We start from the raw sequence: 134,343 nt of genomic DNA, 5'->3' as shown, positions 1-134,343 counted from the left end.
ACTCGCTAGCCAAATGTGGTCTAGCTTATCAAACGTTCCTTATCCTAGTCTTGATCGTTTACCCAAAGCCCCCTCTTCTTGTTAACACTCCATGCGAGTGTGTTGTTATTTCACAAACATAAGCTAAAATTTGTTTTCAAAACACTTACTGAGACCTAATGCATTCAGCTGAGTGACGAGGAGAAAATTGCGTCATCGGGCTTGTAACGTCATGCATTACAACGCACATATTTGTGACGTCATTGATATACGGACACAAGTCATGAAGTTTCGTTTCATAATCTGAAGCAAATGAAAGCGCATTTTTGTCAAATTATAAAGTAAGAATGACACTGTGTGATAAACAGGTTATCATACTCGTATGTTTTGGGATGGTTAATATCCTGCATTAGGAATCAACGCCATGGCTCGCTAAATACAACGTTTATTCCTAATGCAGGATATTAAAAAGCCCAAAACACACTCGCCTCGCGTGATAACCTATATGTTTGTATGTAGGAGTGATACAGTTCAAATTGTATCCTAGCCAGAGTGAAATAACACTTTCTGACTTTTTGACACATTATACTCGTGTAGGGAATCGAACCCAGGCCTTCGATCTGACGAACAAAAAAGCTTCAACCACTAGGCTACCCCACCGCCCCAGATTATTGTATGGAACAAAATAGTTTTGAATAACCCTTCGTTAGAATACGCGACATTCTCACACAACTAATTCTACAAGAAACAGTTTTGAGATTAGGTCCATGCGTCATTCAGCAGAAACGTCGTCATCAGTTGGCTACAAAATAATAATCACACTGCTATTTTACCTGTAATTAAGCAAAGGTTTCTGTCGGTCGCCAATACGTGTTATTTCAAAGCGCGCTATCGTCTGTTAATCATCATTTCATCTAATACGAGAGCTGATAAATGACAGAAATGTGATTAATAGAATGGAACTAGCCAATAACACAACTCACGAACTTCTATTCTATGACTAGTGCTACACTTTGATCAAAACTACCATAGCCCTATAAAGAAGGACACCTTGATTAGAGAGAAAAAGTCCCATTTCCGAGTTTCTTTGTAAAGGCAAACCCCAGAACGCCTGAACAAAATTTTATCCTAAATGTCAAATTGCATTAACAAAATAATTGCGAGTTAAATACCTTTTATGGATGAAAATGAGAACGGTTTTGTTTTCCAAGTAACATTTAAAGACAGATTTTGTTAGCCGTCTACAAAGCATCTTTGTACATAAATCTAATCATTAAAGCAATTAGAACAGATAAGGGAAAGAAGGAGAAATAGTTGTAATACTCTTTTCAGGTCATCAATACAGGACCTTATACTTAATCAATATAATATCACGTTCATATTCTAAAAGGCCAAGATCAGTGTAAGGCCGCACTTTATATCACAATCGCACTTTATATGCAAATCGTCTTTGTTAATCCCATCTGCTTGTCTTCCCACAACCATCAAACTGTTTAAAAGGTTATTTCACATTTGCAGTTTAACATATTTTACGGCGTTTCAAACAATCTGTTCGTTCGTTGTTGGTGAACGGGCAGTTTTGAAAGCATAAGGGTTCGGGGCAGTGTGCGTTCGGGGCAGTGTGCGAAATAGCCACTGGTCCGCTAATGCGTGGTTAGTATAAATCCAGTATGGCTAGTAAACCCCCACAGTTACTGGCCCGACTGGCTAGTGAATTTTTATGGTGTCACTTTGTAAATATATCACTCTCTCGGACTAATCAAAGCCGTATATTCACGTGAATATCGTTTTGGAGATGACGTTATGACCTGGACTGGAAAAAGAACTGCATGAAAAACGCTAGTGATTGTGACTGAGTGGAAACTGAATGCTGCAGGGTACCCAGACAACATGTTTGCAAATGGTCGCTTTACAGTTTTTGGAACGTCTAACGACACTGGACTGACGTTTCAACGTGACTGCTCAAATGTACGATTCGTGATGTTCAACGCCAAGATATTGCTAGAATACTGCTAAAGCTTCGTAAAACTAATCTCATTCACTGAAATGTACGATAAGACCAGTAATTTGACCACTGATTTGTCATCCTTGTTCAGGATGAAATGTAGCATTGTGCCAACCAAATCATCCAACAATGCCGCAGCAACTGCGCCACATACGTCTTCCGTTAGGAATCATCTCCGCCTTGACTTTCATCAACTTTTAGTGGTCCCAATGCCTAATATGCATCAAAGCAAGGTGGACTCAATCGCTACTGATGCATCAAAGCAAGGTGGACACAATCGCTACTGATGCATCAAAGCAAGGTGGACACAATCGCTATTGGTGCATCAAAGCAAGGTGGACACAATTGCTATTGATGGTATGAACACGTGAAACCCTTCTTATTTACACGTCAGGTGAGCTTTTCTCTTTGTTGTTACCATAACTTCAACTATTTGCCTTTTCATGTTATATCACTTCACTTCGCGTACTTAACGGTCTAACACTGATTCTGTTTGTTGCTTATTTCACAAATAATAGTAGTGTACAGTTATAATGCGCTCATTTCCAAGCTTGCAGCATGCTGAAGGAGCAACAATCAAAAGATACAATAGAAGGGATGACGAAAGAGTTAGTATGATACGTAGAACTGGCGGAAAACATTTCAATGAATTAAACGTAGGAAAAGTTTGTGATCTTGGGGAAGAAAGTTCCACTTTGTCTTATTCACACAATATGACACAGCAATCGACTTCTAATAAGTCTGCTTCAGACCGTCGGACAAGGCCAGACCAATTTTACTTCTTGATTTACGGATCCGCCTGCCGTATTTCTTCAAGAATAAGAAGAAAAAAAAAAACTTTCTCGCTCAAAAAATAAAATCCTAATGTTTTTATTGGACAAAAATGTAAACTCACAAGAAACACTTTTTAGGCTGTTATTTTTTACCCATATTCACTTCATAAATTCCCAAAAGTAAAATACTTTGAGTATTTAGAAGAAATAATACTTTGGAATTTTTCTGGATTTTTTTTTCAGCCTGCCTTAAAATCCGTAAAACAAGAAATGTCATTGGTCTGGCCTAACAGAAAAATATATTGAGAGGAATTATGAGATCAACAATCAACTGACACATAAAAATCATGTGTAAAGTAGCAAATAGATTTGTCAATATTTGTGCAAACTGACAAAAATGTTCCACATGGTATGGTAACTGGCTGTTCATTATAAGGAGTGTAGCTACCATTATCATAAAAAGCATGGGCTTACACGTGATTGTTGCTAAAATGGTTGGGTAAGTCCTCGATACTATCTAAATAAAGAGCTTTGCAACTTGTGGGGCTTACATGACAAAACTGACTTGCTTCACGACTGGGGGAGTACCGGGTGCACTTTTTCCGACTTTTTTCGGATGGATATACTCACACCAAAAGTAAGACAACCCTAACCTTCACTCGCTAACCCTAAGGATCTAGAAGGCGGTTGCCAAAGGCCTAAGGATCTTGAAGGGATGCCCAAGGGCTAAGGATCTAGAATGGGGGTCCCCAAGGGCTAAGGATACAGCAGCGCGCTCATTAGCAAGCGCTCAGCAGTCCCCGGGTAGCGCCCCTGGTAAACTGCACTCTAGCCACGACTGGTTATATATAACGGATATGGTATGGTATCCCTCGCGGCACATATCGTCATATCCCATATCGTCGTCACCAGTCGGAGCCTGGAAGGGGATGGGGGTGCCGACAATACATACAAACACTCGTGGGAAACCAGGCAGTTGAAGGAGGCCTCTCACTACGCGCTGCTCAGTCACAGCAAGGGGAAAGTGAATATTGTCCTTCTAAGTTACAAATGACCTCTGTCGCAGCGTGCAGGATACGCGAAACACTGGACGTGCTGATAGTGATACCATGCAGCTGGCCGATCTCAGTTTCTAGAAACCTCCTTTTGAAAAACATCGCAGAGTTGCGAGCACTTGTGTTTCTGGTGAAATCGACACGGAGCGCTTAGTGTCTCTCCAAAGGTAGGGACGAGTGAGATCAATCAGAGATCGTCGTCCCCTACGATGTCCAGGACACAGGTCCGATCCCGGAAAGCATGTTGTTTTTTAATACTTTACTTGATGACTTTCTCTTTAACAAGAAGTAATACGCCATTTTGTTCTTGAGTTAGGAGAAAAATGCTCGTTTACGAAAGCAAATACTTGCCTTAATTTTTATTGTAGATTTAAGGTAAGCCTGCGAGAGTTTCGTGAAACGCCCATAAAATCGTAAGATCGTTTTACGAGAAATGGTACGAGATCTTAAAGGGGCACTGATGCGGAGCGAATAATGTTTCTCGCCAACGGTCTAATTACGAAACCAAACTGCAAATTGGTCGGCGCCCGCTCCCTCGACCGTGACGGACAAAGGGACTGGGCTCCGGTCCACCTTAGCAGAATTTCTTCACATAAACAGTCAGGAAGCCGGATGACCATCATATGCCATTATTTAAAAATATCCATGGTATTCCTTGTCTGATCGTAACAAAATATCCCAGCAGTGTAGTTTTTTTCCGGATGCTTGAATGGTATAGTAACTGATCCAATTTGATCCTATTTCTGTGTTTTTTACCTCGATATTAAATCATTTTATGAGAAAATATGACGTCCACAGGCACGTAGCAAGCCACTAATTCCGGTCCGAAAGATTGCAAAGCTTTATATTCAGATAGTTTTGAGTGTTGGCCCAGCTGTGATAGCAAATATCATACGTAAATTTTGGTAGCTATGGTAGCTACCCTGGTTTATTATCTATGATAATAAAAACACACAGTTGATTTGTTTGAATTCGTAAACTAAAAATAATGACTTTGCCATTGGTAGGGAAATCTGAAAATTTTCCAGTTTCGGCCCATAAGTGTTTTCAGGCTGCATGCGACACAGAGATTACATCTTCCTTGCTGTAACTCGCGTTTGATGGTGTAAACCTACACATGTTATTTGTCATCATTCTCTTAGTGGTCAGTTAATGACTTTACAACAGGTTACTCAACAAAGGTTCACATTTGGCATTTCTCCTGTCTGGAGTAAATACTCAACATTATAAATTAAGGTCTGTAGGAGCAAATGTATTTTATGTTATGTAATATGTGCATGTAAGTGATGCAAGAGCGTTTAACAGCTGAATTACAAAAACAAACCATCCATCAAAGGATTATCCGATAACACACGTATTGATTAATTACTTTTATCTTCTACAGAGGATTTGTCAAAAGGCAGTGTGTGTAGATGTACTAATGTAAACTGACTAAACCCCGTCCTAAAGTGCGAGCGTAAAAACAATCATCCCTTCAAAGAATTAATCACAATTGCGTTGATTGATTGATTGCTCATTATTGGTTAACTAAATTACTTAGAATGGCGGACATCATACACAATTAGTTGCCAGGTGTGCTATCTTGGGTGACCAATGAGAGGTTTATTAGGTTTTCACCAGTGTGAAAGACGTGAAACGATGTGTTACTTTTTCGCAAATTAGACTGTTGTAAGAAACACGACACAAAGCAGGATTATTTACCAGCTTGGAATATCGTTCAATAATGTGGATATTGATGCATGCATTCCTGAACAAGGTAGTAGCCTGACATTGTTGCCATAAAATTAGTCTGTTTTACATTCATTATTTGCATTTTGTTTTAATATATTTGTTGTAGCATTCAGCAGAATCTATATGACAGAAGACACACTAGATCGCGTATGTGTGTGAAATAGGATCCACATTAGCAGTCTATTGAATGTTTAAATGTTACTTAAGGATTGACAGTGTATTTCTTTCGTTGCATTGAGGTATGAAACTAAAAACCCATGTGCAAACTGTATGAATCCGCGTATTCTTACAAAAGTTTGCACATGGGTTTTTAGTTTCATACCTCAATGCAACGAAAGAAATACACAGTCAATCCTTATAATTAAATTCAACAACAAATACTAAAGCCTTTCAACAATATTTTATTTAAACACAATCAAATTCATCCAAACAGATATCTTTGTTACCCCGATTAACATTTTCGGTGTAAGAATTCGGTAATGGCGTGACATGACTCAGGTGACTCATTTACATAAAATGAAACGCCTACCAAACCATTAGCCACTCAGCATAGAGCACCCCCAAACAGCTGTCAGTGGCGAATCAGAGCGGAACAACACAACGTGACGCGTTCCGGTAACGGCAAAGTTTCAAGTTCAAACATTTGAATTATTACCAGCGAACTGAAAGACATAGTTTGAAAAGTGAGAATTGGAAATGAAGCCCGATGACATGAAGTTAGTGGAAGTTACTTTATGAAGTAAAAATGACTTCACCTTAGTTGATCTGTCTATAAATAAACTATCAATTACGCAGCAGAGGTCACGAACCAGTCACGAATTCTGGGATATCATCCGGGTACTCATGAGAGAAAAACAATGATGAAAGTTTAAACCAGTCCACGGAAATTGTTCCGCCTCAGTGCCCCTTTAAAAGCCAAGAAGTTCTAAATTAGTGACATAACACTCAGTTTGAAAGATACCCAAAATGCCTATACATTTAGATGCCTTGCAAGTAAGTAGTGCTCCACAAAATTTGCTTCAGTTGTCCTTCCGCTAAGTCACCAGAAAAAAGGATGTCACATACCAGCAATTCAAGTAAATTATTGGGGAAAGAATGTTCATACAAAAGAAGTACACAATAGCTGTTGTATTGACCTCTAATAGAACTGATGGTGACTGATGGACAGGTGAGTAGAATAAAGACACCTGAACCAAAATCAGAAATTTTGGAAATCATTATGCTATACTATGACAATAATTCCATACACCCACGTCTAAATTACTTTGATCCAAAATCCTTCAACAGTAACATAATGATGTAGCCTTATATGTTCCCAACTATTCTTTTCTCCACATTATACATACCCTGAAGAAACACAGTTGTGGATATTTTGGGTTAATTTGTGGGGTATTGAACCCTGAGCACACAATTAACAAAATATCACCCTAAATATTCAGGATCCTTCATTGACACCCTGAAGTGAGCCTAGGTGTGATAACATAAGCCTACAAAAAACATAAAATACTGCTGGGTTTTACCTGATGAGATACTTATACCACAAATAAACTGACTTCGACTGGCATGACCAGTTACCATTCAATGATACTTTTTAGGAAATGTGAGTTATTTCCTGGCAACAAATCAGCTGCATCCCATTCAGGAGTTACAACCATTTTGTCCTCATAAAAGTCAGTGAGTGGGTTTAGTTTTACGTCACACTCAGCAATATTCCAGCTATATGGCGGCACTCTGTAAATAATCGAGGCTGGACAAGACAATCCAGTGACCAACAACATTTGCGCATTTGGAAACCAATGACGTCAACCAAGTCAGCGAGCCTGACCACTCGATCCCGTAAGTCACCTCTTGCGACAAGCACAGTCACCTTTTATGGCAAGCATACTTTGCTGAAGGCCTATTCTACCCCGGGACCTTCACGGGTATCCTCATAAAAGACTAAAAAATATTATTCATACAACATTCCCAGAATCCTCGTCAAGTTCTGTATCAACTTCTGTATCAACTTCCTTTCTCCATCACATGTGAATACATGCTCCAACCAATCATGGCAATGTCAGCTTGTAAGAGGAAGGTTATAACACAGGTTATATCACACACACAGCAACATTTCCAGTGTAGCATGTGTCAGTCTCTTACTTGTCTACTCTAAACACTATTTCAGTTTTAGATATGTAGTGTTTCATAAACCAGCTCAGTGTGTCTTTAATAGGTTTCCAGAACAGCTGTTCAAAATACTCCATTGAAGCCACATTGACCCATATTTAGCCTTGGTCCTTATCGTCCACTGACTGTCTTGGTCACTGAAAACATTGCTCATCAAGGTCAGTTAAACTGTTTGAACATTCCAGTGATAACAGTGGCATATCACAAAAGGACAACTCTTGTTATGAGTTACAGATTTGACTCAAACTTTTTTCCAACTTTCCCCAAAAGTATTCATTTTCTGCCTCATAGATGATTCCTTGAATAATTCTTAACGATGGTGGCATATCATCAAAGACTATATTAACCAGCAGGGGTAACAGTCGGTTTGTAAACGTTGTGTCCAACACTGAATTATGAAGCCCTGTATGCATTGCAAATCTCTGAAAGGTGCTCTGGAAGAACGACTTTGACAGAAGCATGATATAGGCCTTGCAGTTATTAAGAGCAAAATCTAAATTCTGTATTTCTGTACACCCTGCCTTGCCATCACGGTCATCTAGATAGCCCTTGAATTTTCCCTGCCTCTCCAACCGTTCTGCAATTTTGAATGCATCATTTCTGTCATTCTCACAGTAAAACACCACAAAATCATATCCATTAATGGAGGATGAATCTCCTGCAGGTTGTAGCATTTTGACCTGGGGGTCAACACTGGAGTCACAACTGCGGTCATGACTGAGTTCACCACTGACATCACCACTGACATCACCCCTCTCACAAGCCATATCACAGCTGGTTCCTGCAATAAGATATACGTCATGTCAATGAGTGAGCCACATATTATATAGGGTTGCTGATCATTTGTAGCCTAACAGTTAAAGTGTTCAATAACCATGCCAAACATGACATGTACATTCAAACCCCACATGAGTAAAGTATGTGAAGCCCCTTTCTGGTTCCCCCAAACCATACTGGTGGAATTTTGCGAAAAGCGTCATAAAACCATATTTATTCACTAACTCACATTCTGGAACACTGACTGATTGTCATCAGACGACATGTTTTTCAAGGTTATGAGAAAAATGAATGTCCTATCAAAAATTGGATACAAGTTGTCCATTTAATAATATGACTAATTATACGGCGCCAAACTCCACATAGCGCTAACAATAAATCAAACAGCTAATCAAAACACTGCCCATTATTACCCTAGATAACCCAAGCTGCCTTTGGTGCTGGAAGATTAATGGTCACATGATCTATTCCATCAGGTACCCATTTTTGTTGGGTGAACAGGGCAACTTTGAGCAAACTCACTTGCCTAAGCAGAGATGCCAAAACAACAAAGCACAGCAAATAGTAGTTTCAAGCATCAAAATTAGTAGTTTGACCATAAAATTACAGGTAGTAGTCAACTAAATACTTAAATGAGAGAGTGAGTGAGATGAGTTGCCACACTCAGCAATATTCCAGTCATATGGCAACAGTCCCTAAATAATCATGTCTGGAAAAGACATTCCAGTGATCAACAACATACCTGCGCATATGGGAACCAATGACGTGTCAACTAAGTCAGAAAGCCTGACCACCCAATCACATTAGTCGCCTCTTACAACAAGCAAACTCACCTTTTATGGCAAGCATGGATTGCTGAAGGCCTATTTTACCCTGGACCTTCTCAATACAATCATGGATTCTGAGAAAGACAATATGACACTAATCAAGAATGAACTTTTCATTTCACATACCTCCAACAGCAAAATTCCAGATTATAAGCATAACATTTCTTCTTCATGCTTCTTAAAGGCAAGAACAGATTTAATCTACGAAAATATATGTTTGTATCCATATATCCAAATTTCAATTCACTTTCTTAAAATTTTGTAGAATTTCTAGTGCACTCATACTGGCGAAGATGGAGGCTAAAATTTGTAGCTACTATGTTAAAATCATAAAAGATAATAAATGTTAATAGAGTGTTCCCAGAAATTATTGAGAAAATCTTTGTTTTTTTTCTAATGATGATAAGATTGGAAAAAGGGCTTTCACTATGCACTAAGCATACTAAATAAGGGAGACAACTCTTGAAGGCTTAGAAGGCAGCTCATTACGTCAAGAGTTATCTCAATTGTCTGAGCAGACGGCTTCCTGTGTTGACATGGCAGAATTTACAGCAAGAGACAAAAGAAAGCTCATTCTAGATGATTTTGAAAGGGTTGAGGCTGATGCTAAAGTGTTAGCTTGTAGACATGGTATTCCTCTGTCTACAGTATACAGAACTTTGAAGAATATTCAAACAGGAACCGGGATAGAGCACAAAGGAGGTGCAGGTCGGCCTAGGAAATTCAGTGTTGTGGATCGCCGAAGACTTGGGCAGATTGTGAGTAGGGGCAAATTGAAAAGTGTTGAGAACATGAGAAATGAAATGATTAGCAGAGGAAGTCCTCAGGTATGCAATGAAACAGTCAGGCAGGAATTACAGAGACTTAATTGGGTGAAAAAACGTGGAATTCCCTCGCCGTTGATGAAAGATGCACAAAAGGAAAAACGTTTAAACTAGTGTCGGGCTCATGAAAATCAAGATTGGGATAATGTTTTCTTTTCGGATGAAAGTTCTGTTTGGCTTTTCCCTAATTGTGTGAAAATTTGGACCAAAGATACTGTCAAACCTATCTACCAGCGACCAAAACATAGCCCGAAGTTTCACATGTGGGGTGGCATATCGGCTCGCGGAGTGACGCCATTGTGTGTTTTCACGGGAAACTTGACAAAAGAAAGATACGTTGACATTCTAAATGGTCACCTTCTTCTGACAGCACAAACACTGTATGAAGATGAATGGATTTTCCAGCATGATAATGACCCAAAACACGCTACACAAAACAGTGGTTGTCGGGCGAAAATGTTCAAGTTTTAGGCTGGCCCAGTTACAGCCCAGACCTAAACCCAATTGAGAATGTGTGGGGAGTCATGAAGGACAGAATAAACCAAAAGGGACTGAGAAATATTGAAGATATGAAGGCCGAGATGGTCCAATATTGGGATACCCTGTCACACGATTACCTACAAACTTTGATGGGTAGTGTGCCTAGGCGTATTCAGGCATGCATTGCTGAGCGAGGAGGTCTAACAAAGTACTAAAACAAGACTGAGACTGTAAAAGGATGATGTTTTAACATGTTTATGTAAGTAAAACGCCAGAAGTTAATAAACGTAATGAGTTACATGACGCAACATGATTCTAAATAATTTCTGAGAATACTATAAGTAGATAACACCACAAATGACTAAGGATATACCACATACATGCATGGCTGGAAACATGAATAACACCATTCTCATTTACAAACTTCACTTTTTCCACATTTAAATACACAGGGCACATGCTTTGAAATACTAGCATAATCTTAAAAGACTGTTGCTTACACAATGGTACCATTGTAAAACCTGAAAAGTGAACATCTGCTGAATAAGCTTTTTTCATCCAAATAAAGCCTTTTTATAATGAAATATGTTATAATTGTTTTCCATTTCTTTCCTTACCTCTGCTACGTGCCATTTTTTATCCCTTGTTAAAGTAACACCTTTGGTACCTCAATCATGCCTGTATTAACAATTTCTGGCTTCTGCCTGCCCATCTACCTTTTAACTATTAGTTTCCCTTGTCATAACTGTTGTTGTTTCAACATGTACATATATAGCTGTCTGCTCCGAATTGTTTCATTCACCTGATGAGGTAGTAAGAATATACATTGTACTTCTAAATGTCGTGACCTTTCACAATAAAGAACTTGTCATTCATAAAACTCTTGCCTTTATGTGTATCACTTCTAAATGTCCTTCAAAGACTAACTGATATTTTGTTATTTGACTAACTCAATAGGGCACACAATCTATTCTAGGCAGCAAAAATATCATAACAAAAGAACCAGTGATGTCATATATAAACAGTTGGCATTACAAGCGAACACTTTAACCAGTGAGCTACCCCACCACCCCTGTTATCATGACTTTACAGCGTCACTCTAAAAAACTTCTTCTTCTTCTGTGTTAATATCCTAAGTATTCCATGGCCAAAGACAGGTTAGAGTGCAGTAACTGTATAAATGCTTTTAAAAATAATATTTTTCGGAAATGTATGGGTTTTTTCTATATCATGGTGAATATGTACTTAATCACTTTGCAACTTTGCACTTGACTTTTATCCTTGAGGAGTTCAAGACCTGAACTATATATTAACCTATCCATATTATAAGTCTCTCAAAAATGTGCACCAATAATTAAAGGATTCCAAGCAGGACTTTGGCACACCGAGGGTATTTATCATGTTAACTTCAGGGGGTTATTGAGGTAGTCAAGTGGTTGTCACACCGAATGTGCTTCATGGTGTGTTTATTCACTAGAATGGCCACATATGACTGCAAGAAAGGGTGGTATTTACAATTGGCATTGACAGTGTGAGCAAGTTAAGTATCACATATACGTCCGTGTTAGAGACCGACAGCATGATGTTCCAGCTGCAGATAACCGTGGTACCCGAGGCTTGTACGACTGTAAATGCAAGGTCCTTCTCATTTCCTCAAGCACTTGATACCGTCCGGGCTTCCGACCTCACCGATGGCCGAACTGTTGTCAAGAAGAACCGGAAAGAGCTCCGCCCGTGCAACCTTCTTTCTACATAGTAAATTTGCTCCAGGGGCAGTCCTTCCCCGATTTAATATTCCAATTCTGAAATAAGTTCACTGATTGCTTTTTCATACATGTTCTGGTTTAAATCCAGCTGGAATGTGCTCATTTTGCACGTCAGTTTGTAATTTTGGTTTTGGGTGAGGGAGGAGTGGGGTACGCGCGGAACTCTTACCCATTCCTGTGAGACACAGTTTTATTTGTACTAGCGGTTTAGGTCTGGTACGGCATTGTTTATCACAACAAAAATACATTTACCTCACCGTGAACATCCCTCCGGGTCGACTCATGGAAACATGTACTTCCGTAATTTAGAGTTATCTCCCCTCCTAATAGACCGTCAATCATTTGGGTACTGAAAGAAAGTTGTTAATACAGCTCATCAAATGACTTTGTTTGAACTATTCCACCAGTAATCTTTCCCTCAAATTATCTATAAAACATAATATCATAACACATGGAATCGTTCATAATTAATGGCCCTGTGTCTGTCTCTGTGTGTGTGTGTGCGTGTGTGTGTGTGGGGGGGGGTATGGCATTGCATGTACAATGTGAATGACACAAAAACAAAGAAAATATGAATAATTTATTAGTTCTCTTTCTTTTTTTAGAAAATGTAGCCTGAATACAGCATGGAGAAGCATTATATTGCGTGAGTGTACTTGCCTTTATCATCCTTTGAAATATTTCTCCTAAGTCTTATTCCAAAACTGAAAATTACCGCACATATAAGTGAGTTTATGCATATTATATTGTAATTAAGACTTGAATGAATGCTTGATTGTTGGAACCAAATACTTCAGTGGTAACCGATCAGCCAACTATTCTGACAGGTCCTCTGAGCAGTGTCTTATGCTAGTTAGACTTTAAGTTTTCCAAAGTTTTAAACCTCAAAGCAGGGCTCTTTTGCTCAGTGGACTTTTTTCTGGTATAGACTCAGTTTTCCCTACTGACTAATTATGAATATATTAGATATGACCTCCAAGGTTCACAATAAAGCATAGGGGTTAACATTAGAAATTGTCAAAATATGTGGCATATTCTGAGTCAGGCACGCCTGCTTTCCAGGCTATTAAATGCAGGATAAATAACAGATTATTCAATTAGCGATAAAGTGTGTCAACATATTTGCAGTTTGTTGAATAATGTCATTGCTCCTTCTGCATGGCCTTCATAGCTCTTCTACACAAACAAAACACCAAACTGGACGATAATTCAAGCTATTTATTTCCAAAACAGCAAGAAAACTGTTGATGAAATCAACTGCAGTACAGACTGACAACATATATACCGGTATTTGTCTGAGGGGATCATGACAGAATAATGCTCCTATCTGCTTAGCTGAGGATACTCCATATGAACACTGATGCATGGTAATGCTCTGTAATACCACAGGGGAGAAGAGAAATGTGCTGGAATATGCTTAAGTGGACAGGTTCTTGTACCCATCACAGAAAGCACTGGAGAAGTGAAAAGCAGTCCCAAGAAAGACATGTCCATCTTTGCAGTAGGTTGATGTCATAAGCCACTACAACACTGTATATGATTTTGGCCGTTAGGGGAATCTGGTAGTAGGTGACTTGCCAATACTGCCATTAGTAATATTTACCACTCAAACAAAGCTGATGAACACCTGTTTTCTTCTCAAAAGACTATAGTTAGTCTGTCACAACTGATGGGCACTACTGCCTCAGTTTTCTAATTGAGGGTGTCCTTAACTTGTTTTGAATAGTATACTATTGCTAATGTCCAACAATGAACATATATGTATAGCTCATACCTGACCATATCAGTTCCACTACAGTATGTTAGCACCTGCAAACAAACACCAGTTTTGCCAAATCCATTTCCTGAGTATTGACATAAATTCATAAGCAAACATCCATTACAGAGGCTCTTTGTGTGGACATGTGTGTTCCTAAGGCCATAACCAGTATAGGACTAAGTTACCTTGATAAACTAAAAAGTTCCAGTCAAATGAAGAAATAACATCTGAAGTGCTTCCTCCTCTGAGTCTCCTGTATAATAATTAGGTATTAATTGGCTCAAAATATAAGTCAGTGAAACAAGTAGTTCATTAAACAATAAATACTAACTTTATCAAGATGCTCCTAAAGGAACCATGAGGCAATATTTTTCTTATTGCAGATAACAGCCTGTCCTGAATGGCAGAACAGAAAGAAGAGCACAACACAATCTTAAATATTACCATTATATTATCAAACTTACTTAATTCCTAGTTACAGGTTTGGTTGAAATTACATTTAATATGTTTGATATGAAGATATGTATGGCTGAGGCAAATTTACACTAACAGACATTAAATACTGAGAATTTACATATATATTTTCTGTAAGTCTGGTTTCCCAATTTTTCATTCCAGGCCAGTATTTTTTTTCTCATTTAGGTATTCAACATGTTCAACATATAAAATCATGGATGTCAAAGGATAAATTTTCCCTTTAACTTTAAACACAAAAAAAACTTTAAATACTATTATTATTGAACATTATTGATTACAAATAATGACTTTTCACATTCCATATAATTTGCAAGTCTAACCATGATGTTTGTAATTTATCAATACCATCACTCCACAATGTAACAAGCAGACTCAGTGAAGTGATTATAGATACCAATAACATAACACAATAAGCCCTAACATCACCAAGGGTTGGATTAATAGTGCATGTGATCACTTAGCATAGAAACTTCAAGTCTTTTCACAAAACAAACACCCTCTTTCCTTCAGGACCAGTCAAATACATAGTGACTCTGTTGTATTTCGGCTTTAATTCATTCAAAGATGAACATTAACAGATGATTATGATGATACAAAGCTGTATGTTAATTTATTGCAAGTACAAAAAGATTGATCACAACACAGAAATCATCTTGTTTTGCTTGGGAGAGACATTTTGCACGAAGAAACACAAAGATATTATTTCTGGCCTATCAGCCTCATGCTACATGAAGAATGTAACTGTGAAATGTAACTGCTTGACAACAACAAACCAGTAAGCTTCTTAGCAAATAATAGGAAACCAATTCTAGAAATGATTTTTAGAAAACTGACAATGGTGGGTTTGGTTATATGCAGCTTGGAACACTATTTCAGTTGTATCATATTCAACAACCAGACCACTAAAATAATGCACCTATATTCAATCCCACCTGAAGCTGGTCATAAAGTGTTAGAAATCACAACTGATAATCAGATTCTTGTTATGAATATAACAGAAGCACTTTGAACATGCCATGCAACAAAATTTAATGATCCATTTTGCTGTTTACAAAAGTGATAATTTCATGCAAGATAAATATCCATAGCTGTAAAATTATGTTTTTTCCAAGAACCTTGACCCTCAGTTTCATATCATGTTTCCACATCACAACCCTGTTTGAGTGGAGTAACATCACTTTCTAAGACATTGACACAGAATCTTGTCCCCAATATACCATGAAACATTATAATGGATTTTGACTAAAAACAAGCTGTTGCAGTAAATCATAACACATTAAGCTTGAGTACAGGAAAACATTTTGATTATAAGATCTGACACATGGGAAAATGTCCCACATATGACAAATGCTGATGTTACAGATAGCTTTGGCAATCTTTCAACATACTCTGTAGGTCTCGGGTATCAGTAATAGTAACAACTTGTAGCATATGACTTGTTGTAATAAAACAGATTGTAATAACTTTGGTTCAAAATCTATCTGGGTTTGTTACTGAATTCTCAACTGAAACACTAATCAGTTCCCTCAGATTTCTCAGAAACAAGGTCATCAACAATCAAAGGGATGTCAGACTGAGCTGGACACTGATCTAAGCAATTTCACTGGTTGAGATCCTGTGACTTCTAGTATTAAATGGTACAAGTCCTATGTCTTATAACTCAGCAAGAACTAGTTGAATGGGATTCAAAATTGTTACAACTGAGGAGTTTTTGACTTTGCAACTGTGTTGCATGCTACAAGTTGTTACTACAAGTAGCACTATGAGAACGCACTTTAACATCTACAAATACCGACATCATACTCTGAGGCTGAGCATCCCAGATACAGCCACGTACACATCTCTTCAATTCTTAATGTTCATTCTCAAAGTGATATTTACACCCAGAAGAAATAACTTCTTTCTTCAAACTGTAAACTATTCAGCTGTAACCTTTGTAAACAATTACTTGTAACCTTCAAATACAATGAAACCTTGTTTGCCCAAGCTCTTGTTCATCATCATTTTGTTATCAAGTCTTCTGTAATGTGAGACATGACAGTCCTAGTGTATCTCAATAACCGGATATCAAGTTAAAATAGCTGTTTACAAGGTTTTACTGTTCACTTGGTGGCTAACAGGCAAAAGTAAAAGTGAAGTGAATAGAAAATCAGCATTTCTTGAAGTGTGGGATTCAAACCACAAATATATTGAACAGCAACAGAAACCCAAGTTTTAAAAAAATGAAACTTCATAAAGAATGCATTTATGTTTATGTCTTCTATTTGAAGACTTGACAAAAAACAGTTGTGCTTCTCTTGCTGTTTAGTATATATAAACTAACCATACAATATTGGCAAAATGTCTTTGAAACTTGTGTAATAAACCTGACATAAAAGTGAAATTAAAGGAATGAAAAAAGACATAAGCACAGATTGGGTGTTCCAAGTGTAACCTCTGTTTATCTGGAAGAGTACAATTGTCAACCAACACATTTTCACATACATAACAAATAACTTACTCCTTTAACAACTCTGCTGGATGAAATACTCATAACTTTTCTCTAAGCCTATCCTTGAAACTATCCGTTTTCGTTCCATGTAAATCCTTCCTTCACTACAGGCTGAGTCATTCATGTTGGTAAAGTATAAGTGATGGAAATTGTTAACTCTAATGATGCTTTGCCTCCAACAAACATACAGTTCTATTTTCTCTTTTGGGGCATCACAATATCACAGTCAAATGTTTGACCTTTGTCAATCCTATCCTTAAAATCAAGTTACAATGTTTGAAACTTATGTTAAAATTGTCTTACAGGGCTTAAACAGAAGCAACAGAGCAGAGCTTGATTAATATGTACATTTTTAATTTTTCATCCAAATATATGATACTGTGAAATAAAAAAAATGTACAGTTGTGCCAGATGTATATAAATATATACATGCAAAGATCATTTATTAACCTGCACAGGTAAAAAAAATCTTTTTTTTTCCCCCTTGGTAGTATGGTTACCAAGGTAATCATTATGATTCAGAGTGAATTTATTAACTAATACACAAAATCAGTACCTATCATAGTCCACTGAATACCACTATTTCAAAGTCATGTGGTGGCATATCCCTTTTTCCTTATTTTCACAACAAAGAAATCCTCTTAAAGCACTGTCTTTCTTTTATTTAAACCACATCATCTTTGTTGTAGAAGCCTATCAATGGCTGCATTCACATCACCAAGGGTAGCCGTCAATGCTGAAATGTACAAAACAATCAGTCAGGGTTTGAGATCAGTTCAGTTATGAGTGAGTCAGTGAGGTTTACACTGCTTTCATCAATATTCCAGCAATATGATGCCAGGGTTGTCAACAGAAATAGTCTTCACTCATTGTATTCCTTTGAGGAATCAACTCAAGGTCTTTAACCACTAGGCCACCACATCATCCCTGTTCAACCTGGAGTACTTTGTATTCCTGAATGTTCTAAAGATTTTAGTCAAATTTGGCAAAAACATACATCTTATCAAATGATGACAAAATCATGATGGTGTGCTATGCAATTTGTCTCAATAAAATCAGTGAAACTGCCTTTCAACATTTCCATAGAGTTCGATATTTTTTTGGTTATTGTTCGCAATAATCCAGCTATATGGCTGCAGTCTGTAAATATTCGAGTCTGTATCTTACACTCCGGTGATCAACAGCATGAGCATCGATCTACACAACTGGGATCATATGTGTCAGCAAGCATGGCCACCTGATTACACGCATGGGTCTAAAGATGAATTCTAACCCCGATCTTCATGGGTAACGTCCATATAGCAAAAGGATGGGGGGAGGGGTAATATCTACAACTTTTATTTTCTTTTTCTCTTGGCATATGAGTTGATAAGCCTATCTCTCAAACTGTTCTTACTATACAAACCATCAGGTTACTCACCTCGTATGTTTGCTTCTCTATCTACAAAGCCCATGGATGTTAACTGTTCTAGCTGGGATGCATACCTCAGATCTGGGGGTTGGTTCTACAGGAAGAAAAAGACGCAAGAATAAGTTCAACTGCAGACATCTTTAAAATCACAAGTCTTCAGTGACTGATACCACATAAGTGTTAAGGAGAGAGTTTGGTTTTATGTTGCTTTGAGCAATACTCTCTTGCAGTATCACTGAGGAAGAGTATCACCCAATACTGGATACTGCAGTGTCATGTCTACGTCCTATCCCAGATAGCTGTGTCATGTCCATATACCACCCCCTACAGCTGTGTCATGTCCATATACCACCCCCTACAGCTGTGCCATGTCCATATACCACCCCTACAGCTGTGCCATGTCCATATACCACCCCTACAGCTGTGTCATGTCCATATACCACCCCCTACAGCTGTCATGTCCATATACCACCCCCTACAGCTGTGCCATGTCCATATACCACCCCCTACAGCTGTGCCATGTCCATATACCACCCCTACAGCTGTGTCATGTCCATATACCACCCCCTACAGCTGTGCCATGTCCATATACCACCCCCTACAGCTGTGTCATGTCCATATACCACCCCCTACAGCTGTGTCATGTTCACATACCACCCCCTACAGCTGTGTCATGTTCACATACCACCCCCTAAAGCTGTATCATGTTCAAATACTATCCCCTACAGCTGTGTCATGTCCATGTACCGCCCCTGCAGCTGTGTCACAACCGCATACTAACCTCTACAGCTGTCATGTCCACATACCACCCCTACAGCTATGTCATGTTCATCTACCACCCCTACAACTGTGACATTTCCATGTACCACCCCTTCAGCTGTGTCATGTCCATACACCAAACCCTACAGCTGTGTCATGTCTATATTCCAACTGTGCCTTTAGGATACTGCATCATATGTTAGGTTTGGGTTTATTCCCATATCTTCATTAACTATTCCAATGTGTGCATTCTATTCTCATACAAAGGAAAAAAAACATTTGATTATTTCAATATTGAACTGTGCCCAAATTTAGGGATAAATGTCTTCCAATTCAATGTTAACAAGGCCAAAACTGACTTTTCATTCACTAATTTTGTCCTGGAATCTCAATAGATTCATGAATACTGGAGGTGAATTCAGCGATAAGTTAAAGCGACAGTCACATGTGGCACCTACCATCTGACCCCCAACCATCATCTGCATCATTTGAGCCATCATATTATTAAACTGGTCTGGGTTTCCTGGGTCTGGCGCTGTCCCTGTTCCTGCCCCTATGGGTGAAGCGGGAGATGTAGTGGTCCCCGCTGTTGTTGTTGCCGTGGTGGGGGAGGTAGGGGAGGTGGTGCTGGCTGTACTTGTGGTAGGGGTACTGACACCTGCTAGGTTCGGCATACCAATGAGTCTGAAATATGAGGGAATGTTCTTCAAGCTGCAGATATGTTCAATAAAAATAGGACAGACAATAATGTACAACATTATTAGCAAAATGTTTATCCTAACACCAACTAAATTTGAGGCAATCCTACTGACTTTCATGCAACATATTTGGAAGAAAAAAGATCCCACATAATCAGCATGCTGTCTGATAAAGAAGTTAACAAAATGGGATGTCCATTCTCTATACCTTAATACCATGTCTCATGTGCATAGACAGGTGCTCATCATGTCCATCACATTCTTGTCTTTTCCAAATTACAGGTGAAACAGATTGCCATCATATAACTAACACACTGTTGAGTGTGGCATCTTTCAACAAGACAATAATGCAGTATGGCAGATCCCCAAGGTGTTCCCATACTCTCAAAATCTAAATTTAGTTAATCCAACAGCCATCAGTTACCTCCCTCTTCAATGCACCACTTTAGTTATCTCCTTACCATATGTAAAGTTATCTTAGCCTATCCTACACCCTTCAGTGATCTCACTCTTTAATGCACCTCTTCAGTGATGTCTCTTACATTACAGTCATCTACCAATTACTATACCAATATTTATCTCCCCTAACCATAACCCTTTCAGTCATCTCCTTCTTCCCTACATAACTACAGTTATCTCCCCTATCCAACAGACCCTATAACTAAGAGTTATCTCCCTCCACCCCAAACTCCTACAGTTATCTCCCCTACCCTGGGAATGCACCCGGTGACTCATGCTGTAGCTGCTGCAAACCCTGCTGGATCTGCATGATGGCAGCCATTGCCCGTGGATTGGTCATCATTGTCTGCATCTCTGGATTCTGCATCTGAAACGTCAAACAACAAACTGCCACTGCAAACCTGACTAGTGAAGGAGCAGAATGTCAACATTAACCATGTGCCCTGCACAATGGGTACACACAGGTGAAAGAACCAACCAAAAGAATGGCTAGTGACCAGTGAGTTCTTTTTCAAAAGTATGTGGTCAACAGATTATTCCTTAGAGAATCCACCCCTGCTTTGATGCTCATGATGTTGATGGATTGTCTGGTCCAGACTTGATCTACGGACTGCTGCCATACTGCATGAACTCACACTCTACTCCTGCCATGCTAAATGTATTACAGGCTCTAACCGATTTGTACACTCGTTTAATACCTCACATTTCTCCTTTGTGACATTTCACTTTGTTCAAATAATGCACAGATTTCTTGTGGAACCTGATACATTATTTTTTCCATGTTTAGCTTGACTGTAACTGTAGTCTAATGTAACATGATCTCATACATTTGTACTAAGGGCTTCACACCTCTAATGCTGTTGTTCAGTAAGTCATTTGTCTTAACTATACCTGAGTAAGAAGTTGTGGAAGGTACATTCTAAAATGTTCTTGTAACTGGGGGTTGCCTTGAAACATTGGGTTGCTTCCAATAATCTGAAAATGTATTCAGAAATATAAGCGTTTCATAGCAATTGAAGCAAACACTTATATACTGTAACATTACTCATCAATATTTAGTACAGATGCAACATCATTAGAAATAACGTTTTTTAAAAGAAATTCAGCAGTTTCTACAGGCAATCCAATTTTAAACACAGAACAAGTCTGCCAACAAATATGGAGTGTTCAAAATGTCAGCAAAATGAATACCTGTTGAGCTAATTCAGGGTTCGTGGACATTGTCTGCAGCATGGCCTGCATGTACGGAGCCTGCATCATGTTCTGCATCAGTTGAGGGTTCTGGGACATCTGGGACATCAGACTCTGCATACCAGGTGTGTTAAACATACCTGCAGAATGCACACGATGGTAACAGTGCATCGAGGAGCTATACCATATTTCAGGCGGATATACAGCCTGTTAGTTTGATAGATTAGCAGAAAGCACATGCCAGGCTTAGACACCTAACAACAATTTTGTGAAACTCATGAGCGTATGGGTGTGCCAACATACCCAGCAACTTCAGGAATGAGGAAAACTCCAGCAGCAAACTATTTCACTTTGCTCATGGTTTATCACCTTACCGTGATGGTTAGGATTTAACAGAACTGCTTACAGTATTAATCATTTACTTGTCTGGTCCAGCACTTGATAAATACAGCAAGCACATATAACAGGGGTATTGCTGAATGTGGCACTGAACAACACGCACACGCACACGCACACACATACACCAAAGTCTCACCAAAAGGTCCAGTAGATCCTCCAGTGTCTCCTGCTGTAGAAGAGGATGAAGTTGTGGTTGCTGATGTTGTTGTACTTGTTGTTCCTGTTGTCCCTGTAGTGGAGCTGGTATTCGATCCACCTGCAGCCCATGGGTTGGGAAGAGGAGCAGTGTTTTCACGTCCCTGTTGCTGTTCTCCACCTCCTGCCACAATAACATCACTCAATAATGATCCAGCATGAAATCTGCATGACACACAGTAAAGTTCAGTAATTCCAATATTACATTATTTCCTAATCCCTGTCAGATCTCCTCTAGAAATATTCACTGATCAGAAAAGCACCGTTATGCAATGATTTCAACAATGTCCAATATTTAACAATATTAAACTAAGATGTCTATTCATGTTACATTATTTTCTCACCACTTCAGTACTAAATCAGTTTAAAACAGAGACAATGCCAAGTGAATTGCTGCAGCTACCCAACCACTGACCATTGTTGACCAAGCCCGAGAAAGGATTGTTTCCAAATCCCTCCTGAGCTGCATTCATCATAGGTTCCTGGATATCTCGATACATTCTTTGTAAGGCATTAAAACCTCCAGGAATACTCTGAAATACAAAACATAAACATTTTAACAGTCAGTCAGTGCAAAGTAGTCTCTCAGTCAGGAATGTTCAACCAGTTTATGGAAAGCTCATGTATGCCGAAACAAATAAATCCTGGCTCTATTACCTGATATACATACTTTGTTGGATTTCCCCATTGTGAAAGTAAGGTGGTGAGTCTAGACATTAGTTATTTGCACATGAACTCCAATGGACATCTGTATTTTGCAAGACTTGTGAATTCATGGCAGAAACTACAATCATGAAATAATACTGAAGTGAGCTATTACACTCTTGTTTTGATTGTGGTTTAACACTGCCCTAAGCAACTCTTCTACCATGACACAGCTGTCTATGATAAGTCCATGTCTTGGTCAGACAATCCAAAAACTGGTACACTGAGCATCATCCCTACCACATTCTGTAGCCCTGTGCCTTATAGCCATGTTCCAGGACAGAAAAGAAAAGATACAGAAAAGAGTGTTCGTGTGGTTTTATGTCACTGCAATATACAGTAAAAACCTGGCACTGACCTCAAGGTTACTCATGGCTCTATCCTGAGTTCTCATTAACTCCTGCAACATCGCTGGGTTTCTTGCCAACTCCATCGTCTGCAACAACATCATATTACACACTTGGTGACAACAATAACTTCACAAATATGCCAAAAATGTTTGTTGGACTATTCACATATTATATACAAGCATCATAGTTGTTTACAGTTTTCCAGGTCATTCTGACACAATACACTAATTACAAGAACAAACTTCAACTCCACCTACCTGTCGCATTAGTTCCGGGTTGTTCAACATGTGGGTTATCTCAGGATTACGCTGCAATTAAAGTGACAATAACTGAGAGTGAAATACACTTAAACTTTGACCCAAATAATGTCATGTAAGCTGAAGATCCATTACATGACATGCATCTTATAAAATACTTTATGACACCTAGTAACTGGTGTTATATGTACAAAAAGTGACAGACTTCCTTTCGTCAATTCTTTCCAGAGGGCTGAAAAATACAGGTACAAAATACAGGCAATGATAAAGTGGTGCAACTGTATGCATTATCACAAATGAAAGGCCCTGAAAATGTGAACTCCATTTCAACTACCTCTCACACAGAATGACACAAACTGAAAACTCCAGCACAGGCGATTCACGAAAGCATTTTCACTATAGATGACATAGCCAGAAGCTACAATGGACATCGCTACTTACAGACATTGACCAAAGAAATACAGAGAGAAACTGGTAAACTTTTGTTTACAGAAAGGAGACAACCATGAATTGGATGCATCCATGACCTGCATATCCCCTGGGAAAATAACATTCTTCCACAACTGAGAGAGTAAGTTTAGCTTAATGTTGCACTCAGCAATATTCCAGCTATATGGTGGCAATCTGCACATAATCAAGTCTGGACCAGACAATCAAGTGATCAACAGCATGAACTTCAATTTACATATTTGGGGTACGCTGACGTGTCAACCAAATCAGCAGGCCTGACCACCTGATCCCGTTTGTCACCTCTACGACAAACATGGTTACTGAAAGTCAATTCTAACCCGCATGACCACAGGTCTCCCTGAAATTGTTTGGCATACCTCCATCAGTTCCCTCATCTGAGGATTGTTTGTAATGAGTTGCCTCATCACATCAGGGTTGGACATCATCTGCTGTACAAACGGGTTCTCCATCATCTGGCGGAGCATATCGGGGTTGCTCAAAAGCTGCAATAAACACATCAAGACATTTACAGGGAAATTCTACAGGCCAATATCTGAGCTCAGCTCATTCACAAGACAGATCAATTTGTTTTCGACTGAGGAAATCTGTTCTTTTCTTCATCATTTTGAACAGAATCTGTAATACAGACAAGTTAAAAGTAGGATGGTATGCAAAAATGGTAATTGTGATTTACACTGTAGTGATAGCCTTAGGTCAACAGTAGCACTGTCCTCACCTCGGTCTGCATTCTCTGCTGCATCTCCATGAAGTTTGCAGACCCCATCCCCAAGTTGCCCAGGCCGGCCAGACCTCCCAGACCACCAAGTCCCAGGGGGCTTGCAGACACATTGGGTTGACTCGGGGGAGGCTGTGGGTGAAAAAATATAGGACACTTTTTACTATAGGCCAAAGAACATCTCATAAGGGCACTGTACACAAGTCTAAGACATTACTGTCTTCTTCATTTTTGGTTGATGTTTTGCAAGGGTTTGGGATTTTAGTGCATTTTCCTCTGTCCTCACATATACACACACACTCGAGAAATGTATCCTACTTTAGGTATGGCAAAAGGCATATCATTCTTATATGAAAGGTCTAAACAAAGGCATTTGGATGAGATCAAATCTGCAAACTGAACGAGAAGCTTTGATATCAGGATGACCAGGAAAAAATGGACACAATGCTCTCAACCCACGCATGAATCAGCCAAAACAAACCTATTGTTCATGTTGAATTTAAAGAAGTCTGTATCTAATAAGGATGCATACCAGCAACCCAGGCGATAATGTATACATAGTTTTGAAAAGATGTCAGCCTACTCAGGTATGGGTTTATCCACTCTATAAGAGTTGCTACAATAACAACAGTACCTGTGATGTTGTAGTAGCTGCTGGCCGAGAAGATGAGGACTCGTTATTCTGTAACAGTTGGAACAGACATAATACTCAGACCAAAAACATATTAGTTGGGTGGATAATGAAACAGTGACATCAATTAACATTCTTCATCAGAAGAGGCAAAATCATCGATTAAGTTTTCAGGTTCAGTTGACATGGTTGGGGGAGAAAATCTGTGCAGTTAACAAAAAGCATAAGAGAGATGGTACTGGTAACATCACTTTCAAGATGAATGATCTAGGATATCTATTGCAGAAGAATGGTGATTTAACACCTGGCAGATAAACAGATATAACAGAAGCAGCTGCAGAAAAATGTCGTTTTCTGAATAAACTTGATATTTTATACTTCACATGATTCATGTTTATTTGCCTCTCTCCCCACCCTATGTGAAGGTAGTGGAAAACTTGAAATCCCTTGACGTTCCCTTCTTCCACTGTCACTGTCATAGTGGTAATGGAGAGAGTAGACTTGTGGTGTCATGGCTTGAATCTGTCTCAACACTTTCATGTTACATGATTCTTCTTCCCTGGAATGTAGAACTTGAGTCTGACTTCATCAATAATCTTCCCATAATGTGCTACCATTTTGTGTAGGCCATGCCCGTTGCTCCAGAAACATTTCAATCACCTGAATATACATGAAGACAGATAGAGAGGTAGTATGAACAGGTACATACTTCATCGGTAATGAAGATGTTGGCACCAGAATCACTTCATCTTCAGATCGTTAACACTGTAAGTTGTGAGCGAGTTCTCATCCATGTGAAGTCTATTTAGAGCTGGCTGGCTGTTGCAGCAGAAACTGCCATCTGTTGCTGTAATTCTCCAAATAAACATCAATAAATCTGCTGTTAGAAGACCTCATGCCCCGTGATGACAATCCAATGCCACTGTAGACTGCTATCTGGGTTGTAAATATCGCCTTTCCAATGACAGAAGGGTTATTTACATCTGTAGATGACTTCCTGAAACGAGAACACTAGTCGCTTTCTGTACAGGGCTTTGTCCTTCAAAGACCAATCAGATTCCAGGTGTGACATCACCGGAGTTGCAGCCAAATGATCATTGTGAAATCTTGTGCAGTCAGTGATTCCCTCACTAGTATGCAGGCTTGCTGCAGAGATACACGATTTAGCATGTGTATAGATGAGTGATTGGAAGGGGTTGAAACCTTCCAAAACTTAATACTGGATTGACTGTCCTCCTAGATATTGTGTTGGTATTCTTCGACTGAAAAGTATACCGTCATTATCTTATACAGATGTTGCACAGCAATTCCCATACTTTCCCACGTTGGTACAGGTTGACTGTATTAACCGTGTTCCTTGAAGTGTTGAAATAATCTTGTTGAATTCCTTGCTGCTGGTGCACGACAACCTAATGTTAGTGCCAGATGCTTTTGAGATGAATTGCTGACCCTTACTCAAAGTAAGTAGAGCAGATAAAATGATCTGATCTCCTTCGAAGTTGGAAATTTCTGGCATTAAACAACAAATGTTGATATGCTGCTTCCACATGTGTCAGTCTAGTAGAATAGTTCCCATTCCCCAAATGCTTTTGTGCATGCATGCGCACATGCTCCTGTGAAGGATGAAGATCCATATTTCAAGCCATAGTGTCCTGATGAAGCATGCAGGGAACCCTCCCTGCTGAAATGCTGAAGGTGTTTGAGTGCAGTCTCCAAGTCAGTTGAAAAGTAAATCTCTGAATGTTGAAGGACTGGATGTGATGATGCTGATGCTGATGCTGATGCTGATGCTGATGCTGATGCTGATGCTGATGCTGATGCTGATGCTTCAACGCAGTATGGGAAATCGTAGATAAGTTGTCCAGTACAGTAGATATCAGCATTATCGTAGGGAATGTCAAGATTGTAGGTGAGGGCATCACAGGACTCCTTTGATGGTAATGTGAGGTCTAGTCCAATCGTAATTCAAGATGTAACCTCTGAGTCTGAGAAGATGACTTCTTTTTCCCTCTGATGTAAGTCAGGGACGCTCAAATGAGTCATCTCTATTCTTCCAAGAATGCATTCGCATGTTGTCTGAAAGTGTGTGCTGAACGTCGTCCTTGCATTGGTGGAGTGGTTGCCATTCCAAGCAGACCTGCATGTGGAGACCACATCCAACGAAGATGGAGAACGATGATGGTCTGTGACGATCAGGGGATGTACTCGGTGTATGCTTGTTGTTGTAGCAGGATATGTGCTTGCGTGCTAAGCCGTGTCAAGATGATACAGCTGATGGTGAAGATCTTCGTGAATGGAAGCGTTCACACACTATACATCTACTTCATCTGAAGGACTTGTTGAATTGTCACGCAAGGTGACTGTAATAGCTGTTGATGACTGATGATGTCCAATTCCAAATGCCGCAGTGGCTGTAGATTTGCAGAAGCATCCGATGTGTTGGGTGTAGATGTTGTCGATGTCTGTGCTGAAAGTACACTCTCGGAAGGTTGCAGTGTCATTGTAAATGCAGTAGATGAAAGTCTAGCAGATGCTGCATGTTGCGCTGATTCCCTGAAGCCCTGTACCTCAGGTAGTAGGAGTCATTGTCGGGTGATGGAGGAGAGGGTGCCAAACAGGGCTGGTCATGTGACCAATGTGGAGGGAAATGGGGAGGCTTCCTGAGTGAGAATGTATGTCTGCTTCAAAAGAAGCACAAGTAAAAATGATACCCTTTGGAACTCTGGTACACAACTCACCCTGTTAGCTGACTTGACAACGAGATGCACAGTGAGTCCATCCTTGATGCCATGATGTGTCAGTGTCTCATTCTCTTTCAGAATCTTGCCAGCAAATATCAGACATAGCTGCTCAACTGGGGCGCCAAATTCTTTTGACACCTTTTCCCTCAGCTGAAATGGATCATAGTATAACATAACAATACTGATCAAACCATTAGAAACTTGAGATTCATAAGGTTTTGAATGTTTTCCATACTTTAAATTTGTCACAGCAAAATGCAAATAATCCTGCCCCTACCATAATCTCAACTTTTAAAAATGTTGTCCCCAACATGCCTGGAAGGTGAAATCATGCTCAGATTTACTACAGCCATTCTTTCATATCAACACAATATAACACAATAACAGCGATAACAGTGCCTGTTTTGCATATCATGGCATGATATATATTGAAATGATATGATGCCGTAATAGCAGGACTGAGATGAACAAGAATCATATAATATATATATATATACACCATGATTCAAATTCAATAAATGGAAAATGCTGGGGATAATAATCACATTTGTTGCAGACACATTTTTGAATATCAAGCTTTGACCAAGGCCAAATATAATTCTGGGAATATCATGATATTAGATGGTGATGGTGTTTCAGTTCTCATTTCAAGTGAATGTTATGGAATTTATGATGTTTTGGACAGTGTTTCAGTTTTAATGTTCCAAGTTCACATAATACAACAGGGAGTAAAGCAAAAGGGTAACAGATTTTAACTGTTGTGGTTTGCTGTGAGAGGTCCCGAAAAACAATGACTTAAATTGTTATCATCCAGGGTTAAAAGTATTGTCCAACCATATCACACCATGGAATATGTCACAACTAAGAAGTACAATACTTTTCAACAAATTGCTAACATTTCATCCATGTACCCTCCGAAATCATTTCTTGCCACTGCCTGTACTTTTTACCTTCATCTTCCTTAAGACATGAAAACCATATACACTAAAACAACAAACATGACAAAGGGCAATTTACAATAATGAAAATATATCGGCATTCAGAACAAGTGCCATTCAGACTATAAATCTGAAATCCCTTTGGCATGACAGTCATTGCAGAGTACAATATATTTCTGACTTGACTGACAGGATAGCCTTAGGCTAGAAAGTGTTTAAGCTTATGGAACTAGTATCTGCATAAATTATAAACAAGTGCACATTAATACGTATTTGTAACTAAACCAGTCTCAAGTCAAGACTGACAAATCTACAACAGTTTATTTCACATTCACTCGCAATGGTAAATTTCACTAGTAAGATCAATCATTGCAACTTTGGCAAAAACATGATTAAGAGATATAGAACACATATGTACTCCCATCAAAAGTTTAGAGTCACAAGTGTAATACTAGCCATTTACTTCAGTCAACTGTTCTAAACTAGATGTTGAAAAGATTTTTGTCAATTCAAGTTCAATAAATAATGAAACTCAGTGAAACTTGGTGAATTCTTAACAAAGCTTTTCATTAAAACACAGCTGTCCACTTGCCCAAAATCTGTACATGCTTATCGTCAACTTGATGCATGATCCTCATGCAATTTAACTGCACAAGGTTTGCAGTTGGTTCCCGCAAGTTAGTGGAGAAATTTATCCTCATGTAACCACAAGTATAGAAAAACAGAACATAAAATGAAATGCTTTAAGTGAGTCTCAACTTTTCATGGGCAGTATCGTACACATTTGATCCAAATTCAGTCTTTAAAGTTTGAAGGAAAAAACCCTTTAAAACATTTAGACAGAGGTAACACTTTGTCCATGAACACAATGTATGACATAGTAAACATGGTGAAACTGGAACATGTTTGCACACACATAGCTCATTGTTCATTAATAATTATCTCATGCTTCAAAAATGAAACAGTAATAGAAAAGTACTTGTTTTGCTTATTTGAAGCATGACATATACTCACAAGATGTTACCACACTCAAATCAATGTTTGTTCATGACCTCAACATTAACCATATTAGAATCTTAGATGAATAGAATAATTACAATTATACTTGACAAAATAAGCTAGGGACATTGGTATTTTTATGCTTGATATTTTATCAGTGTGTCAGTGAGTAGATAGATCATTATTCATAATTTCACTGGTCCCAGTATATATGCAATGGGCTGGAAATCATGTTTGAGACAAGAGATATGTTGTGACAAACCAACCTGTTTATGTTCAAGAAAACCCAAACACTTGATCTCACCTGAAAGGTATCTGTTTAACCACAGCTAAAAGATATCTCTTATCATTAAATAAATCCAAAACCAGTTACAGCTAACAGATAAACTGGTTTTGGTACTGCAGCAAACAGATGTAAGCCATCCAAATTTTGGTATGAATCATTTACGTTAAGGTATGACTATGAATCATCCAAATTTGGGTCTAAATTATCCATTTACTGGTCGACCATTAAAGCTCAAAAACTGGTCCAAATATGTTAGGTCAATTTTGTATCTTCAGGGGTATGGGGCATTTGTTATCCTGTTAATAACTCATAATCAAAAGTAACTGTGCCCAATTAATGAACATGACCAAAATATGACATATGTATAAATCATATTTTGATTTGCACACCACAAACACAATCTCTGGTACACTTAAATCAAAAGTAGCAAACTTAACTGAGCACTCTAAGCTTAAGGACTGTGAAGGGTGTTCATTGGAAAAGGGGACATAAACAAGTTCTTGATTGGAAGGGATTGAGCATCCTTCATTCCTTGACAGAATTATCCCTCATAATGGAAAAAAAACCACCTTATCAGTGGAATGTGTAAGTTTCACCAGTCACTTAAATCAACATTATGAGAAAATATTAAAAATCATACAGTCCTTATGATTCTCAAAGTATCCACCATGATCTTAGTAATTCTCACATATTTTCATGGTCCTTACTTCAGCGTTTCGTAATTGATACCACACTGAAATTGTCTACACTCAGATGAAAGACTTCCAGGCAAGACGACCTAAAACATCCTACCATACAGACAACGTGTTTGTCAATGCCAGAGTTCGGTCACGCTTATCAAAAAAGGCATGACTTTGAACGTCAATTTGATCAACATTATCAAGCAACTCAGTGAAAAAGATGATATTTTCGATGCATATTCGGGGCACCTGTTACCACGATATGCGAGAGATATGGGTCACATGAAATCAACGTGTTAGATCACACAATTACTTAGTATACCTCCTTCACTGTAGAATCCGCTGATAGTTTTATATCATGTTTTTCTTTCGGTGTTTTGACGGTAACTGTGATCAAAGATCCAGAATTTTCCGTACTCTCCGCCATGATTGTTCTTTTTAGTCGGGAACTCTGGGAACGACTGACGGATATCCGGTAACTGTAGGGACCAATCCTTGTTTTGAATTTTCCTGAACATTTAATCAAATTATAACTACTATATAATTTTCTGATTTATATAGGGGTGTTTAAACCCATATTGCTGTGATCTGCAGTATGTCACCCGTCAGTAATTTGATGGATCTAAAGAAAATGCATATCTCGTTCTCCATTACTTGCATATATGATAGGGATTAGTTCTTTGGGGAGTAGTATGAAATCACAAGCTCACAACGCTTCTGACTTCCTTTTCACACTGGCCGGCTTTGACTTAGAAGCGTGGTGAGTTAGTGAACATGTCGAGTTGTTTATTTTCACTTCCACCTTAAAATTGTTGTATATATTTTGGGTGTTGGTTCTCTCATATGCATCTTGTCTGATCCGTGCGTTGATAATCGTATTAAATGGTTGTATAAACAAATTCAGTTCTCTCATTAGAACATGTCGACGTGGCGAATAGCCAATACTGGTGACAGGTCAGAGTTGAATTTTGTGACCATCATACGTCACACATGATGATTAAAGTAAAAGTGACCGTAAAAGTCACTTGGTTATTATTTGCATTTAAATCGTGCACTCTAAATCACCTACTTACCTTATGATATGTCTATGATGTGATTATTTGTTGTAACAGATTGGTTGGAAATCGGAGATACCTCAACAGTGTTATCATGCTTATACTGTATGTTGTACGTAGTTTTATGGTCGAATACTGGAATTTTCTGTTCATGAGTGGGTTATGAGTGTGAATTCATAATATAGTCTGATTATGTGTTTAAATATACCTGCATGGAGGTGGGTTTTTTTCAATTTAAGCAAAGGTTGATTACATCTCGTGCTTTCTTTCATTTGAGACTTGATTAAAAACAGAAACATGCGTTACTAATTTCCAACCTTTTATAGGCATTATGAAGTTACATCTATAAATATGTTTCAGTACAGCTGTATGTGGTGGCTGGACATAATTAATATCCGCGTTACCAACTTTACCTTAGATGTGAAATTGTTATCCATGCCAATGCATAATAGTGATACAAAAACATACCATCATCTTTCATAACCAACTTTAATGTTACAGACACTTAACTATGAAATCCATGTAATCTGGAATCATCCAAGGCTATTGTTACTAAGGTGGTCATCTTCCTGTTGCCCAAGGCCATTTCATTAGCAGCAATAAAAATGGTCTAACCAATAGGGTTTAAAGTAAATGGCCCCCAGGTACCACCTGTCATCTAGGTTACATAATCAGCCGTTAGCTTTGATGGGTTTTTTGCTATATATTTATGGACACCCTGGTCGAACCTTTCCTGTATCAGTAGTTGTTTGTTTGAGTGTGGACGTTTTGGCTTGTTTAGCACACATACACCATATTGACAGTTTTTTGTTTTTCCAGATGAATCTGTTGGTAGCTGCCGTGATTTTGGCTGTAAGCCTGTTTGTGGTGTGTCCAGCAGAAGATGCTGGGGAGGCCAGGTTACTGGCATCGAAGAACATTCTGAACCAGTACCTAGTAGAAGGCAAAGATTTGACAGTAGAATATAGAATATTTAATGTTGGAGGAAGGTGAGAATTTTATTTGTATGTTTTCACTGTGTATTGCTGACTCTTTACCATGTAGGAATTTTGTGTTTTGCTTTTATAAATGTATAAAGATGTGATAATAAACAGTGCAAGTTGTTGTTTTTTAACACTTGTTTCCTTTTTCAGTGCAGCTTTAGGTGTTCAACTAAAAGATGATAGCTTTCCGGAAGCTGATTTTGAAGTTGTGAATGGAAACTTACAAGTTCAGTGGGACAGAATAGCTCCGTATCCTTTTTATCTATTTTTGTATGATATTAAATGAGTTTTTTTTATTATATCTTTTGTTTCTGTGATGATGTCTCATTGAAAAAAAACCCCATACATGAATTGTATAACATTTGTAATCCTGAATCAAAGTGAAATAGTGTAGACCTATGAAAATCACTGTCATTAATAGGAAAATGCAAGCAACTAACATTTTTGTTAATCAGGCTTTTTAATTTGTGGAATTGTTTTTTGAAACTTGGAAATATTCATTGCTATGTCATATGTGAACAGTGTTGTTACAACATTTTCCTGTTTATATTTTACCTTAACCCATGTCAGCAACTCCAACGTGACCCATGCTGTCATTTTAAGGCCAACAAAATCTGGCTATTTCAACTTCACCTCAGCTGAAGTGAACTACAAGGCTTCAGAGGAAGCCACAGAGACACAGGTAAAATAGACACATGTTATTGTTTCCTGAAACTTAAGCTCACTGATAAAGCTACCTTGGCCCAAGATTTGTTTAGGATAATGCTTTGTCATGGTATAGTTTACTATGTTTGCTGGGTGCCATTATTTTGCTTACATTAGTTCTACATTTCTATCCTGACATAAAAGTTAAAGACTGGAATTGTTGTTGAATTAGTTCTAATGTACATTAAGATCACAAAGAAGGGGGTCATGAAAGCAGAAAAAAAGCCACAGTGAACAAACAAGACAACAGGCAGCTGCACTCATTGTACTCTTTGATATACAAATATGTAATAAGAGAAAGAAGCATTTAACTTCAGACACAAATAAGATACATGGAGGGATAAATATCTAACTTATGACTGCATGTGACTTGTTCATGTTGACAGTTTGGTTACACCAGTGCCCCTGGAGAAGGTGGTATTGTCAACAAAAAGGACTTTGAAAGGCGCTTCTCCCCACATGTGGTGAGTACACACAGATGAATCTGTACCTGCTCAACATTTCTCCCAAATCGGCATGCCATTAAATACTTTCAAACTAGATTTGGAATTTAAATATGTATGATCAAAATCCTGATGTACTGTGGTAAATGGAGCATCTGTAGCTTATACAATACTGATATGAAAGAATAAGTTAGTCATTTTTTCATAAACGAGTGTGCGTTACAGGTAAGTCCATCAAATACACATGTTAAGTAGTGGTCTGTATCTTCCTCAAAGCTCCTTCCATATTAGTCTGATTACCAATCAATCAAAACATAGACTCTGATACAAGAAAACAGTTGTATCACCACAATGCTATAGAGACTTCTGAACAATATCATTGCTAGTGGTGCCTGATGAAATCTGTATAAATACTATTACATGTCCACAATGAGTTACAACTACAAGTGTGTGCCATGTTTCAGCTGGACTGGCTGGTGTTTGCTGTGATGACTCTGCCCTCACTTGGAATTCCCTACCTCCTGTGGTACAGCAGCAAGAGTAAATACGACACTCCAAAACCTAAGAAGAATTAACATTCTATGCAATCTTTAGTCACTCATGCATCACATTATTTTGTCTTTTTTTAAAATAAAAATTTACAAACTTACTTCCATGTATTGGAGTTTTGTGTGCACATGGTGCTGAAGATTTTGGAAAGAACCGCAGCCTATAATGACACAAAGAGCCTGTTATTGTAACCCATCTCTCCTCTCCTCTACTAGACCTTGTGTTACTAATTGGTAATGTCCATGAGAGTTTCTGTCATTTCTTTTGAAATCTGAAGGGGTTGGTTAGCAGGAAGATCTAGTCCCTGAATTATGCATCTTCAGACATTTATATGCCCAAGTATCATGCAAGTTGATATCAACAAAGTATCAATAATACCTACATGGACATGTGCCACATGTCCTGTTTAGACTTATCTACTAATTGCATCAATTTCATTATGAACGTGTCTATGAAACTGTTTCAATGTGTACTACTGAAAAGAAGTTAAAGAACACCATCAGCTTAAAACTGTTCTTGCAATATGTCGGTCACCACTTACGTGTGTGTTCTTTCACTTATTTTTATTGGTATACTTAATCATCCAGTGCCTGTTGTCATGCACCTAGACTCATTGCAATGTGCATTTTTGCACTGGCCAACCCTTGGTTTAGATGGCCTTGATGTTAATGGTTGATTCAAGTTTGTTTGAAGCATGAACATTGGTCTTCCACATAAGCTGTCTCCGCTGCCTCAGAGCCATAGTTTACAGTGCTGGTTTGAGCATGTGGTCATAAAGTGAGTGAGTCAGTTTAGTTTTATGCTGCTTTTAGAAATAGTTCAGCATTATCAAGGTGATGCGCTTCACAAATAGTTCCCTTGTGGGGTAGTGAACACCTTAACCACTAGACCTTCCCACTGCTCTGCTTTCACACAGTGACAAACAGAAAATGACTGAAAACAAAATTTCAGTTATCAGTGGTTGCAGATTGGACTTTCTATAGTTTTACAAGTTCGATATCTGCTAAGTACATAAATGGATGTATGTGCGTGTCCTGAGGTAAGATGGCCCCATGTGTATGTATAGCTTAATCACTCTTACAAGGTAGTCATGTAAGTAAACACTGCAAGGGCTTTGTCCGTGCAGAGTTTATTCAAATAACTACAGTTTACACCATGAGGGTATACTTATTTAATACTTGTGTAATTTATTAGACATGATGAGGATTATCAAAATAAGTACAATTTCATGGGTTTTTTTAAAACATAAATACTTGCCATAGTTCAGTTACTCAGTTATGTGAATAACACACTTCCAAGAACAAGGGACTTAACTTTCCCTAGTAGTTTAATTCTTGGTAACACCCACATCTGCAAAATTTGGGGATGTCCTCCATATTAAGTTGCCAATCACAATTATTCATTGACATATCTGAAATACTGACATAAGTTTCATATCAAACTCAGTCATGTCTGTCGTAAGATAACACCAAACGAATCAGATTGTCAGGCTCACTCACTTGGGTGAAACCCAAAATGGTTTTGTATGGTTGAATGCTAATGTTTTCAATCACAAGATTCTGTGACTCAGACATTCTTTAAAAAACTTCTGTCATGAAATCAGAGTATTGTTCAGTATGGCATAAAACAACCAATAAACATCACTGTCACTGTATGCAATATCACAGCAGGAGACATCAGAAATAAGCTTCACACTGTGTGCCCAACCAATGTCAAGACCTCTCAAAGATCACCTTAGTTCAAGTATCACCACCCAGAGCTGCTTCAAAGATCAATGCTCAAGCAGTTAACACCTGCCCTAGTAGCAAGCACCTTCTCACTTAACACCCCATCCATCCCATGCTTACCATAATGATTATGGTTAAGAGGTCGCTGTGTGTCACCACAAAGTGGTTTGTTTCCCATGCTGTCAACCACTGGTTTGCCTAGCTAATACTATTGCACATAAACCACTATCATATATCTGTATCATTACTGACAGCAGCAAAAGTCATCATCTAATGAGACATATCAAAGTGGTGCTTGAACACAATCCAACAACAAAACAGACACTTTTGTAAATAGAAAAGTTTTATTATGGCAAATGTGGCTGGTCAAGGATAAATACCAAATATTTGCATCAGTTTCAACACAGCCACACATTTGGTTTGATCCCTCATTGTCTATTTTCACTCAACCCTTGCTCATTAGGTATATCATTATAATGTGATCACATGTGTACTCCTATCACAAACAATGCTGAAGCAGATGAATAGATGTTGTCCAACAATTCACGAATTTCTTTCTCACTGAATATTATGAATGTGAAATATATTTTCAAATTCTGTGATAGGAAATTATTAAGTGTTTAAAAATCTTACATTTGCCATATGCATCTTGGCTATAGAAAAGTCACCTTTGATGCTGCATGATATAAATAAGCCTGGGTCAAACATATTAACAGACAAATGTTTTTGATAACAGTAATGAGTGAATCACATAACCTTGCTATGTAGGTGCACATTCTTGAATAATGCCTGTTACATGAAAATACAGACCAGATTTCTTTCAGACTGGTCCACGAGTTATGCAGGGGTGATCATTGATGCAGGGTGTTTTAGACTGTAGACCTCTATATCACACTTATTCACACACACAGAGAGATAAATGCATCATAAACTTCCAATGTAAAATAATGCTTCCATATAACCGGTCTTGAATTCATTTAAAATCAGAATTCACTAAATTTTTGCCAAACATGACATACCATTACACACAGGCAGGTCTAATTGGTTGGCAAGATCACTTACTGTTCACATGAATTATCATTATATGAAATTTACTGCATTTATGATGAAGCAGTGTTACTGCTTAATTAACAGCTTAATTGTTCACCTTTTTCTTCTTGCTTTCTTCTACAAAAATTAAGAAACAAGACAACACCTACCGTTGGAGATGTCATTCTCATGATTAGTCAGTTTCCATATTTATACATACTTGATGAAGAAAGTGTCTAAAAATCAAAGTTTTTCAAAACCTAATATAAAAGCAAGGGTGACAATCTATCGACACTATCTTCCTTACAACTTGGCTTGTTCATTGAAGAGGACCCCAAGCTTCTGGGCCAGCATGAGATTGCCCTTCACCTTCAGTTTCCCTGCCATGAAGGCCTATAAATAAATAATTAGATGATCAATCACAAATCAGAGTAAAATGACATCAAAAAGAATAGGGAAAGTTTATTATTTTTCTGAAGGTATTGGATGATTCTCATGGTGACATATTTAATATCTACAAATTTACTTTAGTTGTCCATGGATAGTCTTTGTCTGAATAGGCCTGAATTGGCCAATAAATTGCTTAATGTAGTTGCACTGTGAAGCCTTGTTTACTCTATGTCATTGTATCACTATGTCATTGTATCACTATGTCATTGTATCCCTGAGAGGGTACGTAAGTCCACAAACATTCACAGTAAATTTAAGTCTACCAGGATTTTAATCGTAGTATTCATGTTCTTTTAATTTCGGCTAACTTTTCATACAATCGCCAGCAGCTGAAGGGATGGTGTAAATCCAACTAGGGACCATGCAGGTAGCAAAGGTACTGTAAGTCCCCATGGTTCCTAGTGTGGTGATCTACCTTCTGTTGTTGGCGATCTATAGTCTGTTGTTATATTGTATTGTCTAAATAGTGCTATTAGTTTTAACTTTCCATGCTAGTTTTAATTGAATTTGTGATATTCTAGGTGTTTTACTGTCCTTCGTTGACAGGTTTTATAATAGATATATATACTTCATTTCAGTATTAAATGTTCTCATAACAATATGGCTGAGATATTGCCGATGTGACGTTAAATATTAACTCACTCACTCACTCATTGTATCACTATGTCATTGTGTCATGTCATTGTATCACTATGTCATTGTGTCATTATGTCATTGTATCACTATGTCATTGTGTCAATGTGTAAAACAACAGCACCGCATGTCTAATCCATATCTTTGACTGAGACAGAAGTCAACATTCCTCATTTGACAGATCATGTATGTGTTACCTGTGGTGGTGCTAGTTTCCCAGTGACTAGGTCCATGATATTGTTATCTGACACCGTAAGTGTACACTCTGCTTTCCCAGACTTTGGCTTTCCACGGTAGATGTCACCGTTCTTTGATGTCTTCATGTCAACAGCTAAAATGACAAAGCAAAAACTGATAACTAGAGAGCAACATCATTCAGCATTGCCGTGATATAAGTAAGAAATAAGTTTGTCATTACTTAGCCAGTATAGTTTTAATAAGATTAATTTAAAATAGATTGTACCGAAATTATATTTTGTCTTTCTAGCATTTAAATTTCACCTTATTACATACAAACACTGTTGTGTCAAAGCAGGCTGGACCTACATAAATACTTCCGAGTTATGGATGTTTTGACACAACAGTAAAATGATGTCAACATAAAGAATACACAACATCCACGATTTCTATATAGATTGAGACAACTATAAGCTTGACATAGCTTGAAAAGTGTTTGAATGCATTTAATCAAATGGTGAGCACAATAAAACTGAAATTCGGCTCTTCAGATCACAATTATATCAGGGTGGGAAGAAAAAGAGGAGTTAGCTGAGTTATTGAAACTAATCTAACTACAGCATGCATAGTAAATATAATAGAAATATCTACCTTGATACAATTAAGGTTAATGCAGATTTATCAATGATTTTCTCCACACACTCATCAATAACCAGTTGATAATAACATCAATTCACAATATTTTTTAATTCTAAAAAGTGGCCAGTGTCACTGTTATATCTGTGATTACAGATTCTAGAACTTTTGTAGGGTTGAGTCCCATCTGACATTCGAACCCACACCCTCAGAGTCAGGCACCTAATCCAGAGGTGCCAACCCCAAAGTGTTGCAAACAGTAGTTTCAATGTTAGTAGTTTGACCATAAAATTAGTAGTCACCCAAATAAACAAAATCATGATGGATTCTGAGAAAAAATGAATGATATTACTGTCATATCGTTAAATTTTTTCCGCCGGAACTAAATGTGTCAAATCGCAAAGGTATTGAAATCAGCTTTGATGAAATTACTTTTGTTACTTACAATCACTCCTGTTCAAATATGTCATTAAATATGATGAATGGAAGGTACGTGAAGTCCGAAAATGTATTTCATCTTTGAAAATATATGTTTTTGTCTATATATCTGAATTTTAATGCATTTTATTCAAATTTCTAGTGGAATCATATTGGCGTAGTTTGAAGTTAAAATTCGCAGCGACTATGATAAAATCATAGAGGTTGGCATCACCAGCACACACAGTCAACTGCATACTATGCTTAACACGTGTTACACTGCTGAGACAATGGACCCCAAATCTTGCTCACCGAAGAGCCAAGACTCACAATTGCCCAAGGTAATCTTAATTGCTACATATAGTACAATACACAAATATACATATAACTGAAACGGTAAATCATCACCACTAGTGATGACAGAGTCCTTTTTCCTTGTTCATTCACATAAGTAAATTGAGTGTAACCTTCACATAAGCTGATTCCTTTCTACAAATCTTTCTCTGGTCCTCAAAATCTAGCTGATCTACAGTTCTGTGTAGTTAGTAAATACCACATGTTCCTGTGTTATGTATTCCGTTTAACATTCTCAAACAGGCAAATTTAATAAAGCACTGAAAAATTCACTTAAATTTGACTGAAAACGAGCCTTCTCACAACATTGTTCCTTAATGAACCACTGACGTAAGATCAATTTCATCAATTATTTACTCACTCAGAAATATTTTAAAAATACTAATTCACCATAACAAGTTGTTCAAGAACGCAGTATATGTATACTTACTCCACTCTGAAACAGGTTTACCTCCCTTTGTAATGACCCACATAATGATGGCATTAACCTTGGAGGCTAGACCTGGCCGCATCTTGATTTGTTGTTGCATCAGCTCAAACACTTTGTCACTCTGTAGCTGGCTGGGAGCCTGGTCAAACACAACAACAATCCATAAAACAACAAAACACTGGGTTTTATATGACTGTTATGTTTGGGATTACACATCCTCATTTAAGTACAGATACTAGTCCTTTGTTAAGTTGAAACCATGCTCTCACAGACCATGGGAGCTGAGCAGCTGCATCAGACGGGAACAAAAAGTACATGAACTAAACAACCAGTCAGCAAACTTCAGTCAAGTTTTACAGCTCACCTATATTAGTTTTAAAGAGGTTCCTTCATTTATTTAGTGTTATGCAAATTCATTAGAAGTCAGAATATCTTTTTTGATTTATGCTAACCTCTAATGAAAACTGCAGCACCTGAGGAGAAATCATACCATACTGTCAACAGTTCTACTACCATATTTCTTCATATACAAGAGTTTGTTCCTAAACAACGTGTAATGCTGAAAATCAGTTTCCATGACACTCACGGCTACAGAGGCTTGTTCACTGCTTCCTGTCAAGTCCACATATGCACCTGATAAAGCTGTGTTACCAGTCTCCACAACCTGAAAACAGTCAGCAATGTCACAACTTCTGACTGGACTGTTATTGCTAGCTTACATTTACATGCACAAAATACACATTCAATTCAAAACATTTCCAAGGTAACAGTTTTGCCATAATAAACATGCCTCCTACATCTTTGAGTGGCATTTATCAGTGTAAGTACATATGGTTATCATAATGTAATAATTCTATGGAAATACAACTTCTTTATCACCACTGCTTTTCCACTGCACTTGCTATATGGCGCTGTATAAAATCAAGTCAGGACCATAGAATCCAGTGATCAACAGCATGAGAATCAATCTACACAACAGAAAACCAATTTTATGGCCCGCTAGTTACCTCTTACGAGAAGCATGGGTTATTGAATATTTAATATGCATAATATGTCAAAATATGTCCACGAAGAATGCCTATGACAAGAAACATAGAAACGTCTGTTATTAGCTACAGAACCTGATCAGACTCACCTTACACTGGAAGTAGATTCTGTTGCCCTCCTTCCACATGTCAGTCTGAATACTCTGTCCTGGCAACACAGGCTTCGCAAACCTCACCTGCAACACACACACACTATAGTGCACAGTAGTTCAAAAACTATCCTTGTATGCATAGTATTGGTACAAGTAGAACTTTAACTTTAACACATTTGCAACAATGTTATTTGCTCTGAGCACTAAATGACACCTACAAACTGGAAAATATCACTTGTGACACACTCAATACAAACAACTACTCATCACCTATTAGAATTATTGTATGACATCATGTTACATTAAATTACATTGTAGGACTTTCCTGATTAGAAGGACCTTTTTTCTTGCCATTTAAAAAAATAATTTTGACTCGGCCGCATCACGATCATCCATTTGTCCACTATAAGAATGAGTGTCTGTAAGAACGAGTGTGACTGAATCTACACCTCATTAACACATGCTAAACGTTCCAAGCTGTATTTCTGAAGAAAAAAATGAAAAATGTGTTCCTCCCTCATCACCTTTTTTTCGATCAAAAAGTTGTAAAAACGTCCTACTGCCCTTGTCACTTTTGAAAAAAAATGTGCCCGAGAAACACTTAACTTTTTTTATACAGCCTAACAGTTTTTCTAACAGTAAATATCAATCAAATGTTATTTCACAATGTTTTACAATCAGCTCGTAAAACACATATTTCTTTGACAATTAGTAATGAGTTCAGTGGTAAATGTAACCTTGGACATGGCCTTATCAGTTAGTCACAAAATACTCTATCTGTGACACAACAGACTTACTTGGACACTAAATTACATTTGTCACCTCATTCCAATGTGTGCTCGCCCCATCACTTTTCAAGATCAGAGCAATGAGTACCAGTTTCAAATAAAAGACTTCATTTTGTTATTTTGATAAGAGTAATATTCACAATACATTGAATGCAATTTAAGTGGGGCAATATCCTCGCAACTTTCCATAATGTGGAAATTATAATGTTCCTCAGCCTCTCCGGGGCCTCATCTCCATTATTTATAAGGAACCTATTACCCTATACATCATGTGGTTGAAAAGCTACAAATGCAAAGTGTGTTATCACTCACTTTAACAGCCTTGAACCTGCTGACATCATTGTTGGCATAACGACGTAGAACATGTCTCACAGCATAGCCGAAGCTGCACAAACCATGGATGATAGGGGTGTCAAAACCTGGCAATCAGAGCAATGCTGGTGATAAACTATATGTTGCCAATTCAAAAATGATTACCACATGTGATCTAAAGGTAACTGATTTGTTGTGCAGAGTTGTACCCCTTGGGTGTGCCAGAGAAATATACTTACTAGTGAAAGAAATGCAACTCTTGTTTTCATTTGTCACTTTTTAACATAAAAGACATAAGCATGGATGCCTACTTTTATGAGATGTCCTTTTTTACAAAATGTCCATTTCTTTCACTGCTTAGTATATGACCTTGCGTTTGAATCCCAGTTTATCCTTGTTATGTGTGATAGTACCAAAACTTGTGGGTATATTTACCAAACTGGGAAACACCTGAACCCAACCTCACTTCAGGTTTGCCTCCAACATTCCACTGACACACCACAAATGCAACTGGAAAACTTTTCAAAGTAGCATAAATCCAATGAATATAATACCGTAAATGCAAAGGTCTTCCTTACCTGCCATGGCAGCAAAACTTGGGTCAATGTGAAGTGGGTTCCTATCTCCACTCAGTCTGTAGAGGGCAGCCTGGACACCAGAAACACAACATGAACATCATCCTTAAGTAATCTGTCATATCGTTTGCTTAGGTTGTTCAGCAGTAAGCAACACCTGCGATATGTGCTTCACAACTGTACCTGTGAGGGGAATTGAACCTGGGTCTTTTTGATGACTGAATACTTTAACCACTTGGCTACCCTCACAACCCCTTAATTGGGTTTGAAGTGGGTTATGTAATATATTTGGGATGCAAGCATCACCAGTGTTGTAGCTCACCTGATCCACATGAGTTGTCTCGGTAATGCTGGCATCAGGCGCCCGTGTAGGCACTGATGCTGTAGGGATGAGGGCGTCAGAAGCCCTCTTGCCACCAAAGTTGCCTGACCCCACCACAAAGATTGAGAACTGGTTGAATGCCACCTTCTCACCCTTCTCATCAAAGCTATCCACTGAAAAATCAAAGACATGAGGCCTCTTAACCCAAATTTCACTTAATCAGGACACTGTGTTCAATACAGGAACAAATAGAGAAAGATAGAGCCAAATCTATGTAGCAGATATATGAAGCTGTTGGTACTTTTCCTGTCACTATCTTATAAGGGTAAAGCTATTTTTCAGGGCATTTTTATTTGCAGAAGCCTGAGGTCTTTCATTAACTGCCCGACAAAGGACAGCCGTTGAAAAGACTGAGGGCTCCTGCAAATGATAATGCCCTGAAAAGTAGTGTTACCATTATTACAGCTAAAATGAATAGATTTTTTAATAAAATAAGAATAAAAACGTCATCGGTTTAGATGCATTTACTGCTAGCAACAAACAACGCCGGTCACTGACGCACATTTTACAAATATAGACATATTGTACAACACAGATGACGTCACTATTGAGAATGATGACGTTTGACCTTGACCTTTGCCCATACTATCAGCCGCCATTGTTTTGAGTGCTCAACAATGTTAGACTTCCAGTCGATATTTTCATTGCTGTATGTTGTAATTTATGGTACAACTGTTATTGTTGTCACAGGCAAGCAAGTGCATAATGGCACAGGTACATGTGACGAATGTGAGCCACAGATATCGTCAGTAATGAGCTCAAGTTCAAACGAACTGTAGGTGATTGATAATGGCCCGTCAACATTTTGTGGGCTACAGTGCCCGCTCATTTCTGATAACATGCGGGCATTTTAATGATAATTCTATCCATTTTAGCTATAATCCACAATGTAATAGCTGTATCCACTCTAATGTCACTGAATATGAATGAAATAATGTGCACATACCATTATACAGAACCAAAGCTCCTGAGCCTTTGTCCAGGATGTCCGCTATCTTGAGTTTACTGGTGATCGTGGCTCCAGTAGGGAGGGGTTTGTACACCTCCAGATACTGTTCCCCATGCAACACCTGACACAACATGGCGATACTAGGGATATCACGGACTCACACCAACATCAACAGACAGCCATCTACCTCATTACCTTCATTACTAGGTGTGGCAGGGTCTGATTTTATTAAACACTCATTCCTGGCAAGTACCAAATATATCCTGTTTTCAGCTAGGTAATCATCTGTGGGTCAAAGTAATGTACTTTAAATATTTTAAAATATGTTTCTATCCATTATGCAGAGGGGAAATAGCAAAGGGGGATGAAGAAGTAAAGTTTTGAGGGCTCCTTGGACATTCAGTTATTTAAAAAAAACAAAACAAAAAACACAGATTGAGCCAGCAGGTAGTGAAGGTGACCTGGCTGTTATGCTCCTGTCTCACCCTGACTGGGTCCTGCTTGAGACCGGGGATCTCCTGCATGAGTCCATTCATCATGGTCATCTGGGCAGGGATCACGGCAAACGTTGGCAATGCGCAGAAGGCTTCTGACCCCTCAAACAGGAACTGCAGGTAATTTTCTTCTCTTGTGGACATGCCCACTGCAAACATGCACAATACTGACTGCCTGAGTTTAGTTTTATGCCACTTTTAGCAATATTCCAGCAATTTCATGGCGGGGAACACCAGAAAATGGGATTTACACATTGTACCCATGTGGGGAATTGAGCTTGGGTCTTCAGCATGATGAGCAAACGCTTTAACCACTAGGCTACCCTATCACCTCAAAATCACCGTAACAACTCCTTTCTAAACCAAACTACTGCTAGCATAGGAATAAACTTATATTTCTTGAATATTTGCAGTTGAACAGCCCACTCAGCTATTTCAACTCATATGATGTTGGTCTGTAATTCATGGGGACCGGTCAGACAGTCCAGTGATTGACATCATGAGCACTGATTCACACATGGCATGCATCAAGCAGTCAGTGACCATTCAAGTTTGTTACCTGACTCTTACAACAAGCATGGGTTGCTGAAGGCCAATACCAGCCTGCATCTTACCTGCATTAAGGTACACGATCCTGTCACTGTTGCTTAAACTCCCTACCTCAATCTGATGTTTACATTACGCACACCAACCACTCCAAAGAAATGATTCTCCTGACATTTAAGTCTATCTGCAGTCATTTGAAAAATGAAAAGGAGACATAACGTTTCTTCAAGAATATATATCTCATCTTTATGCCCCATGTTTTTTGATCGATGAATATATTTCATTTTGAAAGATAGATGCTGGATTTGTTACTTACCTCCCAAAGCATAAAGAATAACCTCACGAGGTTCATAGGTAAAGGAAGAAGGTGGAAAGTCATGAGCCTTGGCCAACTCCTGAAGATAGAGTACAGCAGACATGAAGTATGACTGAACTCATGTATATGTGCCCTCAATTACAACCCCGCAGGAAATTTCAGACAAGACTTACTTTCAACTTTTTATATCAATTCAAAATAACTTAGCAAAATTATCTTCCTTAACAAACCCTAAGACGACCGTCGTCATTGATGTAATCGTTTTTAGGATATGCAGAGTTTCTTTTATCCTTGTTAATTGTAGTAGATATTTCCGAACTGTTATGTAGGCCATAGGCCCTTAATTATGACAATGGTTCCAAGCTTACAAGCTTTCCCTTGGGGTATGTATAACAGATAATTAACATGAAATCGGCTGGTATATGAAGCAGTTCCACTTACAGGATCCATGCCTGTAGATTGTGTCCGTCTGGACACTGGTGCTTCAACTGCTGCATCGATGTCCTGTATCACCTTCATCATACCGGCTGTTGACTCTGAAACACATTTGATCAGCTCAAGATCCGCTGTGTCCTTCACCAAGACAGGGCAGGTAAAGCTCGCTTAAGTGAGTAAGCATGGTTTTACTCCACTTTTTGCAAAATTTCAGCAATATCACACCAGGGAAGACCAGAAATTGGCTTCACATATTGTAGGGAATCAAACCCTGGTCTTCAGCATGACAAGCAAATGCCTTAACCACAAGGCTACCCCACCACCAACGTTCACTGACACATCATTTAAAAAATACTCAACTCTCAATCATTTTAAATCATAACAAGATGTTACTTACTGAATCTTCCCTGTATAAGGATATAAATACAAAACTGTGGTTTAATCTCATGTTCAGGCAGTTCCAAATCTTACTGACAAGTGTAATTACAAGACAATCCTGGTCCCTGGGAGATCACAGGCACTAAATCTTCATTACATATATATATTTATTGGGCAGTTGCACTTTAAAAGAGCTTTTTTCTACATTTACACTGATTCTGTCCATGTGGGCTGAACCTGACAAGGTCAGTTGAGTTTTATTGAGCTAGTTGCCACTTGGACCTTGGCTGGAGGTGAGCTAACATATACCTTGGTTAGAAGCAGGGTGGCTGGACTGTGAGAAGTCTGTTATTTTTTCCCAGTTGTCTCTCACTGGAAGTAAATCATGTAAGGAATCAGTTATCTATCACTTAACACTCGGTATTTGATAGAAGAGTTTCCTTATTTGGTAAAAATTGCATTCATCTAAATTACAGAAAGATTCTGCATCTTACAATGACAGCTTACCATCTTCAGGTGTCATTGCTATGTTCTTCCTCCTCACTGTCGCTCCAAGAGTTCTCTCCCATCTCACTGCAACATAAAAACAGTAGAATGAATGAGTGAGGGTGGTTTTAATAAACCTAAACGTTAAGGGTTGGCTGTTCAGTGCCATACTCAGCAATAGCAAAATGGCAACGGTCTGTAAATAATCGAGTCTGGACCACACAATCCTGTGATCTAAACAATTGGGATACAATGGCATGTGTCAACTAAGTCAGTGAGCCTGACCACCTGATCCCGTTAGTCGCCTCTTATGTCAAGCTTGGGTTGCTAAGCAGGGAACACCAGGAAAGGTACTTGAGCAGCAAAGGAATCTGATCCACAAAGCTTTATGATCCGTTACTTACGTTTTGCCATCCATCCAGCTCCAACCTCAAACAGGGAGCCAGTCTCAAGGCAGCTCTCATGACACAGAAACAAGACTAGAGGCATCACATACTCTGGTTTAAGGGCCTTGATCCAGTCTGCAACACATGGAACAGACAATAAACCAGTGCATATATATAGTTGGTAAAGTAAACTGTCAAAGAAGAATCTGAGGCATCTGAATTCCATTCATTTCTTTACAGATAAAAGCTCAGCTATCCAGTCTAGTGCTGTCCTAAAATTTACAACCCCAAATCAGAGACACTTAAGGATTATATTTTATTACCTGGCATCAGGACCCTTTTCAGTCACCTGATCACTTTAGCCCCAAATATGGCAGCAAGACCCCTATTAAACCCCCTTCTCTCACCTAACAGCATGACCTCAAGGTCTCTTCTCTCTCCTAATGATCTAGCCCCCAAACCCCCAACATCTTCATTTACGAACCTGGTGGCATGACAGTCTCGGTAAGGCGAGAGCCTGCAATGGGAGCAATGGTGTTGCTGCTGATGTTGTTCTTCTTCCCCTCAATAGACAGGGTGTTGCTCAAACCGAGAAGACCAAGTTTGGCTGAAAGCAGATTAGTCTGTTTGTAATGTATACTTCATATCCCTAGCCACATTACAGCGATGTTTGATGACGCAGGTATACGATGACATTTATTCCTAGTTTAGAACATATGAATTTCTCCTTGTCTTATGGGGTAGTTCATGCATGTTCGTACTGAACTCCATGGGTTCTTGACTTAAACTACATGTTTAGATTACAAACAGTACAGGTATGGCAACAGGTCAATTGATCAATTGATTTGCATATAAATGCACAGATTTGCAGAAAATTGCCATTTCTGACAGTAAAACAGGGCCTGCTTCAGACAAACTTTTGAATAAGGGGGTTTAAGCATGACTGTCTTTCATGTTGTACATAACTTAGTTCACCTGCACTATAGTTGGCTTGGCCAAAGTTGCCATAGATACCAGCAGCTGACGTGGTCATGATAATTCTGAAAATCACAGAGACAACTGTTACATTCCGTCAACACCATAATGTTTATCATGTTGCAGACAGAAACATGAAACACATGATGGCACATGAAAAGTGACTATGATAAAAGAGCATCTATCTATGAATTCCAGCATTCAAGCCTTTGTTCTGTAATCTGTCTGGTTGAAAAACATCAAATGGGATTTGATACCCGTAAATTGCAAGACTATTCGCTGCATATTGACATGTAGAAACATCGCAAACAATTGTTTTGTTGTGTCATCCACAGTGGTGACGTCATTCAAATCATATTGTGATGTAAAGTCAGAATGACGTCACAAATGAGCAGCTCCAGATGCTACCATGGGAACCAGCTGAAACCACCAGCTGATGACACTTCACCACTGTACCCATACTCGATGTAAAGGAGCGCAGACAGTAAAACCCTTTGGTTTACTTTTGTGTTTACAATGTCGATAAACATCATGTGTTGGCCAATTTCTGGGTGTTACTGAGTATTTGAAGCCTGGGAATATTTCATTTGAAACCTCCGGCTGACACTGTTGGCTCCAAAAGTATTCCCGGGCTTCAAATACTCAATAACACACGGAAATTGGCCAACACATGATGTTTATCTCCTAATTAGATTATAACAATTGCTCTTTACAAGAGAGATCCAGATTTGATCCTCTGGTATCAACAAGTTGTCGATACCAAAGCAGAAAGTGAACTACCTTCCATAATTCTGTTTCTTCATGTGCGGCCATGCTGCTCGTGTCACCAAGAATGACCCTCGGAGATGGACTCTGTGGATGAGGTCTGTGGCACCAACATTACAACAGTGATCAGTCTCATCAGTTTGTTTTGCAGGTAACAAGCATCACACGTCACAATCATTCACTAAAATCAATTGTAAGTTGTAAAATACCTATCTACAACCACACACGTTGATTAGATCACAATAAAAATGCTTAGAGCAAGTGTTTACCACTAACATGGCAATGTGCCCCATGGATAAAGAAGAATGAAATAGAAAATATTTACTATTATTCATCTTTTGGTCACATAGTAGATCACCATTTTGTGTGATGTAGTTTTTAGTCATGGTGACTTCACAGAGTCTTCTTCTAACTCTGAAGATATTTCAGGAATATAGTAGATATAAATGTATAGATGCAGATGCACACATTCACTATTAACATCCATGTGTATTGGAAAAGTGATCAAAGTGCCATGGTGACCTTAAAGATAACATCAAGTTCATGAGATATCATATTAACAAGAACCGGATTGACACTATTGAATACGTAGTTTCCTTTCTGCGTTGTGGCAAACTGCAATACCTATAAAACATTTCACAGCACTGCAGCTATCTTCAATATGTAATCAACAGTTTGTAATATCAACAAAACCTGCCACAAAATATATGTTTTTGTTGGTAGTAACATTTTCATTAACACAAGTACAATTTTCAGTAATGAGAGCAAAAACATGCCACAAATAATGTATCGTATTTCTTCAAATAATGAAATAAAAGTAATGAGTTACTGAAGGGGATATTATTATCAGCAACATTCCAGCATTGACACAGCGGGGTACATCAGAAATGGGCATCACACAGTTACATCAATTTGAATATTTATGATACCAGTATACTGTTAGTTTACACAGTGTTTTGAAAGGGTGCGAAATACCTGTAAATTCTGTATTTCCTGAGGCACATATACCCTTTCAAAACACTGTGTGACGAATTTGTTACCCTTAAAATGTTTTATTTTTTTAATTTAGCTTATCTTTAAACAACAACAATCAAACTTTGGCAGAATGAGACACAAAACGTTTTGCCATAATTTTTTCTGAACAGTCATAACAGGAGATAACTCAGGATCACTTAGGTAATGATGAAAATGATCGAATTTGAGGTTTTGTTGAATGAGATGTGAAATACAGAAATATTTTAATTTTCGGATATATTTATTGAAACAAACAAACAAAAAAAACTTATAGCAACAATTGTATTACTCTGTTTATACCCATAATTGTATACACCAACTCTAAAATTTTGAAGCAATCAGTCAATTTGGCAGCCACATTCCATCTAAGGTCAAGGTCATTTGAACAACCAGTGTAGAGTGTCATGTGACAGATTTGATGGGGTGTACAGTTCTTACACCCTGGCACATCCACCTACATGGTTCTGTATGCTTTCACTACTGACCAATCAGAATTAAACAAATTTATCTAAAGGGTAATACTGGACCTAATGCAATACACTGCAAGTGCCTTCTTCTCTTGCATCATATACCAGAACCAAAAACAAGCCCCTTCAACACATGTGGCAAATTTGCCCAAGGTTGCTAATTCAAACTATGTCCCTTGATCACTCCCAGTTTCATGTCCAGACAAGACATTAGAAGGATAGGAAGATTTGTCAATATTCATGGGACCAGGAAAAAATATCAAGTCATCCGAACTTCGAGACATCTGACCTTGGCATATCATCACATATCAGTTCGAAACACCTCAACAATCACATGCTAGTCACATGATTACACAAAACCCTCACTGTATGCTCAGTATGTTTTGATTCAAAACTGTTATCCATTATCAGTAGTGTCTAGTTGTAACAGTGAGTATTTCCTAATTAATTCCTTCTTAATTAATCCTAGTTAAATAACAAACAAGTGACACCTGCAACTCAATAAGTCCTGATTAGTTCACACTACTACAACCAACTGATTCATGCTGCATTGTGTGTGCGTGAAAACAACCTCAGTTCAGAGGGACAGTTGTCCATGAAAGGTAGGTGAATATTGAGTTTGTCGAGTTAAAGGGTAATTTTTCTTGTCAGGACCATGAAATTGTATCAAGATATCCAGAATATCATGAGATCCGTATCAAGGTAAAACATCTTGAACAATGATAAATCATAAAGGACTTTGCCAGGACCAAAATGTTATATTGAAACAACCAAGATATTGAGTTCGACACAACAATGCTCAAATGTATACAGAAATCATGATTATCTAAATTCATGTAAATCACTTGCCATCTGGACACAACACATAGCAACACATATCAAACAGTTGGTTGTAAGGATAACAGCTGCTGTGATCCGTAGTTTTAAATACTGACTTATCCCATATCACCTGTCACATCCTTACCATTGTCACAAGCTTTCAATGCATAACACCTAGAGGTTGCACGATTGCAAACAGGTAATGGTAGCGAATAAAACAGGACTAAAAAATCCTTCAGAAAATACGTTTTATTCATGAATGAAAAACATACTTCTGATATACAACATTTCCAAGAATGTGAAAAGTACCATCAATGAAAAGACATGAGCTGTGCCAAGATGAGTGGCCTGAACTGGTGGATTCCTTTCTGTCCTACCCGTAGAGATCTCAAAGACAGTAGTCAACCTTTTTCACAACAATCATATGTCAGCCTGGGCTTATTTTATAATGGCAGCTACACCCCTGATAGTCTAACACTATCATTTTCTCCACTTACCCCAGTCTTGATCACTGATCCTGGCAAAAGATTTGTCCCTGAGAATGCCAGCATTGTTCACAACCACATCTGGCAAGAAGAAAGAGATGGGAATCACAGCCTAAATAGGTTAGTCCTCACAACTATATACATACTGTGACCAGTATTAACAGGCTGTCTGTACGCAGCCTTTTCCTTAGTGTTTACAAATACCAACATGGTCATGGGTGGATCCAGGAATATTGAAAGAGGGGGTGGGTTCAGGAAATTACCTGCAGTCTGAAAGGGATACCCACAAATGCAAATGTGAACTCCATGACAACAACTATTTTTGCTAGTGCATCCCAGTATGTTAGGTTATGACTGACTCTTCGGACCAAAATATTAGAACTCTCCTTGGATTCAAGTGTATGCAAAACAATAGCATGTCATATGTTTGAAATGTGTAGCTGGTTGTTAAAATCATATTCCATCATTACAGACCACTTGCTTGATATAGATACTTCTGTCTTCCATTCATAAACTTTTAGTAGTAACATCTCTCACTATAAGGTTCAGACAAAGGTGATACAGCATCCACATTTATCTCACTTGAATAGTGACATTAAAATGGTATATAAGTCATCGTTTATCTATTCTATCATTATAAATATCTCCAATAAATTGGAGTATGTGCAGGAGTTGTTATCAGCATTCATTAGGGGTGTCACAATAAAGATGCCTCACTATACGATACATATCTCGCTACTAAGGTCACAATACATATACCGATAAGGCATTTTCAACATTTTGTGTATAACAAGCTGCCATTACCTGGATGGGATGTTGTCTGATGTTGAAACCAGAGTTTACTGAAAACCTCTTAACAAATAATCCACGTCATTTCTGTTGTAGGTAGAGATGAATAGATAAAGGACATCTACCCATCAACCAAGTCCCTATCACTCACTCTCAACAAGTCACATTTGCTGTTTTGTGTAAAAAATATTTGAGACAAATGTGTGAAAGACTCAAAATAATAATCATTATGTGTAAAAAGAATGAAACGATATAAAATCACAAGAATCGTCTATCGTATAGCGCAAAGTTTGTTGACAATGCACCAGCACATCGGTGAATCGTGACATCCCTAGCATTTATACCTTTGTATGTATGTATCTCGTTGTTAAGTTATACATTTACAGATGATATTGTTTACAAATCTGATTATTCGTATGATAGGCTCTGATCTATGGAAAGTGTAATTGTCAAGCAGTAACCAGCTCGAAAATAGATCATGATGCATTTGTGAGTATGGTTTCACGGTGCTTTTACCAATATTCCAGCAATATCACAGCAAGGGCTTCACATATTGTATCCTTGTGGGTAATCTAACCTGAGCCTTCAGTATGATGAGCGAACACTTTAGCCATTACACTACACTGACAAATTCCTACACACTAAAAAGGAACAACTCAGTAAGAAGAGTTTTCACTTACCAATCCTGCCGTAGTTATCCAGTGCTGTCTGAACCAACTTATCTCCATCTTCCACTGAGTCTGTACAGTAACATAGAGGGATATCAGAGAAGCTTGTTTGCAATACTCAAACAGTACACTCTCTGCTCCAGAAAACAGGTTTTACATGTTTTCAAAGCTTATTTCAAGTTGAAATGATAAGAACTTATTTTTATTCTTTATACAATGTTCTAGATGTTGAATAAGGAATAAAAAGAAGTTGTTATCCATGAAACATGTCGTGTATTCATGTTTGTCCAACTTCTAAATACTTTTCAAGAACCATATTTGAAGGTTCCTTCATAAGCATTAGCTGTAAAGAATTTCTTGCAATCTTGTCTTTGATGTAAACAGATCCTCCACTGGGGACCATCCTTCACAATGTACATACCCATTAATCATGTACAGTCCCTGAGTCTGGAGAACAATAAGAGTTTTGTGTATAATATAATGAATATAATGGCATGTTTCATAATGAAAAAAGACACAATCAATTCGGCGGAAATTCTCCAGTAATTAAGCAAGGCAGAAATGTCTGTACGCAGGACTGACCAGTAACTGAAATAGGAAAGTACTTGTACCTGTCTGTGTTTCAGCCAATGGTAAACAGTTCCACATGGATGACTGCATCCGTGGTTTAATTCTGCATGGCCCAATGAATTTATTCCATGACAATTGGAGCATTCTGCCTGTGACGCCACAATGTAATTACAAGGAACACTTCCTCACAGTTGCATTAAAACAACTTATGGCATGATGATAAGCATCTAACTGCCCATGTAACTACAATATGTTGGAACCTTGTGGGTGATATATGTCACATTTAATTAAATCCCACCAGATGTTATACATGTGTAGAAAAATTGGGTTCTAAAACATATTTTATGCATACAGAAATGTTTTGCATTTCACCTCATCCAGAACTCCGCTGCAGACATAAGACATGGGCTCCAAGCTATTAACAACTGCCTAAATACAATTATTTGCTGGCTTTCATGCAGCTAAGAACACTTTTCAGTTGTATGACATGTCAATGTGGGGGTATAAGTAGGTCATGTTTACTGAAAAACAGGGATACAGTCCTGAAAATATAAGATGCTCATCAAGGCGACCTACATATCTCCCAGTCTTAAGTGAGTGATATTAAGATATTAATATATTGACTTATTTTATCTAAGATACACATCTACAGATAGAAATTATGATTCAAAGGAGCCCAGAACAATGTATAATTCAGAGCTGAGGCAATTAAGCCAGATTTGCCAAACTATTCCCGACTAGACTTGGATTCCTTTCTTGATTATTTTGATCAGATGAGAGTGGACTTCGTTGCTTTTAGCAATATTCAAGCAATATCATCAGTTGTATGGCTAATCATATTTGTATTGTACACACATGTGATGAATTTAATTTTGAGGCCTTCATGATATATAAGTTTGACAACTTCAATGAAAATACTTTTGGCCCTACTGGAATCCTTTTCTTCACTTGTCATACATATGTCAATAAAGATCAACATCAGAACAGAAAAATTACTACGACAGCTTAAAAACATTTTAATACAACTCTCATACCGATGATGTTTTTAACTCACTTGATACAATTATACAAATATGTTTCTGAAAATGTATGTCATAACAGTATTTGCTGAATTTACGAGCACATTTTTCCTTTAAGACAATTAGAGAAAAACCTTAAAAGTGAATTATGTCAACAAGAGAAATGAATCTCACCATAATTAGCCACTGCTTTGCCTCCTTTGGCCCTGATTTCATTAACAACGACATCAGCTGCACGGGTTGTTTTGCCACCGCCATGTATGTCCCCACCAAGGTCATTGACTGAAATGCAGTTCAAGGTCAAAGAAAACATGTCAATGATGTTTACTACACTGACAGTCAAGGTCACTTGGAGATTCCCACCTACACACCTCACACTACACACAAAACTTCACTCTACACACCTCACCCTTCACAAAATCCTCCATCCTACACACCTCACCCTACACAGGACACACAAACCAACTCACCTCATCCTAAACAGAATACTCCCACCTACACACCTCACCATACACAGGACACTCCATCCTACACATCTCACCCTACACAGCACTCTCCATCCTACACAGGACATTCCAACCTTCACACCTCACCCTACACAGGACGCTCCACCCTACACACCTCACTCTACACAGAATGCTCCAACCTACACACCTCAACCTACACAGGATGCTCCATCCTACACATCTCATCCCACACAGGACAATCTATCTTATATGCCTCACCCTACACAGGATGCTTCACCCACACACCTCACCCTACACTGGACTCTCCATCCACACACCTCACCCTACACAGGACACTCCAACCTACACACCTAACCCTACACAGGACACTCCAACCTACACACCTCACCCTACACTGGACTCTCCATCCAACATGCCTCACCCTACACACCCTCCATCTTACATGCCTCACCCTACTAAGGATGCTCCATCTACACACCTCACCCTACACGGGACTCTCCATCTTACATGCCTCACCCTACACAGGACACTCCATCCACACACCTTACCCTACACAGGATGCTCCATCCACACACTTCACCCTACATAGGACTCTCCATCCTACACACCCCACCCTACACAGAACTCTAAATCCTTCACACCCTACACCTGCATAGGGCACTCCATCCTACACACCTCACCCTACACAGGACACTCCAACCTACACACCTCACCCTACACAGGACTCTCCATCTTACACATCGCATACTGATGGGTCATCATTGTCCTGTACAAAACAAAGAGAGTACAGGAATGTTCCCAGGAAAGGGATGGCATCTGTCATAATGGGCCCTTTCCAAAGTATATTACTTTCATATTGATAGGAGATACCACTTGGACAGGTAAATAAACTCACAGAGATTCCATCCACCATATTTATAAATATCATATGGCATTTTACTGTATTACAGAACTTTTCAAAAACCTGGGCTTTCTTTCACAAAGTTCTTAAGTGATCCCATTCCTAAACTAACCTTAGTGCGATGTGAGCTAAGGTTAACCTCAGTAAGGTTTGCTTTGTAAATAAAGCCCCTGTTCAAGGTGGCCTCATGGAAGATTTAAATGGATGCAGTTCATATACAACATTCATGTTTGTAATGACTACCAAAAGGTGCATTTCACATAAGAACACCTGCAATGGAAAGTACATCCTCAGGTGCTGGAGGGAATGAAGTAAAATAATGTGGGGAAGTGGGTGCTAAAGCAGCCGGGACGGAAAATCTAAAACTGTGTTTATCTCGACTTCGAAAACAAAAACTATTGACAAAAGGAAATTGTTTTCATATGACAGAGTGCTCAGAACAAAACAATAGTCAAAGTGGCAAGAATCACTCTGTCTGGGGACATGAGTTAGTCAATGCTCACTTCTTCAGAAGCAGGACACATGTTGTATCTGCAGTACTGGGACTGTTTCACAAAGCTACCCTAGCGCTACAACTGTCAAACCTCCCATACTGTAACAGAGCCAAGACAGTCGTAGGGCTACAATACCTTTGTGCAGCAGGGCCCTGGTACTTTTAGTGCTCATAACTCAATGCACAGCTGACATACTATGTCAGTCAAGATACTAACTCACTCACTCAGTACCAGGTACTTACCCACAACAGAGGCACCACGTTCACCAAAGGCTAATGCGTAGGCTCGTCCAAGTCCTGTCAAGGAGACAATTCAAGAATATGTTCAAGACAGATCACTTTCACCTGGATATTCAATGAATGTCCGTCACTTATCTAGATCCATGAAAACGTAATAAAGATGACACAGACACATTTGTACAAGTTGAATGCTCTATTTCAGCAATAACCATTATATATACATTTCTCGTAAAATAAACCTCACACCAGGCTTTAATGTTGACAGATTTGTGACCTACAAAAAAAAGGAAAGCAAAATCTTGTGCACATTAGCATAATAAATATGATCTAAACAGAAGCATAATGATAACTGTCCTATACTGGCAGAAACATATTTTCATCACTCCCAATCACACTAATACACAACTTACAGTTTCACAGGTAATTCACATTTAAGTCACACGTAAAGCACTGTTTCATATGCTAGAATTGAACCCTTGAGTTAGATATGGTCATAAAAACTGCAATTATTTTTGCACATTGGGTGAACACATAGTGCACTTTCCCTGAAAAGATTCCTTACTGTGTACAAACACAATTATAATCGAATATGACATAAACATGATGATTAGTTGTAAGACAATGAAGAAACCATTCAAGGATAAATATTAGTTGAACAAAAATGAAAACATCTGGATGGCTTCTATTCAAATATCAGACAACTGGAGACATTCAGTATCAAAGTGCATGGCCATGATTTACAGTAAATTACAGTCATCTGACTTTGTATTATATGCCAGAATGGTCAGCTGTACTGTCATGAGATGAGAGCCTGCCTTCATTGTGGCATTTCTTCAGTTCCAAATAATCAATCATATTACCTTAAGTAGACATCAGTCTCAAGCACGAGAGCTTCCAGTGCAAAGATGCATACCTTAGTTTTACAAAAACTATGAAAAATAGTTTTACAAAAACTATGAAAAATTTAATCAGTCACTTATGATGACCATGTTTTACTGTTTGAAAGATCATGGTTCTACATCAATATCACAAATAGATCTGTTCACAGAAAGGCAAAAGGTACCAGTGAAACATTGATAAAGAATAAAAAAAAGCATGGGATATTGCTCATAACATCCATCAGTGCATGTCTTGTCTGGACCAGAGGTGATCATGGGTGTACGTTCTCCAGGGTGTACGTTCCGATAAGTCTCCACTATACCCTGGATGCATCTACGGCTCGGTCCAAAATTTTTATTACCTCCCTTTGCTGGCTCGCATTCTCACAATCAGCCAATCAGCTAAGCCGTCGTTACAACAATTCTTGCCAGTGTCAATAAAGATAGCAGTTGCTGCTGCGAAAGTATGTTCGCAGTGCGACTCAGATTTAGGAGAAATCACACAGACACATTGATAGGTCCGAAAATTTTTTTAAAATATATGCAGGAACTCCTTCTGCCTCATTGAGAGAATTTGTGCATAGTTCGTGTTGCCAAGTTTAATCGGTTAGATAATTTAAAAAGCGAAAGTGTGTTGTGATTGGTTCGCTCAACTTCCCAGCGCACACACCTGATTGGATTAAAAGCCAGCCAAGGGAGGTAATAAATTTATCGGGCTTAGCTGTAGATGAATCCAGGGTATAGTGGAGACTTATCGGAACGTATACCCTAGAGATATCGAGGATGTAAGTAAGTATACTGAACAACTTTATAAATGCCTCACACTACCATGCACTGACAAAAGTCTGAAGACATAGGTTGGAATGAATGAGTGATCCATTGTGATAGGGAGCTCAACATGTAAGACACACTCGACTCGGACTGATGCATCAAAACACAGCAACAATTTGTGACTCAATATCATGAAAATCATTAAATGCTTGACACTGGAACAACGAGAAAGAGCACTGGGTTACTTGAATGCTGGCTGGTTGATGCAGGAAGTGGCTTAAACATTCAACTGCCATCATTCCTCAATCGTAAGACTCAGCAAAGACTTGCAGCAGACTGGAGGTATCCATGACCATCAACATCCTTGACAACAACGTGTCACCACACCCAGACAAGATTGACACATTGTGTTGTCCCACTTATGGAACAAAACCCCAACTGCAACATGTACAGCTTTGACAATACAGGGGTGACGTGTAATTATCAGCGACCTAACCATACAACATCATTTACATCAGTATGGCCTGAACACCTGTCGTCCCTACAATGGCCCCATATTCACATCCTGACACCGACAATGTCGATTAGACTTGGCTAGAACCCCTCAAAGATGGACACAGCAACAGTAGAAAGGTATGCTTTTCACTGATGAATATCATTTTCAACTCAGTCACACGACTGGAAGTGTTTGTCTATGGCAACATCTTGCTATGCTGATTGCTGTATGATGGGCAGATCATTGGGGTGGGTGTAGTGCAATGGTTTTGGTAGGAGTAGTGTGATCATTTGGGGTGGCATCAGTGTTCATTCAAGGACACCACTACATGTATTTGAAGACGTGTTAATGCCATCACCTACACAAATGTTGTCTTAAAGAAACCATGTCATTACACATCTTAATGTCAACCCACATTTGCAAATCCTTCAGCAGGATAATGCCAAAACGCACACAGCAAGGCACACTGAGGACATTTTGACACAAAACAACATAAATGTGCTTCCATGGCCAGCTCTATCACCCGATTTGCCACCGATTGAGCACATCTGGGATGAAGTGGGCTGAATTCTAATGATGGCACCACCTGCTGTCAATGTCTGTCAATGGAGGTCAACCTGCAATGTGTATGGCATCAGATACCCCAGCGAACACAGGACAGTGATTTTCTCTCTAAGACAGTGCTGTGTTGCAGCAATCAATGCCAATGGTGGACATACCAGCTACTGACAGTGTTTACAGCTCTTTTGTGACTCTGGGTCTTGACCACTTGAGCCTCAATATGTGTCATGCTCTGTCAGTCAATCTTTTCTCGAAAAAAGGTTTTCGCCGTTTGTTGAGGTAATCAGTCTGAATGGGATATGTCATATTATATGGGTGGTGCGTTTCTAATGTTCAGAATTTTAGTAAACAGCTTGAATATCACTCAGTGTGCAATTAAACAGCAAGAATTTGACTAGCATATGCATTATTTCAGCTGGGCTAACTTTCCAATTCACAACCCTAATGTACAAACATATCACTTACCCTCCAACAAAATTTGTTGAAACTAAAATTTGTTGAAAAACTAAAGAAAAAAACAATCAGGAGATAAACATCATGTGTTGGCTGAGGTGTTACTGAGTGTTTCTGGGTGTTACTGAGTATTTGAAGCATGGGAATGCATTTGGAACTGACGGCGTCAGACGGAGGTTTCAAATGAAATATTCCCAGGCTTCAAATACTCAATAACACCCGGAAATTGGCCAACACATGATGTTTATCGACATTGTAAACACAAAAGTAAACCAAAGGGGTTTTAGTGTCTGCACTCGTTTACATTGAATACGGACACAGCAGTGAAGTGTCATCAGCTGGCCGTTTCAGCTGGTTCTCGTGGTAGCATCTGGAGTTGCTCATTTGTGATGTCATTCTAACTTTACGTCACAATATGATTTGAATGACGTCACCACTGTTGATGACACAACAAAACAATTGTTTACCTGTCAATACGTGGTGAATAATCTTTCAGTTTCCGGGAATCTAATACCATTTAATCATGTTTTTCAACCAATCAGATTACAGAACACAGTGACTTTTGGTTTACAATGCCCTATGACATTGACATAGTTACAACAGAATAGGAGCAATCACATTTAACACCTTCTAGGGCATTTTCATGGCCCAATTCATAACACACTACAAAAACACATGTAAAGCATTAATACTTAAATCAACAAGGAGTTGAATGAATGTGATGCAGACCATAAAAGGGAAATATTTCTTAGCTACATTACCGTACTGGGAAAGTTTTGTTTCACGATTGAGATTGATTGGCACAATTTGTCATTGCAAGATATTTTCATAGATTAATTTTCTGCAAAATCAAAACTTAACAGGTTTTTGCTAAATTTATGGTCTTTTCATTAAAAGTCACTGGCAATAATGGTCTTTTCAAAATTGATATGAATTTAAGGACTTTTCAGGGTAAAAAGTTCAAATTTAGCTTTCATAAGCTCCTGCAAACGCTGCTTGAGATCAGTCTGTTGTTCCACTCATTGAGAGCCACTGACAATGCAAGTGTTATTCACATTGATCAGTTAACTCTATATACACTAGTTAACTGTCTATACACTATGACAGAATGAGCAGAGAATTGTTGAGGACTTTCAACACTTGTGTTTTTCCATGCAATTTGCTGCATGCCATTTTAAAGAAAGTGCTAGATTATGAAAGCACTTTGATGTAAATATCTTGCATAATATGGTTTCAGCAGCCTAAGTTTTCTTGTATATAGTTTTATTCTCATATAAAAATGTTGGGAGTGCACAATGGCCTGGTGAGGATTCAATATTTGTGCTATTTGAAACTTTCACTGAAGTCACTTTAACCAGTGCATTAGTAAGGATTTGACAGTTCACACAATCTTGTGGCATGCCATGCTTCATCCTTTTGTCATTCCTTACTACAATCTTCCTTGTCCTTACTGTGTTCCCTATAACACGTTTCTGTCTCAAAATCACCAGAAACATTATTTAGTACCATTCATGTATACCAGTGTACTGGACCTATCACATCCAGGGCTGTTTTTAGTGAACAGATTCACCAACAAAATTCTCTGAACTGAATCTCAAACAACTGCAGTTCTGAGTCTTAGTGACAATTGTGACGAACACCTGAGATCATCCTCACAAGAAGCTGTAGTGTTATATGCTCAACTGATACTCACATATTTTTTTGCGCATTTTGTAAATGTCCATTGAGAAATGGTGACATTTAATAACTAGTACATGTATTACTCATCATAAAATGCATACATCATTTAAAAAATGTGAATCAGCTAAAAGGACAAGCTGTTGCTAATAAAAAAGTAACAACAAAAGCAGATGAGTAAGAGTTCCGCCCACACCGGAACCCTATAACCCACACCCAAACCCAAACCCACACCCAACCTGCCCCCTCCCCCTCCCCACCCTACCAAACTCCAAATCTTACATGCATACCTCACCCAAAATCCTAAATATACATGCAATAAACTGGAACAACTAAAAGACAATCAATGAACATGTTTCAGTGTTGGAATATTACACCCGGGAAGGACCCGCCTAGCGAAAATGTACTATGTAAAAGTAGTGGGGTACTGGCGGAACTCTTTCCAGCAGGTGAAACGTCGTGTTTATACAATGAAGAAGAAGTCCATATACTTGTCTTACAGGACTGAGATCGAAATGGACTCTAATCTCTGGACTGTTAAAAGTGACGATCAGCTGATGTGGGACATTTCACTGTTAAAAAAATGCTACAAAATGATGAAAAATAAAAGAGAGACACTCAGTGGAAAAATATAGGCAAAATGTTACAAAGTGAAACAACTGTCATTAATGTTGCACTGAGCAATGATTACCATTCCCGGCGCCTGTCACCAGCACTACACGGCCATCGAATCGCAAGGGAGCAGCCATATTTACATCTGCACTTTGAGCCGGCAACCTAGTATACGGCTTGCGTAACAACTAACTACTTGCCTATGTAAACTAGCATAGTTCTCTGTTGGTGTGCCATTTCAAATTCGTTATTTGCCGGCAATTATTGTCTACGCTTGGTTCATATGCGTGAAAAAACATGCATTCAGTAAACTTAATGTGTTAACAGTTAATGTGTTGTTGTTTACGTTGCTCTCAAGGACATAGTATGTTGTAGAACATCCCTGATATTCCAAGGGCGCAGTCGTAATTTGAACATTTCAGAATGTTCAAAGTGTTTAAGATTTAAAAGCAACCTGACCAAATGTGTCCACATTGTTAGTATATCATAATATGCATGCTTTTGAAAAACTCCCCCTCATTACATGGGGTGATTATAAATTCAGAAAAACGTTTTCAGTTCTCAAAATGCCAGGGAAGTGCTTGTGTCTAAGGTGTCTTATATTTGAGTTGCGTGTGAAATGTTCGTTTCCATTAATGATTTATGAATGACAATAATAGCACTGCTGCCTGTACGTTAGTGACTTTCAAAGTTTCTACTGAATGTATTTTGCTAACATCTATCAATTGTATTGAGGACAGTAATAATTTATTTATCAATATTCTGTTTGCTTTCGTTGTCCAGTTCACTAATGCACAGAGAGTATTAGCTTACTATTAAGTACAGATTGTATAAGAGAAATCAATTTTCAGTTTCATGAAATTGGGTTTATGGATTTTATTTCTTTTCCCCGCGTTTTTGTGAATGAACAGTAAATTGAGTGAGTTTAGTTTTACGACACACTCAGCAACATTCTAGCTATATAGCCGTGGTCTGTAAATAATCGAGTCTGGACTCGACAATCCAGTGATCAACAGCGATGACATGTGTCAACCAAGTCAGTGAGCCTGACCACTCTATCTCCGTTAGTCGCCTCTTACGACAGACATAGTCGCCTTTTGTGGAAAATATGGGTTGCTGAAGACCTATTCTATCGTGGACATTCACCGATCGAATTCACACGAAAACAAATTGTTTATCTCTAATTCAAATGCAATATTTGTTTACTTTCAACTTAACCCGTATAATGAAGACATGGGGCCCTGTGCTATAAACACACATGTTTCTTTGAAAGGTTTGTTACTATGTATTCATTTACTTGCGCACGCACGCACACACATGCGATGTAATGTTTATCTGACATTCAAATGTTATAGTCATTTTGTTCACGTGCCAAGAGTGAAAATACATATAACCAAGGAAGTCCTTAACTAACAAACACCCTTCGTCATGCTCAAATGTAAAAATCCCAATCGATGTAGCTGTATCATGCGTGTATATTATCGATGTAACTAAATGATATCTCGGAGTGGGATGGAACACGGCAAAGGTTTAGGAGGCTCATTTGAGGATCTTTGAGAATAATAGCCTGTGTAGATGTAAAATGTAGCTGATTAAACACATGAAATACGAACCATGTTTACATCACAAAATCTGAAAATATTATATCTTTGTGAGGAAGTAGGTAGTAGCTAGTCCATGTTTAATATATCGTTTTCATCATATTCCATAAATGTACATTTCATAATTTAGTCTTGGTGGACTGACTGTCATTCAAATTCAATATTTTAAATATTGTGTGTTTCAGACCAACCAGAGATCATCGGTATGTGTGTTGTGCACGTTAATGTAGCGATATAGGTGAGCTCAATGGTATCCTGGTAACATTTGTATCAAGCGCCACGCAAGCGCCATCGAAAGCTATCAGGTACCCAGGCTGGCCCATTGGCCCTTTTGTGCAATGAACCTTCCTTGCATGAAAATTTGGCCACGCTTTCATAACAGATATATGTGAAAGAAGGGTAAACAACAATACTCCAAGCTTGAAAGACAAGCTGAAAGAGATAAGTTGGCAGATAAGTTGTTAGTAAACAGTATATACTGTTCAACCTAGGGTCAAAGGTTGCAGGTGCGTGCCCTTTAACCTTAAATGCGCTTGGTTCTGCGTGCCGATTGGCTGAAACGTGGGTGCGTTTGATAGGATCGGAACCGCTCTTACGCTTAGATAGCAGACAGAAACAGTCAGAAAATGAGTATGAAATGGGATTTATTGTTGTGTTGTATCGCAACACTGTGTTTTTATAGCGCCAATGCAGTATGCGATATGACTGAAGACAAAATCCAAGTCAGCGAATTTGATGTCATTCCGGGTGGAGAGAAATTAACCCACAAAAAACAGTGGGTAAGTATTCCTGCGTGTGTTGTGTATTTGACTTGTCTTTCTGCTCAAGATGCGGGGCTAATTTGAAATTGTTGTCACTTACACCAGAGACAGACTTTTGTAGGATATTAGTGCACGACGTCAGGCTTTTGATAAATGACTTTTTGATATTAAATATTTAATATCTGCCAAATCGATTGTTCATCTTCGACAGGGAAAAATCATAACATCGCAGAGTTACGCCCCTTTGACCAACTTGAAATTCACTTTATACATAAGTTTCCAATATCTTGTCAAAAGTGATTCGAGGATCTTTTGTGAAACTTGGAGTTCCCCCATTTTTTTTCTTTCGCAGATAAACAGAGGCAATACTAATTGGTTCAACCCTATATACTGTACTTAATTTGGGGGCTTTTTAGTTTTTTTGTGAGTCTCTAGGAATTGTTTTAAGTTTTGTTAATAATTCTAGTATGTATCAGTATCTGAATATGTAAATGTTCTTTGGGATGGGGGAACGGGAGGAACTCTTACCTGAAACTGTACTGCAGGAGCATGTTTACGCCAGGTGACATCAATCTGTAACCTGAACATATCTGAACAGTATTGGGTTTCAACAATGTTATCTAAAATGGTGATTTTGATGGGAGGGAATGTGATCAGAACCCTTATTTTCCCTTTGGGGTTTCTGCTTTCCAGAGCATTATTATGTATTGACTGGAACAAATTTATTTCAAGTAAGTCTATGTAATTCATCCCTTTTATTATCAGTGATAGGGAAGTGAACATAGGCAGAGAAAGTTGATTAAAATTATATTTGGCTTTTTTTTCAACTAAAACTATTCAAGAGCTATCTTGAGAATAGCGTGAAACTTATAAAGTGATTTAGTACTGAAATATACTCTTGACTGGCGTTTGATAATGAGATTTCATGTAGCCCATTAGATTCATTAGGTATTTTTTTCACATCCATTCCTCAAGATTTTCATGTGTTCCATAATTTATTCTCATGGTAATTGACAGTTGATATACACTTACAGGCATTACTAGCTGCTGTTTTATCTGGTTTGTTGGGTACAGTTTCTTTTAATAATTCAGTAATTTATTCATGCACTATCATTTGAATAACATTTACTGTGATGTTTTTATGACTATTTCTTGAAGAGCACATTTTGTTTTCTTGGATGACTGGAATGCTTAAAAACATGCATAAAAAAATCATCATATTTATTTTACCTGGAGTCAGGACAGAAAAATACAACATAGTTGATATTCTTGTGACCTCTAATTTGGTTTGCACATTACAAAATTAGTATGTATGATGGATACACTGTGTCATTAGCAGTTATGTATAGTCGCCTGTTTGCAGTTATGCATAACAATGAATTTCCGTTCTCTGAAATACAAATGAAAACTCAGGTTTATATATTACTAGACTTCAATTCCATCATATTTAGCAAAATACAGTGTACTCTGTCAATACTGGCATGACATGATGCTTATGACGCCAGCCAACACTGAAAGTTCATCAGTGCTGGAACATGTGTCCGTTCTAGAGACAAGTGATCTCCAAAGATATTGATGGTAATGTGCATTAAATGCACAGATTATGCGTTGATCACTAATTCCACTCACTAATTAACAAGCAACTGATGGACACTTCCTGTTTCTGAATAATCTCGGGAAATGTGTTGTTACATCATACAAGTTTACCTTAAATCAACAACATGTAAATTCTTGTTCGTTTATTAAACTGCCCACTATTTATCACTCTATGTAAGTGACATGTACCAGTCACTATTTCACATGATACTAATAGCCACTTGTCATTTCTGAATAATCTCAGGAGTAACCGCGAATGGTGTTGTTACATCATTTTGAAGTTTCATGTGCCAGTTGTTATGGATTCGTTTTCATAACAATGTGTTGTTTAGGACTAAAAAACAATGCTGATATCCTGAGTAGGCAGAAGCCGATGTTTACAGATGTTTCTAATTGATAATTAAGTGCATTTCTGCAAGGACTGAAACTTTATGCTGATGCAGACAGAGTGCCAGTGTTTACTGAGACCAATATTGCCAGAGTCCACTGTAGGGCAAAATACTAATGAAAATGATCATGTGTTAGTGTTTAGAATTTCTTTCTCTGATCTTTATTTGATCTTCTATGATCAAATTAATAGTAACTGTTAAAAATTCCCATTTGTATATATCCTGTTTTATAGACAAAATATTCCTTTTTCAGGAGGGCATGGATTTCTCCTGTAGCTTTACATATCAAGCTCAAGGTGGCACAAAAGAGGTATTTATGCTGTTTATTGCTAAAATTGATGTAATTATGATGTACCATGATGTGGAGCTTTCAATCATGTGTAGTCACATGTGGCTGATGAAATATTACTGATGTGACTTAAAATCCTCACTTGCTCGCTCGCTTAAGTCATGAGAGATGAGTAGTGAGAAAAGAGGCTCAAATATCCTCAAGCAAGTAACACTTAAGAATAAACTTTTCAGTATTAGACCAGGTACATTTTCTTAAACATACAGCTCATGCTTCTCTTATGTCAAAGGTTCAAGGACATTTGTGGTGGAGGAACAGTAACAGTGGTAACTAGCAACTATTGTTTGTTTACTTTGCAGATCCCACATGTTTACTTTTGAAGTCCCATATGTTTATTTTTGCAGTCCCACTTGTTTACTTTTGCAGATCCCTCTCATATGACACCACCCATGTTATATTTAGTCATTTAGTCCTTTTTTTGTGTACACAGCTCAAAGGGCAACCCCTGTTCTGCTCAAAAACAACAAATTCACTGCTAGTCAACAGAATACTGGGTTGACATCCCTTCCAATCCATTCTGTACTGACATGCAGTTACAGTCCCACTTCAGACTAAAGCTGACAGAAAAATCAAGGACTTTGTGGGTGGACAAAAGAAATATTGTTAAATATCTTTGAGTGCAAATGTCTTGTTAAGTTTGATGAAAAAGTGTATTGAAGGGGAATATTTGTAAACATTTCAGGAGACATGTAAATGACTGTAAAATACAATATTCAAATTATGATCTTGGCTAAGAATGACGTAGTTGTTCTGATAAATAGTATGTTACGTTGGATAACCAGAATAACAGCCATTGTCCCGTATACCCAATATACTGATGCAGATTTTCTTGGCAACATGAAACACAAAGATGATTATCCATGTTTAAATTTTACTGTGTTGTCTTTTGTTTTCAAGTCATGGCGGATGGGGTTAAGTATGAATGCTGACAACACCAAGTTCTCCTGCTCTGTAGAGAGACCTGGAAGCTCCTCATATCTATTTTTCCAGTCATTTAAGATGGAGGTGTTTGGAGTTAAGGCTGTGGAGGCAGAGGTCAAGGTAAATAATTTCTATATATTTAAAAACAAGTAAAGTTTGCAGATGAAAAGGACATGTGATTAATGATATATGATTAAAGAAAACTGAACTTTTGTGATTGTGATCATGTCATCTCAAGGGTATATGTTCTGACAAATCTCCACTAGCACCCTGGATGCATCTATGGCTCTTTTATGCATCATTTATTACTTCCCTTTACTGGCTTTTTATCTAGTCCAGTCAGCAGATGTGGAGATTTACTGGATTGCATAGTACGCTGGAGATTATTGAGGATGTCTGATCTCATATATTTTTATGTTTTTAGTAATGGAATCACTGAGGTTGTTAGCAATAGTGTTCGCAAGAGTTACTGTTACTTTTCCACCATGAAATTAGGTCATTATATCTGTCTCAATAGTGTGTTGATAAGAAAAGTATGTTGTCCTATGTTACAAAGTCTTCTGTCTGATTATATAATGTCAGTATCCTCTATCTTACAGAGTCCAGATCATTCGCCTCTACAACCTGAAGAGTATGTCTTGGATGAGTCCTCTAGCTCAGGTAAGTCTAATTATATCCAACTATGTCCAATATGTTTGACTTAAATACCACGAAGTGAAACTGTAAGTTATCTGAACATGGATGATCATTGATGATTCCCTAATGAAAAAGATTAGGGGAATAATTAGAGTTGATGAAATAGACAGAAAATTTACTAATGTCCAATAGGGCCTGCAAATATTTGAAACTACCAGCCAAATACAATAGCAACTGGCGAAGGGCCTCTGGACCGGTGATTATTTCAGATGCTGGAAAAGGTATGGAAGTTGCGATTACCTTGTTTACTGATCTCTTGGTACAATAGCAACTTGGACAGCAAAAGCAAGACTTTTCCCTTAATTGACATGCTTGCAGTTAAAATCCACTGTTGAATATACTTTTTTTGCCATTTCAGTCTCCCAGGTGGATGAAAAGTTCAAGAACATGCTGGGACGTGTTGAGTTGTGTGCAGCCAAGGCCAAACAGGAATTATGAAGAATTCGTCGGATTATTGCAAACACGACACTCTTCTTTTTCTGACTGAAGTCGACTTCAGTAAAGCATGACAGCATCAAGGACACAATGTATCAAGCAGCTCAGATCTTTTCTCTATGACATGGCCTTTTCTTGGTGACAGGGTCTCTTCTCCGTGACAAGGCCCTCACTCCATGACGTTGCCCGCGCTCTGTAACAGGGCCTCCTCTTTGTGACTGGGCCTTTTCTTCGTGACAGGGCCCCCTCTCCGTATCAGGGCCCTCTCACCATGACTGGGCCTCCTCTCCGTGACAGGTTCCTCTTTCTGTCACAGGGCCTTCTCTCTGTGACACATCCATACTGTCATAATGTTATCAAAATCCTGGGATGATCTGATTTCCTTGAAGTAACATTGATGTGGGTTTATAGTTTTAGGAATCCCAGTGTTCTCGTTAACTCAGAAACATGCGTTTTTCACGCAAAGAAATAATAAAACCACGCAAAAAATATTTTGCATGCATGTTTTGGACGCATAGATTCTGATCTACATAATTTTGAAAAGTACCTTAAAACCGCAACATGTAGACAAACAATAAATTTTAACATGATATAGGATTGTACTGAAAGTTTCACGCACGAAAGATTTGGTATACATATCTATTATTTTATTTCTGCATGCACTCATACAAAACCTTCTGCGATCACTGAATTCACAGGTTTAAAAAATCTTTAGGTGTCTAAATATTCATGGTTTTAGATAAAACAAATTTTCACGATTTTCAACAAACAGTTACGAATGATAACATGTGGATTTCACCACATGACTTATGGACACTAAGAGTAATGGAACACTCTCACTCTGCATTGATCAGAGAGCTCTGTTTCATGAAATGGGTATGACATTTGGACAGTGTGGTATTTCGATTCAGGTGTTAAATTAACTTCACAGACACATATTGTAATTTAAACAGAGTTATGTTCTTTGTGACTGTCGCCATATAGCTGGAATATTGCTGAAAGCGGCGTAAAGCTAAATTCACTCACTCACTCTTTGTGACGTCTGTCAAGGACAGCAGTTGAGGGTTTTCAAATATGAACAATATGACTCTGAAGATGTTACAACTGTTTTAAAAATAGCTGTGAGTTGTCCTTGATATGCCGTCAGCTTCCTGGAGTTGTCTTAAGCCAGATTTGTTAATTGTTTCTGTTCAACTCCATTTCACATGTGATATTTTGACCAAATGACTCTCATTGTTTTTGGCGTGGCTTGTATATTTTTTTAGTTTAAGGATTGTTTTTAGTTGCTAATTGCTTGCTATTACAGAGGAAATTCTATTTTCTCATCATTTATATTTCAAAACCATATATTTCCTATAGCTGAAATCATTTGTTGGGATTTCAAAGTAAGCGTCTTTGGCTTACTATCTGGGAAAACCTTGTTAAGTTTTCAAAATTGGATTATTTTGATGTTATTGCATGCCTAGACTCTGGGGAACTGGGAATGTTTAACTTCAAACTGGAATTGTTACTGTCATTTGCTGCGGACTTGGGCAAATATTAGTTTCCAAGCAAGCTCAACAAAGACTTCATGTTGTTTACTGTTTCATTTGAAACTTGATGTATCTGTGGCAACAAAAGCTCTCTGGGAAATATTTCTGTATCTTTGGTTTGTGTCAAGTCTTTTCATGCGTATGTTTTGGTTTGTTAGTAATTATTGTGTGCACGCTCACATGTTACAATAATCCGACAGGACACATGTACACTGTTTCACTGTAAACCTTATGATACTACTTACTAAATAATTTGGAAAAGGTGATTTGTCTTTCACCTGTTTGTTCCATCTTAGAAACAGTTACGTACCTGCAGTAACTTGTGGCAAGTCTTTGTCTGGAGACAAAGCTTTCAGAGCAAGTTCTTTTTGTTAATGGGGGTGATTTTTTGTTTGTTTTCACAACAGAGGAACATTATACAAATTTTTAAAACTCAGTTGTAATTCCAGTTGAAATATTACTTGGCATACCTACTGGTCAATGAGTCCAACTCCAGAACTAGGAGTGTTCCACAAAAGTCAATATCCAAATGAGTTTCACCTGACCAAATAGTGTCCATCATGTATGTCTTGTTGTGAAAGGTTAGAAGTCATTCTGTAAATATTTGAATGTACATGTATTTGAATCATGTGTGGACGTAAGTTTTGTCAAAGGGGTTTTGCACATAGAGCAGAGCATTCATGTTTTTTGTTTCTCATCACTTCACCTTTTGCATGAGAATCCATTGATCGAAATTGAAAACATTGATCTATGGTTGTGAAACATTTTATTGCTTAGAGGGACTACGCTCCATGTAGATTTGTACTTTTGCCCTGTGTGAAATTGTTTAAGGGCAATATAGTAAAATGCTGATTATTTGTTGAAAATTGCAACACCTTGGAAGAAGAACTTGGACAGGTATTTACATGATAGCTTTTGCCATGTGTGATATTGACACATTGTTTTCATGTAATAAGTGTCATTTTAACTGCTGAGTTTGTGATGTTTTAGAAAAATAGAAACAAAACTAAAAAAGCACTGAGTAGTGTTTGTGAGACTTGCAAGTCCAGCCTCGGACTGCCAATTTGTATATGGCTCCCCCCAGTGTGTGAAACATTATCCAAAGATTAAGTGATAATTTCAGAAATATAAGATTTGAGTGCAGCTGATGATCTATCTATTGTGGCTGTAAGTAATTCTACCCCTCGTGCCTTAAGCTGTTGCAGGGTGAATGTTGTATTGTCCTGGTGTAAAAATGAATAGCTGTGTTTATCGTTAGCTTTACAGTCTTTACTTAGTGGCAATAGCCAAGAAGTTATGCTTTAAGTGCTGTGATCACTTGTAAATAACACATGGAATTACTTGGGTACAACGACAGGTGGCTGTATGTAATTATTGTTTTGTTGTAGCGAGCAACCAATTATCAGCTGACGTATCATGCTGTATTATCATTCAGTGATGATACTGAAACATAATCATCATCAACTTTTGATTCTATGTCGCAAGCGGAATATGAATATAAATGTTAATCAGATGACTCCTCTGCATGCCCTCCATGAACATGTACAAATGTTGGAGAATATAATGAAATTCAGTCAATTTATATCAGTCCAGTTTGCTTTCGTATTATTTGTTTTCACTTTTTTAGACTGAAGCTATGTTGATAGATACAAACAATTGAATCTAAATGAGATAGACATCCCAATGAGAGAGGAGGCTGAGATTCTATGGATAGGGTACATTGTGTTCCAGTGTTGTCCATGGCAATGGTGTAGTTTTAAATGTGCCGAATTGTGTATTAAAGTTTGTTTGATCTCATTTGGTACACCTACATAACATGTTTATTGTTTTATTAAACGTTCATAGTAAAGTACTAATTATTGGTTCAGGTTTTAAACCAAGGCCTAGATTTTTAAAGCTCTCTTAGTGCTAAGATAGTCGTAAGTTAATGTTAATGTATGGCACTTGCGACAATCTTAGCGCTAAGAGAGCTTCGAAACTCTAGGCCCAAGTCTCCAAGAAGTGAGGCACCTTGAGATAACTCTTACACACTTACTCAACAGGGTCCTGTTTCAGAAAGGTATTGTCATGCTACTGTCTAACCCTCTGTACTCTAACATTGTAAACCAAAAGTCACTGTGTTCTGTAATCTGATTGGTTGTAAAACATAATCAAATGGGATTTGATTCCCGGAAACTGCAAGACTGTTTGCTGCATATTGACATGTAGAAACATCGCAAACAATTGTTTTGTTGCGTCATCCACAGCGGTGACGTCATTCAAATCATATTGTGATGTAAAGTCAGAATGTCATCACAAATGAGCAGCTCCAGATGCTACCATGGGTACTAGCTTAAACCGCCAGCTGATGACACTTCACCACTGTACCCGTACTCGATGTAAAGGAGTGCAGACAATAAAACCCTTTGGTTTACTTTTTTGTTTACAATGTTGATAAACATCATGTGTTGGCTAGTTTCTGGGTGTTATTGAGTATTTGAAGCATGGAAATATTTCATTTGAAACCTCAGGCTGACACCGTCGCTTCCAAATGTATTCCTGGTCTTCAAATACTCAATAACACCCGGAAATTGGCCAACACATGATGTTTATCTCCTAAATGTTAGCACTGTAATAGTCTTGTGGAACAGGGCTCTGGTTTACAAATATACTCTTTTGTTGACTGACATCCATCACACAGGGCACAAATAGCTGATCCATCAGTATCAGATAGAGGGAGTATGTTATTGTAAGTGAACCACACACTGGTCAGGGTTGCAGACACACAGTTTATGAGAAATGTGATGGACTGAGTTTTCCATGTATATAGGAGCATATACTGACTTAGTCTGAAAACTACAGAAAGAGTGTGACTCCCAGTATGCTCAATCTCATAAAAAGAGATAAAAATTACATTCCTAAATTTAAAGAATGAAATAGTTACAGAATGAAAATGTAATGAAAGGTCCTCATTACCCTTTGCTGTGAGAAGAGCTGAAGTACACTATACATGATATAAGAAATATCTTCCTTTGTGATTTGTTAAGTCAAATACTGTATACGTTTATAAGCACCATAGAAGCAGGGTATTGTAGCTGCTTCAGTATGCACGAAGACATCATTACAGGGTGAAGTAGAGCATTGAAACAGACACCATATGTCCTTGTGTATTGGTTAAAGGTTTGTGTGTGAATGGTGAGTAACTGATCTCCATAATAAAATATTTTATCGTTCATAGTGTGTTTGATTTTTATTAATGTGCCATTTAATATGAGTTGTGGATATTTTATAAAAAGTGTCAACTCTTTATGTTCTGTATCTTTGACGAGATAAATAGCATAGCATGGACATCTGAGTGAGATTTGCATTAGTCTTTGAATGTCAGATGACCACAGATTTTGTTACATGCTTGGCCCAACTGTCGACCATGTCATATACCATGAGTGAAAACCTGTTTAGTATATCTCCCTCCATACTCAAAACAATACCGGATTCAGCAAGGCATGCTACAAATTAAAGGTCTAGTGTCTACCATCATTCCGTCCCATGCTTTCTGCAAAGTTGGTTGAGTGAGGTCGATGGTTGTTGACTGTGATTTAAGCACTGTACAAGCATATCCCAAACATGTTGTGTGTGTGTGACAAGCAAGTGTTTGTAGCTTTGTGAAGCACATATCCAATTTGATGGGTACTTTGACAGTGGTTTCATAATACAGTATACCTACCTGATACTTGTGCGGTCAACCATATTAACAAGTGTCTTCAACGCTGTTTGTCTGCCAATATGGTGAGTGTATTCTCCAAACTTCTGACTGTGAATCATAAAAGCTTGTTCCATATTTGGACATGCCACTTGCACATGGCCTTTCCTGACATGAATGATGCCACACATGAAAATAAATTGAACTTTTTATGACGGTATTAGAAGAACTTTCATTCTGTTTCATGTCACTGAACTATACATCAACATACTGGCACCTTTCACTGTAAGTTGTGAATTTTATTGAGACCACGATCATGTGAATATCAATTAATTGGGGTGTTTGCACAAAATGTAGGACATGCTAATGGAATGATTAGAGTTTGTTTTTTCAAAATCCATGTACAACCACATATGCAGCTTCCTATAAATCAGAAATAGATAATCCCCTACCTTTTTGCAATAACATATTGGTGACCAGGTATCTGGTGATATTTTTGAAGAATTTGAATATTGATCAAATTTGTTTCTTTACAAAGAATGAATTACACAGATACACCCACACCAATGCCAGTGGACCTACCTCACAGCTGGTGACTTGTTAACCAGGGCATTTTGTCAGTCATTAACTGTTTTCTGCATTCATAAATTAGTCAACATGTTCTCCAATAAATATTCAATGGTACGAGAAAACACCCATCCCATCTGCCTTTATAGTCTAGCTAATACTCCTTCGTTCTCCTAAATACAAATCGGATGAAGCGTCCTTAAAATATACAAGCTGCGAGCACTGTAATGGGCGCGTAAATAATGGTGCAATGTGTATATCAAACTGATTTAAAAGTATACCTTTTGAGACGTATCGAACTTCGGTTAATGCACATGGGGCAGACCTAGCTTTGAACGGCAAGGATTATGTCTGTGACAAGCTAGCAACAGCTGAAAGAACCAGAATCTGCATTGTCCATAAGGGTGATTCCGTCATTCTATGGGTGTTTCAGAGCAAAAAGGTTCTCACCCAGTCAGACTTTTTTCCTTCTCTAGAGCAGTTTGCCCCCGGTTGCATATTGTTTCAGTTGTGATTCAGTGGACATTTGTATTGACTTTAGGAAGAAGATGGTCTCGAAGAATGTTTGGGTGAACCTATCTGACGATTTTGTTCAGGCGACTATGGTGTCCTTCCAAGAGGTTGTAGGTGTGTGTCCTGATGGTTTGAAGGTGGTCCCACATATCGTCCCACCCTCTGTACACTGGTTGGTAACGTTGTCGGTAAGACTGGTGCATCATCTGGTATGCTGGCGTTGATCTCAACCCAAATGTTCAAGTGTCTGTGACTTCATATGGAATATGGTTCGGTCGATGAGACGAGTATACCTTGTTTCAGTTCACGTTGCAGTGTATTTATATATTCATGTGTATGTCATATTATGATACTTGTAAAATGCAACATTTACCTTAATTTCAGTGTGTACAGGTGTGGTTGTGATTATTGGTAACCACTGTGATGATGTCATTCGACGGCGAGACTATTGATCCACAGTTCTTGTCAAGCCAGCGCCAGGGATTCCATTCTCATGTTCTATTGTTCAGTCGGCACACAGTTCCCCCTTCACATAAATATCTACAACCTCATTGCTAGGATCAATGCCATTGCCAAATTTCCATTCCCTTAAGTAGTATTCAAATGGATAATTTTCATATATTACGATTAAGTGACGATCGATCAGCATTTACTAAGTTAATTGGTCAAAGAAAAAATCTAATCTTCAAACAACTAAACAAACACCAATCAGCTGCAAGACCACATGGGTCAACATCAATGGGAAAATGGTCTGCCTCATGTGCATAGTTTGAAACCTAAAGGTCTGCGTCATATGCACGCCTCCGAATGTCATTCTCACTGTATACATGTGGACACCAGTCATCCATCTGCACTCTCTGTAAAGGTGTGAATGATCAAGGGCTTACTTGGAACACCTCCACAAAACCCCACACACCACATATCACTGTACAGAGACGTGTGCCTTAACCCCCCCAGGGGCCCGTTCAACAAAGTGATCTTTACGCTAAGATCACCGTGAAACCCATATCTAACATAAGCTTGGGTTTGTCGAATCCCTAAGATCTATTGGTAGAGTGAGTGAGTTTAGTTTTAAGGCGCTTTTAGCAATATTTCAGCAATATCACGGCGGGGGACATCAGAAATGGGTTTAACACATTGTACCCATGTGGCGAGTCGAACCCGGGTCTTCGGCATGACGAGCCAACGCTTTTCCAGCAAGCTACCCAACCGCCCCATTCTCTTGGGGGAAGGTCGCCAACATATGAATATGGGTTTGAATCCCACGTCGCCCTGAGCATATGTCCAGGTTTGTTAGCACCATGCGTCAGCTGTTTCCTTAGAATGAAAGATACCCACCACCAACACGAACTCGGGAAATCCTCCACAACAGACTGTGCTTTAACCGATATCACCCTGTTCGGTTCCGTATTAGTCAAAGAGGTAGCAATTACCTTCTCCAAATGACAACGTTCTACACTACGCGAGACAGGACCGATCAGATGGGTACTGAGAAGTAATCAGTCTACATGTACTGGCTAAAAGGCACAACGGATGCGAACAACAGCAATATGTCTTGAGCATACTTAATCTGAACACTGATTTTCAACGATCCATTCTTATAATTTTCACCGCTATTTTGCCATTATTTTTGTTTGGTTGTTTGTTTGTTGTTGTGTGAGGAACAATGCCGTGCGCAGAAATAATCTATCTATATGGCGGCCGTCTGAAAATAATCGAGTCTGGACCAGACAATGAAATTATCAACAGCATGAGCGGTTGGGGAAGGATGACGTGTCAAACAAGATAACATATGTTACCTCTTACGATAAGCACGTGTTCCTGAAGACAAATTCTAAATCTGATCTGGTTGCTTCTCTTGAAATCTGTCTCGTCGGACAGTCATTCCTTGTTTTTCGATAGGCCTGCCATTGTTATGTCAAAGAGGTAGGAGTGATAACTGATACGATTTATTCAAGGAGTCCATACATTGCCTCCATTCGTCATATCATTCTTTCGACAGTTACCGATGCATGTATATGAAGAAAATGTGAAACGACCAAGGACTATGAAGAATATTAATAAATGACTTGCACCAAGAACACCTCCGCATAAAAGTAACAACAGTAACCTAATTCCATGAACTAAACAATATGGGCATTAGCTAACATATAGTCTGCTGCACAAGTGGTTGAACGTCATCGAAGCCAGGATTGATGTAACTGGTTTCTATGTAGTTGTCGTTGAGAATGTCTGATGCGCTTTCAGACAGCACCTCATCAGACTCTTGTGTGGAGTCGATGTGCACCAAACCGAAAGATGTCCAAGGATTAACATGGCGGTTGTACTCCGCCTCAAAGTCTAATGACTTCACAGAAGGTACATCATCTACTACAGGCGGTAAATCGTCTTCTAGTTCCTCCGAAAATTCACTGTTTGCGTCACAATTGGATAATGTTTCTAATTTGGATTCCATAAGTGATTCATACATTCCGCAGTAAGTTTCCTTTGTACAGCCACCGGTAACATCCCTGCAGTAGGCGTGTTGAGGCACGGGGGCGGGTAGGGAGATATTCCTCGACTTCACACTTGCCTTCACGTCAGAGTCCAGGTCACTGGAATGGCCGTCCATTTCCAAACAATCGAAATTAATGTCACCATGGAGATCAAATTTTCCATTAGGGGATTTGAACAATCCTAAATCACTTCCAAATTGTAACCGGAAGTCGTCGTTGTCAAGGTCGCAGTCAGTGCTTACCCCCGAAGAGTCGACAGATGAGTCCATATGTTTGACTCGTCGGAGTTTCTTGGAATGAAGTTTCCTGCCTCCTACGCCTTTCGTGTCGGGCTTTTTATTGCACTCGCCCAGTCCTAAGTACGACCAATCAATATCGGGAGAAAATTCAGTGGAATCGTACTTTTCCCGCAACATTTTCCACCTACACACACCAAAAGAATCCATGTCCTTCGCCTTCGATACTTTCTCGTGGGTATTACTGACGTGGTTCAAACCGGACTTCTCCCAGTAAACACCGTACTTCCCATCAATCTTATTGGTCACAACATCAATCTGGTGGACGAGCACTCGTAAATCGCCCACAATGCCGTGTAGGTTCGTGATGACGTTTTCCAGATTGCTGACCATGTTCTTAACAGTGTTTCGTACAGCCGTGCCTCCGTCGACTCTCATGTCATATGCTGGAAAAGGGCCCTGCCTGTGTCCTGGACCAAACCTCACGTTACTGTAGGCCTTGTGTTGAGGGGAGCCATGAGAAGGGTCCGCCATCATGGCCTCTACGTCACACTACGTCAACACCATCGACAGCGGTGTTGCTCACAACGGTGCATCGCGCGAGGTCGGTTACCTGACAAAGAAAACGACATTAAAATAAATTTTAAATATTACATATTACAGATTACATTCATCATCCAGATCTAGAATTAGGCTATTTTCAAATGGTATTTTAACAATACTTATTTTAACCATCACGAGTTTCAATCGATATGTATTCTAAATCTTTCTACAATTGATGAATGTTTATATATTGACATACACTTCGCGCTCCACCTAGCAGGCTGCAACACATGTTCAGTGCCGCTGTTTTTACAATGAATAATAATGAGAATCTAGAGCCAGATGTCAAACAAAATAACAAAATACACGAATACCAATAAATCCACGATGAATTCTCTTGACTTTCAGTAACCTTCACTATTTGTCTATGCACACGAGAGAGAGACTTTTTACCCTTAACGCTCATTTTGCTTCTTCACTCAGGGAACATGTTTAAAAGTGATCATACGCTCGGCTAGAGTCTGAAGCATTCCTCTACCTGTTAAACAGCTCCAGTTCTGTCAACGGGTAATGAGGTTTTGTAAGAAGGAACGGCTACCAGATACATGTTTATATTATACTACAGTCACAAATTATACAATACCCACTCTTCTGTTAGCACGACTGGAGACACCGTCTACATTAGTATCTACGACGTACATTAAGTGACTGATGTCACCTAAATCTGTGGACAGTAGGACTGGATCGATGTCCACCTTGATATACACTCGACAATATGACACATAATAGACTTCATTCTCTATTGAGTGTTCCATGCTTCAGCTATTTGTAGTTATTTTGTTGCACCTTTCATTATTGTCCACTGTTTAATGTGAGCGTACGCTTTCCCTGGAAACGTATTTGGGGAATTAGGGATGGTACGGGTCCAAAGTTTCTGTTCGGCTACCGCTCCTCTTATTACCCTACCCTACCCGGATACCCGTTGTGTTAATTCATGACATCAAAGACATGGCAATATATTCTTCAAACTCGGAGGCTACAATTTCGTGTATTCAATATCTTAACCATGAGTAATATTCGAAACAGGCGACTGCACAATTATGACTTAATCTTCAAAGACAATACAACATTTTAAGCATGAAAGAATAACTTATTACATCGTTTAATCTATAAGTCGGAACAACAACGGGTCCGGGTATTTCGACGGCTACCCGGGTCCAACTCATTACCCACCCGTCCGGGGTATCCGGGTTACCCGTCCCAGCCCTATTGGGAATCGAAATAACTGGGCAGATAGCAGTGTATCAGAAATGGTATATTACATACATCAATAAATCTCGTTGTATTTACAAACATTCGCGATGGATATCATATTGATGCAAATGATTAAGATTCATATCGTAGTGTTAACAATGAATCGTGAAGAGTGTTGATAACAAATTGTGACACTTCGCGCATTGTGACCAAAGAATTATGACACTTCGCGCATTGTGACCAAAGAAATGTGACACCTAGCGTAATGTGACCAAAGAATATTGATAATATTTCCACTGTCAACAAACAATTGCGATTCATTTGATACTCACACCAATTCACGAGACATACTGTCAACAATGAATCGCAACTCACAGCGTATTGTTGGAGTTATTCTCGATACAAAGACTTTCTTCATAAAGAACCACGATACATGATATTTTGTTAACAATGAATTTCGATACAATGATTATCATGATACACAGTGTACCGTTAACACTGAATCTGGATACAAAGTATATTTCTAACATAGAGTATTACTAACAATCAACCGTTATATTATAGTTCCTTCAGATCAGGCAACGTTCTACTGAATAACTGACGCCAAACTTGATGTTTGTGACACTTTTTTTCTAAAGAGTATGGTATCATCAATATTCATATATATTCATACACTTTATCATTTTTGACAGAAAACTTTCATGAACAAGTGCATGCATACCACACACAAGAGTGAATGTTTGATGTATATATGATGTTAGCCACGTACGAGGGGATATGAGGAAGGCTTCACCCTGGCAGACCAAGATTGTTGTCATGGTTGCATGTTGCACACTCGTTTGTTGAGTCATCGTTCACAATTTGGTGTGATCCAGTCAACTGACGTCTTGATAAATTAATTCGACGCTGTCGTTCCCTACACCTTAATAATAAAATGAATAAACTGGGTGCAGAGCAGTTAAGAGTATTGAGTAAGGAATGCGCCCTGTTTATATGGGTCTGTCCAATAACATGCCACAATTGTATGCTGTGTGGAGGAATACTGTAGATATTTGATGGCGGTCAAAAGTTTGTGTCCTGGAATGCTATGGGATATTTGAATGTCTCGTGGTTACGCTTTTAACAAGCTGAGACTTGTGACGGGTGGTGTGATCTTGCTCCAACTGAAGGAACTGTGTACAAGCGATACATGAAGTGAAGACACCAACACCAACACGTTAAAGCAAGCAGACCTAGCTAAGAAAATATTACCATATTATCTTTGGAGACAGCAAGAACATAAAACACATCGAACACATAACGTTGGGAACGCTACCCGTTTTGAATAACAAATGGCCTTCGAGTCTCGCAAACCTTGGCGAGATGTTCTAGTCCAATGTACACGTGACACACAGCACATGGCATCGTCCGTTGTATGTAAATGTGGATACATGATTCTACCAATCCATTTCATAACCTGGACCCTCTTTCACAAAGCACAAAGGAGATCGTGAGTCACTAAGGTGCAATGCTGAAGAATGGGGGCTAAGGTTAAACCTATTAAACGGCCCCAGATCAGGGACCTTATCCACAAGACGTTCGTGGCACTGAACCCTTCGTAACTCTATGGTACAGTATGGAGCTACGGTGGGTCGTGCCCAGCCTCTAGTGATTTACACCACTTATCAGACATACAAAATACAACTGTGTGGTCAGAATGATAATGAGGATAGTAGATATAGTTGCCGTCATAGAGGGTTGGTTCAAATTACCTGGATTGACATTCTATAAAACGGGGTAAATGACGAAGGGATGATATACAACAAGTGTATTGTATATTATTAGCACTGATACACAAGGAAATCACATAGGCGAACAGCATACCTGTCCCTACCTCAATGATCGGCACCCCAGGGTTACTGGATCTAATAGGACCCGATAAGCTGTCTTTGTCGAAGACATCCACAGCTTCAGGAGAGAACAAGTTATCTTTTTATCAGCCCGGCTTGCTCTCATAAAAGGAAATGATAATTAAACATCAAAGATACTCAACAGAAGAAGAGATTGAACCTTTGAATGTTTCAGTTTAATGACATTTTATTATATTTGTTCTTAATTATTTAATTAAAATGACGTAGCTCAACCACCAAACCAAAAGCTTTGAAAGAAATCCGTAAACAAAGTTAGATAACAAAACAGCTATTCAAAAGCGACGAAAAAATACACATTTTGCATAATGTAATTAAAACATATTACCTTATCTACGCTAATGATCGTTTTCACAGCACACGAGATACAGTTTGATAAAGAAGCAGTTTTGGGGGAGTGCGGGGAGAAGCTTCGGTGGCGAGTAAAGATTACATACAGAATACAATTAGATTTCATCTTATGAGTGACGAAGAAAAACGTGATAAATGTCTTGCATTCTCACATTCCAGATGTAAGAGAAACAACACCCTCCTCAAACAGTTTGTATTACCACCACGTTGTCAGCACTGAACTATTTCCATATAACTCCTCCAGACCTCATATTAACATAGTTTCTCTAATTACTCCCGCCTAGTTTACCTTACAGAAAACATTGGACTAACTTCATGTTGTATAACGCGTATGAGGCGACATTCCAGCTGGAATCAGGGCAGTACCAACCAGTGTTGGATAGCATGAACATTTAGAATGTCCACCATTATGACCAACCAAAATTCTTCAAAATTCACGACGAGACCATTCACGTCTTGACCCTTATGTTTTCAATAATATTAAAATTATGCACAACCATGTTATTTCTCATATCACATAGCACCTGGCAGGATGAACAAGGCAGTTTGTCTGCATAGTTCAAGTTAATGTTTCTCAAGAAGTCCAAGTTATCTTTGTGGGAATACAGCAACGGTGACCTATTTCTGTTTATTTTGGACTGTATAATAATTTGCTAGGGTATTTTTGGCATGCATATTAAATCGTTCCTCTGTTTGCGTGGTTTTGAAGTAACTTGTTATATTAATCTGAGGTGAGTTTTCTTAATGCAAGACGTATATATTAAGTAAGCTCATGTAAGAGGTATTTGATGTGAAGCCATTTGTCATAAGTGTTATATTTGCTACTTTAATGTTGTCAACCATTTTCTAAGACATAGTTTTAGTTTTATTGTATTGCAGTTAATCTAATTTCCATCGAAAAGAAGAGAAGAAATAAAAGTCAAGGTGAAGTTTGCTTGTCGTACACCAATGAAAATTATTTATCCCGATACGTGTTATCCAATCTAAACGTTCTGTTTCCAGTGTGGAATACGTTAATCCCCGTTCGTTATGACAGCGATGGGAATGTCATGGATCAAGTGTGTAATCTGATGTATCAACACAGCCTTACGTGAAGCATAGCCTAATAGGTTTCCAGCTAGTACTAAATAACCGTGGTCTCGTATCACGAAATGAGCCCCGCCTCTGATGTAACAACTTAACAATATGCAGATTTATAAATATATGCTACCACGTTTATAAAAAGTCACTTACGTATGATATAACACTCGGTCGTTAACAAAGAAGAAAAACATGCTTTGCACCTCTGTGATTTTCACCTCTCGCTATTCGCCTCATTTCCCCGGGAATATAACACGGGTCTGAAAAATCTCAAGACATTTAAGTACCGACCAGAATAATATTCTGTGCCAGTAAGAATATCCTGCTTCGACATGTGCTTGGACAGGAATAACCGAACCACTTTGAAAGGATCAATTTGGAAAAAACGTCATTTAAAGACATCGATTATGTCGACTTGCCAATTCCAATGTCCAAAATAGTATTGAAAGTATTTTCCAGAGCTTCTAAGCCTCTGATAATAAGCAGCAGAGCCACTCATCGCAGGTTGTACACGAACAAGCTATGTACTGCACCGATGTGGTTTCAGGAAGTTGTGAGTTGAGTTCTGAGAAACCCATGCCGTTCTAGAAGAACCCAAGCGAACGGTGTAAGTGTTGACAAAGCAAGAATATTCAGGGTTATTTGGGAATTCAGACAGACCATCTTCGGATCCTAGCATGTTAAAGTACTCTGAATAGAGTGCTGTCTTTGACGACAGGACCACCGCAGTGAGTTTGGTTTTACGCTGTTTTAAGCAATGTTCCAACAATATCACGGCGGGGGACCCCAGAAATGATCTTCACACTTAGTACAAAGTGTGGAACCGAACCCAGTTCTTCGGCATGACGAGCGGACATTTTAACCACTAGGCTACCCAATCCCCACCCTGGGCCACTGGAAGGACGACTGGAAACCTGTTTTCAAAGAGCGTATCTTTCTGTTATGACTGTGCCTAAACCTATCCGATGATGGAGCGCCGGGGTGTGAAAGATTGTTAAAAAGGCAACGATTCCAAGTCACTGACTGTGGACCCGTGAAGGCCTCGGGGTAGAATAGGCCTTCAGCAACCCATGCTTGCCATAAAAGGCGACTATGCTTGTCGTAAGAGGCGACCAACGGGATCGGGTTGTCAGTCTCGCTTACTTGATTGACACATGTCATCGGTTCCCAATTGCGCTGATCGATGCTCATGTTGTTGGTCACTGGATTGTCTGGTCCAGACTCGATTATTTACAGACCGCCGCCATATGGCTGGAATATTGCTAAGGGTGGCGTGAAACTAAACTCACTCACTGTGGTTCATAAAAAAGTGTTCATCATTTTAATTCAAACGTTCGTAAATTCATCATGTCATCATCAGTAACTAGACCAAGTGTAGATCGAACTACGAAACAATGATGCCGTTTTTATGCGGCGATAACCTACATCAGAAATGCCAGAAACAAAGATTCCTTATCTCTTCAAGTGTATACATAATCTCTTGAGGGGACCATCTGTTTTGTTGTCACCGACGAATGAAACTCTAGTTAATCTGCCATAATTAATCCCGCCTGACTTTGGACCACACGCGGTTCAATCACCTAAATCCAATCATACTGACCATTGTGTGTGACCGCCAGCCTGGAGATAAACAACCTCCCGATTAAGTACTCATGGTGCCCCGAGTCAAATGAACTCACAGAATTGACCATGACATGGCAGGATTGTTTTTAGAATAATCCACAGAATCAGTCTAGATATGACTCGAGTGAGTGAGTATGGTTTTAAGACGCTTTTAGCAATATTCCAGCAATACCAGGGCAAGGGACACCAGAAATGGGCTTCACGCTAGAGCTGATACGAAACGCTATCATATCATGTCTCATCATATTCAATTTATTTCAATTCCATTTACGCCCAGGGAAGTTCTTCATCGCCGCACTCAAGAGTATTTCAATAATACGAGGGAGCACCGTAAGTGACCCGGACCAGACAATCCAAACAGTGTCTGCTGCTAGGGACCTGCTACCATGGGGCGACTTCTGTTGTAAGCTTTTTAATTTTAATTAAAATACCCCCCGCCGCTGTAACCGGTCTGGCAGTGTCCGACATATCTCTCCCCTAACGCCCTACAGTGGGCGGTGGGATTATAACATGACATTTTGACGTACATTTCCGACTGCTGACGTCAAAACCTTCCACAGGAAGATGCACACGTTATCGAAATTATCAAAACTTTACTTTTAATCCAATGTTATGGTCGTTACATACTTTCTCTGCGAAGATACAGGATGTTCTGTCACAAAAAAGTGTAAAGAGTTCAACTTCGATTATACCCGTAAAGATCTGGGTTAAAACTGTTAATCATAAATCAATGTTTGTCGTTAGAAGTGACAAAGGGGATCGGGTGGTCTGGCACGTTGACGTGGTTGACACTTGTTATGGTACAACAGATGTATATGTCGAAACTACGTCAAAACGTTTTATCACATTACTCTTATCGGTGTGATATATTCTGCACTAATTTGCCAATAATAGCTACGGTGACAGTAACGTCACCTCCGAGACAAAGTTGTTTCGGGGTATATGTTTTCATATTATGGAAACGTAATACACTGCTAACGAGGATATTGAACGAGAAATGGGCAATAGTTTGAAAACAACTGTGGTTACTTCCTTCGGTTTTTGTGCCAGTACTCTTCACAAAACCTGATTTCACTAGTTTCAAACAGTTTAAAGAAAGGTTCTCTCTAGCTCCTGTCCTGTCTGTTCTTAGAAATTGAAAGATATAGCTGCATCTCAATATCAGAGTCATGATGTCTGGATATCGGAGGTGCCTAAATGACATGATATAACATCCGTGAAATATTGGTCCTCTAAATATATGCTGTAACCTGTTCATGTGTAATGTGCCTCATGAAGCCTTCCTGTAAAAGTGGGATCATGCACCAGAAGATGTGGTTATAATTCTTGGTTCGTCAAGAACGACCTCGGTGGTAAAATATAATGATATTACACCATGATCGGAATGCAGCTAGGCTCCTCAAGGGTGATGTGCCAGACATTCAACTATATCCAGGTCTGGTGTGCCAGACATTCAACTATATCCAGGTCTGGTGTGCCAGACATTCAACTATATCCAGGTCTGGTGTGCCAGACATTCAACAGCCACCAATACGGATGTGCCAGACATTCAACAGTCACCAATACTGATGAGCAAGACATTCAATGAGAGACATTCAACATCCACCAATACTGGTGTGCCACACATTCAACACCCATAAATACTGATGTGCCAGACATTCAACACCACCCAGCACTGATATGAGACATTCAAATTAAGTGAAGCAGGTAAAAGAAAGGACTTTTCTCGTGCACTAAAAATGCAAAAGTCAAAGTTTGTGTCAGTACACATATACTTGGAAGATATGTGCAGATGACAAAGGCTTCTGTTCACTCTTAACTACTCAACTCTGATCTGTGTGTCTGCAACTAAAATACATACTGTCTTCAATAGTTTTCCAGGAAATAGTTTTTCGTCCAAGTTCAAAATTACAAGCATCATCTAAAATAATGGAAATGTTTTTTTCGCATAAATTATCAAGTAAAATGATGGCTTTTTATTTCGATGTTACGTCCAAAACATTAATCACTATTAACATGAGAGTGTGTGCGTACCTGTGCGTGTATCTTTGTGTCTGTGTTTGTGCGATGGTGCAAGTGCATGGTGACCTTTGACCGGGCAACAACGATTGCGCAAAAACTCGAATGTCCCCAAACCAGTCCGTCGGGTTCGTTACCGGCTTGTCATGGAGCCCGCCAGTGTAAACCCAGCGTAAATACATGAACATCGTCACACATTCTCTCCCATCTCCAATCTTCATCAGCCTACCTGGTGTAAGTGCTCTGAATTATTTTGTTCTGTTCGTCTAGAGACATGATCGGTAAACACATTGCCAACGTTTCAGTTGATCGTTTCAACGCTAAGATCTACCCCTTGGGAACAGGGGATCTAACAGAGGACCAAAGTGCTTGTAAAAAAATCAAATCTGTTCTCTGAACATCTTGAAAGCGATTTACTCCCTGAAGCACTGGCGTTCTTATAACGGATTTACGTTTGAGGCCAGGCAGTTGTATTGTTCAGTGAGACATTTCTAGTACACTGTTTTTATCAAACAGAAATCAGACTTGTCAGTCAGGAGGACTTGGCAGTTTTGAGTATCTATATTTCACATGCTAGTTGAGGGTAATGTTGGTAGTACTGAATGCTGGTAGGAAGAGGCCGATTTACTGAACAACATGCAGAACATAGAACGGCGTTAAATATACATAATTACAAAAACCGCTGCATGAGCAACGGGTTAAATATATCTCGGTTAAGGAACGAAAACATGTGCAATGTCGACCCATCATGTCATTCACTTCTGTGCTCTCTTCCTTCCAAAATAACCTCACATGCTGCCTCGAGTATCGTGTCAGTCATGACTGAGGTCGCCTGATTCCTTTCGCTACGTTCGCCATTTCGGCAATATGCAAGACAACATTTGGCTAGTTCCAGAACGACACCAATGGGAAGTACTTACGGTACGAGCATGTCGCCATACTTGGTCCAGGAACACGGTTACGTGCCCTTAGATTGTACACTTACGTCACTACTGTTGTGATATCCGATATCAACCCACGTATATTGATAATAAACTCTCTCTCTCTCTCTCTCTCTCTCTCTCTCTCTCTCTCCCTCTCTCTCTCTCTCTCTCTCTCACGCTATGAAGGCCCTTTATGTTCACTGCTTATCGCTTTACTCTGAGCTATGTTCGATATATCACTTGTGCAGTCAGGCATTTAATTCCACCAAGTGCAGGGGAAATTAATTCCTGTCTGATGACATGTACTTTTTCCTGCATCAACGTCGTTGACATTCCCTTCGACCACTTGGCAACCTCCAACGGCGCCGACGACGTTGCACATCAAAGACTTCGCACAAGTAAGTCGCGTCGTCCACAGTCTTCCTTTGATGTTGAGAACGCTGGTTACCATTGACGGTAAACGTCCATGACAACGTTGTTGTGATACACAGACGACGCTGACATTTGGATTTCTTTATCTCTTTTCTAAGAAGTCAAATGACCGATGTCAGTGACAAAATCTGAATATGTCGCCGCAAAGTGCATTGCTTTAATTACGATACCTGCTGTTTGATGGTAGTTTGCAAACATCGTACAAACAATCCATGTCTAGTAATGCTGAAGAGTGAGTGAGGTCTGTTTTATTCCACAATAATATTCAAGCAATATTACGATGAGTGGGATTTAAACTCTGAAGACGTGAGAGTTCAATACAGCAATCCCATGAAAATAACGGCCAATTATTTTATCGCGATGAGTATATTGTCTTGTCTAAGACACTAACGAAATCTGTCTCCTACAACTCTGACAGACATTACCTCATATCCCATATTCCAAGAGTTAGAAAAGCAAAATGTTTAAAATAACGACAACGTACGACCCTCGGAGGCAAGAATAGCATAACTACAACAACATTGACTACAACTCTTACCTCAGCGCCACCGATGTTGCCCTCCCCGCCCGCCATGGTGTGTTCATGAGTCACGCCCCTGCCTCGTAATCTACACGCTATACTGCATCACCTACCGCGGTAACAATGGACGCTTGCAGCACGTGATCTCCTCCCTACCTGTCCTTGTTCTGGCGCGTCCATCAGGTATAGATCTTCCGTGATGACTCACCGCAGCACCACACGTGAAGTACACGGTCGTTCTGCTACTTTCCATGCACGCACACTCTACTCGCTAGTATTGAACCGCTGTGTTCTCAGTAAGCGAAGTACTAAAACCTGAGGAAGCCCCCTCAACCAGCCGCGGTGAAAATGTTGACGATCAATTGACTTTTGCTTTAAAGATAGCTTGGCATCAGGTGTCCTATTTGACGTTTTTAGGATCGACACAAATGTACGATTTCAAAAATCTATTGATGATCTTAGTACATGTATATGCGATGTATAATTTTTATTAAAAAAGAGGATGCAGAATGATGAGTTTATTTAGATGTGTTAAGGAGATATCGGTAAGGGACGAGTTGAAAACCTACTAGTCATTGTGAGGTACCGGTATAGTTCTCTAGTATATTGGTGGGATCTATCTATCTATCTATCTATCTATCTATCTATCTATCTATCTGTGAGGATGCGGGTGATAGATTTAAAGAAAACCCAGCCAATCTCACCACACCAGTATGTTTCAGTTATTAATGAAACGTATTCCATGTACTCACCCTCTCTCTCTCTCTCTCTCTCTCTCTCTCTCACACACACACACACACACACACACACACACACATAAAATCTAGCTTCATTTGCTATGTACCCTGTACACACTGCTAAGATTCGTTCTAGTGACACCAATCAGTAACAATGTGGATATATTCGGAACACGTACTGTGTTACTGGATACTCTGATTGAGATGTATCCATATAGAAATAGTCAAAATATCAAAATTATGAATAATTTAGCAACTATCGACCGTCCTTTTACTGGAAATGGGTTAGAGTGCTACATACGTTGCAAACAAATCTTCAAACGCGGAGTGTGAACTGATGAGATTAGCCACAGCAAATCAACACCACCACTTTACTTGATAATTATCTGTTGGGAGAGGGAAGCAGTTACATTTCTTCAGATTTATGCTTAATAATTCTAACAATATTAAACCGAGCACGAACGAACCATAATCATAAGCCGTCCACAAGTCATTTTCCAAGGGATCCAAAAAGCGTCAATGTGCGGGTTTAGCATAAGAATATAACAACTGCAAATTATTAATTTCAAAATCCCCGAAAGAGAACACGAAGAGGAATCTAATTTCAGGATATGGTTTTAAAACTTTCTTGAGACCCGGGAAGTGAAATTTAGACAGATTTCGTAAAGATTGCCGAGGGCATATTCTTCAACTTGCATTCAGTGGAATCAACGTGTCGTCGTCGATTATCTGCTGTCATTCAGCATTACGCGAATATTTCGGCTTAATTCTCTCAAGCCCCAGACATCACAGAAACAGCGCAAGGTCTCCCTGACATTTCGAAATGAAGGTTAAGATGAGGTTTTGAAAAGAGGGAAATAAATGGACCCAATTCGATGATTTTCGCAGAGCAAGAAAAATCGATACAAAAAATCGTAATTATGGTTCCAATAAGTACGATCTAAGTGGCATCATACATATAACAAGAGTCCGGTCTAAGCTCCCACTTGTAGCACTGCTGGGTTTTATTCTGAAGTGGAGGCATGACGGTAGTGGAAGAACCCTAACGCCATCAACTAATGACGTTATAAAATGTCTCATAATCGGTCATGAAATGCACCATCTTGTTCTAATGCCATTATACTGTAATTATCAACTCCCCCCAAAAGAAGATGATAAAAATATTTCAAAGAATGACGTATCTGTTCAGAAACTGATTGACTATTATCTTCAGTTTCTATCAGTATTAAACAAGTCCCGGGTCCAAAAGCTCAACACAATTTAGCAAATTCATAGGCTTAACATGCGATCGATGCTCTGTTCAACGATGACTCACGACAGGTGGAGATCAAACAAACAGAAAAACTCTATTATTCATGAAAGGCGTCTCAAAGGAGATGACCACAGCTTCTACTGTCTCCATTCGGTCCATCGAGTTCTAATCGATGCCATAAACAAATCCCAAACACTTGTCACATTATAAAACCTGTTAACAATACGCAAGCACTTGTTCGTGCTCATTGTATACGTCCAACTCCATTTTGTGGTAGTTTGCCAATACTATTTGCTCATGTGCTTAGTGCCGTCGTTTATCGGAGGAAGCATTTAGCTGCTATTCAGATGTTTTGACTCTTGTGGATATAGTAAATATCGACATGCCCCTGGTGATTATAGAAATAGCGAGTGTGCAATATTTATTTGACTGATCGAGTTTGGATAACCCCTATATAAAGGCTCTACAAGAGTACTAATTGCTCATGATACACCACGAGTGCTTCAGCGAAACATCAAGCTAATATTCTTGGGCGTTGTATTTCGAGGGATTAGGGATGCGTTTCGAGCATCATTTTGTCATGTCTGTTCTAATCAAATATATGTTGCTTTGATGTTCAATCATGTGTACATGCAAGTTCAGCAGAGATAGACTAAGCGGTCTGCGTTTTCAAAGCATCCTAGTTGTACGCTATTTTAGAACTAAACGGGTCCAAATGAAACGCTTTCATTACGATACATTTCAAACAAATTGGCAATTTTCTTTCATAAAAGTGTTGGTACTAGTAAACATTTCGATATCGATTCATATCACAATTGAGTCTATAGTTCGTTTATACACTTTTTCAATTATTTGATAGTGTTTAATGATAGAAAATATTTCTATCCAGACGGCATCAGCGCGTGTGGTGTCGAATCAATTTAGTTCCACTGGCTCCATCATCTCAATGTATCATCTACAGTCAGGGCCCCGTTTCACAAACTATTCTAAGCCAAAGATCTTTTCTCGTAGCATTTGTACCTCCTATACTGTAACATAGGAAGTACGGATGCTACGAGAAACGTTACGAGATCTTAGGCTTACGAGAGCTTTGGGAAACGGGCCCCAGGTTAGAAGAATGAGAGTCCAGTAATGCCATGGTAATCCATGGTGTAAGATACACGTCAATATAAAGCTCTGTGCATGAAACAGAAGACTTACAGTGCTGCATGCAAAACTGCATGATGTAGAAGCCGCATGTATGGCCGTGTAGTGCATGACTGTAGAAGTACAGTGCCGTGTGCATGACTGTAGAAGTACAGTGCCTCGTGCATGACTGTAGAAGTACAGTGCCGTGTGCATGACTGTAGAAGTACAGTGCCGCGTGCATGACTGTGGAAGTACAGTGCCGTGTGCATGACTGTGGAAGTACAGTGCCGTGTGCATGACTGTAGAACTATAATTATGCACGTATTACACAATACACGGAGCTGTTTGTATACCTGCAAAACACAATACACAAAGAAGGATGTTTTGGTATGCTCCCTCATATTATAAACCTTGTGTTATGGCATTCGTAAATACCTGAAAGCACGCGTCTCTCTTCCCTTCAGTTCTAAAGCAATGAAGTACACATGTAATTTTCCCTGAATATATTCAGAGTTTCAAGATTCCCTAAAATCTTCTACCCCCGAGAGATATCAGTTGGCACACCAACTGAATATCAGTAGAGACGACGTGTTATACAGATGGTTATAACGAAATCTCCTACTCAATTGCAAGGTAACATGTTAACCTGTGAGTTGGGTGAACAGGCTTACCGAGAGGTTGGTCTGACATGAGAATCTATGACAGAAACAGTCAGACAGACTCACGTTCCCTCATTATACCTTAAAACGTTTAACAGTGGCGCTTCAAGACGAGGAACGATATTGGCACACGTGAACTGCTTTAAAACCTATTACCGTGAGGCAATGACGACAACATACCGCGAGAATTTAATACTCAGGTATTGACTTAAACTCTCACGGGAATTAGAGAATTCCTAACAACTACAGAAGTACATTGGCTTAAGGCTGTCCCCCAGCTGCCGTTAGTCCCTAATAGCGTTACCACGAGTAGGTGTCGATGTTAGTAACTCGATTACCTTCCTCTCATTCAATATACGTATGCATGAGTAGGTCAAACACAACCGCTGAGGTTCAGGAGCCCAGGTCTATATATCAGGGTGTCGGACTTCAAGCCAAAGACACCAGCTACCATGTAACCGACCACTTTCATATTTCCAAACATCCAAGGAGGCCGATCATTCATACCGCGCTTGTTGCTCTGTACTAACTAACGATATAAATTCTTGTTAAGTCAAAATGGTGCGCATCATATGTCAACTTATTTACGTCGGAAAAGATGTTAGATAACATCTACCGGGTTCCCACAGTTACATCAACAACAGATTGAGTTAATGGTGCTGCCCGTTGTACTAAAGCAGGAGAGGTTCTTTTAATGTCTTAAATATTCTTTCCGCCACAGAGACATGTATTTTACGCATATTCCAGAATGCCCGACCTCTGCAAATATATACTAGCCACATAAAGAAACTGTGCATTGCCAACATATTACCACCGGTAATAAGCACTAAGCACGATGACAATGTCAAAGGTACATATAAACTTCAATGGAGGGGTCATGAGACCATAACAAATTGGGAGAATTTCAATTGAAAAGTCAATCACAATGACGTCACGAGTCCACAGGCGGAACAGGGGTCAAACGACCATGTCACAAGTTCAATAACGGGTATGTCCACCATCGGCATTCAGAACAGCAGTGAATCGACGACGCATTGAGCCTATCAGACGTGCAAGGAAGGCTTGTGGGATGTCACGCCAGATTCTCTCAAGTTCTGTTGCAAGGTTAAGGACGGTATCTGGCGGATGAGGAAGACAGCGTAGACGCCGATCCATCGCGCCCCAAACATACTCTATCGGGGAGAGATCCGGTGAATTTGCAGGCCAAGGCAGCAAGTCAACGTTGTGGTGTTGCAACAAATCCATAGCAACCCTTGCCGTATGGGCCGGGCATTGTCCTGTTGGAATGTTAACCCAGGGCCATGACGTTGCAGAAAAGGAATTGTCACAGGTCGTACAATCTGATCCCCGTAGCCTACACCAGTTAAGTTGTCTTGAACAATCACTAAAGGAGTTCTTTTCCGTGCACCCCAAAACATCAGGGAACCACCACCAACGCGATTCCTCTCCAAGACACAGGCCTGTACATAACGTTCTCCCGCTCGTCTATGGGCACGTTGACATGCATCACTAAGGGAAATGTTAAACTTGGCCTCATCTCTAAAAACAACATTTCTCCACCAAACCAAGGATCTTCGCATATGATTTCGGCACCACATTCGGCAAGCTTGTCGATGACGCTGTGTCTGGATAGGTTGTATGGCGAGACGTCGTGGTCTGATCCCGTGATGACGTAAACGTTATCAAACTGTGTGAATACGGCGATGTTCTGGGATGGCCCGGGCAGTCATCACTGCAGTCTGAAACCTGTGGCCAAGATGGGTCACCTTTATCCATCTGTCCTGTCTTGGCGTTGTTACACGTGGAGGTCCAGAACGTGGCCGATCGATGACGTCATCTGTGTTCTGGGAGCGTCTAACCAGTACAGAAATGGTGTTCCGGTGGCAGTGGAAATGTGCAGCCACTTGTCGTTGAGACATTCCCCCACGGGCCATCCCATTGGTCTCATGACGTTGTGCAGGCGTTAGCCTTGGCATGCTATGCGTTTCAATTGCCGTTTCGTTGTTTGAAAGATCGCAAGGACAGTGGTTGAGCTTTCCAAAGTGACAGTATTGTGTGGCATTTATTTGCTCTGTTTCTCTTTCCCGGAATGCACGTGCAAAACCGTATTGAATGACGAAACCACTGACGTCACGGAACATGCATGCATGTTGCATACATGTCACTAATTTCTGAGTTAAAATCCATACGTGTCTACACAGTTTTGATACATTTAGATTTTACTTTTTTGTATGCACAGTTTCTTTATGTGCCAAGTACAGTTACCTCAAACAGTGTGTGAGTGAGTATAGTTTTACACCATTATTAGTAATATTCCAGCAAAATCATGGTAGGGGACACTAAGGAATGGGCTTAACCCACTGTACCCATGTAGAGAGTCGAACCCCGGTCTTCGGCGTGATGAACGAACGAACGTTTTACACACAAGGCTACCCCACCGCTGCAATCTAAACCGAAAACCTCGGTGGATAATTAGTAGCTTGTCGTTTTTCTATTTTCCTTGACCAAGCAGTCCTCTTTAGTCACGTTAATTAGCCTAAAAAATAGTTATAATCGGGATAGAATTGATCTCCTGAAGCTGAAGAATCACTCGCCTTTGATAAGATTTTCCCGCTGTCGAGGAATTAGGTTACTGCTGGAACGCTTGTTATTTTTGTGAAGCACTTTCATCCAGTCCTGTTTACGATGAAGATTAGCTGGCTGCGTCAAGTTTAATTGGGGGATACTTAATTACACCAGTTGGTCAAAACTCTAATGACTCAATTTTATTTCACGTCATCTGAAGCGGGCCATCTATTGTGGTATGGTTCTGAGTCAGTACTGAGCGAGTTAGGATCATTGGACGATACACTCTTTCACTGCAGCAAACTATCCTGACAAAATCTACAAGTTTGCATTTGTTCGTAAATGTTTTAGATAAACATAACAGTGTATTATGACACAGTTTCCTTTGTCAGCAGTTGCAGGTTAGTATTTGTTATTTTGATAGCTCTTATATCACTACATGTGTCGTATGTATTATACAGTAAAAAACAGTAACGCTCGTAATTTGTGTGTTATTTGGTTCCTTTAACAAATTCTGATAACAATTCCTTCTGTACATAATTTGAAACATAACATGACACACAGATCCGAAACATTTACTACTGGTTACAAGAGCTTTGCGGCCATTTAGCTGTAATATGGCTAAAAGGGCGTTAAACAATAAACAAACAATCTGAATTTTCTTCATAGCCCAAGTCTAAAGTATTTTTACTCGAAAGCCAAATGAGTTTGAAATATCCACACACAGCCATGTCACATGTTATATAATAGCAACAAAAACTGCCAATATGTTAGATGTGAAACGTAACCTAGAGAAACGCAGATCAAGGCCAGGGATGCAGCAGTGATGATTAAGAGAATGCTGTACACTGATTATGTGAAAGCCATCATACATGCTGGTGCTTGATAGAGTATATAATGGAAAAGAAAGTTCAATCATTGCACACGTATTAACGAAGGAAGTCCACAACAAATAGGAAGATTCCACACTAATATTCCAAACCCGTGACGCGGGGGATGTTTACCTCCTCAGTTATTTTGTGATGAGGTCAGAAATTGACAAATCAGTGACAGTGGCGTGCGTGGATGTCAGTAACAGCGTCCAACGCCATCAGCGTTCTTCTACAGCCTCACAGCCATAATGCGTCTCGGTCGCCTAGCGTTAATGAAAACTGGCACGGTGGTACTGGACCTGGCTGCTGGTCAAGACTGAGAGCACAAAGGGAGATGTTGACCCACGAGGACTTGTCTGGTGTTGCCAGCGACTGCACACAAGCAGACAGACTGTTAAGTCTTGTGGCCGCCTAACCTTTGCTGCCACACATTTCAAGTATAATGGTTTGGGCAAACATTTCGCTACAGCTGATATGTTGTAGGCTCTGCCATGTTCCATTAAAGCATTTACATATTTGTCAACATGTGTCCCGGCATACTCCAATATTCCCTTAATTCATAGCAAGGAGATACTATTCTTTGTGTGTTCCTTGTCTTCAATTTCCGTTATCTCCACGGCATGGTGGAACTGGGCCCAAATACAGAGGACAGACTGGAATTTGCCGGAAAGTTATCGATTAGTTTCAACGTCATTGATTATTGTTACATAGCAGAGTATATCTGCAGATGAGATCAAGCCAGACAAACTTCAAGAATCTAACAGACAGATCCACTCTATATTACACTTGAATATTAATACGAGCTGAAGGATATTCTCCACACGGCCACCTTGGCGGCCATCTTTCATTTGGAATTCTGTGAATGTGTTCAGCGGACCACACGCACATTTCATCATCACGCTGAAAAGAAACGTTACCCTCCTTCCCTAACGACGGAGGCACCATGTTGTGATGCGTCGACGTCCACTTCTTGGTCTGTCTACGGTGACCCCCGTCTGCCTGTAGTGCTGAATAAGTCTTACAACATTGATACCGTGGCATCTGAGGGCGTTGGCAACAGCATTGTATGTCGACGCCATCTGCACCATACAGTTGGCTCTTCTCTCTCTCTTCAGCTGTTCAGCTGGGCATATTTCTCGTACGTGTGCATCATATCATGCATTCTAGTCTCTCTTTATATCTTATAGAATCATTCTGTTCGTGAAACTGATGCAACTACTGCTTGAAAATTACTGCGTTTTGGCGATTGATATTGCTATGTGGAAACAGAAAATGGACAAAAAATGTTACCTTGCAACCAAAAATGTTAACAAACATAATTTTCACAATAATATAGACACGTTTAACCAGTTTCATTACATCTGAATCCCTGTTTTTGGTTTATTTCGACATGATCGAAAATCGGACTATTTTGCTCTTCTAAATGTACTTCAGACAGACAGACAGACAGATATTTTATTTAGTATGAAGGCCAAAGTCCCATAATACAAATTAAGTTTTGAAATAGGCGCACATAAAAGTGACAGGCTTATGTCTTCACAGCTGCAGCTCTACTTTTATGTATACATTTAAGAGAATCGTCCCACCATCTCGGGACTACATCCCGTTAGTCGCCTCTTTTGACAAGCATAGGTTTAAGATCTTCACCTTTACGGGTCCTCTATCTGGACCGGAAGTCCTGTGACGTCAAAACACCAGAAATGTTCGAGAGAAATAGAGGATACTAAACGACCTTCCGTGTAATACCATTTTTATCAAACGAGTTAATGATTTTGGTATCAAACGAGCGATACTAACTCTTTCACGAGTTTAATAAAAATGGTATTTCACGGAAGCGAGTTTAGTATTCTGTATATTACTCGCTAACATGAACTGACAGAAACTGCCTACAGTGTGAGAACTCTCAGCTCTCTGCGGGTCAAGCAAGGTTTAGTAAAATTGCGACCGTGACGTTTAACCATTTTGACGTCGTACATCAAGCGGTATTACACTAGTGTACTATTGCCGTAAACATATTACACTGTAGTATCTTCAATGGGCGAGTGATATCTACTAGGCATTTCCGAATGCATTCCAGTGTAACCATTCTGGGCATGAAAGATTGCGACCCCATTACAACAAGGCACATCAGTCAGGGTCTCCTTTCAGGAAGCAGCATTTACTAAGGTTCACCTTAACAGCCATTCTTTAACATTGCACTACGGTTACCTCTGTGACTTATCATCACCTTAGCGGTTTGTGAAAGGCGGGCCTGCTCTTAATCTAGTTGATTTAAAATGATCTAGAAAGGATCCTGCAAAGGATCGACAACGTCACACCAGCATGGCGTTTTGAACAGAAATATGGACTTCCACGACACTGGAATAACACCCCTCCCACATCGCTGGCAAATATTGTCATTTTAATCTTTTCAGTTTAAGTCTTAATGGGTTAGGCTTAGAACTTATCAATCAACGCTCCGAAATACGCACTAAACACAAACTAGAGTAAGTTATATTACAGATTCGCACGTATCACATTATATCCGTGTGTTTCAGTAATGTTTCCTGCCAATGATGAGATTACAATAAACGGTTATTAACAGTCTCGTATTTCGTGATTTCGACATAATATTGATCATTTCATCTGTGTAGGCATTGAATTCCACAGCAGATATTTTAGCAACATACAACAAATCCACGAACGTATGGCATAAAAGTTGTATTTCAAAATGACAAATGATTATTTTCACGATATGCTCGTTTCCATCCTTCCTGCCTCATTTGTTCCGATATGATTTAATGGTAGCATGTTCAGCTTTTTGTGAGAGAACAACTTAGTTGTGTGGAAACCTGTATCTGGATGAAGAAGGTTTAAAGAGCGAGTGAAAGTAGGGATAGTGGAAGCGGCATGGACTGAGGTTATCCTTGGAGAGGTCGTGAGGTGAATGCTATGGCAGACATCCAAGGCACCACGATCACTATGCGTAACACCTCGGTGTCGAAATTCATTATCTCAACATGTCAGTTAAGTCGACTGTACTTTATTTTTCAGGAATTAATTAATTTGACGTTATGCGGAATCAGTTATTCAAGGCTATTATTATTTATATAGAAACGTGTAACGTGCCTTCATAAACAAATGCAGGTTTATAGTGCTAACACAAATACTCATACCATGATTGATGTGCCGTTGATTAACATGAATAGTCCACCCAGACACGGTATTATGACTCGATATCGACCAGCCCATATTTTGTTCACTTGCTACCAAGCACCAACCAGGGTAACCATTTTTCAACGTTCCAACAGCGACGCCTTGCTTGTTTCAAACACGGATAACTCAGCAAGATAGAGCAAGTAGTTCTTATATATTATATATCATCTGTGAACCAACAATTTTGTCTCACCCAGGTCGTCTTTACAGTAAGGAAATAGCATAGCCATGGAATAAGATCATCAAATTAATGAACCACCTTCACTTGCCTGGGAACGCACCTTTAATGTCAGTATATTTTGAACGTACATCGAACGTTTGTTATAAAAATTATAGAACGCACACAATCTAATATACACACGAAATCTGTATAACAGGACGTATTGACCTGAAAGTTATTACCGGTTCGACACGTGTCCAAAGTAGTAAGACTTTCGTTATGAAATGTAAATCATCTGTTATATTTAAAACTTATATACAACCACAAAATGTTTAAAAATTAGAAACTGAGTTTCAGTACCAACGCATAACCATTAACCGAGACGGACATATTTGGCAGCGGTTATGCTCGCATTTTACTGTCTTATCTAGCTGAACAATGATCAGTCAACGTCCTAATGCATCGAAGCATACTCCCTATAAAGATTACATGTGTTGATATATTTCATGATTTGATGAGTTTCGCAAATCGAATCTTCTCTCTGGAGGAGAAGTAGGCACTTCTGTATATATTGCCTACTTTGAGATAGATTCGTGATGACATTTCGCGAAGCACAGCTCAGAGTTCGTCGGTTCTCGAAAAAAACGTCTCTATTTAATGATTGTTTATTATCGCATACTTCTGCTGATAGTCTGTATGGAGGAGGGGCAGACATTATAAAGTGCATGATAACGATTGTCATGCTCATGTCTGCTGATTTATCACATGTTCTCTCATCACATCCTATATCATATCTTTATCCGTGACAAGTCGTCTAGACTTGAGGTAGCCATGCTCTGTTGAACTCCCAGGACACAGTTCACGATATTCACATGGCCACGTTACATCGGAATAAGGAAAACAATGAAGAAAAGCAATTTTTCAAAACTGCTAGAATTTCAAAAAGTGTTTTTAAACTGGTAAATCAATAAAGATAAGAAATCAAATGAATTCCTTGACGGCGCCTGGTGTCTACAGAAACAATGGCATGTGTTAATGTGTTTTGTTGAGGAGACGGTCAGAGCCCGATAACGTTTAGCCCACAACAAAGAAACTGATTGTTCGTCTGAATCAGGCAGGGTGAGGAAATGGTAAATGAGTAGACGCGCAATGCCGAAAAGCTGGGTTCCGTTCCACCAATGAAGCACACTGAATGAAACAGAACCCCAACCTCCCTTTCCGGGATATAACTGGACCAGTGAGTCAGTTTTAGTTCTACGCTGCTTTTCCCAACACTCCCGCAAAATCACGGCGAGGGACTCCAGATGTACGATGGGTACGATGTATGAAACCCATTTCTGGTGACCCCCACCGGAATATTGCTAAAGTCGGCGTAAAACTAAACTCACTCGGACTCAGCATTGTCATAAATATTCCATTTAAATCAATGCATCCTGCAAGTACTAATATTTCGACAGATTAACTAGTCCTGGAATTTATATAACGAGAAACGAGTCCTACCGCCAAGCAAGATATCATGCATGACCACCCAATCCACTGAGGTGCTTCATAGAGGAATACACGACTGAGAACCTAACTCTAGAGTGAACACTCAAACTTGAACCACTTACACTATACGGCGCTGTATCGACTACAACCATATCCTAGTGAGTGAGTCAGTGAGTGAGTTTAGTTTTACGCCACACTCAGCAATATTCCAGCTATATGGCGACGGTCTGTAAATAATCGAGTCCGGACCAGATAATCCAGTGACCAACAACATGAGCATCGATCTGCCCAATTGGGAACCGATGACAAGTGTAAACCATGTCAGCGAGCCTGACCACCCGATCCCGTCTCGTTAGTCGCCTCTCACGACAAGCATGGGTTGCTGAAGGCACGTTCTACCCCGGGACCTTCACTGTTCACAAGCATAACCTAAAACCACATCAACCACTAACTGTACTAATGGTTACATTGAAGACAAAACTCTGACACGCCCCCAGAGACAACGTCGTGCTACTGCAACAAGTTATGATTGACGATCTAAAAGATGAAATATGAACACGATTGTCAAAGACTCACGGAAGGGATACAGCCATACAACGTAGTCGGTTTCAATGGAGAAATAACACAGGAGGTTACCATAGCCAACCTGGTCGATACACACGCGCTGTTCCTTCACCGTGGGGCACAAAGACAGTATGATAGAACAATGACTGTTATAAGAGAATCGTCAGTGTTAAATACAACTGTCTCGAAATAGTTTTCAAAGGAAATTCAGGCCGTCTATTCAAGAGTCATATATTACTTCGCTTGCCCAAATACTCACTTCTTTACAAATCGACAGGAGAGGACGACCGGTCGGGTTAAATAAGATTATTACTTTTTTCCCTTGGAAGTTTTCAAGTTCTTTTTTCCTAATAAGGAAGTCGGAAATAACTGAATTAGTCGTTCTGATTTCCGTAAGGAATATCTGCATGTCTGGCGTGGGAAAATCTACAAGCGAGAGGCACTGTCCGTATGACTTTGTAATGTAGGAAATAGCGACATTCATCAGAGACGTCGGTGATGAACAGGCAACAAACCAGACGCTAAGGGGAATCCATCGACTGCAATTACTAGATTAAAACACAAAGAAGAGCCAGATCCAATTTAGTAACAGTTTGATTAACTTACGCTTCACGTGAATGACGTTTACGTAAAGATTCCGAATTAAGATACAATCGGATGTCTTTGATCAGTGCCGAGTTGACTCGGCAGCTTGTGACGTCTACAGATGTGTGGCCAATAGATGATATAGAATAGTGAAATATTCGGTCTACTATCATCTAGTCTGAGACACCTATACACTATGTACTGTCTTGACAAAGTTGTCGACGACTGTGGTTAGCCAGTACATTGATTTTCACGTTTGAATTATTCAACGCATGGTTTCCGGTTTCGTGCAATGTCCTTTAATGTTGGCATGGCAAGAAATGTAAAACTAAGTTCATTCCAGGTACGGGAAAGGCTAGACAGCTTGTGGCTTAATGAATTTTATGGAAGTGTTTCAGGGATATAAATCACACCTGAATGTAAGATCACCCTGTCTTCGATGCAATTTACGGAAGGCGCGTGGTCTCAGAATTTCGGTTGAGTGACACTTAGAGATTTATCGACAGAATATGGGAAAGAGAGATTTGGATGTTTCGGTGCACTTAAATTATTTCAGTAATCAAATTGTGAGCTGTATAGTGTCGGACTTATCTCTTCCCTAACGCCCTTTCGCCGGCTGTATGATGTTAACATGACATGCTGACATGTATTTATGACCGTGGACGTCAAAACCTTCCACATAAAACATGCATATGTAATTAAAATACACTGACATAGAAGGAACGTGGACGGAATTTGTTTGAGTTATGAGTTGTTAACACATACATATCAGGACAAAGCAAAAGCGAACGCGTGTTTAAAGACTGATGAGTCAGTCCGAATCAAGTCCCCTCTAAAGAGAATGTCTACTTCCCATTAGTGCAACTACTGAAGATCTCAAACTAATGCCCTGCGTCAGGCCACATAATACTCAACAACGCTATAATTATCACACTGCATAGTGTCATTACCGCTAAGACAAAATCAATTGGAACTAAACACTTGCTCAAACAATAAGGATACGAACAGCCTACAGATGTATGTTAATAATGGAGAGTCCCTACCTTTCATAGGATGTCCTCTCTGTAGTTCACAAATCCAGTTCTCTACACGTCGCAGAGATCGAGCTTCAGTCTGAACTGCAATGTGAAGTTATTTAGAATGAATATGGATAGCCAGCTTACGTTGTTGATCGATGCCACGGCCTCTCAACTCTACCCTGCTTACCTATAGAGAAGGATGTCGTCTTGCTGCGTGATTACATCGATTCCACTTTCTGACATTAAGTCGGGTTTCGACATTGCACACCGACAATGAAGAGTTATCCTTATTATGTACGTCAAGTGTGGAGTCGAATGCAGAGATATGACTAGTAGCTTCTTTAGCAGAGGTTGATCGACAGAAATAACATAACACGCTGAACCATCGACATGTCCATGCACACGCATGACGTCCTTACCATCGCGATTGGTCTTGTTAATAGTTAGACACTGTTCCCATGCTTATGGACATAGGAGTGATAAAATGTTGAAGCGTTGGAACTATTCTCAGTATACATTTGCTTTTGGACTTGACAGTGATGACTGATAGCAAGTGTCACTATTTCATTTGTCAAGTAATCCATACATAACCACTGACTACAGAGGCTACGGCAACATTTCCTTCGACATACGAAGCCCATTGTCCCCAGCAGTAATATTGCTGCCTGGAGTATAAATAACATTGGCGTAAAACTAAACTAACTCGCTTCTTCCATATTACCGTATGGGAAACACTGACATGTCTAAGTCTAACGCGTCAAAGACTGTCAGAATGAACTTCAAGTAAGTGGAACTAAGCTAGCTAAAAGTACCTTGATGTGATAAGTAAATTATGAATAGGTGGCCATGTAACAAACTCCGCAGAAACTATACACATGGTCCCTCGATAGGGAATTTATCTTCAAGCTTGTCGTAAGAGGCGACTGACGGGATCGGAAGGTCCTACTCCCTGTCCAGGTGGATACGTTGTCGTATCCCATTTGTGTTGATACATGACCATGCTGTTGATCACTTGATTGTCCAGACTGTTAACAGACCGCCGCCATATAGCTGGAACATTGCTGAGCGCAGCGTAAAACTAAAGTCAATCACTCACACGTCGAAAGAGACCCACTACGTCAGTAGATGTGCCACAGACAAAGTGAACGTATTTTAGTCCTATAGACTAAAACCAAAATGTTCATAATATGAAGTTGCCTTTCCTGCACCATAATGAAAAATGTTAAACAGATAATCCGCTTTACCCGGCGGCCTTTGTGATAGGCCCGTCATTCTCTCATATATCCACCACAGAGGTAAAAGTGTTGTTTAGAATAACAACGAACTCGCTACTCTACTCTCTTTAATGGAACCATTCCCAGTAGTAAACGCCGCGGGAGTACATTTTGGGGAGTATAATTAAAGTTATTCCTTCGTAGGTACATGCCAAAAGAGTTTCCGACTGGCCTCTGACACATTGTAAGCCATCAACCGACAGAGACCCACCTCAATCTGTTATGTCTGCTTTACACTTACGTCACCCCTTGACGTCCATTACACCTACTAAATCAAATCTTGATGTCTGCCACATACCCTTCCCCGCACCATGCCCCATATCCCACTACCCCAACAGAGCTATATTCCCATGGCCACCCTGCTTATTGTAACTGTATACTGTACGTCTATCGCAGAGAGAGACCCCGCCTAACTTGCTTGAGTTCTGCACGAGTCATAGTAGCAAGAGATGAACGTCAAATTTGTTGTATCAATACGAGCAGCTCTGCAAATGGCAAAGCAGCCTTCCGGTCAAGTGTTGTCAGATGTCATTAAAACCAAAATAGAACAGTAATATTTTATCCACAGTAAAAGCTAAACCAAACAATCAATATTGTTAATCGATCCTCTACTTACGAGACAGATGTTGTTTGGATTGCAAAACACAAACCGATAGCTCACCAATATTTCTATGGACGTTTATTATATAATTCATCAAGTGAATAGACTTCTTGCTTCTCACTGATGCCGTTTTGCTCTCCCTGCCATTTTAGATGGTATTAATTGTACCCAGCTCTGATTACTGACTGGATGTGCTATCAGTAGCACGTATAAGATGAGGCACTAAGTCAGCCGCAACATTTGTTGTTTTAAGACAGAGACAGGTGCGAGATCTAACTAATGGAAAAGAACAATTAAACACCTGCTACTGATACTGCCCATCGTCTTTTAACAACCCAACGAATGGGTCTCAGCTGATAATCAGTTTAAGAAGAACTCGTATAATGGCGTGTATACAGAAACTCGTTGATATCATTGGCTGGGATAAGACGAAATGTTGGCCAGTTTGAGATCAAAACCCCCTATTGAACTTTCACAGTATTCAGTATAAAATAGCATTAGCCTGGTAACGAAGTCAACGTCTCAGGGTGAAGAGTAAATACATCGCGTTACTCCGAAAGTTAACCTTGCAGTTCCTTACTTCATTATGGTAAATAATCGCATTCTCTTATAGCAAAGTGTCTTCTTACGGTCAAGCTCCCAACATCGACTGGCCAAAGAAATAAGTACCGTATCAGACGTATTAAGTGCCAAAATCCCCGCTTACATTTGTCCAAAGTACCCCACTTACATTTCTCCGAAACAAAATTTCTAGGGTTTTGTTTTGGACACATAAAGATTTACCCCCTTCTACAGAATAATGTAATCACAGCAAAGTGAAACAATAAGCCTTTGGAAACCTGTGCAGTTATCATGTCGACTACGGTAAAGAATATAAAAGCTTTAACCGAATACTTTGATCAGGGCCAGGGCTTCCCGCTGATGAGATCAGCATTTGTGGAAATGGCACACTAGCTCATTGCAGCGTTTGACATGTGCAACAACTACCGTGTCTGTAGAATTAATGAAACTTAGCACTAAAGTCGATGTGAGGAGTTGTATGTAGTATCCATTGCGTGTTCAAATAGGATTTGTATGTCAAGTCCTTTTACCAAGGTGACCATTTTCATAATGAAATAAGCTAATGACTGCCAGAGTCAGAAGTTCAACGGTCATTGTCGACATCCATTCTCTGAAGGCAACAGTATGTATGTGTATAATAGCTCCCGTGTTACTTCTCTTCATTCGCTGCGTGGTTGGTTTATCGATAGGGGAAACGATGGTATAATCTAATTGGAACCTGTGCAAGTTCAACTGTGGAAACAGTTTGCACGCTTGATGTACACAGTTAATGAAAACTGAATTCAAAGTGAAAGCACAGCTATGACTCATATTCTGATACTGAAAATTAACCAACGGCCGTGCACAATTATTGAAGAGATTTACTTGGGCATTAGCTGGCATTACATTGATCACGAAACGAGGGTTAAATTGTGCAGGGCCTGACACAAATTTTGCAAAGTCGGTTTTAAACACACATTCATGTACGTATCTCTTGTTTATCAACATAGGGCGTGGCACGGTTGGGTGCACATGGGAAGACATTCCAGGAATATAGCTTTGGGTTCGAATCCCTGTCTCATCCTGACTATTTCTTAGTTTATCTTGCTTGTGAGTTTCAACTAAGCAGTAAAGTCTAGAAACCTTCGGCTTTTCTTCCCACATAAAACAGACATAAATGTGTCCCTGTTTAAGATGACATGAACTGCAGCGTCGTCCTCAGTTCAGCGGGTTAGCATTCCTTTCTATATTTGGTTTTGCTTGATTCTTGTTACAACAATTTTCCAACTATATGACGGTGGTCTGTAGATGAACAAGCCTGGACCAGATAATCCGATGTTTAACATCATGAGCATCTAACTATGACGATATCATGATATAAATCAACCAGTGTTGCGAAAGTGACCATCCGATCCCACTTCCCACCTCTTACCACAAGCGTGGGTTGCGGGGACCGATTCTTACCTTTCATGACAGGTAAACACGTCCGATGGTCATAATTGCTCCCTGAACACTAAATACATGCACCAAGTTACTCAGTGTTCTTGTCAACGTTCATGTCAAATAAGGTATTGTAGGTCACAGGAAGATAACGTATCTGGGACGCCATACTGTTGGAACTAGTTTCATAGCACGGACGTTGTAACGACTACATCTGACCTCACAAGACGCCTTTATCAGGTATACCTAGCAGATAGTACATATATATATATGCACCACATAAGGAAAACAGATGTTTCTACGAAATATGGCTAACATTTATAAACCACATGTGGCAAACAAACATACATTTATCAACCACATGTGGCAAACAGACAGATATCCTTCAACCACAAGTGGCAAACAAACATACAGAATTAACCATATGCGGCAATCAGACTTACACTTATTTACTACATGTGGCAAACATATATGTCTTAAACGCATGTGGCAAACAGATATATATATCTATCAGCTACATGTGGCAAACATGTACATCTATCAACCACATGTGGCAAACGGCCATACATGTATCACCACACGTAGCAAACATATATATGTTTCAACACATGTGGTAAACAGATATCTATCATTCACATACGGCAAATAGACATACATGAATCAACCATATGTGGCAAGCAGACATACATGAATCAACCATATGTGGCAAGCAGACATACATGAATCAACCATATGTGGCAAGCAGACATACATGAATCAACCATATGTGGCAAGCAGACATAAATGTATCAATTATATGTGGCAAAGTGTCATATACATATCCACCACACGTGGCAAACAGATATATATGTATTCACCATATGTGGCATACATGTGCCAATAATATGTGACAAACAAGCATACATGTACCAACCACATGCGGCAAACAGACATACATGTATAGACCGGGTGTAGCAAACAGACATACGTGTACCAAACATATGTGGCAAACAGACACAAATGTGTCCACCGCGTTTGACAAATAGACGCATGTATCCCCTACGTGTGGCAAACACACATATATGTATCCATGTTGGACCGCGATGTTTTGGACTCACCTCGCCAGCATTGGCGTCCCGATAAAGTCACTATCACCACAGCCCCAACAACATCTGTTGTCAGTCTGAATGCCTGTTATTCAAAGGACTCAAACCAATCACATGCTGGAAAACTAATATGTAAGTGAACGTGGCAGTAAAAAATATCTCAACAATAAACCGATATTGATATCCATCCCTTGCATTCATCACGCTACAGAAAATACATCCATTCAAGGGGAAACTATATAACATGGGAGCAGGACATCTACATACACCAAACATGATTTGCTGAGTACTGTGACACAAAACAATGCCGTTCTTATTTCCATTTAACGAGGTCACGATTGTCCACATCTGCCGATCAATACTAGACTGGGAAGCCGATGGTCAGTTTCCGCTGTTGACTTTTACCACACTTTAGCTCATCAGGTATATTCGAGTGGCCCTGAAGTGCATACTACAGCATATTTCGACTTCGGCATTGGTTATTCGGACGTATAGTGCACGCATGAGTCGTGAGTAGGTATGGCGGGGGACACCAGAAGTTGGCTTCAAACATTGTACCCATGGGGGGGGGGGGGGGGGGGGGGGTGTCAAAGCCGGGTCCTCGGCTTGACGAGAGCACGCTTTAATCACTAGGCTACTCCACCGCCACTATCGTTGGGACCGTAGTTTAGTTGTATCATGTCATTTTAAATTAACTGAATTTCGAATCTGAGTTTCGCCACGTTGACCCTTGGCTTGTCAACACCTTACAGACTGAGGGTTTCACAAAAGTGTTTAACGCCATAACTGATGAATATGAATCATAGTTTTGGTATCATAGTTCCTATAATCGCCAAAAGCGCCTTTAGACACCATCTAGGGTAGCTGAATTTATTCTTCACATTTAAAGCAAGGCACTACACAGCAAATTATTAGGGGCCCTATGCACCGAAACGGGTTTAATCTGTTAGCATGATTTTATTCACACATGCTGCTTAAACGATCCTGCTCAATAGACATCATACAGGTGCTCGTATAACAATGCAACACCTTAACATGTTCAACAAAACAGCCACCGTGGCATGAACAACGACTTGATAATGCGCTTTGATAAGCAGTGCAATTCATTTCGACAATACTGACTCGGGGACGGATGATAGCCAGGAAACGCACAGGTTGTCAGCGGCAGTCCAATGTAATGGAATTCAAATTAATAACAATAGAGGAAAATCGATATGATGCAGCTGAAAAACAGATACTAATTACTCGACAGCTACAGAATAAACAGGAAGCTTACCGTCTATCGGAAAACGGAAAATAAACCAGTGTCTTTTCAACGTGTGTCAACAAAATGAGCAATGTAAAATAAATATGTATATACTGCAATGTGTAACAAGGAACGAATGTTTTGCCTGTATGCATTATTGATTTTGTGGCTAAGTGGGGCATCTAAAAGAACCAGTGGGATAAATAAGGGTTTTATCCACGCACGTATGTTCAAAATATGACATCGGTTGACTTGTGTATTAAAGGAAATGTAAATAAGTTGTGTTTTATGGCTTTAATAGCCTTTATGAGATGCAGGTATCAAAATGTGGTGCACGGGGACGCTACTGACAAACCGATAAACATAAATAGGGTGAAATGGGATTTGAACACGCAATCGTAGATTTCACAGCGTCTCCAATCACAATCCTTTACCTGACCCTTCTAGAGGATCACGTCTCAGAATTCACAGAGATATTATAACGACACCCTTCCCAGTGGATGGATCGTTATTCTTCTTTCACAGTTAGGTGAAACGTTGCTCCTTACAACAGAAAGTCATAGTTATTCACTCAAAACATAGCGAGCATCGTCGCCTTCTCGTTTCAGATGTAGGAGGTGGTGGTATAGCGACTTCGATCAGACCAGAGGATGTAGGAGGTGGTCGTATAGCGACTTGGATAGAGACCAGAGGATGTGGGATGTGGTGGTATAGCGACTTGGATAAAGACCAGATGATGTAGGATGTGGTGGTATAGCGACCTGGATAAGACCAGAGGATGTAGGAGGTGGTGGTATAGCGACTTGGATAAGACCAGAGGATGTAGGAGGTGGTGGTATAGCGACTTGGATAAGACCAGAGGACGTAGGAGGTGGTGGTATGGCGACTTGGATAAAGACCATAGGATGTACGAAGTGGTGGTATAGCGACCTGGATAAGACCGGAGGATGTAGGAGGTGGTGGTATGGCGACTTGGAAAAAACCAGAGGATGTAGGAGTTGGTGGTATAGTGACAATGACTTGCTTATAGTTTGGTATCTCAGATTCACCACGATAATGACCCTTGGTTTGTAAACATCAAAGTGACAAACACTCCCGACCTGCAGAACTCTGAGGTACTACTGCCCCACATCAAACATCGACACATACAGCAGGAATGCGGTTCAAAATGGCGTTAAACTAAAACATATTTACTGGCACACAAAAATACCTCAGCGACATATTGACATTGACTGTTTAGAAATGACCCCGAGATCTCCATGCCCGTTTCAGAGTCGACCACAGAGGAACTGACGGGTTACAATGCGAGACCTGACTGGCTCCTCTTGTCTGTCTGGACAAGGCCTGACTACTGCTAACTGCTGCTTACTATACAACACTCCTCCAACCCCATTGTGTCTCAACACACCTAGTTAAGTATGTACGTTTTCTCTCAATTACAACAACGCTCTGTGACCTTTCGACTGACATTATCGTCTACTGTTTCTATATTAAAGAAACCATATACAGCAAGGAAACGTTTCAATGCCATTATCAGCAACCCAATATGCAATTAGTGAAGCGATGTGTTTATCTGTACGTGTTGGGTAACCGAGGCCTAACCCAATGCAATCATCCATCCAGTCTTCACATTCACACACTGTACTGACATACATACACTATCAACAGCATCGATAGAAACGGAACCCCTTCCTCCCCAACACTGCCATCTAATTAAAGCTGTGCGATAGTTCTTGATGCCAGCCACTGAATCTTCATCCAAGGAGATATCTTGCACAGTGGTTTATCTTTGCACGCGATCTCACATTCCCATGAAGGCTATACACTAACTCTGTATGTAGAAGCACAATATCCACCAGGAATTCATTCCTTGAGAGATATATAACTCTGTATGAGGTAATGTGACAATATCCGGAAACAGACAACCTTGAAGTCGACAGGTTGACAGTGTATGAAGCAACATGGCAGTCACCCGGGACAGGCTGCCAAAATCCCTCTTACAGTACGGGCGAAGAACCAATCTCACAACAATAGTGCATGAAGGTCGTGTTTGAATAACGTGACCTCTTGTTCACTATATTTAATGACTGCAGATGCTGAGATTGTAGGTTAATCGAGGTGGCGGAGATTATTGAATCCATTTACCCCGAGACCCTGCATAATGTTCACAACTGGTTTTTCGTCCGATGACCTGGAATATTTAGACTGGGAAAATCAAACTACAATCATATAGCAACAGTAATTCTGAACAACGTACCAGGAATCGTGTTTACCTTTCTCTCTACTGCCCGCCGTAAAACCACCAGTACACAAATCAGTGTTGTTGTTGTTCTTCAGGGGCATATACAGGTCTTTGAGAAAGGCGATGTACACTCTTGAGTAAGTGGGGGCGCACACTTCATTTTCACGAGAGTTTCAAAGGTCGATAAATGAAGTTCAGGACCAAGAGTGGGTGCGCACCCCTGTATACATCCTCGATATCTCCAGGGTATACGTTCCGATAAGTCTCCACTATACCCTGGATGCATCTACGACTCAGCCCCATGAATTCATTACCTCCCTTGGTTGGCTTTTCATCCAATCAGGTGTATACGCTGCGAAGTTGAGCGAACCAATCACTACTCACTTTCGCGTTTTAAATTATCTAACCGATTAAACTTGGCAAAACGAACCATGCAGATGGTCTCTGAAACTGGCAGAAGGAGTTCTTGCATATGTTTTGTTTATATTTTCAGATCTATCAATGTGTCTGTATGATTTCCCCAAAACCTGAGTCGCACTGCGAACAAACCCTCGCAGCTGCGACCGCCATCTTTGTTGACACTGGCAATTTCAGTTGTGACGGCGGCTTAGTTGACTGGCTACTGTGAGAATGCGGAACCAACGAAGGGAGGTAATAAAATATTCCGGCCACGCCGTTGAGAGGTTACTTAAGGTTTTTAATCCGTAACACTAAGCAGAGGTTATTAGATATGCTTATTTTTCTATCTAAAGTAATATTGATACTGTTACCGTCTCTTTTATTTTAATTAAACGGTTCCCTTTCAAATTACAAATGAATACAGTTGCATACGGTTATTATTTAAATGAAGTCAATGTGTTGGGCGCAAATAGGCTTTTTACTGGCCCCAGTCGCCCTAAAACTGTAAAACCAACCAACCAACCCGCCGTAGATGCGTCCAGGCTATAGTGGAGACTTATCGGAACATATACCCTGGAGATATCGAGGATGACCTGTGTAGAGACGCACCAAAGCCCCAACCCACCCATCCCTGAATCCACCTATGTCATGGGCTGCTCTAGTTTAATTAAAATCATAAAAGATAGATATAAAATGGATTAAAAAGATCAAACTCACACCAATAAAGTCCTAGCAACTGATACTAGCACGGCAGATGCCCGGAGAAGCAACATCAGGCTCACACCGCAAGGAACATGTGGCATATGGCACTGGGCCCCGTTTACAAAACTCTCGTAAGCCTGAGATCTTGTAACTTTTCTCGTAGCATTTGCACCTATGTTACAGTATGCCAGGTAAAATGCTACGAGAAAAGTCACGAGATCTCAGGCTTACGAGAGTTTTGTAAACGGGGCCCAGTGCCATATGCCACATGTTCCTTGCGGTGTGAGCCTGATGTTGCTACTCCGGGCATCTGCCATGCTAGTATCAGGCTTACGAGCGTTTTGTGAAACGGGGCCCAGGTCCGTGGAATAATTCGACATTCTTCTTCTAGGGAACCTGGATCAATCCTTGTCCTGCAGCTGAACAATGTGGCTGTTGTGTTATGAAGATGTTTTTTAAAGTGAACATTACTGGGGAACGTACATACCACACTAACTCGTTGGCATTTGGCGTTTGCATTTGCAAGAACGTTCTGTTCAGTTCTGACTGTATTGAGACTCGCATCGTCATTCTGACCAAGATCATCCGTGAAATGGGAGGTCATAATGACAGTCATGTAAGCTATCACGTGAGCTGTCAAATTTCCCCCTACCTACGAATTATTTCAAAGCATTTTTTTTTCTCATGACATCCCTCCACATTACAGTGTTGACTTCTGAAGGCAATATCTCGCCATTCACTCTCCCCATTGGCAGAAAACAACATAGAATTCAATCAGTTCTGAATAGACATCAACCTCTCTGTCAGTCACGTCGCTGTCAACGACTTACTGTCATCTCAATTTCTGACGACGGTGGTGCCAATAACTGTACATTTTGAGGCCTGAAAGCCCCAACTCCTTGATCGCCTGGTCAGTGTCTTTCGACTAACAATGTACCCCAAGGAATTCGTCGCCATCGATTTGAGAGTCCGGAAGTGCAGATCTTCTTTTGGCGTTTTTACAGTTGGTCTGCCTGTTATTTGTGTGCCTGCTGTCTGCTCGATATGTATGTAACGTTGCTTTAGGTTAATTACAGCAAGTTTGTGGCAACCAACAGTTCTAACACTATGGCATGCGCCCAATCCACATCAGACCATGGGTCTGCTCCCGTTGTTCCAATATGTGTTGTGGCATATCTGTGGTAGGTTTCTTTCAGTGCGAGTGTCTAACATGCCGTCCATATCATTCACATACCCTGATAGCACATGTATGTTCGGCAGCCCAAGTGGTAGGTCTTTGGGCTTTTTTATCTTTTTTCCGCATTTTCTACAAAACGACCGTGTCGTGGAAGCGTATTGTTTGGGGTTGTTTTTGCACAAAGTATTGCGATGTGTGTTTGCATTGATTTTTGTTCGGTCTGGTGTTTTAAAGTTTTTGCAGTTTCATTTTTTAAATGGGACAGTGTCTTTGGTTGTCAATTTATACCACTCAGTTCTGTCTGAAAAATATATATGGAAAGCTCAAGCACTTACATACGAACATGTACTTAGAAGACATGTCAGTTCCCATCATTGACGTAATTAGGATCGTAGTGAGAGAGTGAGCTTTGTCAAAACATGCACAGTAACCATCAACAGACGTTAACAGCTTGAATTTGTAATACAGCAATCGAATATGCATGTTATACATTTAAATTTCCAGCAGTTACACATTAAATAAAGTGATGAATATTTAAAACGTGAAAAGTCTACGTCGTCTCATACATAGGTACACTGCAAAATACTAGTATTGTTTACAGGTAACTCAATGCAGTCATTTACAGCCTCGGAGTTTCGTGACCTCACGATACAGACAGCTAACTTGAAACTTTTTATTCTGTATAATCTCTCTTCATTTCCTACCGTCCCAGAAAAAATCTCTATTTGAATAGGAACATCAAATACCCACTGGTATACTTGAATGCTGGAAGGAAATTACTTCGTTTAACAATCTATTCACCAAACTGCACTTCGTACACATACACGCGTCATAGGAAGCAACGAAGTAACTACGCATGCGCAGTTGACACAGTCAGGACGCTTTCACTCCGTTTGATGTGGCAGATAACCTATATACAGACTACGTGTGTCAGTTCAAAGTTCGAGTCTGGACCCGATGAACCACTGGTTGGCAGAATCAACAGCAATCCCAGCAGTATATCTTAAAACGTGTTTAAAAAGTTACAACGTGTTTAAAAAGTTAAAACGTGCGAATAATAGCATTAGTAAGTTATTGCGAGGAAATTATCAGACGCTGACCACTTGGTTCGACAACATTGAAAAGAAAGGCGTCTGACTGCAACACCAAATCACAAATCTCAAGGCTTATTGTGGTGTGCACCATAGCAGAATCAGATATGGTACAACCAAGTGACATTCAGTTTCAACTGAATGGATTCGAATACTCTAAATGCAATCAAGACAAGGCCCTGGAAACAGAAAGTTTAGAAATTCACGCCGGATGACTGATGAAGAATTGCAGAAGGTGATCGTGGCGCCACAGGGACATATCAGCCGGGGTCACGTGCCCCAAGTCCAACTGTGATACATAAGGTCAGGTCAGCAGTAAGTGGAATCGGTTCATGTTTGAGTAGCTTTACCGCCTGACACAGAAACAAATAAAGGAAAGAATATATTGCCTTAAAAACAGCAACGGGTCTGATCGATACCTTCATGAAACGATTGTATCGATTTCTTACACGACTTTGTGAATTAATCGATAACATGAATGAGACCTGCACGACTACACAGAAGAAATAAACTTTAACTACATAACTCTGTGGATAAAGTTTTTCGGATCAATTCTGGAGACAATAAATCTCTGAGGCGAAGCAAATGACCACCATTTGCTGAGGAGGCACGGCATTGGGCAATACTTAACGCAGGCACTGCGGACGATTCTCTGCATCATACGAAACATCCCAACAAAGTAGAAATCCTACTTGTTAAACTATCAAACGGAACACAAATTGTAGTTTCGTGTTTTGGAACGACTTTCATTCTGATTTATTTTCATGTAAATATTGATTAAACAATCCACGACGCATTCGATCTGTGGGAAATCGAAGCTTTACTGTGATGTAACCTATTATTCAATAACATTTGCATCTGAAGTAATACAACTGATGCAATATATTGCTCATGTTCTAGAAACGTGTAAATCACTCTGAGGAAGAATACGCCGTGGATGGTGGCAATATTACCTCATCACATACAGTGCATGTGTCTATTGTTAAACGCCGCAGTCAGCAATATTCCAGCTAAGTAGAAGCGGTCTGTAGACAATCGAGTTTGGACCAGATATCCAGCACTCAACATCATAAGCATCGACCTATGCAACTGGGATGCGCTGGCATATGAAAGAAGCCTGACCACCCGACTAGTCACCTCTTACGACTTGCACGGGTTACTGTAGATCAATGCTAACCCGAATCTCCACGGGTCACAGAACGTGGGTGCAAATAGACAGTAAACAGACGAAAATATCACAAAGAAACAACGTCGGCAATGCGAAGCAGCACGGAATAAATCAAAAAGAGGCTCAGTCGGACTTGACACTTCATATGTTGAAACTGAGGACAATTTGTTTACGAACTCAGCGTCGCACGCTATCATTTCATAAACATCAACGCTGCATGTCTGGGAGGGAAAGATAAAATCTGTCATTTTGCTTAATTAGCAGATAAATCAGTGAGGTAAAATGCATAAAAAGCAGTGAATAGACATGTGCTACACAGGTGCACTGGCACCGTAATAGAAGCATTTGTGAACCGAATTAATTCAAAGCGGTTACTATTAGGCAGTGGAGCACATTGTAGTCAATTTAGGCTCAGCATCATTCCTTACTTTGTTGTATATATAGACGGTCCCCGTGACGTAACTTCAACACCCAGAATCAACCACTGCTGATAAGACACGCACACCCACTCACGCACACGCGCAACTGGGCTAGTAGGATGCGAGACACAAACCCCTCTCTCTCTCTTTGTGTGTGTGTGTGTGTGTGTGTGTGTGTGTGTGTGTGTGTGTGTGTGCGCGCGAGAGAGAAAGTATCTAAATGTTAGTTGGAGTTAGGCCAACACTAAGCTGACGCGTCAGGACATGGGGCATGGTACTACCTTGCTGCCACACAAACCAAGCGATCGTCAGTATGCTTCTGTTCTATTAACTAGTTATATCAAAGTAACGCTATCTGTGCAGTGTACAAAACACATCAGACAGTGAGACACTGACATTGACATGACATTCAGTAAGTACGGAAAGCTGTAAGAAAACGAATGCTTCCATTTATTAAAATATTCACAGAAAGAAAATCACAATGGCATGGTCAATCTCTGATCAAGGATCAATATCATAATTCCGACACACCCAAGGGCACTTGATTGAGATCTGTTCCCGCTACCGAACATAATGACCTTCGCCAGAGCGTCATGTAAGGGCGGGTATATTTGTCAGTGTTAATAATGGACAAACTGAAAGCTTCAAGCTATATACACATTGTCCTGGTGAGAAACGGAAGGCTGAACTCCTATCTCAACAGACTACTGATAAAAAACACTACGCTTGCGTCAGCGTTAAAAAATCGATCCCAGTATGTTTTTGTTCCACTTATTTTATAGCCAACAAGAAAGTAAATGCGAACATCTACGTTGGCGATGCGCCCTTTGTTCTCCGCTGTCGGTCTACAGTGTGCTTGACTACATTCCTCGTTCACATTAACGATTTTAGCTTTTTCAAGATACGTGATCACAAGTTCACATTTTGGTATAAAAAATAGGTATGTAAATGCTGGACACGACTTGCAATCACGCAAAGATGTGCGTCTAAGTAACAGCTCGCCGTTTTAAGTTAACAAACTAACATATAAATTCTCTCGTATCTTGAAAACACATTGAAATAGCTTGTTATCAACAACTAACTCATTTGTTACCAAAATGGAGAAATGCTGGAATCTTGGTTAGGAATCGTTTGAGAAAAGAAGTCGCAATCATTACAACAGTCTTGGCATGATGCATTTGTAGGCAGGACAAAGTCGTAAGACCACCCATCACACCAGTGTGAGACAGGAAAGTGTAGTCATTAAACTTTCAGTGTTGGGCTTAAGTCTGCTTCTGTAGACTGTATTTCTACTGTGATATGGAAATTTTTGTTGATAACGCTGAGACAAGTGAAGATCCGGGATTGAACTGGTCTTCATCATCCAGTGCTTGACGGAAGAGGCAACTAACAGGATCGTGACGCTCGCTTGTTTGGTTAACACACGTCATCGAATACCATTTGCGTAAATCGAGGTACATGACGTTGATCACCGGACTGTCTGGCCCAGACTCCATTATTTACAGCTGGAATATTGCTGATTGTTCTGTCAAACGTACAGACATTACCCCCAAACCCATTTAACCGAAAGCTCCAATTCCGAGTGCGACACGCTAGACATACATGATGCTCATCAATATTTGTCCGTCCGCCAAATTGTTCAGATGCTCACGCAGCTGAAGACCCTATTCAGACGAGCTATGGCAACGACTTAAATGAACGCAAAAGCCCACAGACAAACAAAGGTGCTTAACTAACTAATGCCTTCCTTTGTGTCGACTCTAATTCAAAAACGTTTTCGAATTGGCGTGCCTTTATGACACATTTCTACTTACAACTTCCGTCAACTTTAAGACAATCAGATTTCTGGTTCTGGTTTTGGTTCTGGCATTTTACTGTCTTCTTCCGGATGAAAACTTCTCCTGCATTCTTCAACCTACTTGAAATGATGGTATACTGTAAGAAGATTAATTATTAAATCGGTATATTATGTAAATTAGCAATGATTATTTCACACTCTCTACAATCAAATTTGTATACATTCAGAAGAGGCTGTACCATTGTATACATTCAGAAAAGGCTGTACCATTATCCATACCTCACGTGTACACTCAGTTGTACACATGTTTCGGTTTTTCATGAGAACGATTCACTAGCGTCTGTACGTGAGGGATTGATACGACCTACACTGAAACCTTTTAACAAACACCGTGTATCGTCAATATGTGATAGTGATCCATAAACACATATGCTCATGATACAGTCGAAACAGAACAAAGGGCACTGGTTTTAATACTTAGAGATTTCTAATGAAAAGTAAAACTGTTTCTACGTGTCATATTTACTGACACAATTTGTGTCACTAAGAGTAACTGGTTAAAAAACTAGGAAACGAAGGATTGTCAAATATATTTCCAAACTAGGGCATGGATTATACAACCCAGATCTTAACATTTTAGTTCGCAGCTGTACCAAGCACTCCTATTTTACTGACGTAACATTCAAATCTCTGTCTTTTCAGTTCTTATTTATTCAGGGTTTAAACTTTTTTATAAGTTTGATTGAACAATCTACCTGAAAGACTGACAAAACCATAGCAAAAGCTGACATAAGCCTACTGTTAACAAGTTATGTTGGACCAGCACGTAACCTGTCTTTTCTAAATGCGCTGTTTTCACACTGTAGTGGATTTAAATGTTGAACAAACAAAAGAGTTCTTTTACTGACGCAGCTGTGAAAACCTGACGCAGTGTTTACAGTCTCTCTTCATCACCACTCCTTGTTCCGGCGCTCTCTCACTGCCCCGGAGCTGCTGTTTCACGCTGTGTTGTTTCGAGATGCAATCTGATTGCTGCAATGTTGCCGTAACTTTTACCTCTACTATTAATAACGTTGAGAAAATATATCACCCTTGTCGAACACCAATCACTATAATACATTTGTTGCTAGCATCTCATCGCAAATGTGATCATGCGGACCTGGTTGGGAAATGTTGACGATACAATCACGGAGTCTGTATTTGCGATGCATAATAGTGTTTAGGAATTTTCCATTAAACAATGAGGCAATGAAGTTCATACATTTAACTACGCATGCAAACTAAAGGTATTTGTCATGACGTTACACATATCGAATGAATTCATGCTACATAGGGCCACAAATATATTGGCAGTTGTCTGCCGCCAGTCTCTAGTTAAAACGAGCATCCTTCAGACGGAACTGACTAGATTTTTGCCGACGTAAGTCTGATATAGCGATTCGAATTTTGAATATATCATACTCAGTATTCAACTTCCAAATTGGGGGCTGTGCGCAACTAGGAACCGTCCTGGTCTTTCCATTAAAGTTTGACGCTTGCCTTTGAATAAATCGCGCCCTTGCGTCTGTCCTAGAAGTAATACTTGCTAAGACAAAGCCGAAGAAATTCCTCGCACTATGAATACCAAGGCAAACCGGCATGGAATATAGACCAACCAACTTACGCCTGAACGAGCAAGCTGCTACACTCGCTATGTCAAAGAAGTATCTTTATCACATGATTAATTTAAAGCTCTTGTGCAGGCTTCAAATGATGCGCCCTTGTGATCAACATTAATCAAGGAAGTGCACGCTACCCTTTCACTTTGACATTTAGCAACACTGTTCTGTTAACAAGAACCTGGTCTTCAAACAGATTTTCACAGCTTCTTTTGAAAATTTGATATTTTATGAATATTAATGACCGTGAGACCGGATGTTAAAGAGTTTTGTTTGCCATTTGTTTTAAAACTGTTTTTATTTAATTATGTTTCTGCAGTTCTGTTTTTAATGATAAGATGACGTGAAAGGTCGTGTTTTTTCACAGGTCTAGGAAGTGGAAAACTTCATTCTCAAAATGGTGTGCTTAGCAGAAGAATTAAGTCACTTCATCACCGTGGTTGGTTGGTTTGTTGTTTAACACCGTACTCAGCATTATTCCAGCTACATGTCTGCGGTGTGTATGTAATCGGTCGAGATAATCCAGTGAACAACAGCATCGGTCTAAGCAACTGGGACGCAATGGTATGTGTCAACCAGATCAGCGAGCCTGAGTACCCGATCCCGTTAGTCGACTGTTACGACAAGCATGGCTTACAGAAGGGCAACTCAAATCCGGATATTTACGGGTCTGTTAATGTGGAGGACGAGCATCTGCATGAATGAGCGAGAACGTGAATAATTTTATGTTGCTTTTCACGAAATATCTTTGTAGAAGAACTCTGGAAATGCGCTTCACGGGCCTCTGCGTGTAGATCGAACACTTTTATCACCATGCGTCAAGTTATTGTTCATAATGCACATGTACGTAATACACATATCTATATTCATTGTGTTAGCCCAATGAGATACCATGCCGTATTTTAAAAGGATACCATCTCGCATTGTATAAGGATACTGTACATTATGTACATGGATTGCGAAAGAGATCTTTGACAATGGGCCATTTTCAGGATTATTTGCCATTTTCTGAATTTAGAATGGGGCACTGCCCTTGAATTAATAGTAAACCTTCAAATTCTAAGGGGCTATTTTTCATTCTAATGTGCAAATGGCTCATGTCCCCTGCCTTTCCAAATCCCTGTATATAGGAGCAGTCCGTTTTTTAACCTCCGGTTTAATTCGAAGTTAACTCACCAAGCCCAAACCTCAATCACAACCCATTCTCCCTCCTCTGAACTAAAATAGTTCAAATAGTTAACTGATTGTTGTTTAAAATTGCACATGGTCTTAAGCGATGTGGCGGTCGGTAATACCCCCACATATTAACACGGTCTGAAATGAAGTCGTTGATCTGAGATATGGCTTGTGTAACAAGAGATAGTAATCTCTTAGAAGATAACAGACAAAGATCGATAAAATATCCCAAGAAATTTCAGAGCATGTAAACCATATAATTAGACGTGTTACATTTTCTAATGTTCCTGTTGTTTGGGGGTTTAAAAGGACTTTCAGATAATTACTTCCATACATGGCCCGACATAGAAAAATGGTTTTCGTAAATGGCTATCATAATCTGTAGTAAGATCTTCGTAAAATCGTAAATGTCTTTCTTGATCTAAAGTCATAATCTTCTGGTGTCTTCCAAAATTTCTACGAGTCATTAGGTTAAATAAAAAAGTGAAATGTTTCTCGGGCATCGGCGCGTCACTTTTATCGGTGCGCTTAACAATTTTGTTATGCCATTTATAAAAATTAAATTTGCCGCGTCCCAATCATCTACTCTAGGAAAGAGAGTTTGCAAGAAACTGAATCTACAAGTCATTAACACGTGCTAAACTGCTAAAATAAAAACGTGTTCCGCCCTCGTCACTCTTTTTGCATCACAATTAAAAATATAGTCCTACTGTCCTCGTCACTTTTGAGAAAAAAATGTGCCCGAGAAACATTTAATTTTTTATGCAGCCTTAGTAATCAACTTGCTGTACTGATGATAACATGACCTATATATACCGAGAATAAAAAGTTAAGCGCCAGCCTATTTCAAAACTAAGATGTGAAGCTGTGGAAATGCTAGGCTGAACTAATTGAGAAGACCAATCCATATCTAGAGAAAGTTCATCTGGTAACTTTTTAGGGATGCCATACTCATTTTTACTTACAATTAAAGGAAATGTTGTTACAGATACGATGACACTGCTTTTAAAATCAAAACCGTTCCTGTTGTGCTTATACAACACTATTAAATATAGGTTTCACTTGTTAAAAGTGACAATCATGTGACCATGTAACAGTCATTACTGATTTCCACTTTTCAAAAGAAGGTAACCCTTTTGAGGAAAACAAAAAACATGTTTTCCAAAAGCGGATGCATCTTGTTGAAAGTAAAAGATAATTTCCATTACGGTTTTGTTTTTAAACTAAAAGTACTAAAGAAAATTATGATAGCTCGGTTTTTTTGGGAAAGATTTCCTGTGTGCCAACCTGTATATTTGCGAAATGTACTGGGTGTCTGTTAACATTTTATTCACAGTATATTTGGATTGTTGTAGCAATCCAGGGAACAACTATGGCTATCCTTGACTGATACACACAGGTTATTAAGCAGACAGGTATATGCCAGTGTGTTAATCTGTCTCATAGTCCCTGAACCTTCAGCATATTTCCCTTCTGCATAGCCAGTGCTAAAGTACTAATTGAAGCAAGTCTAGATTTCCTAAACTCCCGAATTTCCCTTCTTACTGGGGTTCCTTTTCACGTTAAGGAATTGTTTGTTTCTATCAACATTATAACACTCCGAGACTAAAGGTTAGTTGTGTCTATGTCCACATTTTGCTGTGTGGAGGTCCATGTACCCGCCATTTAACATTGTCTTGGTTGCTTCGGAGTTGATATTTGTCTTTTCCTTCTTATATTTCTTTTGATCTAAACTATGTATGTTCCTCAACATGTTTGTTCCAGGACGTTCAGTTAGTAGCATTTGCTGTCAGGAGGAGGGTAGAAAACCAGATAATTTTCAAGTTATGTTCTCAGTCGCTCGCAGATGTAACTGTTTTGACAAACAGTGTCCGTATTGTGACTGATTACTGCAGGCCTAGTCCATCACTGCCAACATGGTGTCAAAGCATCGTGTCCCAAGGTCTCGTACGTCAAACCGGGGCAAGATACAAATATACGTGATACTTTTTCACAAGCAGAAATACAAAAAAATCTAATGCGCGTGAATATCTGTCCAACATGTGTTTCTGAGATAAAAATCTGATCAAGACTAACGTAATTACATACAGCTGCAACGTCAATATCACAATCGTAAGTAATATATGCCACTAACATGCTTTGTAGAATGAATCACTCTGAAATAACGAGGATACTAAATTATGCCTAAAAGACACCCGTAACAAATACATAGAAACGGAAGATCAAGTGTTATCCTGGAAACACTGCACAATGCAGAATAAAAGATCGAATAGCAAAACTGTCGCTGATTTGGACATGACATTCACTCGCACCACTCTTACACATTTGAAAACAAAAAGTACTGATTTATTAAATGTTATCAGACGCATGGCGCCTTTGAAACGTTTAGATAGACTGGTAGAGTACGAAGCTACCACTGACTCCCAACAGTGGCGATTCACGTAAGAACCAGTTTGAAGTGAGGTGAAAAACAGTAAAATATACCTTTGTAAAATGATCCTGCAACGTTGCGACGAACAGTCGTCAACATTCTATCTCACACTTACAAACAAAAACCATTTAAGCAAACATTTAACAGTTAAGTAAAAGTGACTACAATCTGCCTTAAAGTTTTCGATTGCTACAGACTGTCATGTTCCTGTCAGAACTAGTTATATTACACACTTGTACAAGCAAGTCTACTGGGAATTACGCCTTCTGCCCGTAATAATCGACAGGAGGCAAATACGGCTTAAAGGAGCTGACAGTGATACCCTTGTTCTGCATGTCTAAAACACATAGGGAAAAAGGACGAACCAGTTGTAAATCTTACAGGAGTGATCATCAGCACCGATGAAATCAATTCTGAAAAATGTAAAATTTTATGTTTTGAAGACATTATGGATTCCAACAGTTTTCTATAAATACTGCAGAGGGGAATTTGTGGTGTGTTAAATACCTTCAACAACTCTCGACAGCAGTTTCGGGTCAGTACGGTTGGTTCGGTATTGAGAGAAATCGTGATTGACCAGGGTCCGGTTTTAAATATTCCACCTCACAAATCCTCAATGTTCCTACATTGCGGCTCAGTGATGATGCCAGTTTTCTAATACCCATACACATAAAACAACTCTTTGTTTTCCGAATCATTGATGATGCTTTAGCTAATGCTCAGAAAACACAATATCAGCATCTTTCTTCAATCAAGTAGTTACTATGCTACTCGCTAACCATATTTGGCAATAACAGCGTCTATGGAACCTCCGCAAGTAATTCCAGACAGTGGTGGGATACGTGGATTTAAATACGTCCTGTCCATAACAAGACTTCCTCTGGCGGGGTGAAGGAAACCGGTTAATGACACCAGAACTCCCCTCAGTCTGAATTATCACTTCATTTGACCAAGATGCAGAATGGTGACTGTATTACCGCGAAGCCAGACCAATTCAACCATTCTATTCACCTAATAAACTATTCTATTAAAAACTTCTCGAGTCATCAACAACAATGAATAGTTTTACGCCGTGTTGCAATATTCCAGTCAAAACACACGTGGCAGGGGCACCGGGCTGAGATGATGATCTTTGTTGCTCAAAGGTGGAATATAGTTGTTCTTATTTTTCACTAACTTAATTTATGAACATCTTATCGGAAACGATGTTATATTAAATTAATATTAAGAAGGGTCAGTTTTTGTATAAGTGGGCTAACGTAATAGTTATCCTTTCACATCAGGGGATCCAACTGAGATTAGAAACATTTTTATCAGTAATAACCAGTTTTCACCTAGACGGTAGCTGATTGGACACTGGCCCTATTTAACCATGAAGCAGTTCCGAACTGGAGCTAGGAACTCACTCAAAAGGAAATGTGACATTTTGTTTCCCTTTACAAACTGAGCAATCCTGACACTCACAGATCAATAGACAACCCGTGGTTTCACTAAAGTGCACTTTGGCCCATCAAAGGATGTGTTTAAGCGTCAGTGCCCCCTACACAAACTCGAGCATGTCAGTAGTTGAACTCTGTAACGTTGTATTGAACCCGAATCCGTTTTAATAATGAAATCCTCATTTTAGTACACAATGATCTGAACGTTCTGTTGGGTGTTGGAATTGAGCCCAGTGCGAGTATTATTCGTTTAAGCAGGTTACAGTCAATGTTTTTGTTTATTTGATGCACCTCACTGTTAGGATGTTGGAGGAGTCTAACACCAGGAAATGAAGATTTTCTACGAGAGCGTAAAGCGAGTTTCAGTGCCTTGTCGGTTTATTACGGGGCTTGAATTGCACATTAGCCGTACCCATTTCGTCGGAGGCCAGCTTTTAGCGGAACCTATCCAGTTTCAGAGATGTCTGTGTAAGAAGAATGTGTTCTGTGCAGCTTTCAAGGGTTACCGTTTGTTGGTATACGCATCTCATGGGAAATGACAAATAATCCGTCGCAAACCCAATCATCCGAATAGACGGCCCAATCGTTGTAGGCGTGATGTAGCAATGATCCTAAATGATAGACAATGATCACTGAACCGTCTGCCCCATATTAAACAGCGCAGTTAATGTCTTCGCTGTCGAGTACGAGTTATGACGTAGCCATGAAGTAACTGAAAGTGGTATGAAGTAGAACAAATGACACTGTGTCATGACACACACGACGACATATTTACAATGCATCGGACCCACACCCACAAATAACAAAGTATCGAAGCAACAAGAGTGTTTCTGATAGACATTCCGCTGTCGTCTTGTTACAGCAGTTGTAAATCTGTTACCTAATCCCTAAGTCAGACAAACTTATTAATACCGAATTATCAGCACACCTGACTTGCAGTGTCCCACCTGGTCGTCCTCTATAAGTATGAGGTATCTGTATTATCACAGAACGTTATTGAGCATATACAATGTTCAACAGGTGCGTGCATGTGGCATACGTGTGAGTTTGCAGCCCACTCGTCCGTGTCTTTGTTTGAGTAACGTCCTTGGTCGTTATGGTTAACGTTGATTAGGAATCAAACATTTGATATTGCAGTTGAGTAATGGAGGCTCTGCCATTCAAGTCGTTACGCCTCAGACTGCTGCGAAAAAAATACGTAACTGCAAGTTGTTACTAAAAAATGTATCTAGGTTTCAATTCGAAAACAGTTTTGTTGGACAGCAGAACCTGAATACATATTCGTCGACCGCACTGCTATTCCTCTATCCGCCAGCCCAACCTCATCCACCCGATACAAACTATCTCACTGGACGATTATATCAATTAGTCATTCAAACTTTGCAAGTTCAGTTAATTGCACTTATATGTTCAATCGAACTTTTATACTCTCATTTGGATAGGACCTAAATCCAGTTGTAAATGTTCCCAAATGCCAAGGGTTGTATTCTTCACAGATAAAACATAACTTCTAATGGTCTCATAAAGATATTGGTTAATCGACTGATTGTGAGTGCAAATAGACCTGGACTCCCATATACTGGCCAACAATTGATCACCACTGGCCCAGTCTAGAGCAGTGGCTTTGGGTGCAAGTTTCTGATCAATAGAAACATGTGACAGAATCCCTGGACTCCGACATGGCCAAAACCCCCCACCGTTTCAACACACAGTGTATCCTACCAATACAAAACTGTATAAGCGTTGGGTGTACTTACATCATATTGTCAAGGACCTAGCAGCTGCAAAACGATAACCACATATTTTGGACAAGATATTTTACTCTCTTGGTGTTGTATTTGATACAAATGTTCAAACGTTCGCCACTGTTATGAATGATGGCCATGTAACTCCTTACATGAGTTCAGAGAACGTCATCATCCACAACATACGATAACTGGAGTCTGTGAAAGCTTCTTTCTGTTATTGTCTTTACGTACACGTATAAGATTATTGTACTAACATTTGCATAGAGCCGATATCCCTCGATCATTGCCTGTCCATCACAGCGGCACATCGTAGTTTCAATCACAACTCCTGGGGATCACACAAGTCTTGCTGCCTACCAGACGCACTGAGTTAATGTTGCTTTCCCATCCTTACTAGGTACCCATTCACAGCTGGGTTGACTGGGACACAGTCACAGTACTTTGTAAAGTTTAATGCACACAGTTGAACCCGCAACTAGATGTTTGCACATATTCACGCTACCCCATCTGATCATCTACCAACACGTAAGTGTACAGGGTTGTGTAATGCACACTAGGGCTTTTGGCAACACCGACATAGCCTGCACTCAAAGCTGACTCTAAGGTTTTTGAATCCGACCATAGATCACGACCCCTCCAAGCTCACTGGATTACCAGTCTGGCGCCGTAGCTAGCCCACAGCGCCATCACCGATGCAGTGAGTGAGTAGGGTTTTACGCCATTTTTAACAATACTCCAATAATACCACGGCGGGGGACACCAGGAATATATTTCATACACTGTACCCGTATGGGGAATTGAACCCGTGTCTTAGGTGTGACGAGCGAACGCTTTAGCCACTGGGCAACCACACCGTCCCTTGTGAACTGTTGGACAGGACGAGCACGAAAGTTTTTCGAGCACCTGTTGAATCACTGTAACTTAATGTAGGTTCGTGTCTGCAAGTCAAGGAACCTGTCGATCATAAATTGTAATGGACACTTTTGATTAACAGATATCGTTACTGTTGCTCTCACACCGTGATCATATCGATGTAAAGCAATGCATCCATGTAAGCGGTTTATTATGACCACTGTTAATAGACTTGTGTACCTATATGATTGGCTACTTTGAAAGCAGGCTCATCTCTTCCTCACTGAGATGGTCCTTTTGGTATCAGTACACTTGGGATGAGGTAGGGGGTCATTATCGTGGCGTTTACAACATGCATTCTCTCGGGTGTGTCGGCACACTGTGTGAAGCCCATTTCTGGTGTCCAGAGCCGAGATATCGCTAGATGTGTGCGTGCGCGCGCGCGTGCGTTAGAGGGGATGATGTAGCAAATGCATATGCCCTGGTGATAACTAAACCATGTCATCCCGACATAAAGCAGCCAAGCTATTTAACCAAGTGCTCTATTTGCTAACAAACACGTCCACTCAGCTGAAACGTTTCATTCCACTGAACACGAGAGTGATACCGTTTCCTGTCACGTCAAGCCATGCCGGGGTTTGTCAATGAAACCAGCTGAGTGGCTTTTGTTGCCATCTTTGTTGGACATCATGTAATAGTGTCATTGAATTACCTTGTATTACATGGCAGATTGAATTTCTATATGGTGCATGGCTGCTTAATGTACTGAACTTACATGACCTGTATATTAATAGAATGGCGATATCCGAGACTGACGTGCAAATAGTCCTTGTTAAACACATCGACACAGGGAATTGTAGTTAGTGCGGTGCTACCTCTGCTGGGTGTATTGTAATCTGTTTCAGTCGTGCGTATGATTAACGTCAATTGGCTTCATTTTGATAATATACATAAATGACACATAAAAATAATTCGGGTAAATGGTTAATATGGCAAACTGGGACATTGCTGCATATTATTGGACTGAATATGCAAGTTCAGCAAAACGTTTCCGCTTGAATGACATATGCTTGTACAATGAACATACACATGTCTATACACATGTCTATACACTGGACATTTGTGGGTGGGGAGTGTGTACACGCATGTGTATAGGGGGTTGTGGAACACACACACACACACACACACACACACACACACACACACACACACACACTTGAAAATTCCTGGATCCGCCTATGTATTTATAAGGATGACCGTGCGTATTGAAGGAACATAGGTTCCTGGTTGTTAAAGCGTTCGTTCGTTTATTCATTACTCTAAAGACCCCACATTCTCCCCATAGTTACAGTGTGTGAAGACCATTTCTGGTCGCAAACGCCGTGACATTGCTGGAATATTGCTAAAACAGGCCTAAAACTAACTCACTCACTCATTCACTTTCTATAGTTATCGTAAAATATGTGATTTGAGTAAAACCGATCCTTGGGGACTAGTATATATTGCTTTCTTTTTCAGTTGTAGAAACTGTTGAATACATGTATACTGACTCCATTATCGGCATCTGGGTTGGGTTTAATCAGCTGTATGTAAGTATCAGATTTCATTCTGAATCCTGTAAACTTTCAGAAATCTTACCTTGGCCCAACTTAGACATACGCAATACTTAACAATACAATGTCATTGCAAGGGTATCGTACAAAAAAAAATTACGATAATAGAACACTTAGCCTAGTTTTCAACACTGACTCACCTCGTGCAAGCGCGCTGATATATGAGTGAGTTTAGTTTTACGCCGCTTTAAGCAATACATCAGCAACACCTGCATGTGACATCTGTGTAGTCATCTGTGGAATCGAACTCGAGCCTTAGGTAACACAAGCGAACGTTTTATCCACTAGGCTACCACCGCTTATAAAATTAAAGAGTGAGTGGGATGGTTTTACGGCGCTTTTAGCAATGTTCCAGCAATATCACATATATTGCAGATTTCTTCATGCGCCTTTTCCACGTTAGCAGATATGCTCAAGGCGCAATAATGACAGATTAAGCGAGTCTATAACATTTCTACAGCAACATGTACACGCCCATGAGTTCCTAATAATATATTGATAACAGGTATGTTTTGAGTCACGGCGAGGGACACCAGAAATGGGCTTCACACTTTGTGCCACTGTGAGGATTCGAACCCGGAACGGGCGCTCTAACCACTAGGCTACTCTCACCGTTCTATGAATTTAAGAAATGCCAGCATCCCTTACATAACACTTAATCATCATGTAAGATAGGAATATGCACAGGGTCTTCAAAATATCACCTTTATCTAGTTAGTGATTGAGTGAGTTTAGATTTACGCCGCACTAAGTAATATTCCAGGCTCTATGGCGGCGGTCTGAAAACATTCATGTCTGGACCAGACAATCCAGTGAGCAACAGTATGATCATCGATCTGCACAGTTGGGACCCGGTGACATGTGTCAACCAAGTCAGCTAGCCTGACCACCCGATATCGTTAGTCGCCTTTTATGGCAAGCATGGGTTGCTGAAGGCCTGTTCTACCCCGGATCTTGATGGATCACCACCTTTATTGAAATTTAATGATTGTATTCACACAAAGGACTAAAGTAATTAATACAGTCCACCCGAATATCATACAAAAATACCATGAAATGACATGACGTTGAATACTGATTGAAGTATCCTTTTTCACTAATTCAACAGTTTCGATAGTATGCACCATTCATACGTTTTTCAGTGACTGAATGGCGCCAAACTTCAAGATAACGTATTGTTATTATGTGCAGACCTATGACGAGACGACGTGATTCCGCTAATAGGTTTCAAGTTAGCTGTGATTCTATTGTATCAAAACCACTGCGAAATAACCCTTTTCGATAATTACAAGAAATATCCGCTGAAAGTACTGCACGTCTGTACGCATCCTCGATATAGAGGAGACTTATCGGAACCTATACCCTTGAGATGTTGAGGATGGTCCGTACGGTAAGCATGCGTTTGTGACTCACTGTCAAACACTGAAGATAACTTATCGCAAAAAGTGAACGTGCAGTACCACAACAGTGACAACCGTTACAAACCTGTATGTCAATGAATCGTCCTTGTCGGGATATATGGCCTCACCCTGCAGTGTCATCGCTTATTTGTTGTGTAATAGTAACTCGGTGTTCCGTGATCAGCATTACATTAAATATCCATATTCCTTGACAATGCCACACCGACGTAACAGGCTGACTATGTCTTCCAAAACAATAAACTATAGGTACAATGAACTCCACGTCAAATATTAGTTCGTTTTAATCTTAGTTTGCTCTTGGCATTACGACTAAAACATAGAGAAAGGGCTCTGGGAAAAGTTCGTTGTATCCATCGTTCGTTATAAGCATAGTATCCTATATGTTGTTTGATGTCGTCATTTGATGACCCCGATTTCAGAGCATTGGTGATACAATGTCTTATATACTTGGTCTTTATCTCATATTTTTTTCATTTTGACGAACAGCTCTCCTGGCGTCAGTGTTTGTCAATCTACACTTTCAGCAGTATTAGTATCTTTGTTTCTTAATATTGGGAACTTTACTCTGCCAACATGTGATGCAAGGAGGCAGTTATCAGAGCTTTATCTCGTGAAATATGAACACAATTATAAAATGAAAAACTGTACCTCACCAAGTAGGATATAACCCAGGTCACGTGACCTTGACCTATGCGATAAATTCTATACATGCTGAGGAGAATCGGATACAGCTTTTATTGGAAAACAAATAGAAAACATCAAGAAGAAGGACATGTAGAACGTCCAGTACATCAGCACGGATAAAATATAATCTGTCTCACAGTCCCTGCACCACATTATTTTGCACACTACCAATCCTTCTATGCAGTGCTAGAGCCTTACATGTAGCATGCGTAGATTTCCTCAGGTGATCATGAATGTCTGGTCCCCCTCGGGTACCTTCACAATTAAAACGGGTTTGTTTGTTACTATTATAACGTATATATATATGTGCAAGGTGATACTTCTCAAACGTTTCATGATATACATGTAATCAGCTGAAAGTTGTGATAGTATTGTTCGCCAATAAATCGCTGCAGTGTAATAGCTACAGCTTAATACGTGGTTCGATTCTATATTAGTTACACACTTCTCGTTAGTGTTATCTCTTTCATAGGTCATGTATCATTATCCCATACAAAGAATTGCCAGTGGGATCTGAGTAAAGGGTAATAATCAACGTGACCAGAAAACGGGATCAATAATGAGTGAACGTGCATACCCACACAATGAAATCATTCTGAGGTCACCCGGTGTATATAGATCAATCATAGCAATATGTAAATTTTGTGTGAAATAGTGGCATTCATAATTATCATATATCCCCTCTATTTCAAATGTAGATGCATGCACTGAAGATGGATGGATGAAGGGTTGGATAGAAAGAACAACATACTCTACAAACACACTTTTAACTAAAGTTAGTGATTATTGAGTGCCTGAGTTTACGCCAGTACATAATCGGTGAAATAATAGTTTCAGTTGGCAGCACATTTTCTTCAAATATACATTAAAACTAAAGTACTATCTCCTAAGAACAGCTTCTATAGTGATAGCAGAACAAATACCTGCCTCAATTCTCATGTAAAATGTATGTGGATCAGTTGTTGCTAAGTAGCAGGTGCTTTTTAAAGATACTAATAAAAAATTGAAACTTTAACTTAATGTTAAGTTGGCGGTGGGAACCATTTCAAGACAGTGCATTAATAATTCATCATATGCTTTATCAAATTACACTCGCATTTTCTGATGTGACGTCATCAATAAATGTATGAATTACAATGTACATAGTACTCGCGGTATAACGAGGAAATTGTCAAGCCACACTCCGACATAATGTAATATACGAAGGCATTTGACACACAGCCTCGTATACAGAACTAATAGAAAACTTACGAGAGTAAGATTAGTTGTGTGTACGTCTGTTTTTAGGGTTAATCGTGCACATCTAAACAATATTCACAAACCAACTTTTCAGTTACAAAACTGAGTGACCTACCTCTATCATCTGTCAAAGCCGCGCCTGGGACAACAGCTTCAGTCTGGAGTGCAGTCTGTGTCGTCTGCTTCACTGGAGCTCAATCCAGCCCGTTGCCATCGTAATGATTTCACAGACGAGTTTGAAACTACATAACCGTTGGTGATAGAGCGAGATGCCCTTCAACCTTCCAACCTGCGGCTGTACGTTATGCAGAATATACACTATCTGTAAGAGCCCGGATGCTGTGTATATATACCGCTGACACACACTGGCTGGCACTTAATCGAAACGTGGATAAAATACATGCCGTGTTTCATTTATACTCATTAAATATGGAAATTAGACGTCTCTGAGTTTGGATTCTGGTTGATTAATTTTCCTGTCAGTGGCTCCCGTATTTCCTGGTCCCCTGGCACGACATACGCCAGAAGAGTGTAGGCGACGGTTTGTGATCTACAAGACAGTCGAACCACCGACTTGCCCGTTTTGCAAAGTCAAACAAGTGACCCGAATGTCATGACTTGGGAGGAATGCCTAATTAACAGACCATCGTACACAGTGATCGGTTTAGAACTTGAGAAAAAAATTATAGGTCATATGGCGAGACTTTGAGTTGCCTCTGTTTGAGTTTTTGTCTCGTGCAACGAGCAGACGATATCAGCAACCAGACGTCAAGTTAGGTCACGTGAGTTCATTGTGACCCAGTCGCGCGACAGATAATCCCATCCCATGTCGGCCCAGTGGGCCTGAAACAATGTCTTGCGAGGTTGGGAGGAACTTGAAAATACAGAAATTAGCTCCAGGATTTTGACACTGTAAGGTTAAAATGTGTCACTACTGAGCCTCTAAGGCATAATCATGGCTCTTTAATTTTCTTCCAGTTTTACTACATGTAACCATTATAATCATTACATTTATCGATCATATTTTAATTTTAATTGATAAAACAGCAGATTTTTGATCGCCCAAAGTCAGTATTTGCGAAATACATGTGTCAATTTAGTTTCATGAATTATGAATACATTGTAGACATTAAAATCTATTAATTCATCGATGTATGTATGTATGTATGTATGTATGTATGTATGTATGTATGTATGTGTGCATAAATGTATGTATGTATGTATGTGTGCATGTATGTATGCATAAATGTATCTGTGTGTATGTATGTAGGTATGCATGTATATGCATGAATGTATGTGTCGGTGTGTATGTATGCATGTCTGTCTGTCAGAGTGCGAGTGTAATTTTCACGAATATGTGTTTTGT

At 39.5% G+C, this 134,343-nt stretch overlaps 6 protein-coding genes across 10 annotated transcripts; 2 read left to right on the top strand and 4 right to left on the bottom strand.

Annotated features, from left to right (window-relative positions):
* Positions 1-5,928: 5,928 nt before the first annotated feature.
* On the bottom strand, positions 5,929-12,684 carry LOC137276690 (TIR domain-containing adapter molecule 2-like). Of its 2 annotated transcripts, none has more exons than XM_067808308.1 (2): positions 12,641-12,684; positions 5,929-8,490 (listed from the first exon to the last, which is right to left on the bottom strand). In XM_067808308.1, the coding sequence occupies exon 2, from the start codon at positions 8,474-8,476 to the stop codon at positions 7,931-7,933; it is 546 nt and encodes a 181-aa protein (XP_067664409.1). In that variant the 5' UTR covers positions 8,477-8,490; positions 12,641-12,684; the 3' UTR covers positions 5,929-7,930. The 2 variants fall into 2 exon arrangements, with proteins under 2 accessions (XP_067664409.1, XP_067664408.1); XM_067808307.1 differs by having other exon boundaries at positions 7,854-8,490; positions 12,636-12,673.
* Positions 12,685-13,586: 902 nt separating this feature from the next.
* Positions 13,587-31,452, bottom strand: LOC137277711 (ubiquilin-1-like). The gene is made up of 15 exons (XM_067809600.1): positions 31,318-31,452; positions 28,090-28,242; positions 25,355-25,402; positions 24,721-24,852; positions 24,362-24,487; positions 23,535-23,585; positions 23,286-23,363; positions 22,638-22,755; positions 22,164-22,346; positions 21,629-21,768; positions 21,329-21,412; positions 20,689-20,804; positions 19,739-19,964; positions 18,531-18,615; positions 13,587-17,846 (listed from the first exon to the last, which is right to left on the bottom strand). The coding sequence occupies exons 1-15, from the start codon at positions 31,420-31,422 to the stop codon at positions 17,785-17,787; spliced, it is 1,707 nt and encodes a 568-aa protein (XP_067665701.1). The 5' UTR covers positions 31,423-31,452; the 3' UTR covers positions 13,587-17,784.
* On the top strand, positions 31,452-34,830 carry LOC137277712 (translocon-associated protein subunit beta-like). The gene is made up of 6 exons (XM_067809601.1): positions 31,452-31,755; positions 32,870-33,039; positions 33,184-33,282; positions 33,604-33,715; positions 34,125-34,202; positions 34,646-34,830. Exons 2-6 carry the CDS (start codon positions 32,870-32,872, stop codon positions 34,754-34,756), a joined length of 570 nt encoding a protein of 189 aa, XP_067665702.1. The 5' UTR covers positions 31,452-31,755; the 3' UTR covers positions 34,757-34,830.
* A 1,952-nt stretch (positions 34,831-36,782) lies between these two features.
* Positions 36,783-63,060, bottom strand: LOC137277727 (peroxisomal multifunctional enzyme type 2-like). Its single transcript, XM_067809620.1, has 23 exons — positions 62,968-63,060; positions 57,444-57,497; positions 55,514-55,621; positions 53,763-53,822; positions 52,306-52,374; positions 49,524-49,608; positions 48,744-48,808; positions 48,253-48,375; positions 47,787-47,903; positions 47,404-47,469; positions 47,206-47,268; positions 46,525-46,619; positions 46,084-46,162; positions 45,213-45,370; positions 44,725-44,848; positions 43,719-43,891; positions 43,400-43,469; positions 42,822-42,928; positions 41,719-41,805; positions 41,170-41,247; positions 40,584-40,722; positions 38,767-38,900; positions 36,783-37,879 (listed from the first exon to the last, which is right to left on the bottom strand). The coding sequence occupies exons 1-23, from the start codon at positions 63,023-63,025 to the stop codon at positions 37,790-37,792; spliced, it is 2,202 nt and encodes a 733-aa protein (XP_067665721.1). The 5' UTR covers positions 63,026-63,060; the 3' UTR covers positions 36,783-37,789.
* A 1,998-nt stretch (positions 63,061-65,058) lies between these two features.
* LOC137277710 (myeloid-derived growth factor-like) lies at positions 65,059-74,380 on the top strand. Its single transcript, XM_067809599.1, has 5 exons — positions 65,059-65,268; positions 67,489-67,545; positions 68,482-68,625; positions 69,105-69,165; positions 69,560-74,380. The coding sequence occupies exons 1-5, from the start codon at positions 65,116-65,118 to the stop codon at positions 69,637-69,639; spliced, it is 495 nt and encodes a 164-aa protein (XP_067665700.1). The 5' UTR covers positions 65,059-65,115; the 3' UTR covers positions 69,640-74,380.
* Positions 74,381-77,860: 3,480 nt separating this feature from the next.
* On the bottom strand, positions 77,861-133,731 carry LOC137277709 (uncharacterized). Of its 4 annotated transcripts, none has more exons than XM_067809595.1 (3): positions 133,093-133,650; positions 103,559-103,633; positions 77,861-79,271 (listed from the first exon to the last, which is right to left on the bottom strand). In XM_067809595.1, exon 3 carries the CDS (start codon positions 79,193-79,195, stop codon positions 78,071-78,073), a length of 1,125 nt encoding a protein of 374 aa, XP_067665696.1. In that variant the 5' UTR covers positions 79,196-79,271; positions 103,559-103,633; positions 133,093-133,650; the 3' UTR covers positions 77,861-78,070. The 4 variants fall into 4 exon arrangements, with proteins under 4 accessions (XP_067665696.1, XP_067665697.1, XP_067665699.1 ...); XM_067809596.1 differs by lacking the exon at positions 133,093-133,650 and adding an exon at positions 108,487-108,568; XM_067809598.1 differs by lacking the exon at positions 103,559-103,633 and having other exon boundaries at positions 133,093-133,731.
* Positions 133,732-134,343: the final 612 nt, after the last annotated feature.

This window comes from Haliotis asinina, chromosome 3 (assembly GCF_037392515.1).
Source record: "Haliotis asinina isolate JCU_RB_2024 chromosome 3, JCU_Hal_asi_v2, whole genome shotgun sequence".
Taxonomy (NCBI): Eukaryota; Metazoa; Mollusca; class Gastropoda; order Lepetellida; family Haliotidae; genus Haliotis; species Haliotis asinina.
The sequence above is the reverse complement of the archived record's forward strand: the minus strand, read 5'-3'. Positions and strand labels throughout refer to the sequence as shown.

What these genes read in the sequence shown, in the direction of transcription:
- LOC137277711 (XM_067809600.1), bottom strand. Translation starts at nt 31,422, where the DNA reads ATGGCGGAGAGTACGGAAAATTCTGGATCTTTGATCACAGTTACCGTC. An exon ending in CAGCTACTACAACATCACAG is followed by an intron (nt 24,853 to 25,354) that starts GTACTGTTGTTA and finishes TTTCACCCACAG; the next exon opens with CCTCCCCCGAGTCAACCCAA. An exon ending in ACCCTGAATTAGCTCAACAG is followed by an intron (nt 21,413 to 21,628) that starts GTATTCATTTTG and finishes ATACATTTTCAG; the next exon opens with ATTATTGGAAGCAACCCAAT.
- LOC137276690 (XM_067808308.1), bottom strand. Translation starts at nt 8,476, where the DNA reads ATGGCTTGTGAGAGGGGTGATGTCAGTGGTGATGTCAGTGGTGAACTC.
- LOC137277712 (XM_067809601.1), top strand. Translation starts at nt 32,870, where the DNA reads ATGAATCTGTTGGTAGCTGCCGTGATTTTGGCTGTAAGCCTGTTTGTG. An exon ending in CAGTGGGACAGAATAGCTCC is followed by an intron (nt 33,283 to 33,603) that starts GTATCCTTTTTA and finishes AACCCATGTCAG; the next exon opens with CAACTCCAACGTGACCCATG. An exon ending in GGCGCTTCTCCCCACATGTG is followed by an intron (nt 34,203 to 34,645) that starts GTGAGTACACAC and finishes GCCATGTTTCAG; the next exon opens with CTGGACTGGCTGGTGTTTGC.
- LOC137277709 (XM_067809598.1), bottom strand. Translation starts at nt 79,195, where the DNA reads ATGATGGCGGACCCTTCTCATGGCTCCCCTCAACACAAGGCCTACAGT.
- LOC137277727 (XM_067809620.1), bottom strand. Translation starts at nt 63,025, where the DNA reads ATGGCTGCTCCCTTGCGATTCGATGGCCGTGTAGTGCTGGTGACAGGC. An exon ending in AATCTACAGGCATGGATCCT is followed by an intron (nt 46,163 to 46,524) that starts GTAAGTGGAACT and finishes CTCTATCTTCAG; the next exon opens with GAGTTGGCCAAGGCTCATGA. An exon ending in AGCTTTGGTTCTGTATAATG is followed by an intron (nt 43,892 to 44,724) that starts GTATGTGCACAT and finishes TTGATTTTTCAG; the next exon opens with TGGATAGCTTTGATGAGAAG.
- LOC137277710 (XM_067809599.1), top strand. Translation starts at nt 65,116, where the DNA reads ATGAGTATGAAATGGGATTTATTGTTGTGTTGTATCGCAACACTGTGT. An exon ending in TAACCCACAAAAAACAGTGG is followed by an intron (nt 65,269 to 67,488) that starts GTAAGTATTCCT and finishes TTCCTTTTTCAG; the next exon opens with GAGGGCATGGATTTCTCCTG. An exon ending in CTGTGGAGGCAGAGGTCAAG is followed by an intron (nt 68,626 to 69,104) that starts GTAAATAATTTC and finishes TCTATCTTACAG; the next exon opens with AGTCCAGATCATTCGCCTCT.